We start from the raw sequence: 105,883 nt of genomic DNA, 5'->3' as shown, positions 1-105,883 counted from the left end.
GCGGAGGTGGCCAGAATCCAAGATCCTCGGAGGCCTGGGGAGGGAACGCCCCGGAGCCACGCTGGAAAGGGACCAGCTTCCTGGTGTCCTGCACACCCTGTCACCTTTTCTAGGTCCTGTCTACTTGGCGTCAGGACTAGACCCTGAATTAAAAGCCCCGGTTGAGGGTTCACCCAGCCCCTACCCCGACTCCCTTCTGCCTTAAGACACTGGTCACTTGAGCCTGCCAAAAGCTGACTGAGCTAAGACGTCCTCTGCCCGGAATCTGCTTCTCAGGTATCCCTTTGTCGCTTGAAAAACCTGAGTCGAGCATTGGCTAAAATGCAGCTAGAAATCGGTCCTCGCAAAAACAAAAGTCTGTTTTTCCAAACAACTTATGAAAACAGTACTTGGGAGATCCTAAGAGTTATTAGATGCTTCGAGGCGAGGTCGATCGCTAAAACCCAGCAAGAAGCCCCCAAGCAACAACCCCGGAATCCGGAGCCGCCCCTCCCCCAATCCCATGCATTTATCTTATGCGGTTGCCTCAACTTTTCTTTAGTTTTCCCTTGACATTTACACTGGTGTATAATTACGGCAAACAACAAGTGCGGAAGCTTGCGTGTGTGTGTGTGTGTGTGTGCGTGCATGTGTGTGTGCGTACACGTGTGTGTGTGCGTATGCATGTGTGCACGTGTGTGCGTGTGTGCGTGTGTGCGCGCGCGCGCGTGTGCGTGTGCATGTGCATGTGCCTGTGTGTGTGCTTTATCCTTGCTATTTCTCATTTCCACAGCATACTTACCAATTGCTAATTTTCTTCTTTGCATGAGCACGCACGCACGCACGCACGCACGCACACACCTGTTCAAGCACCAGTGCTACGTGAACACAGGTGTACAAGGCCAAGCAGATGGCAGCCTGTCTCCTTCTGCCTTGCAGACTCCTTGAAGAAGCTTTCCTGAGCTTCCAGGCACTGTGAGGCATCACCACACGTTTCACGCTGCACACACATCTCACAGTGTGCTCTGTGTTAGAACTGACCGAGTGTGCCAGCACTTGGGATGTTGCTCAGTGCTCATCTCTGGCCTTATAAAGTTCTCACAAGCAAAGAGGGGGGGATTGTGGTACCCACGAAGTGCTCCTGCGTGGTACTGTGCCTGGCCTGTAGTAGGTAATCCATTCGTAATTGCCGAGTAAGCTGATGACTCCCTTAGGTTTTTCTGTTTAGATTGCACTGACCATAAAGCAATGAATAATAATGGATTTTTTATGGAATGTGTATCTAGTTTGTACCCGTCTGTCTGTTCGTAGGTGGTTTAAAAATTACATACATAGTTGATGCTTTGACCTGCGTTGAGCTGGTATGCCAGAGCCACGAGATTCAGGAGAAACGTCATGGTAACAGAAAACTGCTACACCAGATAAAACAGATATACCAGAGTGAATAATCCGGCAGAAGGGGAAGCAGAAGACGGGGCCTTTTCCCGTCTGTGTTGTGACATGAATTTCACCTGTCACCTCCCTCCTGATGTCATGGGGTGAAGCCATACCAGTTCCTAGGGAGAATTTGGGTGTTTTGGAAAGGAAGTTGACTGCACACTTTCCATGTTTCCACACCCGTGACCTACTGCGAGATGGGCGAGTTGCTACTGTAGGGCCGGGACACAGACAGGAAGCAGAGGCCGTGCTGACTCAAGATGAATTCTTGGGCAGATCTAAGTTCTGGCTCCACATTCTTAAGTTGCTTTGTCCTATTGTGTCAGAGATGATATAGACACAGAGCAAGGAGAGAGATATGGCCGTATTCAGAGAAATCGTCACCTCAGACACGTTAGAGTAGGACATGCGGAAGGGTTGTGGCCTGGATTTTGATAAAGTCCCTTGCTTGCCTTCAGTAGGATTTGAAGTCTTGGAGCAGTTGTTAATCATTTTTGTTTGTTTGTTTAGTTGGTTTTTCAAGATACGGATTCTCTGTGCAACCCTGGCTGTCCTAGAACTGACTCTGTAAGGCCTGGTCAGGCACATGCCACCACCTGGCAATTAATTACCTTTGCTTTTGAGACATACATAGTTTTGCTGTGCTATCCTGGTTGGCCTGAAGCTCAGTACCTGATGAGGTTGGCCTGGGGTTCACAGATCTGCCTGCTTCTGCCTCCTGAGTGCCGGACCCAGGGCTTGCTCTGCTCTGCTCGGCCTTAGACCAAGTTTTTTGAAAAGCCTCAAGTTCATCTGACAGATGGATGTGCCCAGGCATAGTTCACAGCTCTTTTTCCCTTTTACTGATTTAGCGTACAAGACACACCAGGCTCCATGTGAAACCTGAAATATATCTTCAGGTGAAAGAATTCAATGCTGTCGCCTTATTGATTCATTTGACTTTGCAGGAAACAAGGGTTTTGCTTGCCAGCCGCGGCTGACCTTGAACCTGTAGTGATGTTCCCCCTCTGTCCTGGAGTGCGGAGATCACAGAAGCGTGCCGATCGAGCGTGTCAGACAGGTGAGAGTACAGGGCCTGGGAGAGAGCAGCCTCACCTGATGGTGTATTTAGTCTGGGCTCTCCACTATGTTCTAGACTTTTGGCTCACAGTAAGTTAGCTTTGGGTAGACATACGTGAAAAACCGAATGTGCAGGGTCCTGGTTTTGATTCATGGTAGCTGGAGAGAGAGCGAGAGAGCGAGAGAGCGAGAGAGAGAGAGAGAGGGAGCAAGAAGAAGAGGAAGAGGAAGAGGAAGAGGAAGAGGAAGGGAAGGAGGGAAGGATAAAAGGAATAAAGACATCTACTTTGAAGATGCCAAAAAGATCTCCTGGTTTGCTTGTTTCAGTTCTGAGTTACTTGAGGAGGAAGCCTCTGCCCTAAGTCTGTATGATGACTCACTTCATCTGTGTCTCAGTTATGGTTTCCGTTGCTGTGACAAAACCACATAACCAAAAAGAGCCAGGTGGGGAGGAAAGGGTTTATTCGGCTTACACTTCACCAAAGGAATTCAGGACAGGAACTCAAGCAGGGTAAGGAACCTGGGTCAGGAGCTGATGCAAGGCCACGGAGGGTGTTACTTACTGGTTTGCTTCCCCTGGCTTGCTCAGCTTGCTTTCCTATAGAACCAGGATCACCAGCCCAAGGATGGCCCCACCCACAATGGGCTGGGCCCTTCCACCTTGATCACTACTGGAGGCATTTCCTCAACTAAGTTCCTTTCTCTCTGATGACGCTGGCTTGTGTAAAGTTGACTCACGAAACCAGCCAGGACAACTGACCCCTTGTCAAATTGACATACAAACATAAGCCTTCTTTTCCTATTCATCCCCAAGACCTCACATCAAAAACATAAGTAACTTTAAAAGTCCCACCATCTTTACAAATTAAAGCACATTAAAACATCAGTCCCTTTAAAATAGCTGATCTCTTTTAAAATTCAAAGTCTATCTACTGTGGGCTCTTCTGGTAAAATACTTTCCTACTTCAAGAGGGGAAAATCAGGGCGGAGTCACAATCAAATCAAAGCAATATCAAACTCCAACAGTCCAATGTCTGGGATCTACTCATGATCTAGACAACTCCAAAGGGCTTGGGTCACGTCTCTGTCCCTGCCCTCTGTAGCACACACTGCTTGTCTTCCAGGCTCCAGCTGACTTCACTCCACTGCTGCTGCTGTTCTCAGTGATGATCCCATGGTACGAGCATCTCCCAAACCCTGGGGTCTTCTGCTGTAGCTGGACTGCACTTTCACCAATAGCCTCTCATAGGCTCCCCTTCTGGTGCCAACCCTCAACTTCTTTGCATGACCCCTTCATTCCTGGGCCTTCAACTGCCACTGAGGCTGCACCTTCACCAATGGCCTCTCTTGGCCTCTCTCAGTGCCAAGCCTCAGCTGCTTTCTGTGACCCCTTCGTGCCTTCAAAACCAGTCCCTGTGGGTGTCTCTCACACCTTACTAAGTCTGGCTGCCAACACTAGGTACAACCATGGCTGCCTCTGGAACACAGCTTCTCTGTGTTCTCAGGAAACACTTCCCAGAGGATTTCACCTCAGTGACGCTGGTCTCTTCTTAATCTCCACTAATTTCTTATCACCAGCTGATGAGCACCAGGTATCCCAGCAAAGCAAAGGTTTCCTTTAGCAGTTCTGGTGTCTTGTTACTCACAGCTGATTCTTCAGTCCCAGCTAACCAGAACCACAGCATCTTAATTCAAAATAACAGATGGTCCTGGGTGTGTGTGTGTATGGTTTCAAACTTCCCTTTGGAACTTCACAAGCCAGGCAAGCTCTGTGCTGCTCTCAACATTCTCATCTCCCAGGCTCCCACAGAACTTCCCACTGAGCTCTCAACACTCAAGGGTTCTTCCAGCCCAAAGTGCCAAAGTTCTTCCATAATCATGCCCCCAAATATGGTCAGGTCTGTCACAGCAATATCCCACTCCTGGTACCAACTTGCTTTTTGGTTATGGTGTTTGGACTTGACCGTAGAAACCCCTGTGACTAAGGTCTTGTACTGACTGATGTTTGCTCTGCATGTGTGCCTGGAGTGAATGCTGGAGAGTGGTCACCGAGTGGTCAGGTGGTTACATATATGTTACAAGTACTATACCGTGGTTTTAATGTGTACCGCAAAGACTTAGGATGATGTTTATTTTTTTACTTTTTAAAAATTTATTTATTTATTTTATGTATGTGAGTACATGGATGCTGTCTTCAGACACACCAGAAGAGGGCATCGGATCCCATTACAGATGGTTGTGAGCCACCATTTGGTTGCTGGGAATTGAACTCAGGACCTTTGGAAGAACAGTCAGTGCTCTTAACCACTGAGCCATCTCTCCAGCCCATGTTTACTTTTTAAACATATTTATATATTTATTATTTTGAGACAGGGTCTCTCTGTGTAGCACTGGCTGTCCTGGTACTCACTCTGTAGACCATACTGGCCTCGAAATCACAGAGATCTACCTGCCTCTGCCTCCTGAGTGTTGGGATCAAAGGTGTTCACCATCACACTTCACATGCTGTTAAACTTTTTAAATTATTTGTGTGTATGTATGTGTGTTTGTATGTAAGAGGGGGGAGAAGGAGAGAGAGAGAGAGAGAGAGAGAGAGAGAGAGAGAGAGAGAGAGAGCATGAATGTATCATTGTGCACATGTGGAGCTCAGAGGATAACCTCAGGTTAGATGGCTCAAGAGCTCCCAGGATTCTCCTTTCTCTGCCTCACACCCGGTCTTACCTGAGTTCTGGAGATCTGACCTCTGACCTCATTCTTGAGTGCTGAGTGCTTTACCCACTGAGCACTGAGTCACTCCCAGGCCTTCTGAAGCTCACTGGTCATTCCAACATTATGAAGAGGTAGGCTCTGTAAGGGGTGGCTGTGCAGGAGTGGGGGGATGGTTCCAGTATGAGAGTCTGAGGCTGAGCCCCAGAGCTCACTTTACAAAAGCCAAAGTACAAGCCCTCGCTTTCGGGAGGCAGAGGCAGGGGGATCTCTGTGAGCTCAAGGCCAGCCTGGTCTACAGAATGAGTTCCAGGACAGCAGGGACTACACAGAGAAAACCTGTCTCAATCAGTCAATCAATCAATCAATCAATAGGATAAAATAAAAAAAAATTGCATAGCAAGGTGGGAAGATGGCTTGTTGGCCAACTACCTTAGAGTACTTGGCAGAGTATCAGCCTGGCAACAAAGTATAAATAGAAGGTTCTTGAGGTACCGCACTGACCTATCTTCTGACCTATGCACACAACTGTGCTTGAATGCATTTGCACGCATGTGTCCATACATGCACAAACACACAGGGAAGCATTGGTGACATTATAGGAGTTTAATATGCTGGACATGGATTCTATATAAAGGGACTCCCACCCCGCCCCTGCTTGAACCATCCACTGGGAGATAACTGCAGTAAGGAGGCTTTCACCTGTCGAGGTCTGCTCAACCCCAGCCTCCGGAACAGCTTGAAATACATTTCCGTCCATTATAAATCACCGTCACGGATATTCTGTTAGAGCAGCACAAAAAGACTAAGGGTTGTCACAAGCGTGGAGTCAATTGAATATTGTAACAGACTGTCATCACTTCACGCGGTGACTAGAAAATGGGAACCACTATTGGTCAGAAACAAGAGTCATTAGCATGCTTCATCCGCAGCCAGGTGGAAGCCATTATGATGCAGATAGAGCTGGCTTCTTTTCTCCCTTAAATCGGCACATGCATTGGCTTTCTGTATCTTTAACAAATGCCTGAGATAAGTCAGCTTTTGGGATGGCGTGATGGATGAGTGGGCAAAAGCCATGTAGACCTGGAAATCTGGGTTCAGTCCCTGGGCCCGCATAAGTCAAATGTGCGTTCACTCCCGAGAGAAACCACCTCTAAGGCTAGAAACAGGCAGAACGTGGGGCACACTTTTAGAATCCCAGCACTGAGGCAGGAGGATCCGGAGTTCAAGGCCAGCCTTAGCTACCCAGTGAATCAGAACCACCTGGACACGTGAGTGACTACTATCAAAGGACAAAAAATGGGGCTGGAGAGATGGCTCATTGGTTAAAAGTACTGGCTGCTCTTCCAAAGGACCCAGGTTCAATTCTCAGCACATACATGGCCGCTCACAACTGTCTGTAGCTGCAGTTCCAGGGGATCTGACACCCTCACACAGATGTGCATGCAGACAAAACATGAATGTGTATAGAATAAAGTTACATAAATTATTTATTTTTTTTAAAAGAAAACCTATGATGCAACCAGGATCAGGTAAACCAAAATGAATGACATTAATTTTAGAGGGGAGGGTGTTGGCCTTGTGGTTATTTTTCAAGGATCCTTGACTTTTAGAGCTCTCTGCTGGAGTATTTGCAGGTAAACTCTAGGATCTCGGATGACTAGAGCAGGAAACGTACATACAGTAGCTCATTTGTTAAGCAGCTCTGGGTGTGAGCGCTGCAAGAAACTGAGGTGATAGTGTGCCCTGTAATCCCAGCACCTAGGAGACGGAAGCGAGAGGATCAGAGGTTCAAAGTCATCCTCGGCTGTGTAGCAAGCCTGAGGAGGCACCGTCATCTAAGTGTTCTTTGTGTCTGGGTTCCTGCACTGTTTTCTTACTGCTGTTAGTCTCCCGTGGATTGTAGCATGCATTTGTAGTCTGTGTCTTTTTATGTCTGAGTAATATTCCCTTCTATTTAATATGCTACACTGGACCAAGCATGCCCTGGGTTCAATCCCAGCTTCTCAAACCAAAACTCAAGAAACAAAATCCCCTTGGACACTCCACACGTGTTGCCTGTTCATCCACTGACAGACATTTGTGATGTCTCCCTTTCCTAGCTCTTATGTAAAATGTTCTTATAGACATTTGTATGCAAATTTTGTATAGAAATAAACTTTTGTTTCTTTGGGGTAAATACTAAGGTGAGGAATTGGCAGGTCCCGTGATAACACCACATGTAACTTTTGGAGGGACCTTGAACAAGCTGTTTTCTGTGGTGACCATTACTAAATTCATTTCTACCAGCGGGGTGTGAAGGATCCATTTCTCCATGTTTTCTCCAACACTTGTTACTGCAGCCACTATGAAAGCTTTCTATGTTCTTAGGTTCCTTGGCTGTGATGTTGAACATGGGCATTTGCTGTGCAAGCCAAAGGGGCTGGAAGCATCACAAAGCTTTATAGCGGACTTCCCGTGACTAGGAGAGCAGTGTCGGCCAAGCACTATTTAGCCGGCAAGTGGAGGAATCATCAGGCCCTTTCTAGGGTTGTCGGCGTGGGCTGGAGTCTGGTCAGGAGTATTTCATTCAGAATTTTCTTTGTTTGTTTTTCAAACAGAGCCCAAACTAGGCATCGCTGGGTGTCCTGGAACTCACGACCAGTTTGGCTGACATAGATCCACCTGCCTCTGCCTCCCCAGTGCTGGGATAAAAGACCACCTCAGCTTGCTAGGTTATGGTTATAAAGGCTGGTTTATTCCTGGAGACATCACAGTGCAACCCTGCGTCAAGGTAGCAGTGCCGGGAAGAGAACATTTCATAGATGAGTCAAAAGACAAGGCAGGATAAGGACGAACCACACTGTTGCTTTTGAGTGGGTAACAACACGTTATGGATCAAAGCCTAGAACTTTATCCATCCCTGGTCTATGGTGGTCCCCAACTATCTCACGGGCACCCGAGACTTAAGCAGATATGAAGCACACCTACAGGAGAACAGCAAACAATTTGTTCAGACTCCTATCGGTTGTGCTTCCGTTGCCGTGATAAATCACCATGACCAACAGCAATTTATCAGAGTTCATTTTAGTTTGCGGTTCCAGAGGGCTCGAGATCCATAAGGGTGGGGGAAAGGCAGGGCCACAGGAGGCCTGGGAACAGGAAGCTGAGCGAGAAGACCCGAGCCACACACAGGAAACAGCGAGAGCAAGGCGGAAGTGGGACGGAGCTGTAGACCACTGAAGCCCAACCACAGCGATCGCTTTCTCCAGCGAGGCTACACCACTGTCACGTTTCCTCTGGAGTAAATAGGAGTTACTGATGGGCAAAGAATTGCTGTGAAACTGCCAAAACAATGTTTTCTTGTTGATGGTTTGAGACAGGGTTTCCCTACTTAACCCCTGGATTCCACTCGTCTCTGCGCCCTCAGTGCTGGGATTAAAGGCATTGCATGGATACAACCAGCGCCAAAACACTTGTTTTCAATAATTTATTTTTTTATATCCATTTTACGTCCCAATCACGACTTCCCCTTCCTCCCGGTCCTGCCCTTACAAATCTCTCCCCCATTACTCTCTCCCTGTCTCTGAGGACAAGGGGAAGCCCCCCTTGGGTTTCATCCCATCCTGGGACATCTAGTTCCAGCAGGACTAGGCACATCCTCTGCTGCTGAGGCCCAACCAGGCAGTCCAAGTAGGGAAGGGAATCCAATGGCAGGCAACAGAGTCCAAGGCAGCCCCCGTGTTCCATTTGTTTGGGGACCCACATGAAGAAGACCAAGCTGCACATTTACTACAAATGTGTCAGGGGCCTAGGTCCAGCCCCTATATCCCCTTTGGTCTGTGGTTCAGTCTCTGTGGGCCCCCACGGGCCCAAGTTAGTTGACCCTGCAGATCTTCTCTTGGTGTCCTTGATCCCTCACTCAACCCTATTCCTGGACTCTTCCACAGGACTCCCTGTGTCCAACCTACTGTTTGGCTGTGGGTCTCTGCATCTGCCTCCCTCTGCTGCCGTTTGAAGCCTCTCAGGATACAGTTATGCCGGGCTCTGTCTGCAGGCATTAGCAGAAAATCATTAATAGTGTCAGGGGTTGGCTCTCTCCCACGGGATGGGTCTCAAATTGGGGCAATCACTGGTTGGCTGACCCCTCGGTCTCTGTTCTATCTTTATCCCTGCACATCTTGTAGGCAGGACAAATTTTGAGTTGGTCCAAAACAATTTTTTAAAGCATTACCATTTTGTGTTTTGTTAGTTTAAAACATTTTAGGTATTCTGGTGGCGGGCGTGTGAGCCTACCTCACTACAGTCCTAATCCCCATCTCGCTGCTGACTAATGATGGTTTCTATGCACTTATTTACCATCTGAATGGTTCCTTTATAGAATGCATGACTATTCAATTTTTTTGCTCATTGGACAGCATTTTAATGTGTGAAAGGATTATACATCCTTCAAGAGAGAAAAAAGACCCCTAAATTCTGTGAATTCAGATGTGTAAAAAGAGACAAGAAAGTGCAAACTATATGGGCTTGGTGACCCATTCTAGGTGTCTGTCAGGGCCCTGTGAGCTGACTTAAGAATTGGGTCCCAGCGATGGGTGCTGGCACTTGCCGATGACGCTAATGTTCTAGAGGCTAAAGCAAGAGCTCCTCAAGGCCATTCTGAGCTGCCTAATGAGACCTTGTCTCCATAAACTAGACTGGGGTTGTAGCTCAGCGCTAGAGGGCTAGCCTAGCCTAAATCCCTGAGTTCCATCTCCAGAACTATAAAAGAAAAAGAAATGAGGAAGAGGAAAGAGAGGTGGAGGGAAATAAAGAAAAGGAAGGCCAAGGTAGGTTCTCATAAGACTCAGGCTCTAAGAGGCCTCATGCCAGACCAATGAGTCATCAAAATGAATATCTGCAAGCAAAACGTGTGGACAAAATGGAATACTGTGGGACACGCTGTGACATACCACAGCTTCCATGAGATTTTTTTTTCCTCTGTTCTAGGGGAGTCTGCAAGAGTGGAGGGCAGGTATGAGGAGAGGGATAATGAGTGGGACTGCGGTACATGACGTGAAGTTCACACACACACACACACACACATGCACACAACACACATACACGCACACACATACACACATACACACATGCACACACATACACACACATGCACACACATACACACACATACACACATACATATACACGCACACACACACACACACACACACTCCAATAAAAAGGTTTTTAAAATCTTAAAAAAAAAAGACTTAGGCTCTGGGATGTGTGCTAGGGGATCAGTGACACAGTTGACTTTCCCAGCCCCACCATGAAAAGCATTGGAGGTCATAGTTCACCATTAGAGGTCACAGTTCACCACTGCACTGCTATATAAATGATACCTTCCCAGCTGAGGGCTGGGGACGGAACTTAGTTGGTGGAATTTGCCTTGCATGCACGAGAATTCCTAGATTCCATCTCAGACCCTGCATTCAACAATTCCTGGGAGTGCACACCTGTGATCTTAGGTGGACGCACGAGGACCAGAAGTTCAAGGTCGTCCTCAGCTACTCAGTGACTTGGAAGCCGTTCAGGCCACAGGAGACAATTCCTCAAAAACAAAACAAAACAAAAACCTATGAATTTGGTATTCATCCTTACTACTATACGACTGGGTTGAGCTTTCCCCTCCAACCTCCCAGGCATCGCACGCATCAGGCGTAACTTACCTGATGGACAGGTTAGCCCTATAAGTGAGCAGGCTCTCCTGCAACTGGGACACAGAGCTGTTCTTTTCCAGCCACATAGAGGTAGCGTAGCTCAGTAGGAAAGCACTCGCTGAGCCGGTAAAATGCTTTGGATTCACTCCTCAGCACCTACAAAGCGAAACACCCCAAACTCTAAAGGTTGTTGTAGTTAAAAGAGAGAACTACTTAGGCTGAGGCTGAGAGCGGAGCCGTTCTAGAGGCTGCTCCTGAGGACCCATTAGGGACCTCAAGACTCTCTGGGTGCTTCTTGGACCCTCAACCATCAGAGCATTAGCCTCTGGAGAAGGGAGAACATGTTTTCTCATCCTTGGGGTAAATTTCATACTCTTAGAAGACATTAAAGGTAGCGTCATTGAGGAAAACCACATCCAGACACAAACATTTCAGGCTAACGAAGCAGTAGATTTTCTAAAGGTCTGCTTATTTTTATTTTATGTGAATGAGCATTTGCCTGCAAGTCTGTCTATGCACCACATGCATGCCTCATGCCTGCAGGGACCAGAAGAGGGCATTGGACCCCCATGGGACACAGAAGTTACGAGCTACGTTGGGGTGCTGAGAATTTGGACCAGTGCTCTTAACTGTCAAGGCACCTCTCTAGCTCCTGAACTGTCCATTTTTGATATGCTTAAAATAACTTGGCCTATCAGAGTAATATCCAGATTATCTGAGCTCTTGAGCAAGTGACAGCTCATTTTTGCTTTCGTTTTCTTTTGCTTTTTTGAGACAGGGCCTCTCTGTGTAGCCCCGGCTGTCCTGGAACTCACTCTGTAGACCAGGCTGGCCTTGAACTCAGAGAGTCGCCTGCTCGTCAGCTTGAGGGCTGGGATTAAGGGTGTGCACCACCACTGCCAGGCAACAACTGGTATTTTTCAGTTGACATGTTAATGGTTTGTTAGGTTTTAAGATATCCAAGAACCTGGGAACGTCGTGTTTGTTTACATAGTAATGGTGAAGCAATCAAATATGGAGAATGTATTAGTCTATCTGGAAATAGCCAAGGGGACTTACTTACTTAACTAAAAACTCTTTAAAATGTTGACATCATTTACCGTTCAATTTTATTTATTAGTGTGGTGCGTGATCTGTGTGTGAGCGTGGGCTACCACGCCACATGAGTGGAGGTCGGAGGACAACTTCCGGTACTGCATTCTCTGCCTCTTAATGGAGGCTCAAACTCGGATTGGGTAGCCAGTGCTTTTATCCACCGAGGCTCCTCACTGTGCCCCAAGTACTAACTCCTAAAGTGAAAATAACAAATGGACGACCCACGAAGACACAGAGAAGTTCTTGACACTGTAAGCTCCTCAGGGGACGGCGTTGAGTGCCGAGGAAAGCGGGTGTGATGCAGGGGCTCCAGGAGGGACCCCGCTACTCGCCTCTGGGCCTCATGCTTCTCATGGCGCGGGTCTCCGTCCTCAGCTCGGCCCTGGCTTCGGGTCGGAATATATAAGTGAATCCATGCGCACCCCTGCCCTTGCGACACCCCGGTGTCAAAGCCGATCAATGGGCTGTGATCACCTTCCTGCGACATACATACCCTTTGAAACGCACGTCCGCCAGCACCTGCTATCTCACTTCCGGCTTCCATCTTGACCCAGCCTCTGCTCTTGAATTATTTATCTGGTTATTTATTCCACCCAGATTCTTCCCGGTACTCCCTGGGTGCAAATCAGAACTTTTGAAAACAGCCTCAAGTTTCCCAGTCACTAGAGGCTCATTTACCCTCATTTACTGGCGTAAGGATCTCTTCAATGGTGCCCCAGTGGCTCGGGTAAATGGATGCCCCGCTCCAACTGCCTAATTGCATCCCGAGCACGACTTGGCCGTTGGACCACTTCCAGAGTTCTATTTTTATTTTTCTCATTATTATCCTTGTACTTACTCCGATAACTTCTCAGACTCACCAGATGGTATTTTTGGATAAGGAAGACTCTAAAGCCACGGAGCTTCAGCCTTGAGCTATTTCAGGGGGCTACATTGGGGATACAAGAGTATCTGTTTTAAATGTGAAGGCCACAATGTTCTTATATGCGGACACAGCCATCACATGGCAAAGTCTTGTGAGAAAATGGGAGGGCTGGGAGACTGCTCAGTGTACTAGCTATACTTGCACGAAAAGAGAGTTCTTTAAACTGACAAAGCCCTTGTTCCCTGAAGTATTCTTACCTTCATGCCTCAGTGCCTACCTTGTCTCGTACCTCCCAAAGCTGTATCCGCCACCCTTCCCCCACACATTTATACAGAAGTGATTCTGGGGTGGTATATTTGCTCTATGAGCTCCTGTTGCTATGCGTATGCCGGATGCTGGAGTCACTGCTGAGGAGCCCCCCACACCCCAGCATTGTATCTATAGTGGCTGAGGACCCCCTCTGCAGACATGCTCAGCAAAGGTACATCAAGCCTGGGGCATAGCAGAGAGACAACTCAGCGAGTTCCTCACAGCGTTCTGCTTCCTTGGTCCAGGCCTGGTGAGCCCTGCTGGTCGGAACTACGAGTGACTCTGGGATCACTGCAAAGCCTCTGCTTTATCCCCCGTTACACTGCTTAGCTCTCACTAATTACAACCAAAACAGCTGTGGCAATGAATGACGTAAAGGCCTTGGTAGGGGTGGCTGGAGAGATTGGTCCCTGGTTAGGAGCACTTCAAGGCTGCTTTGGCAGAGGGTCTGAGTTCAGTTCTCAGCGCCCACATTAGGGAGATCTCAACCACCTGTCTCTCTGTTTCCAGGGGATCAACGACCTCTTCTGGCCTCTTGTAACATATGGTACACACACACACACACACACACGAAAAGAAATACATATACACAGACAAAAACTCTCACACAGGACAAACTAAGAACGCATAAAATGAAGTAAAGAGGGTCTGGAGAGATGGCTCAGTGGTTAAGAGCACTGACTACTCTTCCAGAGGTCCAGAGTTCAAATCCCAGCAACCATCTCTAATGGGATCTGATGCTTTCTTCTGGTGTGTCTGAAGACTGCTACTTATATAGAATAAATAAATACATCTTTTAAAAAAATGCTACACTGCACACGCTTAGAGATAACCACTGTATTACACTGTCCTCTTGGTCATCTCAGGAACTTTGAGTTTTCAGTGGAGTTTTATCAATCCCATCATGCCCAGGAGCTCAGGCATTTGATAAGCCTATGACAGACTGTGTAATTTGGCGGTACAGGACAGGCTCTGGCATTGAAAGCGTGTGTCAGCAAACAGAGAATACCGTTACCTTAAACTAAATGCTCGAGTCCAGAGTGAAGGCATCTGGGGACAGCAGCTTTGAAAGGCATGCACAGGACACAGAGGCAGAGTCTTCACAGACGAAATCAGTCTTCTTATAGAAGCACCCTTAAGACCCAGAACAAAACCCTAGAGAACTGGGGCCCCTGAAGCAGAGAGCTCACCCTCGCCAGGCACTGAAGGTGGGGACCAAGATCTCAACCTCAGGTTCTAGGGCTCTGGGAAACGATGGTTGTTTATAAGATGCCTGCTCTTATGGACTTCTACCTAAGTCTCCTCCTGTAGATTCACTGGGCCAACAATGAAAAAACACTGCCTCGAATGGAGAGCTGAAGCCAGACTGGGCTTTCAAGTGCCTACACCAAGCCCAGTCTCTCTGTCTCTCCCTGTCTGCCTCTCTGTCTCCAGCTATGGTCCCAGCACCATGCCTGCCTGACTGCCACAGTGGGCATAGAGTCACCTTCTAAAGCTGTAAGCAAGCCCCCAGGTAAATGCTTTCCTTCCTAAGTTGTCTTGGTTACAGTGACTCTTCCCTGTATCAGTGACTGAGACAGGGACACAGGCAGGGTGCTAAGGATATATTTGTAGGAGCCAAGCACAACTCATGTGTCTTAGGGAGACTCTGTGTGTGTGTGTGTGTAGAGGACATCAAGTGTCCTGCCCTACCCCTTTTCACTGTATTGTCTCAGGGTGACAAGCCAGCAAGCTCTTCAGAAATAACAAGTGGGTTCCTTCACATTTGGCTTTTTTCAATGGGTCCCAGGGATTTGAACTCAGGTCCTTTACGTCTGCATAGCAAATGCTCCTACCCACCGAGCCCGGCTAGGGTCTTTTTATCGAGGTAATTAGTTACTTTCAAAGTTGCTCAGGGAGCTAGAAAATAGGCTCAAAGCCAGCCTTCTGGAATGATTCCTAAGAACAAGGCAGACTCGGCCCCCTGGAGAATTGTCCCAGCTCTTGCCAGAAGGTCAGTCTCACTGGGAAGATGGCCTCTTCCTCACGCCCACTGTAGAACACAGCGACGTCGTCGAGAGAGACTCTAATAAAGCTAAGGCTTACGGATACCACTTACTCGGCAAAAGGATTGTATAACTGGCTTGGCTCTTATATAAGCGAGGCAGATGCTGTTATTGCTAACTGAGGTGCCTATAAACATATAAAGCTGACACCCGCCAGCTCTCCCAGCATCCCTCAATCTAGCCGTGGCTCCTCCCAGCACTTCTTACCCCAACCCCCACTCCAAACCCATTCCGGGGCGGGGCTTCCGCTTCCAATCCTCCAGCCTGATCCCTATATAACTCAGCCATTTTGCCTTTTCTGTTCCCTTGACTCTTTGGACCCGGTCTCTTGGTTGGTAGCTCCTTTCTTGCCCACCCTCCCCTTCTCTTCTCCGGTTTAGTCTTCTGGCCATGTTCAGTCTGAAAGTTTCCCTCTGCCTGCTTTCTCTCTCACATCTACAATAAAACTCTTCTCCATACTTTAGGTGTGGTCGTTCTCCCCGCCCCCCTTATTCATCTTTGTGTTCAGTTATTAACTTCATTGTACAGACAAGGAAACTGAGGCAGGAGAGTAATCAGAAAGTCACACGGGAATAAAACAGTAGAAGGAACCGCATCCCCTTGGTGGAAGTGAGACCTAGCTATAAACAGCGTTGATTTTTGTTATTATTGTTTTAAGACAGGGTCTCCCCGTGTCTCCCTGGCTGGCCTCAAAGAACTCACAGAGATCCTCCTGCCTCTGCTTCCCTAGTAAATACTGGAATTAAAGGTGTGTACCATCAGGCCCAGCCTTGAAGTAGGGGGATTCGGTTTTCATGGCTGTTTTTTTTTTTTTTTTTTTTTTTTTTTTTAAGCACGCGAGGCTCTGCTCACGGTAGCGGCCGTGTGGTTGTCCGCCCTATCCACCCACTAGCGGCAGCTGCAGAGCCCGGGTTGCCACAGCGAAAGCCAGCGGTCAGAGTCTAATCTGCGTGCCATCTGCTGCCCTAAGATAAGCTCACCACAGAACCCTATCACAGCGGTTCACCGGGTCTGGATTGTAGCTGACACACTGCCATCTGGATAACGCAGGCCCAAGCTAAGTATGCGGACGCGTACAGACCTGCGGTCTCCTCCTGAGAGTCAAGGCAGGGCGTCCGGAGCCCAAGGCGATCTCACCCACACAAGTTCGAGGGCACAGTCTATCTCAACAAACAATCAATCAATCAAACAAACAAAGAAACAAAAACAAACAAAACCAGTAATGAAGAAGAGAAAAAATCGGAGACTGAAATTAGCTTGTTGTCTGCTTTTATTGTGTGGGTAGAAGTCACATGGTTAACATAAATGTTAAAGTTTCAGCTTCATGATTTTCGGCACAACAAGAAACGCTGTCTTTGGGCTCAGGGGTTAAGAGCACTGGCTGCTCTTCCAGAGGACCTGGGTCAATTCCCAGCACCCACGTGGTGGCTCACAACAATCTGTAACTCCAGTTCCAGGGGATTCCAATGCCTTCACACAGACATACAGGCTAGGGAAACGGAAATCTATGATTATAAAATAAATAAATAAATTAATTAAAAAGAATGCTTTCCAAACAAGCGAACAACCCTAAGTGCTGATCACAAGCTCCATGGACGTCCGTTTGTCCATTTCCTTCATATTTTAGGAGCGAAATCACCGTCACCTCTTTTTCGAGGGCTCTCACAGCTCGCACAGCAAAGGGGTTAAGGATAAGTTTGGGGTGGCAGAAAAGAGATCACCACTCAACTGACCACAAACCTTTAGTCTTGATCCAGAGGCTGCATGCGGAAGGGGGAGCCTGCAGAGACAGGAAGTCATGGGTTTTTATTCTAACCACGCAGGTGGTTGACTGTGTTTCCCCTTGGCTGGGGCTGACCTCACAGGCTGTTAGTTTTAAAAGAATCAGGGCAAAGGAAGAAAAGCAGAAGGAGATAAGCCACTTTACCTGAGAACGTAGTGGGGCCTCTGTGTGAACAAACGTCTTATTGAGTGAGTGTGTGTGGGGGGTAACAAAGAGAGGATGATAAACATATCTGAATTAACAGGTCTTATAATACCCGATAGAAAAGTCTTTACTGTTTCTTACAGAGATAGTTTATTCTGGAGGCAAATTTGAGTGGCCACAGCCTTGGAAACAGGGAGCCAGGTTACCCCGGGTTCCATGTTCTGACCTAGAGGCAGCTTCATGAAGCTTTATGGTAGGAGAGCGAAGTTGTAAATCAGGCATTTTAAAAATACACGGGTGGATACATCTGAGAGGAGCCTCAGAGAACATGGCCTGAGATACTGTCCCAGGCTCTACTTCTCTGGAAAGCTACCACACGTAGCATGGCAAAGCCAAACAGGAGACCTCAGAGTCAGGTGGAAGAGAGATCTGGGCAAAGGGTGAGAAGAGACGGAGAGAGGTGAGGTTATGAAGACTGCAGGATGTCTCAGGACCCAGAGGGGAGACCTGACTGAAAAAGGCGGCAGGAGCATCCTCACCCCCTAAAGTGACGCTGGGGATTTATAGCCTAGAACAGCTGTAAGAAAGTGCTTTGACCTGCATTGTTTCAAACAACAAGAACATGTTCTGGGGACTCAGAGACCAAAGTCCAAGGGTCAAAGAGGCCATCTTGGATTATAGACCCACCCTCCCTCCCTCTGCCTCTGCCGTTGTATGTGACATTCTTTCTGCTTGCACATACATGTATGTCATGTATGTGTGCATTCGTGTGTGTGTGTATGTGTGTGTGTGTGTATGTGTGTGTGTGTGTATGTGTGTGTGTGTGGTGAAAGGAGGAACCCAAGTCCTGGTGCATGCTGACCATGCATTCTACTAAGGGGAGTCACAAAACTATTTCTATCTAGGGGTCCTGATTAGGTTCATTTCCTCCAACTATTAAATAATTAAAAGGCATGGAAAATCTCAAATCTCACCCATAAAAGGCAGCAACAGGTAAATAATCATTAAAAGTGAGGTAGTACACTTGTGCACACATCTGCTTCTTCTGCGCGAGTTCGCACACACATACACACACACGGAGGGAGAGAGGGAGAGAGAAGAGGAGAGGAGAGGAGAGAGGAGGGGAGAGGTGAGGAGGGGAGGGGAGGGGAGGGAAGGGGAGGGGAGGGGAGGGAAGGGGAGGGGAGGGGAGGGAAGGGGAGGGGAGCCTCCCCATGGGAAGGGCATCTGGGAAATCCACTTCCCTGCAGGGCTTGGAACTTGAAGTGTTTTTATGGCCTTGCGTCTTAGTGTTCTGTCACTGTGAAGACACATCATGACCACGGCAACTCATATAAAAACCCCATTTAATTGGGACTAGCTTACAGTTTCAGATTAGTCCATCGTCATCATGTGGCATGTAGGCAGACATGGTGCTGGGGATGGAGCTGAGAGTTCTACATCTGGGTCAGCAGGCAGCAGGAAGAGAGTGAGGCACTTGAAGTAGCTAGGACTTTTGAAACCTCAAAGCCTACCCCAGTGATACACTTCCTCCCAACAAAGGCATGCCTCCTAATCTTTTCAAATAGCGCCACTCCCTGGTGACCAAGCATTCAAATCTACGAGCCTGTGGGGGACATTCTCTTTCAAACCAGCACATCTGAGATAGGGCCCTCTCCCCTCATTTTGGATTGGTTAGCTTAGGCTCAGAAAGGGGAGCTGAATGGCCTGCCTTGAACACATATCTGACCAGCTTGGCCCAGTCCCACATGTCTTTTTTTTTTTTTTTTTGGTTCTTTTTTTCGGAGCTGGGGACCGAACCCAGGGCCTTGCGCTTCCTAGGTAAGCGCTCTACCACTGAGCTAAATCCCCAGCCCCCCCCCACATGTCTTTTATGTGAGTGCGCGCATGTGTGTGTGTGTGTGTGTGTGTATGTGTGTGTGTGTGCATGCATACTCGTGTGTGTATGCATACTCGTGTGTGTATTGTATGTGTGCATGGCCCAGTCCAACATGTCTTCTTGTGTGTGCACTTGTATGTATGTGTATCTGTGTGTGTGCATGCATATGTGTGTTATGTGCATATATGTATGTGCATTTGTGCTTGTGAGTCTGTGTGCTATATATGTGTGCATGTGTGTATGCATGTGCATGTATGTATGTGCATGTATGTGTGTGCCTGTGTGTCTGTGCCTGTGTCTGTGTGTACACACGTGTGCAAGCATGCACTCTGCCTGTGGAGATCACAGATCAACTTCATGTGTCAGTCCTTGGGAGGCACCCACCTTTTTTCCCACTGAGGCAGAGGTTTCCTCTTTCTGGTTTTTTCACATCAACATAACAGGTTTGCTGTGTACAAACACCATCCCAGATCGCCATTATCTGAAGGTGGAGGATGTCACCTGAGAGGTGTGACATTGGTGCTCTCATAAACTTGTGGCAACTGTCGCACTCTAAGATGCCACTGTGACCTCATTCCCTCATGCAGGACCAGTAATTAGGGGGACAGTCGAGCGCATTGTAAAAGTGTGTATGTTTAAAGCAAACCAGAATGACCGAGTGCTGGTGTCAGCATGAATTATTTCTGGATGGGGGAAATTTTTAAACGTTCTCCGTGTTCTAAATTTTTAATGGGTGACTTTGTTTTCTCCACATAGCAGAGCTTTTCTCGCACAATCACACTAAGTAAATGACAAGGGACATTAATGGTGTAAGATAGGCAAGACCTGTTCTGGGTCACCCCAGTTAAGTCACTACTTCTTGTCTTTTTCTCATACCTTTAGTCCGAATTTGCACCACTGTGTAAGCGCTGACGGTTAGGCAGCGTTCCTGTTCTCTGACCGGTGTGAGCGAACAGGATGGAAGGCCTTCGCTTGGAGTTCCGAGGTCTCTGCAAGGGGCGACATTTGCTCCCCCTCACCTCCCACCCCCGGCTCATTTTTCTTGACTTGTTTTGCAGCTGAACAGTTAATCGCTACCTTTTGTAGCCGTGGGAATTATTTTTTAAGCAAACCTCCTGCTAATAAAAGATGAACATTTTTATTTTAAAAAAAGTATGTGTGTGTGTGCATGTGTGTGTGCATGTGTGTGTGCACGTGTGTGTGTTGGGGGTTGTGTTAGTTTTCCATCACTGTCGTAAATCGACTTAGACAATCAGTTTAGAAAGATGATGGGATTCGCGTGTGTCAGAGCTTGCTACTGAGCTTGGAGTCTCCCACGTGCCGGGAACATACTGTCTTGCTGACTTGTCCCTGCCTTTCTTGCTCTCTGAGATGGGAGGCCTCACTCCGAGGTAGAGGCTGGTCTGGGACTTGTCCTCCTAAGGCCAAGGACTCTTGGCCTTGTCCTCCTAAGTAGGCATACCCCACTGTGCCTGGCCAAGGTTTGTTTTGATTTGTGGTTTTGGAACGTTTGGTCCTCGAATGACTGACTGGATCTGCTCCTTTCGGTCCTGTTGTATACCATCCTGTCCACCCTGTCATGGTGGGGGCTCGTAGTACAGTAAAGTTGCTCATCTCGAGGCTGGAGAGAGAGAGAGAGAGAGAGAGAGAGAGAGAGAGACAGAGACAGAGACAGAGAGAGACAGAGAGAGAGAGAGAGAGAGAGAGAGAAAGAGAGAGAGAGAGAGAGAGAGAGGTAGAGACCTGAGGCCTACGATTTCCTTTAAGGCATACCTTTAATTACCCAAACACCTCACAACGAGGTACCACTCCATTACCTCCTAATAGCAACATGCCGGAGACTAAGACTTTAATACGTGGGCCTTTGGGGGCCATTTAAGATCCAAACTATGCAATTAGTAGAAAGACATAAGGGAGAAACAGTAGCATCTTTCCCTCAATGTCACAATGTCCATGCCTCACACGCCTAGGACAAACAAAGTAATAAGACAGAAGCACGACAGCTCATTTGAGCAGTTTTATGGGACATGTGAGCCTTCAGAAAGTGAAAGCCCAGAGAAACGGGGTTAAGTGTGAGCTTTTGTGCAGAGGTCTGAGGAAGAGTGGGCGGTTAAGGAGAAAAGTGAGTGAACCTGAGGGATAGGTCACAGCAGCAGTGAGGTCTAGGGCTGGAGAAATGTCTCAATGGTTAAAAACACACGATGTTCTCCAGGAGGACTGAGGTCAAGTTCTCAGCGCGTATATAAGTGGTGCACACTGCCTCTAACTCCAGAGGACCTGACCCCACTGGCTCGTGGTAGACAGTCATCAAGACACACAGACAGGTTGGGCCCCAGCGAGGTCTGGAAGGCCAATCTGTCTAAAATTCCACCATAGCCCGGCCTGACTGAGGTGTGTTGTGGGAATACTTGGTGGCCCACGGCCTTAATGTAGCTCTTCACAGACAACACAGAAGACCATGTACGGTCCAGCCCTACAGACAGACTCCTCTCCTGCCCCTAATGTAACCTTAATTTTCTTCTCTGATGTAGAATTTCAGCGAAATGACAAAGATTGACTGGAACAAGGACCCTACCTTTTTTGTTTTATTCGCAGAAAGGCGATGACAGTGTAAGACCTGTAGCACGATGCCTCACGAGTTTGCCTCCCTGCTCCCTCAGGGAGGGCGAGGTGGGAGATGTGGACAGTGTGGAGGGCCTGTGGGTGAGGGTGAGTGAAGGTCGTCAGAGGCAGCGCTTGTGAGATGCTCCTCGTTGCAATCTGAATGAGTTTAAGGGGCTGACATTACTTCGTGGGTGAGGTCCATCCCAGGTGACTCCGTCTCTCTGCCTTCTTTTCTGAGCTAGACTGAGATGGCTGGGCGGTTGGGGTGCAGGCAGTGTGTTCTCCTGTGTGGCCTGCCTTAATGCAGAACTTGAGGGAATTCCAAAGAGCGTCTCCTAGCTCGTGAGGGAGGAGCAAGGCAGGATCAGAAGGACCTCCATTCTTTGCTGCTCTGAGGACCTTGTCCTTTCCTTTAGATCAAGTCACTTAGCAACGCCCTCCACAGATGTTCTGGGAGGATCAATCTCTGAGACTCAGCATGGCCCCAAACACCAGGGTTCTGAGGTTTATTATTAATTATGTGTGTGTGGTGTGTATGTCTGTGTGTGTGGTGTGTATGTCTGTGTGTGTGTGGTGTGTGGTGTGTGTGTGTGGTGTGTGTGTGTGGTGTGTGTGTGTGGTGTGTGTGTGTGTGTGTGGTGTGTATGTCTGTGTGTGTGTGTGGTGTGTGTGTGGTATGTGGTGTGTGTGTGTGGTGTGTGTGTGGTATGTGGTGTGTGTGTATGGTGTGGTGTGGTGTGTGTGTGTGGTGTGTGTGTGTGTGGTGTGTGTGTGTGTGGTGTGGTGTGGTATGTTTGTGGCTATGTACACATGATCGAGGGTGAGCATAGAGGCCAGAAGAGGACACTGGACAGCCTCGAGCTGGAGTTATGGATCGTTGTGAGCCTCTGGATGTGATGGGTAGGAACTGAACTTGGTCGGGTTCTCTTTAAGAGCAGCAAGTCCTCTCAACCCCTGGACCATCCTTCCAGCCAGTAAAGAGTTAAGTTTGTGTTCTTTTAGGCAGGGTCCCACCATGTAGCCCTGCCTGGCCTAGAACTTGCTATGTGGATGGAGCTAACTCAAACTTGCCGGCCACCACGCCTAGTCCGTGTCCTTTCCGGTAGTCACGTATGACCGTTTTCCACAGGCCTCTTACAAGTATCCTGGGTTGAAGGAACGGGAGCTGCACAGAACAAACCCCACTGTTCGCTCCTGGCTCCGCTCTATTCCATCAGCTGGGCTGACAGCACTGCCTCAGAAGCAAGCACAGCTGCTGCGGCTTCCTCTTTCCTTTCTCCTCTTCCTCCGCCCTCTCCACCCTCCCCTCTTTCTTTTTCTCTTTTTAAATCCATGAGAACTCTACTGACCGCAGTAAAATTCCCTTGTTGATTTAAGAGACCTGGGCTGGAGTTCATGTCTCAGAGCCACTTGAGTCACCAGTGAAACAGTCACGCAGAAGACCCAGGGCTGTCCCCAAGGCCGGGACCCACACTCCTCACTCGCCATATGCCACTGAAATCCACTCCTCGGTGGCCTACAACAGACACTGGAATCCAGCCAGCCGTTATTTGTGAATGGAACCTTGAGTCCTTGGGGGTTCATAGCCTGTGATCATACATTCAGGATAAATGAGGGACAAGAATCTCTCGGTTCCACTGACGAGAACGTTTTTGCAGAATGATAGGATGTTCTCATTTTGTAGGAAAAGACACGGAAAGCACATCTTCTAGGCCTGTGGGGAAGCTGGCAGCCCTGGAGAATGTGCTCCTCACGGTGCTGCAAGGCAGCTTCAGGGCTTCCTGGGAGTGACACCACTGTGAGGGGCGAAGGACCGCTCTGCTGTTTTACGTCTGTTTTCTATTAGCATCTGTCCCTTCCTCCGCGCTTCTCTCAAGGACCCTCAGCCTCTGAAGAACGCACTCGTCCAGTCAGACATGGTGACAGAAGGGAGTATTTCACAGAGGTGGGTGATTATTAGGTGTTGGTGTGAATCCTAACAGCCCAGGCTCAGAGGAGGCAGTGACCCCATTACTGACAGCTGTTAGAGTCTCCTCTCTCTGCATTTCCCCAGCAGAGGGGCACAGACACTGCCGCCATTAACATTTAATTTTGATTTAGTAAGTCCGCACAGGGAGGGCCAGCTAAATGCAGGCTGTTGCCTATAAAAGTTCAGTCCCTCTTGAAGTCATTCCAAACTGCACCTGCTCAGGTCCAAGCGATGTGCACAGGAAGCTTTTTCAAGGTCACCCGGCTTCTAGAGGCTGCTGCAGAACTCTTGAAAGTGGAACCAAAGAGCTATGCCGGCTGCTAGAACAGTTGCCAAATGTCCCCGTTTTCCCTGTGACTGTACAAGAGAGAAGAGCAGACACTGAGGTGGATACCCAGGCTTGTGATAGAGAAGGCAGCGTGGGTCTTAGTGAGGTCATTTTAAACAATGATCTAAGCAGAACATTCGGCATTCAGATTGGAAGAGAGCAAAGACTCCCTTGACGAAACTTTGGACAGGGGCTCCCAGCTTCAGTCTGAAAGTAATGAATGATTTTGCCATTCACTAAAAGTCAGCACAGCATCTAACGGCACACGCCGCTGCTTCTCAGATAAACCCAGCTCCTCTTAAAATGCCTGTGTGGTGAAGCTCAGAGCTTTGCTGGGATTCTGTTCCAGCTAAATCTGCTGAGAGATAAACCTAGGATGGTTCCTTTAGAGAGCTGGGCTGCTGTCCAGCCCCTTTCTTCCACTCTGCTGATCTTCTAACACACGCACGCACACACACACACACATTTACACTCACACACTTACACACCACATTGACACACACCACATTCACACACATTCACACACACACTCACACACATAAACACTCACATGTATACACACGAACGTACACATACACACAAATACACACACATATACAGAGTCACACACTATACACACTCACATATACACCCAAACATACACATACACAAATACACACACATATACAGAGTCACACACATACACACACTCACACACACACTCACACATACACTCACACACATACCCAGTCTCTCAAACATACACACACTCACATATACATACACTCACTGACATACACATATATATACACATTCATTCATATACACACACATACATACTTACACACATTCGCTCATACACACACTCGCATATATACTCACACACATAGACTCACAAACATACACCCACATACACACACCGACACATATTCACTGACACATACATATACACATATACTCACACACACAGACTCACAAACATACACACACCCACATACATACCCCCATACACACATTGACTGACACACAGAAATACATACATTTACTCATATACACACACTCACACACATACACATACTCACACCCATCTACACCCACATACACTGACACACATATACACACATTCACTCACACATACTCACACACATAATACATACACACATACACTTGCTCACACATACTCATATATGCACTCTCTCCCACATGCATGCACAGAGTCTCTCGTCTGTTGCCTTTAGGATTTCAGAGTCTTTTAGAAATGCTGACATTCAGGAACTAACTCCTCCCAGCTGTCAGCATCTGCCTCCAGCTTGCTCAGTCACCTCCTATCAAGCCAAAAGGCTCTGACAAGTTTGCTTCTGCTCCAAGCAAGCAAGCACCGGTCAGCACACCAGTCCGTGCCCAAGCCCCCACTTGTCCCCACCTGACTCCCTCAGTCCCCTGCCCTCAGGGAAGTGAGCCCTGGTGTCTTCATTGGCCCTCGCAGTGGGTTAGCCTGGTCACCTAATGGTTCACACAGTGTCGTAGCTATCGTCCAGCTTTACCCCTGGCGGAGGGGTGCATACATTTAGTCCACAGAGCTAAGAAGGCCGAGGTTATGAACTTAATCTCCAGATGGTTCTGCCAGCATTGTGGTCACATCTGTCATCTCCCTGTCTTCCCTAGATCACAGGGGACACCAGATGAGAGCAGAGACGGCTCAGCACAAACCTTGGACCTTCTGGGTTTCTCGTGACTGTTTTAAGAATGCAGGATACAGATGGTGTGGCTCATTGCCCCTTTTATGCACCTCAGCTGGGACAGCACCTACTCTCCCTCTCCCTTCCTTCTCCCTCCCTTCCTTCTCCTCCCTCCCCTGCAAATGCCTTTCTCTTGATTTATCACAGACGCTCGAAGTTCCCCTGCTCCTCTAGCATCTATTTCACGGCCCATCTCTTTCACAGCCCCCTTTCAAACACTCCACCTCCCAATTCACTCACCCTAGTACACAAGGAATTTATCTTCCTCACCCTGACTAATTTTGTTCCTGCCACGGCTCACGGTTCGTGTATTCGTGCTTTACTGCACCGGAGAGAAACGAGAACAATATAGCCCACCTCGTTTTTGTTCCGTGTAACGTCAGAATCAGGCTTACTGTATCTCGACTGCTTGTGTTTTGTAAGATGCATTTAGCTCTTTGCATTGGGTTTCCAAGTGACCTTGACAAATGCCAGCAAAATTATGTCAAGTTCCTTCGTCAATTCTAGGCCATACTGTAGACTTTTATTATAATCTTCAAAATGCTTACCAGCTTATGCACTCAAACTAGTATGTTATTGGGCTTTTCATAGAGATGTCTATTGCCTAGGACTTTTCCCTTTTTATGTAATCATAGAGTAATGCATGTAACCAATACATCCAGTATATAATGTTGTAATGGCTCCTATGGTTTCTGGCTCCTCCTCCTCCCCTCCCCCTCCCTCCTCCTCTTCTTCCTCCTCTCCATCCTCCTCCCTTTTCTTCCTCCTCCTATTCCTTTCTATTTCTGATGTTGTTTTTTGAGACAGGGTTTCTCTGTGTAGCCCTGGCTGTCCTGGAACTTGCTCTATAGACCAGGCTGGCCCCAAACTCAAAACTCCACTGGCCTCTGCCTCCTGAGTGCTGGGATCAAAGGCGTGTGCCAGCACCACCGAACTCTTCTTTTCTCTATCTTTTTCTTTTTTTTTTTTTTTGAACAGGGTCTCACTAAGTAGAACAGGTTAGCTTCAAACACAGGCGTCCACCTGCCTCTGCCTCCTGGATGTTGGGATTAAAGGGATTTGCACTACACCCGGCCCTATTCTTGTTTTTGAATGTGTGCGTATGGGTGTTTTGCTTGCTTATGTGTCTGTGTATCACATGCATGCCTGGTGCCCATGGAGGACATAGAGGGTGTTGGGTCCCCTGGAATGGAACCCTGGTTCTTACAAAGAGCAGCCAGTGCTCTTAACCACTGAGTCATCTCTCCAGGACAGTCGGTTCTTTATACTTAAGTTGCTGTTACTTTTTATGCAATGTTACTTAGTTACATTTTTCACAGCTATATGAATCTGCTTTCTATGATATTGTATTTTAAAGAAAAATAGCTTTGAGGAGATGTCATGGAGTAGATGACTCCTAAAACCCCCTAGAAACCGGCCATTCAGAGGCCTAAAGAGTCCCGTTTCAGCCAAGCAGCAGCAGCAGCAGCAGCAGCAGCAGCAGCAGCAGCAGCAGCAGCAACAGCAGCAGCAGCACAGAAAGCTGCTGAGACTGTGCCGTGGGTCTGGGACATCCATTACAAGTCACCAGTCAAGCTGCCAGTGCCATCCATGAGATGTTGGCTTTGGAGCATGGAAGACGCAAGAGTGGAGGGGTTGTGGATTCTTCCTTCATGGTTTCAGAAAGCCTCTGAGGCCAGGCAACTTGTAGCAAGGATGGAATCCCAAGGCCAGTGTGGGAAGCTGTGAAGGTAAGGCCAGGTTGTGTTGGGGATGGCGAGATACTAGAGATGCCAGAGCTATGAGATATCTCGAGGAGGGCTACCTCCAGAGAGTGGAACCAGCTCAAGAGAGAGACTGTGTGTGTGGGATGCAATATATAAAGAGCAACAAGAAACAAACAACATCAAAAAACAAAACACCACCACCACCACCAACAACAACATAAAACTGGACATCAAGAAAACAACCCAATTAAAAATGGGGCAGAGAACGAAACAGGAAACTCTCAAAAGATGAAATACAAATGTTGAGAAACTTGCTGGGGGGACTAGGAGCTGAACAGCCACTGTGGAAATCAGTGTGGCTGCTCCTTAGGATCCTAGGGATAGCTGTACCTCAAGATCCAACTCTACCACTCCCAGGCACATACCCAAAGGACACTGTGTCTCAGTGCACAGACACTGCTTATCTGTTTTCATTGCTGCTCTGTGCATAATCACCAGAAACAGAAACAGCCTAGATGTCCAGCTGATGACTGGGTAATGAAGTGGGATACATTTCATTATGATAACATGGTATATTTATACAATGGAATATTACTCAGCTGTTAAGAAAAGCAAAGTTATAGGGGAGTAGAAAGATGGCTTAGCAGTTAAGAGTACACACTCATCTTCCAGAGGGCCTGAGTACAATTCCCAGCACCCACATTAGGCAGTTCACAACTGCCTGTCATTCCAGCTCTGGGGACATTCAATGCGCTGGCCTCTGTGGGGTCCTGAATTTACATGCAAGTACATATATGCACATGATTAATAATAAAAAAGATTTACTTATTTTTATTGATACGAGTACACTGAAGCTGTCTTCAGACACACCAGACAAAGGCATCAGATCGCCACCATGTGGTTGCTGGGATTTGAACTCAGGACCTCTGGAAGAGCAGTCAGTGCTCTTAACCACTGAGCCATCTCTCCAGCCCCTATAAAAACAAATCTTTAAGAGTGAAATTATGAAATCCGTAGGGAAATGAATGGAGCTAGAAAAAAAAATCATGCTGCACGAGCTAACCCAGACCCAAAAAGACAAACATTGCTTATTTTCTCTTCTATGTGGATGCTAGATTTTAAGCTTTTGATTTACGGGCTACAGTCTGAATAATCACAGAGATGGGGTAACTGGTAAGGAACTGGAGGGAGGAGAGTCTCTGCAAGGGAGGGGAAATAGACTATGTCATTATGGAGAGACAAAGGGGAAACCACAATAGGATTTACTAGGGAAGGGTGGGGCAGAAGGGTAAAGGAGGAGCTATGGGAGGGACAAGTAACAACAGCAGCAACAACAAAAACAACAACAACGCCACATGGAAACCTGCTACTGTAGAAGCTTCAGAAAAGCTTCAGAAGTCGTCAGAAAATAGGGGAGAAAATATCCCAGTTAAATATCTTAAGACACAAAGTAAAACCTCCAGGGCCAGGAATGGTCACTTCTTGTTGACTCGTTGGCCACAGGAGTCCCATGGGCCCTCCCAGACATCATAGGCTATCTGCGAGCTCGTGGTTGCTCTGTGCACCCTGGTGATAAGATCCTGTTCCTGAATACAACACTTACGTGTCATTTACCCGGAGAAACCACCGAGCGCTGCATGTTCATTGTGAATGAGAATCTTAATCAACAGTATCGCCAAAATGCCAACCCTGTGACCTGCGACAAGACGTACCTGTGCAGTAAACAACCATTTTCTGATTGGATCTAAGGTCCACTCCAAGGGATGGAACCCATATTGGATACTGCTAAAGTGGTCAAGAAACAGAGACTAGAAAAGTCATGGGCCCATGGACAGCCCATTACTATTCTCCTGAAGAAACAGCACAAAATGACACCTGATGACATGACAATAGAGCAGTGCTCCCTCAACCCTCGTCTTAGAGTAGGAGGCAACTCACACGGAGACCCACATTTGGACAATGCACACACACACACATACACACACACACACACACACACACACACACACACACACAGAGACAGAGACAGACAGAGAAACAGAGACAGAGACAGAGCGACAGAGACAGACAGAGAGAGACAGACAGAGAGACTGAGACAGAAAGAAAGACAGAGAGAGACAGAGAGACAGAGACAGACAGACAGAGACAGAGAGACTGAGACAGAGACAGAGACAGAGAGACAGAGAGAGACAGAGACAGACAGAGAGACTGAGACAGAGACAGAGAGAGAGAGAGACAGAGAGAGAGAGAGAGAGAGAGAGAGAGAGAGAGAGAGAGAGAGAGAGAGGGAATGAGCAAGCTTAGAAACCTATTAAGGAAAACCAAAAACCAAAAGGAGCTGGCATGGTGGCAGACACCTTTGATCCCAGCACTCAGGAGGCAGAGGTCGAGCGGGTGGTACTCTTTGAGGTTGAATCCATCCTGGTCTACACAGCAAGTTCTACACCAGTCAGAGGAACATAGTGAGACTCTCAGACTTCTGGGCAAGCCACACCTTTTTTTTTTTTTTTTTTTTTGACAGAGTATAAGGTAAGGTCTCAGATGTCTGCAGGAAGAATATTCAAGATGATTTAATGCAAAGTGTTTAGTACACTGGAAGCCCAAGGCCAGCGAGGTATGGGGTCCCTATTTCTAGTCAAGGAAAGTAATAAGAAAAATACACACTTGTCAATATAATTATATGTCACTGGAGGTTGCCAAAGAAAACCGAGTATAGCAGTCCTGTGCCCTTGGTGTTACTCTTGTCAGAATGGGATGGACGTCAGAGGCCACAGTGAGCAAGTCTTATTTTGGTGTCTAAACTTACAGTGTAAGGCAAAAGAATCTTGGTGATTAGAAAGAGCTCGGTGGGGTTAGGTACCATAGAAACATGGCTGACAGGAAGAAGAAGGAGGGGGAGGAGGAAGGGGAAGGAAGGGGAGGAGGAGGAAGAAGAGGAAGGGGGAGGAAGGGGAGGAGGAGGAAGAAGAAGGAGGAAGAGGAGGGGGAAGGGAGGGAGGGAGGGGAAAGAGAAAGATGAGGAGGAGGAGGAGGAGGAAGAGGAGGAAGAGGACGACCTGGGCTGTTGAGACAGGTCAGTAGGGAAAACCATTTGCTGCCCAAGCCTGATGACTTGAGTTCAGTCTCCGGGACCCAGTGAAGAGGAAAGAGGACCCTGCAGAGCTGTCCTCTGACCTCCACACACATGCACTGTGGTGTGTACCCTGCCTCTGTAGTTGTAACAAAACCCACAAAAGCAAAAAAAGAAAGCCTGAGGGCTGGAGATGGCTCCACAGGTGAGAGCCTTGTTCTTGCTGGGGATACAGGTTGGGTTCCCAGCACCCACACGGTGGTTCACGACCACCATAGCTCCAGTTCCAGGGTGTATGAGACCCTTTTCCTGACGTCTGCAGACAGCAGGCATACACATGGTATACTTCCATACATGCAGACGAGACACTCGTACACATAAAAATAATATTCTGAAAAGGGGATTGGACACGCGATGGCATTTGGGATTGCTTGCATGCTTAGGTTTCGATCCTCATATGAACGTGAAGTATAATCCCAGATCTTCAGAGCCGGGCAACACTGTTGGGTTTCCATATCTGGATCTTTAATACCAAGGCAGTCTTCGTTCTAACACAATTGACTGACTTACCCGCTTTTCTACTGTCCATGCTCCTTGCCTTCTTCCGAAAGCTCAAACTGGAACCCTGGCAAATGGGTAGGGCATGGCCATGCCCTTGGCCAGGAAGAACCATCCCAGGGCTCTGGCAGTGGGGGCCACTGTGCTTCGATCTTGAAGTCACAAATGAAGTCAGTCTAAGAGCTGACAGACGAGGAAAAGGCCGAAAGCACCGATGGCCATGGTCTCTGGTTCTAGCTGCCCTTACATGTGCCTGCTGCTGCCCACAGCCCCAGGGTTCTGTGTAGGTTATCATTAGATTTCCACCACACGGAAGCGAAGCCACACTTGTCATAAACTCTGAAATGCGCCTGGGTCTGTATTCCCTGCCGACCGATGTGCCCTTCTATTCTTTTCCAGAATTAAGTTGTTTTACTTCCTTCAGGCTTTTGCTATCTCTACAGCCTAATGCCCATGTTTGCACTATGGTAACAAATACCTGAAATGAGCCAGCTTAAAACGGGACGGTTTATTCAGTTCATGGCTTTGCAGGCCATGAGGCCACTTGGCTTTGGGTGTTTGGTGGCACAGGATGTCATGGTGGGTGCACATCAGAGGAGTCAGGGACTCAATACCCCCATGACATGTGCATCTCTGGTGTCTTAATTCACTTCTGATAGGCATCACCTCCAAAGGGCCCCAATACTTGTCAATAGTTCCTTAGTCACCTGAACACCAAACCTTCAACACGGGGCCTTTGAGACTTAGGAGACAGGCTGTCCTCACCGCCACATCTGCTGCAGCCCAGACAACACTGACGGGTGCTGCTCTGGACCTGCCGATACAGATAGGCGTTCTAGCTACTGTGAAGGAACCCCTCTCCCTCCCACTCCCCCTCCACCTTTAAGTTAGTAAACTAATTTTAAATTATAAAGCTCTCTCTTACTGATTACTGAGCACACCAGAACCCCACCTCATTGGGAAAACTAAATAAAGTTGGGGTTTCCAGCTGTAACAAAACTGAAGAGGGATATCCCCACCGGGAGCATCCCTCAGAAGATGGTCAAAGCATCCAGCGGGCTAGCTTATGTCTGGCTGTCATAAACAGTATGCGCAGCGATGGCCAAGCTTCTCCTGAGCCATTAGCGCGTGAGACTTTGGTATGGGTGAAGAAGTTTAGAGACAGAACATGAGTAGGAGATGCAACGCCAGGATAAAGACAAGGCTGGAGGCGTTGTGTAGCAGTTTCCTCTGAGACCGAAACATTCCACCTCCCTGAAAACCCGCTCTGTGGCCGTGAACCCCCTCGGAAAACTTTCCAGTAGAAGTTGCTCAGGTGATCAGAACTTACCCAATGCTTGCCATGTTGCTGGGTCCCATCGTTCCTTATCCTGGCTTTGCTGCCAAACAGCTCTCAACTCGTGTTTTTATTTAATGCGCATGGGTGTTTTGCCTGCAGGTGTGTGCACCACAGTGAGTGGAGACCAGAATGGGGGAGTGGATCCCCTGGGGTTGGTTATGGGTGGCTGTGAGCTGCCATGTGAGTCCTCTGCAGGAGCGGCCAGTGCTCCTGACCACTGAGTCTCTCAGGGGTCCTAGATTAGTCCTTTTTCACTACGGTTCTGATGAAGGAAACCTTGTACTTAAGGGATTCATGAAAAGATTTTGTTCTGGTTATTTTTGGTGTATGTATTTGCAAGTTGTTTTTTTCAACAATAAAGTTTATAAAAATAGATTCTTCAAATTGTTAATGTGGTTCTTCCCACAGACATTCTTGCTCTGTGATCTGTGGTGGATGCTAGGTGGCCCACGAATGTGATTAGTATAAACGTCAGACACTCTTGAAAGTATTAACAAAAAAGAAAAAAAAACATAATGTTTACAGTGGGGAGTGCCATGAAAGGGCTACATGGATGAGTATGGAGTAACTTCATAGAGTAGGGTTTGAGTATTTGATTTGGTACTAGAAGTATATTAACATTTTTTATATAGTGGTAATAACTGCATCAGTTAGGACACACAGGGTTCTGGTAACTTTGGTGCAAACTGATCAGAGAAATGAGGGTGAAAGCTGAGTTTACAACACAGCATCACAGCAGGTGTCAGCATGTATCAGCACGTTAGCATGTATTAGCATGTGTCAGCATATGTCAGCATGTATCAGCACGTGTCAGCATGTATCAGCACGTGTCAGCATGTATCAGCATGTGTCAGCATGTATCAGCATGTATAAGCATGTGTTAGCACACGTCAATAGGTGTCACCAAGTGTCAGCATGTGTCAGCACACCAGCAGGTGTCACCATGTGTCAGCAGGAGTCACCATGTGACAGCACATGTGAGCAGGTGTCAGCACGTGTCAGCACATGTCAGTCAGTACATGTTAGCAAGAACAAGACACTGGGGGAAAGATCTCACCAGAAGGCCCGGCGGGATGCTGAGGACCTCCGAGAGGAAAACAATGTACAGGAATGGGAGAAATGTGCTATCAGTGGGCGGCTCAGCAGTTAGCGGCGGTCGCAGACTAAATCATCCAGGCTGCCTTCTAAAAGTTCATCCACGGGTTTTAATGTATAATTAAAATAGATTTCACTAACACAGGGGATTTTTCAATAATAAGATATATAATAAATAAGTCAAATTAAAAAACATACATCAGACAGCTGCACAGTTTTGCTTTCTGAGAGGGACTTATGTAGCCCAGGCTAGCCTCCAACTCTGAGTAGCTGAAGCCGTCCTTTGACACTCACCATCCCTCTGCCTCCCAAGTGCTGGAATACAGCTTACCGCCATGCACTTCACGCCCCGCCAGCCCTAGCTTTCTTGGAGGCACTGAGGCTTTAACACAGGGCCTGAGGCATCTCAGCAATGCCCTATCGCAGAGCCAGGTCCCCAGCATGGCTTCCTGCCCTTTCAGAGCCGGGACCCCCCAGCCCAGGGAGGTCAGCAGGCAATCTCAGCAACTCTTCTGCTTCTTCCTGCAACGCCTCTGCCTTTTCATGCAGCAGCATCTGCAATTAAAACGCAGTCATGAGGCCAGATGTTCTAGGCTACGGAGCTGCCAGCGTTTTATGTCTGCCCCGAGTCCTGACACACTGATACCTAACGCCAGAACTAAAACTTTGAGAATGAAAAACGCCCACTTTAGAACCAGTGATTTCAGTGAACGAAGCCGAGGAATTCCATAAAAACCGTTTTAGCCGATCACAGCGTTCAGTGCACCACACACAAAGCGCTTTCCCACGTTCCACTCAGGCACTTACGCTTAATTTATAACCTATAAAATTTCAGAAAATTTTGCAAAAATTGAATTAGCTCTTGAAACTGTTCTGCTCAGCATGCATTTAGTCAGCTCTGCAGACTGTTTGATTTAGCGTGCTTTAAAAGCTCATCAGTGCTGCAGACAGAAGTTCTAAGGCCCTCCGGTGAACAGCGCGGATCCCTTACCCCTCCCCTGCCTGTGGTTTTCCCTCCTGTATTTTTTGTTTAAATTAGTTAATTAACTAACGTGTATGGGTGTTTTGTCTGCATGTACATGTACACACCATGGTTCCTGGAAGCCAGAAGAGTTGCCCAAATTGCTGAGATGGAGTTACGGGTGTTGTGATGGCCGTACGGGTTCGGGAGCATGAACCCAAGTCCTCTGGAAGAGCAGCCAGTGCTCTAACCACTGAGCCATCTCTCCAGCCCCTCTTCCTATAGTTTTTGAGGTAGGATTTCACTACGTAGTCTAGGCTGGCCTTAACTTGGTGATATTCCTGTGTCAAGGTAAGAAATATGCACTTTGCCAGGCCTGGAAATAGGGTTAATTTCCAAAGCAGCACAGAAGGAAGAAAGTGTTCCTACGCACAGCCTGTGTGCTGGGCTGCCTTTAGTTCTCTCGGGCAGGAGCAGAGGCAGGGGCATTCCTACCCATCCAAGAACACCTTGTCTACTGGGATACAGAATACAGAACGCTGTATCTGTAACCACTCAAAATGTCTCCATCATAGATCACTGCAAAGATCAAGTCAGGCAACGCTCATATATGAGCACCACTCAAAAACATGAGAAAGAGGGGTTTTTAAAGCAATTCTGCTTCATGTATGTGAATAACTGTCTTAGTTAGGGTTCTAATGCTGTAACAAAACAGCAGGGCCAAAAAGCAACTGAGGTTTGGGGCTTACACTTCCACACTGCTGTCCATCACTGCAGGGAGTCAGGGCAGGAACTCACACAGGGCAGGGACCTGGAGGCAGGAGCTGATGTGGAGGCCATGGAGGGTGCTGTTTACCCGTTTACTCAGCTTGCTTGCTGGACCACCAGCCCAGGGACGTGACCACCCAAATGGGCTGGGCCCTCCCCCAACAATCGCTAATTAAGAAAACATGAAACAGCCGATCTTCCAGAAGCATTTTCTCCACTGAGCTAACTCTAGCTGTGAGTCAGGTTGACACAAGACCAGCCAGCACAGTATGGCAACAATGAAGTTTTAAAGAGCTGAGCAATTTATACAGTTGTGACCAAGGACATAACCCCAAATTGCTGTAAAGGCTTCACCCACACAAACAGAAGCACAACGGCGACCCTGAGAAGAGGACTGAAGTTACAGAGCTCAGCATAGAAAAGAGAAACTCCTGCTGCGAAAGTGTGAAAACTACAGTCAGAAAGAACCGGCCGGCTCCAGCGGGCAGCACCAGCATGCAGCACCAGCGGGCAGCACCAGCGGGCAGCACGCATGAGCGGTGGTAGGAGTCTCGAGAGGTAAAATTTAACCTCAACGCACTGTGGCGGTCTTGGCAGTGCTCCCTGTCGGCGAAGGACCTGCAAGCGGGAAGATGAGGCGGGCGCACTGAAGAGCGGACTTCCATGAGGAGGCAGCGGAAAAGCTGTGGGACTGCCCGGCCCCCAGGCTTCAATAAAACATCAAGACAGCATCAACTTGTAGGGTGTCTGTCTGTCTGCCTGTGAAATCTGAGGACACAGGTCCTTTTGTTTTGTTTTAATTTTGTTTTATGAGCATGGATGTTTGCTGACGCATATCTGTGCACCCTGTGTGTGCAGTGCCCTGAGGTCAGAAAAGGGCATCAGATCCCCTAGAACTAGAGTTACAGAGTGCCGTGAGCTGCCATGTGGTTGCTGGGAATTGAGCCTCGGACCTCTGGAAGAGCAGCCGGTGCTGACCACTGAGCCACCTCTCCAGCCCTGCGTACATGTTTTTGTAACCATAAACTATTACACGTGAAATGCTTGACTCAGATATCTGATCATGGTGCTATGGCATAGCTGCCAGGCTAGCTCACCTTGGCTGAGGAAACAATCTGCTTGGCTTGGCGTCTGGACAGATGATCAATTGTCTTCACCAGCACTTCTGGGTTGGCATTGGCTAAGTGCACAACACTTCTGTAACCAGCGCTGTATAACTGTTTTGCTCGACCCTAAAGTATTAAAGAAAAAGAAATACTATGAGTATTTGGGATTATTAGAATCCCACACACAACAGAGAGGGACAGAGAGATTAATGTAGTGTGAAGAGATGACCAGCAGGGTCTGCAGCACAGTGGGGATGTGTTTGGGAGGCTAATCTACCGAGGGCGGCTTTCCACACAGTGTGCGTCAGCTGCCAGGCAAGACCAGGAACGGGAGCCCAGTTAGGCACTTGGGAGATGGCACGGGGGTGTGTGTGCGCGCGTGTGCGCATGTGTCTGTGTGTGCACGCTTCCTGAGTAGAATGAAAAACTGAAGACAGAAAGGACTGAAGTTGATGGAGTGTTGCTACCAAAAGCTGACAATAGAGGATCCTTTCTTCCCATAGTCTTAGAGAATGTAAATGACCTTCCTGCCGTCCAGCCCAAGTTTTCATAACCGACATTCTTCTGTATCCACTTCTCAAAAGCAATGGCTTCCTGGGAAGCATGGTACATCTTATTTAAAAAGGAGGAAATGACAACGACTTCCAGCTGGTCTGACCTGGATCAGCGGAGCCTCCTGTCTGGGAGCCTCCTGTCTGGGAGCCTCCTGTCTGGGATGGTCTGGAAGGACCGCCTGAAGGGGAAAACCCTAGAGTAAGTGGCACTTTCTATGGTCTGCCAGCAGCCCAGGCAGAGAGGTCGGAGGGGAGCTGGGCAGTGGTGGTGTGCTCCTTTAATCCCAGCACTCAGAGGCTGAGGCAGGCAGAGTCTGACTGAGGCCAGCCCGGTCTGAAGTGAGAATTCAAGGACATCCAGGGCTATAAAGAGAAACCCTGTTTTGGGAAACAAACGAAAGAAAGAAGGAAAGAAGGAGAGAAAGAAAGGAAGGAGGGAAGGAAAGGGAAAGGGAAAGGGGAAGGGAAGGGAAGGGAAGGGAGGAAGTCAGTCAGTCTGAGGCAAGCAGGGGTAGGGCCGCTCTGCCTGCCCATGTGAAGTAAGGGGCTCCTCTATGCCTTCCTTGTTCCTGAGTGACACAGACAGAGTCTTACTCTAACTAACAGCGCTATGGCCTTAGTTTAGGCTTGCTCTTAACTAGCTTTTAATTTCTATCAACCCCCGTCACACTACTCTATGTCTGCCGTGTGGCTGGTTACTTCTCCTCAGTTTCGCACACCCGCCTGGCTTCCTGAGTCTGGGTGGTGATCTTCCCGCCTGTCCTCCCTGCCTTGCTACTGGCCACCCAGCCTACACTGAGCGCGATGCTTTTCCACAGTGCACAGGTCATCCCGCACACACGCCCATCCTGGCTCTGGTGCTGACTCCATCTACCCTGCAGCGGCTGCCACCATCCCCCACTGCTGCTGAAACCCAGCTTCTTCAGTCTTCAGCATGAGGATCAGCAGCTCCCCAGGAACCCCAGGCTTTCAGCAGCAGCCGGGAACTGCTGGGGGCTGAACTGCAGGACTCTCTCTAGAACCTACCACACAGGAACAACACGTCAGAAACGGTACAACTTGACTTTTCTGTTAGGAGACATGAACTCAGTCAGGGAGGCAGGGTGAGGCTGACCTCTAAGACCCCTGTCACCTCCATGAGAGGGATTAGCTCCGCCTTCACGCAGTACGTCAGCTTCTTGGTGAGTTCCGTCAACAGGGCCTTGTAAACCCAAAACTCCTCCAGCTCCTGAGCAAACAAGGATGATCAGTGTAAGTCGATCTACTTAGGAAAGTTACACACCGGTCACGTAAGTAACACACTGGTCACGTAAGTAACACACTGGTCACGTAAGTTACACACTGGTCATGTAAGTTACACACTGGTCACGCAAGTTACACACCGGTCACGTAAGTTACACACTGGTCACGAAAGTTACACATTGGTTATGTAAGTTACACATTGGTTATGTAAGTTACACACTGGTCACGTAAGTTACACACTGGTCACGTAAGTTACACACTGGTCACGTAAGTTACACACTGGTCACGTAAGTTACACACTGGTCACGTAAGTAACACACTGGTCACGTAAGTTACACACTGGTCACGCAAGTTACACACTGGTCACGCAAGTTACACACTGGTCACGCAAGTTACACATTGGTTATGTAAGTTACACACTGGTCACGTAAGTTACACACTGGTCACGTAAGTTACACACTGGTTATGTAAGTTACACACTGGTCACGTAAGTTACACACTGGTCACGTAAGTTACACACCGGTCACGTAAGTTACACACCGGTCACGTAAGTTACACACTGGTCACGAAAGTTACACATTGGTTATGTAAGTTACACACTGGTCACGTAAGTTACACACTGGTCACGTAAGTAACACACTGGTCACGTAAGTTACACACTGGTCACGTAAGTTACACATTGGTTATGTAAGTTACACACTGGTCACGTAAGTTACACACTGGTCACGTAAGTAACACACTGGTCACGTAAGTTACACACTGGTCACGTAAGTTACACATTGGTTATGTAAGTTACACACTGGTCATGTAAGTTACACACTGGTCACGCAAGTTACACACCGGTCACGTAAGTTACACACTGGTCACGAAAGTTACACATTGGTTATGTAAGTTACACATTGGTTATGTAAGTTACACACTGGTCACGTAAGTTACACACTGGTCACGTAAGTTACACACTGGTCACGTAAGTTACTCCTGAGTCTTTGTCACTTGGATAGGCCAGGGGTAAGGATGACCTCACAGCTGCCGGGGAGCACAGGGACCATGGGAGCTTGATGAACCAGCTTTTGGAGGAGGGAAAAGGACTGAACATTGTGACAAAAAGTTGGGCTGGAGAGATGGCTCAGAGGTTAAGAGCGCTGACTGCTCTTCCAGAGGTCCTGAGTTCAAATCCCAGCAACCACATGGTGGCTCACAACCATCTGTGATGGAATCTGAGGCCCTCTTCTGGTGTGTCTGAGGACAGCGACGTGTACTCATATAATAAATAAATCTTAAAAGAAGAAAATAAAGTTATTTCTAATCAAGATTTCAGGAAGTGTCTGTACAGTTTTGTTTGTTGAGGGACTATAAACAGCTTTTACTTGAGAAAGTTAACCCAGAGACAAAGTATTAAATAAGGACAGAATCGAATGCCACATGGTATTCAACAGAACACTTACGCTAATGAGAACAAGAAATATGACTCAAGCATGACGCATAGCTTGGAGGCTATCATGTCAACTTGTCTGTGTAAGGTCTATCCGTGAGGTCCGGGGCCCTGGCTCCGGGTAAAGCACGAGCTTCAGCACCCACAGAAAAGCCGTGTGCAGCTCGGCGACACATGCCTGTAACCCACACGGTGTGCTTGTTCATGGTGTGCAGCCAGAGTGTACGCTCCAGGCTCCCTGAGAGACCCTGAGTCATGTCTGACTGACAGCGGTGTGAGAGACTACAGCACAACCACCACAGCTGGCGCTGCACGGCCTCGTGTGGGCCTCCCGCCATACGGGAGAAACTTCACTGCGTTCTCACGACTAATCCTGGTTAAAAGTCACCCCCACCAACACAGCTGCTGAACAGAGAACAGAGTCAGAGGAAAAAGTCACCAACACCCTTCACTGGCACATACAGTAAATGAATTATTCACAATCATAGACTACAGAGGTTTGCGATAGGAAAGAAAATTGAAATGAAAAGCTGCTGAGATGGGTGTGGTGGGGCACACCTTTAATTCCAACGCTTGGGAGGCAGAGGCTGCCATATAGATATATAAGATATTTATTATATTAATTTATCATCATTCATATACACCTACGCCTATCATGTAGAGCCCTATGTTTGACGTAGGGCTGCCTGCCCGACACTAGAAGTAAACGTGGCTGTCCGGAAGACGTGGGACTGAGCAGTCACGTGGCTGCTGATGGACCCCCATCACCCCTGAGTCATCACACACAAGCCAGGCTGTAAGGGATAAGCTGGTGCCATCGGCCCAGGCCCCGAGGACAGGCAGGCTCTGCACTGCCCACTGCTGAAGTGTTTTGGCTGACTCAGGGGTTTCTGCATCATCCCCGTGAGTGCACACGGGCCTCGGGTAAAAGGCAGAAGTGAAGAAAGGCTCTAAATAAATCTGTGTCCTTCACAGAGCACGGTGACTCGGCAGAGAGGAGAGAGGCAAGTGCTTTAGAGTTTAACACGAGGAGACGATGGTTAACTGATTACCTCACAGAAATGTAACACACAGGATGAGAACGAGGCAGCTCCCATAAGCAGGTTCTGTATGTATCCCCGGGGCATGTTAAATCTCTCAGACACGCTCCAAACGTTGGTCTCTTTCAGCAAGGAATAAAGCACAAAAGACAGATAGAGCCTGTTGACAGCGTTCTTGTCCACCTTCTAGAAAGACACAAAAGGAGCTGTAAGAGGGTGAGGCTGAGCAGCAAGACAGAGGGGAACAGAGGCCCCTGGCTCTACGTGCACTTGCCAGCCACAGAGGAGACAAGGTCAGGTGTTCCCAGTGTAAGGACACTCGCTGCTCTGGGGAGGGAGGAGAGCCCTGCAAAATGCTCAAGGCCGGCACCTGGCACTGTGACGACTTGGGACGAGGGCCTTTGCAGATGAGGTTAGTTCAGGACCTGCAAATAATGCCAGCCAGGATTTACCACGGGTCCGGAACTTGCTGACTGCAATCTTCATAAATGAGGACAGGACAAGGAGACACAGAAGTCAATGAAAAGCGAGGCTCCAGCTAGAGAGATGCACTTGTGAGCCAAGGAGCTGCCATGCTCGACCACACAACTAGGAGGGAGCATGGGAGGCTTCACCTTGTAGCCTACCCAAGAAGCCAGTGGAGCCTCCAGGACTGTGAGGAGTTGGGCTGGGCCTCACATATGCTAAGGGTGTGCTCTACCCTGACTGAAGCTGGGCTTCAGTTCAGCTGCCCGCCCAGTTGGTAGTGTGTGTTCCCAGCAGCGTTAGAGTGAGCGTATGGAGGGAATGTGGGAGGCATGGAGGCCCCTGTGCTCACAGCTAAGCAGTAGGAACCAGGAGTGCTGATATTGGGTTGTTCCTTCCCAGGAGGAGGTGTAGGTCTCTTCTACACCTAGGAGGCTGGGGGTGATGTGCTTAACACTCAGGGACCTTTGTCTTCCCATGGGCTTGTTTTCTCAGTCAATCCACAGGACCTATCTTAATGGAAGATGTTACATGTATTTCACAAAGCCCTTTGATGTGCACATAGGATTAAGTTACTTATCACCAGGAAAAATTTTACCAAATTGTGCTGTGCTTAAATATGCCTAAAACAAGAGACTCAGGACCAGGCTCTCGAGTTTGAACTGGTATGGGCTCCTGAAGGGTGTGGAGTGGAACCACACAGTACTCAGTGTGGGTCCATACTCGGCTGGATGAGCCCTCCAGTGACTCTGCTGTAAGTGCACTGCATTTGCATGTGAATGGACGTTAGACAAAAAGACTAAATGGTAAGCTTGTCTAGACTATAAACTTCAAAGAAATATGCTATGGTTTCCCCACGGTCACGATAATCACAGTGTTCTCCAAGCTGAAACAGAGAGGCAGGAAAAGACTTCCCATGGCTGGCAGTTTCTGGTATGTGCATCGGCTTTTGCCTGTGGTGCTAGTGCTCATGTGCAAAGCATCTCGTCACTAGGATCAAGGTGACGGGAGAAACAATTTCACAGACGGACTTGAAAGAGGAGAGCAGCTACAGAGTGCCTCACTGGTCGGCATGGCAGTGTGCCCCTACTTCTAGCACTCTGAGTAGGAAACCTAGACCTGAGTTACACAGCAAGTCCCTGTCTGAAAATGAAAACAAATAAGATATGAAAAGGATTTGAGATAAAAAGTTATGTATCAGTGAATTCTGAATTACAGATTCAGCATGTACATAATGGACCATCCTTTTAGAAGCATTAAGCTGAAAAAGTATATTGAATTCTGGGTAGGCAAAGACAGCTTTTTAATTTGGCATTTTTAATGCACTTTTACCATTAACTATAAATCGAGTTAATGTAGACTTTGCTTAGAATGTAATTCCAAAGCCAGGAAAAACGGTAGAATTATCACACGGCAGGACAGATGTCTTGATGACCATCTCAAGCCTTTGTAAGGATATCAGTAAGAAGAGGTGGGGGCTGCTGAGATGGCTCCGTGGTTTAAAGCACTGTGCAAGTACCCGAGCCGTGGAAGGGTGGGGGTGGGGTGGGGGCGCCAACTCCACGAAGCTGTTCTTGGACCTCTACATCAGTGCTGTGACACAAACACAACACATACACATTATACATGTGCGTGCACACACACACACTCAAGTCGGACAGCTCATAGTTTCTGAGAACCATATTGGCTTCTTTAGGGGATGGACACTTAGTGGCAGAGTGCTTGGGTGCCCCAGCCAAGTATCTGGGTTTCATCAACACCACACACACACACACACACACACACACACACACACACACACACACACACACACACGGAGAGACAGACACACACATATACACACATACACACACAAACACACACACACTACACACACACACACACATACACAGACACACAGGTCATATATATACCTGTATGCATGATGTATATCATAAAACATTTCAAATCAATTTACACACACAGTTATATGATACTGTACAAATGTTTTATAAAATAAACCTAACAGATTAATGTGAGAGAGGGGGTTGTTTTTTTTCTTTTTTTTAAAGACAGGGTCTCACTGTGTAGTTCTGTCTTGCCTGGAACTCTCTGTGTAGACTAGGCTGGCTTTGAACTCACAGAGATTCTCCTGCCTCTGCCTCCCCGGTGCTGGGAAACAAAGCTATCAGGCCAGTGAAGGAGAGGATGTAAGGACAGTCATTTTCCTGAGTGACTATTATGTAGAAAGTAACAGTGATACGGCACCTTTCTGATGGCTTGTCCTGACGCCTTTCTCCCAATAAAGCTTTCGGAGATTCCAAGAAGAGTAGCCACACTTTGCTCTGCTGGGCTGAGTTGACTAAACTACGTAGAGAAGGAATAAACAATGAAAAATACAACTGCAGCGTTAAAAGTCTCATTCCAGCCAACACCAGTGTTAATTCTGAGGTCACATCTTCATAATTTCAAAGGATAAGAAAAGCCCACGATGTTTATGAATTTTACAAAATTATCATCATAAGCAGAACACTGTTTCATCAACACTGGGCTAATGTGATGGTGGCTTCACAGTTACGTGGCCAGGTGACAGCCCAGCTGTGTGGCTGTACAGGCACGTTGGTGAGCTTGCCTTACCGTGTCTCTCAGAAAACGTCTCCACCATGGGGTGGCACATAACCATGCATGACGACAAGGTCATGAGCGCCTTTTATGGACCATGACTGTGTTTAATAGTACAGTGAGCTAGAAGCGGAAAAACACAAGAAGGAAGGGCCTAAAGGTAACTGTGCCATAGAGGACTTAAAAATGACACTATGGAAATTAATTTCCTGGGCTGGAGAGATGGCTCAGTGGTTAAGAGCACCGACTGCTCTTCCAGAGGTCCTGAGTTCAATTCCCAGCAACCACATGGTGGTTCACAACCATCTGTAATGGGATCTGATGCCCTCTTCTGGTGTGTCTGAGGACAGCAACAGTGTACCCATAAACATAAATTAAATAAATCTTTTTTAAAAAGAATTAAATTAACTTCCTGAGGTTAGAAAGCGGTAGACTGGGGCTTGAGGGTTCCAGGGTGGAGCACACACTTATTATACACGAGGCTCTGGGCTCCATCTTTAAAGCTTAGGGGGCGTGGGGAGACCAGCCGCCATTTCTGCCTAATGGGATCCTGTGCCTTCATTCACTTAGGTGGAGTGTTGATAGAAAACATCCTTATGTGTTACTTACACAGCGCCAGCTCTCCTGTGTGACTGGCTGTGAAGTATGTTCTTTGTGGGCTGAGACGGCTAAGTTAGTAAGGCACACGGGCATGAGGGCACTGGCCGTCCTGGAACCACGTAAAAAGCCCGGTGGGGAGGCCTGTCCTGTGATCTCCGTCGGAGCCAGGGTCAGGCAGACCCCTGGAGCTCACTCGCCTAGACTAAGTGTGGGCTCCAGGTCCCAGTGGGAGATCCTGTCCCAAAAACCAAGGTGGATGGCTCCGGAGGAGTGACACCTCAGCCTGACCTCCGACTCCATACACAGAAAGTATTTTTCAAAACCTGATAGACATATATGCTGAATGTCACGTTAGAACCCACAGTTTCGTACAGTTCACACACAGCAGCCTCAGCATGGAAGAGAAAGAAACTCTGAAAGACACAAGGCCCAATTCCAAATGCACCGGGTCACGTGACACACGTCCAACCAAGTCTAAGCTGTAAAGTCCCGTCCTCTCACCTGCCTGAAGTACACCATCCAGTCAGGCTCAGACTGAGCGGCGAGGTCATAGGGTGTGGTTAGGTAGACCAGATGAAGAAGGCTTTCCAGTACGAGTCCTTCCAGACCTTTCTTCAAGTCTCTGTACAGAGTGTCACAATAGGTCAAGTCAATGGCCCCTAAAGAAACACAAAAACACAAATCCAGGAAGTGCTGGGCACAGTCCCAGTCAGCTGTGCTGGGCACATCTGTCCCCGTCACAGCTACACAGCAGGCCTGGGGGGCCAGACCGACCTGAGCAAGACCCAGTGGCCAAGCCCTGTTCCCATTAGTTTAAATTTGAGCAAGGATATTTAACCTCACGGAGTTTTAATTTCCTCAGCTTTAAGAGACAACGGAGCAACCACAACTGTGTCACAAATAGGAAAATATACGGTGAACATTTGGGCTTTGTTAACTGGGATAGTTCTTAAACAATGCGAATATGTGTAAAATATGCAAAGATATTAAATACCGGTGTGTTTGCACTGAGGTATGCTAATGCCACAAAAAGAACACTTTGTACACCGAGATAAACAGACTTGTTTGCTACTCTTGTTTGCTGAGGGGCTCCTCACCTGTACACAGCCCAGCCGTAAGTCAGACCCTACCAGTAATTCCTCAGGCTCCCTTATTTGTAACAGTTTTGGAGGTTATCTTAATAGCATGCACCAAATTTTAGACAGTTGTGATGCAACTACTATATTTTTGGTAATCTGGCAAAAAAAAAAAAAAAAAAAAAAAACAACCAACCAACAAGCAAACCATTTCAATGTGTACTCAAATAGATACCCTCTGTTTATAAGTCACAGCTATTTATTCTCAGAAGAATCACAAGCAATGAAATGTTCATAAATACAAAGATGGTTAAATAATTTATGTTCCAGCCCTATTATGGATGAATACAGCATAAATGACCATGGCTCTTAGTGCGAGCCCACATTTGATCTCAGCTACTTGGAGGTTGAGGCAGGACGACTGTGTGCTCAAGGTCTGCCTGGACTACAGGAGACCAGCTAGCTTGGTCAACTGAGTGAAACCCAGATTCAAAAACAGAGAGTTGGGGACGTAGCTCAGGGGCACTGTGCCCGTCTAACACGTGTGATGCCTTGGGTTCATGGTATGTTATAAACAGGCATGATTCCATGAAAAAGTGGTTGAGGAACATAGACACACATGTGTCTGTACAGAAAAATACAGTCAGGAGCCATCTGCCAGGGACAAGCTGACCTTGTGTAAACACTGAAGAGGTGGCTACCACCATTAGATATGATCTTTCTGAACCACTGTGATGTATGTGGTATGTGAATCGCTGACATTTTATGTGGTGGATATGGATATGTCTGGAAGAGTAGATCCTGAACTGGGAACACTGGGAGCTCCCAGGAGTGGAATGGGACAGATGTACGGAGTTCTGATAACATAATCCTGAGTTCTCAGGACAGTGTTCCTTTGTGTTCTCTCTCTCTCTCTCTGTCTCTCTCTGTCTCTCCCTTCCTCCCTCCCTCCCTCCCTCCCTCCCTCCCTCCCTCCCTCCCTCCCTCCGTGTGTGTGTGTGTGTGTGTGTGTGTGTGTGTGCGCGCGCGCGCACGCGCATGTGTGCAGGAGGACGGAGTGAAGGCCAGGGCTCAAGTAAAGGTCTTCAGTCATCCCACACTACTCTTTGGCTGAACCAAGAACTCACTATTTGGCTTGGTCGGGTGGCCAGCGAGCTCCAAGGCCCCAGCTGTCCCCACCCCCCTCCTGCTGGGATCACAGACCCACATCACCATGCCTGGCCTTTTATGTGGGTGCTGGCAATCTCAACTCAGGTTGGTCTTTATGATTTTACTGACTGATTTTACTGAATGAGACATCTCTCTAACCTAAGATTTTTTTTTTTTTTAAGAACAGATATTTTTCAGAAGGAAATTACTCATTAAGAAATAAATTCTTCGGGCTGGAGAGATGGCTCAGTGGTTAAGAGCACTGACTGCTCTTCCAGAGGTCCTGAGTTCAAATCCCAGCAACCACATGGTGGCTCACAACCATCTGTAACAGGGATCCAATGCCCTCTTCTGGTGTGTCTGAAGACAGCTACAGTGTATTCATATACATGAAATAAACAAAATCTTTAAAAAAAAAAAAAGAAGAAATAAATTCTTCCAGGAAAACTAAGCTACACAGAGAAACCCTGTCTTAAAAAAGCAAAATAAATAAACTAATATTCTCTGTTCAGATACTGTCACAGTTTGAATATGCTTGGTCCACGTAGTGGCACTATTTGAAGGTGTGGTCTTGTTGGAATAAGAGTGTTACTGTGGGGGTGGGTTATAAGACCCTCATCCTAGCTCCCTGGAAGCCAGTCTTCTGCTAGCAGCCTTCAGATGGAGATGTGGAACTCTCGGCTCCTCCTGCACCATGCCTGCCTGGATGCTGCCCTGCTCCTGCCTTGATGATAATGGACTGAACCTCTGAACCTGTAAGCCAGCCCCAGTTAAATGTTGTCCTTACAAGAGTTGCCTTGGTCATGGCGTCTGCTCACAGCAGTAAAACCCTAAGACAGGGAGAATCTATAGATTAAGCAAAAAGCAAGTTCCAGAACAGCAGGAATTATTTGTTTAAAACAAAAATTTAAACCTGTTTATAGCATGCAGTGTGAACTGAAGTAAAACACACAGACAGGTGTTACTCCAGGGAAGACGGTAGGCTGTGCGCTGAGGGAGGGGAGCGGGTAGGAGGCAAGGCCATCTTTATCTACTTGTGCAATAACTTACAATTCAAAGCTCGTAATATGAAATCATAAATCCAATTTAAAGCAAGAAAATTACTTAACTTCTATTGTTTCCAATGTATTCCCTTAGAAAATACTGAGATTTAGGTAAACTTACCCTTAAAAGAAGCTTGACCCAGTTTGGTAATACGGAAGTGACAGCGTGACTCCTCGGGGCTGCCGTGGCTGTCTTTCTGTAGAAGCCCTTTCTCTGTTAGGTGTTCAAGTGCGCCGACAGTAACTTCCCAGAGGCTTTTCTCTCTCAGTAAAGTCTTTTGCTGGACGCCAAAAAGCGTGCCATTCATGAACTGATATATGTCCCCGAGACTCTCTGCAATCTGAAAGAATTCAGGACATCACTGGGACATCTTTCTTAGTTCACAGAACAGGATTATTCATGTTCATATCCTGAAGCTATCTGAAGAAAAACTTAGCATGAAATCTACAGAATTAAAAATAAACAGGAAAAACAAGCGAAGGAAAAGACGGTTATCACGTTCATGCTTTTTATACACATTTCCAAAAAGATTTTATCATTATTACTATTATTGGCTTCGCTTTGTTTTAAGACAGGGCTTCTCTTGTGCAGTGTTCACTGTCCTCAACTCACTCTGTAGACCACGCTGGCCTTGAACTCACAAAGATCCACTTGCCTCTGCCTCCGGAGTGCTGGGATTGAAGATGTGCACCACCGCCCTGGCTCCTATTTTATTATTTTAGTTGCATGCCTGTGTGTGTGAGGCACACGCACATCAGTGCTTGGGGATGACAGAGGTGTTGAATCCCCTTGGTGCTGGAGTTAGGGATGGTTATAAATCACCGGGTGGGGATCTGGGAACTGTGAGTGGGTTCACTGCAAGAACAGTTTTAACCCCTGGGCCATCCTCACGCCCCAAAGTGCTGTTTTGTTTTTATGCTTTCCAAAGCTGTGCTCTGTTCAACCTCTGCAGCAGACCCCCAATTCCACCCGGACTCCTTTTGGAATCCTCTCTTCACCCGCTTCTACCTACCCACGGAGCATGCTTTAGCCCTAAAACCCGCATTAAACATAAAAGAGAGACATGGAAAACACAGCTGAGGGGATAGCACTGGGCAAGGTGCTGCTTGACAGAAGGGTTAGCTAGCAATCGATCAGTCTCCCTCTTCTGTCTGGGCTCTGCAATTTTCCCTGTCCTTACGTGTCTCCTCCCCACCCACCTGTTTGTTATTTACCACTGACGGCAGCGATGTCAAGACCCTGCACTTGGTATTCAGGAGTTAAACACCCAGAGTTAGAACGCACTTTTATTAGTCAATTTCACCAACATCAGCATGTTATATTAAAAAACCGGACGGATCGGGGCTGGGGATTTAGCTCAGTGGTAGAGCACTTACCTAGGAAGCGCAAGGCCCTGGGTTCGGTCCCCAGCTCCGAAAAAAAGAACCAAAAAAAAAAAAACCGGACGGATCAATAGCTCTCTCTTACAATTCTGATTATGCTTCAATGGGAATATTTAAGTAGTCATTTTATATTAAACCAATATAAGGGATAATAAAAATATTATGGAGCATTCACTTTTGTATTGCTTCTCTTTCCTTTTATTAACAATCATTCTTGATATCCAAGCTCAAATGCACTTATAAGATATTCTCCAGCTGACGTTCAGTTTGTGGATCATTAACGTACTTCGGCCTCCATGGAGATTTGAATGAAATGTTCTCCAGAGTCTCAGGCATTTGTCTCTGGGTGGCAGTCCTGTCTGAGTGGGGCCTTGCTGGAGGATGTATTCCTGGGGGTGGGCTTTGATGGTTTAAATGCCTCTGCCTCCTGCTTGCTGTTTGAGATGTGTGCTCTCGGCCTCCAGCTCCAGGGGTCATGTTGGCTACCAGCTGCAACCTGTGTCCACCACGATGGACCTAACCCTCTGGAACCATAAGCTCAAATGAACTCTTTCTTCTGAAAGCTGTCTTGGTCATGGTATCTCAACAGTCACAGGAAGTAACTAGTGCAGCTCTTTCTGATGGCTGAAGGGGCCCACGGTTAGGTAGAGGAGGCACAGGGAGTGCCTCTGCCTGACCTGTCCACCTGTCCTCAAGTCATCTTCCCACTCCTTTTCATTCCTCTCTGGAACGCTTGGCCATGATTTAAACCTAGGCCAGTTTCTGTCTACCCTTGGACATGTCCACAGTCAAATTTGTTAAAATATTTATTGATGTTAATCAAATGTCAAGCACGGTGTGAGCCCTGACTTTTTAGGGCTCTTAAAGCAGGGGTGCTTTAGTAGCCGAACAGTAACAAAGCCATGATCCCAAACTGATTGGTGCTGTCGTAGGGAAGGAAGGCAGTTCTGTAATAACAGACTGACTCAGAGGTGTAGGGAATGCAGCCCCAGCAAGTTACAGTTAGGTTAGCAGCTGCAGGTGAGGAGGGCCAACGAGATAAGGGAGTATACTGAGCATGAGGGTGGGCGAGCAAGAGGCTGGGCAAGCATGAGGGTGGGTGAGCAAGAGGCTGGGCGAGCATGAGGGTGGGTGAGCAAGAGGCTGGGCTATGAGGCTGGGCGAGCATGAGGGTGGGTGAGCAAGAAGCTGGGCTATGAGGCTGGGCGAGCATGAGGGTGGGTGAGCAAGAGGCTGGGCAAGCATGAGGGTGGGTGAGCAAGAGGCTGGGCGAGCATGAGGGTGGGTGAGCAAGAGGCTGGGCTATGAGGCTGGGCGAGCATGAGGGTGGGTGAGCAAGAAGCTGGGCTATGAGGCTGGGCGAGCATGAGGGTGGGTGAGCAAGAGGCTGGGCAAGCATGAGGGTGGGTGAGCAAGAGGCTGGGCGAGCATGAGGGTGGGTGAGCAAGAGGCTGGGCAAGCATGAGGCTGGGTGTAGGGAAGAGAGATGGGTGAGCATGAGGCTGGGTGTAGAGAGGGGAAATGGGTGAGTCCCAGTCTGGGGACCATTAAGACACTAGTGGACCTCACATTCGATGAAATGAAAATGGAAAGCCAGTGTTCCTGGAATAAAGTGTAAGAGGCCAGACTGGAGAGACCTGCTGTGGTCACGCTATCCAGACGCCAAGGTGAGAAATTTGGGACTAATCTTTTCCGGTTTTTCTGTTTTTTTTTTTTTTTTTTTCCTTTCTTTTTTTCGGAGCTGGGGACCAAACCCAGGGCCTTGCACTCGCTAGGCAAGCGCTCTACCGCTGAGCTAAATCCCCAACCCCCTTTTCTGGGTTTTTATGGCAATAGGAAACCACTGACGAGGTTTAAGTGGAAGGAGTGACTTACTCATTCCCATTCTGTAATTATTCCGTGTGAAGATGTGGCAGGTCAGACAGTGGGTGGAGGGAGACCGACCGTCAGGAGACAGGAAAGCGAGGATTCAGACATGTGGTACAGGTCTACAGTGGAGAGCAGCCTTAACAGCACGTGCTTGGCACAGGGTATCTGAGACGTGGCTGCGATAAGTAATCGGGCACTCCCGGAATCCTCTCCCTGGAGTCTCCTCCTCTTCCTGTCCTCTTGTGTCTCTAGGGATGCTCACCTCTGTCCTCTTAGCCCCTGGCCTCTCACTGCAAGTCACAAGTCTTGGCACAAAGACTCTATGAGGACGGTGACATCTCTGATGGTTAAACACGCTCTCCTGTTACCCCAACCAATACCATCTGGTCTGCAGCAACTGTTTCCATCCAAACTTCAACTCCTCAGTGTCCAGCCTGTGACTATCACCACGTCACAGCCCTTCCCCACCACGTCAGTGTCACAGCCCTTCCCCACCACGTCAGTGTCACGGCCCTTCCCCACCATGTCAGTGTCACGGCCCTTCCCCACCATGTCAGTGTCACAGCCCTTCCCCACCCACGTCAGTGTCACAGCCCTTCCCCACCACGTCAGTGTCACAGTCCTTCCCCACCACGTCAGTGTCACAGCCCTTCCCCACCTCAGTGTCACAGCCCTTCCCCACCACGTCAGTGTCACAGCCCTTCCCCACCACGTCAGTGTCACAGCCCTTCCCCACCACGTCAGTGTCACAGCCCTTCCCCACCACGTCAGTGTCACGGTCCTTCCCCACCACGTCAGTGTCACAGCCCTTCCCCACCACGTCAGTGTCACGGTCCTTCCCCACCACGTCAGTGTCACAGCCCTTCCCCACCACGTCAGTGTCACGGTCCTTCCCCACCACGTCAGTGTCACAGCCCTTCCCCACCACGTCAGTGTCACGGCCCTTCCCCACCACGTCAGTGTCACAGCCCTTCCCCACCACGTCAGTGTCACAGCCCTTCCCCACCACGTCAGTGTCACAGCCCTTCCCCACCATGTCAGTGTCACAGCCCTTCCCCACCATGTCAGTGTCACAGCCCTTCCCCACCACGTCACAGCCCTTCCCCACCATGTCACAGCCCTTCCCCACCCATGTCAGTGTCACAGCCCTTCCCCACCCACGTCACATTAAGCTTTTCTCTTGCGTTCTACTCTAAATGCCTAGTGTGGCTTACCTCCTCCTTCTGTATCTAATCCCTTCAACCTCAGCAAATTTAATCACTTTCTTCTTTAGACTTCCCTGGTTCTAGTGTGGCAGGTGACACTGTAAGGCCTATTGCCATCCATTGCAAGGTGCCAAAGGGACCAAAACTTGTGATACCTGTTTCATTATGTCTCTCATGTTCGTACTAGTGAGGACAAGCCCTAGGATGAACTAAGAACGATGGTCTTGCCGTTAGAAAAAGCTAAATTCAAACTCTGGCTTTGACTACATTTTTGTATTGTTGTTGTGGCCAACTGTATTTTGGGCACAAGGACAGAATTTAATTAACTTAAAAATAAGTCTAAAAGAGATTAATCAATAACTCTATTTTTCTTTTCTTTTGATTTGAGATAAGGGCTGTTGCCCTTCATGCTCGCAGAGCTGGGGCTATTACAGCCGCCCAGCACTGAGATGGTGACATTGTACTGCACGGTGACAGGCGTGAGCTGAGGGGATGGGCTGCCCTGTGTCTGGGTCCACTGTTTCACGACATCCACGGCACTGCCTCCTGTAAAGTAACTCACTCTGGGTGGTATCAATTGTTCTCTGACTTCTTACATTTCTCTAAAGAATGAAACAGACCCAGATTCAGAGTCTTTAAAAAAAATAACTTACTTTTATTTTAAGTACATTTGTGTTTTGCCTGCATGTATATCTGTGTTAGGGTGCCGGATCCCCTGGATGTGGACTGACAGACAGCTGTGAGCTGACATGGGGTGCTGGGAATTGAACCCAGGTCCTCAAGAAGAGCAGTCAGTGCACTCTTTATTTGCTGAGCCGTCTCTCCCATTCCCAGATTTAGATTTTTTTATGTCACAGACTGTACATTTTCCTATCACATTACCATTTTGTTCATTTTATAATTCCCTTAATTTTTAAAGGTCTCTATTATCTCAGGTAACGCTTGTCAGATTTAAGAAGATCTTTAAAAAATACCTTCAGGCCAATTAAGGAGAGGAACAAACTCTGGATTCCCTTGGTGAACTCCTCGACAAGATGGCTGTGGCAGTCTTCTAGCGGTCCATTTATTAGTCCCAGCACCTATAAAGTTAAAGCAGTTACGTTTGTGCTGTCACTAAACTAAGCAGTGTTCTACATTAAGACCTCACACTCTGTAAGGTCCCTGGAAGCCCCAAACTCCTCCAAAGCCAAAACAAAAACAAAACACAAAACCCCGGAGGAGCTGGACTTAACAGAGGTTCGGTCCCACTGAGTTTCTAATCGATGACGTCATGTGGGTGTGGTCCAGCTCAGTACCTGCTGCTTGTCTTTCTCTTGCAGCAGAAGGATGCTCTCCCCGGCAGTGTCTATCCCAGCTCGGCCAGCCCTGCCAATCATCTGCTTATACTGATTCCTCTTCAAGAACGTGTTAGCCACGTAGGGAGCTCTTAAGATGACTCTACGGAGGGTATGAAAATAAAAGTGATCCTCTGTGTTAACAGCTACTTCTCAAACCCAGCTCCACTGCACGCTTTATTCGGTGTTAACTTTAAGTAGACTGCACGGACACTGGCTCTCCGACGTCCTAAGTTCTTACACACATCGCCTGTAGCTCTTACAAAATGATTAGCAGGGCCCTTACTTCCTATGTTCTCATGAAGGAATTAGCTGGAGTTCAACAGTGCTTTCCTTAAACAGCCAATGAGTAAAGGCCAGGGCTGTCACCTGAACTCAAGCCTCTGTAGCAGAGAGGCCTAGGATGAGCCTGAAGCAGTGGTGTCTAAAGCTTGAGTTTACACCCCAACCCAAAGATCTGGCCTTGTACCACCGCCATATGCTACCGTAAGCTGTCGACTGATGAACTGATATTATCTTTAACTATCGGGCACTGCGGATTTCAGCTGGCTTCAGTCGGCAAAAACATCAACTTCGATCCTGCTCAGGTAAAAATGAGTCTGTAGTGAGAGTTCCTCTTCAAGGGAACTCAAGAATTTGCCTACACTATCGACTTCTTCATTCATTCATTCATTCATTCATTCATTCATTTATTTATTTATGGTTCTTTTTTTCGGAGCTGGGGACCGAACCCAGGGCCTTGTGCTTCCTAGGCAAGCGCTCTACCACTGAGCTAAATCCCCAGCCCCGACTTCTTCATTTATAAATCCCACCAGACTACGCAGATTGAGGAGAGCCTGAAGAAAACAAAATGAAGGGAAAGAGAACACACAGAAAAATGACTGCATACAACAAGTACAGTAAAGGATTTTGGAAAATTGTAAATAGTATCCAGAGAAAATTCCAGAGGGAATCATATCCACTGTTATAAAGCAGACGTCTACGAGAAGCATCATGGATTAGAATGCATTTAAAATCTACAGATGTAATGAATGAACATAGCTAACAGAACAGTAAAAAGCTAGCTTTTCTGTACCGACGCCCCACACGCATGCTTTCCTGACACCCCACATGCATGCTCTCCCGACACCCCACAGGCATGCTCTCCCAACACCCCACATGCATGCTCTCCCGAATCCCACAGGCATGCTCTCCCAACACCCCACACCCATGCTCTCCCGACACCCCACATGCATGCTCTCCCGACAGCCCACACATGTACTGTTGCCGTTGTATTCACCCCACGCCCTTTTCACCCCAACCCACTTCGCTAACCTCCTACTTCTGTGTCTTTAGAAGAAAATGGATTTTGGAAGTGGTACTGGGGTTTGAACCTGGGATTTTCTAGGTGTTAGACAAACAGTCTGCACTATACTGTCTTCCAGTCCAGTAAAAACTTGAATTTTATATGGAAGGTAAAATTGGAGGAAAAGAGTTGACAGCTGTAACCACATGTCTTTACCCCAGGCTAGCCTAAGTCACAGAAGAGAATGAAGCTGATGGAAAGCTGGAACCCAGAAATGACCAGCAACAGCTCCAAGACAGAGACCACAGAGCTCAAGATGGAGTGCCTTGCCCTAACGAAAGACAGAGGAGCTGGGATTGTGGGGCTTACTGATCAGGGCCTGGGCTCCAATCTGGCTTTGATGTGACATTCAAGAAGCTTCTACTCTCATTCATTCATTCATTTATTCATTCATTCATTCATTCATTCATCAATTTTGAACAAGGTTTCTCTGTGTAGCCCTGCTGTCCTGGAACTCACTCTGTAGGCCAGGCTGGCCTTGAACTCAGAGATCCACCTGCCTTTGTCTCCTGAGTGCCGGGAAAGTTAATTATTTTATAGATTTCAATTGTATAAAATATTGGTCATAAATCGTGAAGGCTGACTAAACAAACCCATGTTACACACTTGGGTGTCAGGTGTGGGAGATGTGATGTGGGGACAGGAGGGAAGGGGACACCAATTATAACAAGCGCCGCTCCTCACCACAGGAAATGGAAGGTGACAGAGGAAAGTGCAAAGCTGCTGGAGGGGCCGGCTCAGAGGAAAGGCCCCGCTGGCCGCCAAGGCTGACAACATGACTTCTATCCCCAGGACCCACACGGTGGACGGAGAAAACCAACAGACTCCTGAACCCCAAAGTTCACCTCGGAGCTCCACAAGCCCATCGGGGCATGGTGCTCCTCTACCTGACGGACGCAGTGAATGTGAAGAAGAGCTTTGGAGAGAAGAGAACTGCCGGCCCACAGACCCAAGGCTGCCTCCATACTGGGCACGGCGGTGCAGGCTTCAGTGCCCACGGCTGGAGGCAGGGGCAGGGCTACACAGGGCTACACAGTGTCTGTAAATGGATAAATGCGCACGAATACGGAGGGGACTTAATGACCATGACACGGAGACATAACTGTCTACCTAGCAGAAAAACATTCCGTTTAATGTTCATAAACATTTTGTGAAAATAAATTATTTGTTAGCACACCTCCTCACACCATCCCTGCCCCCTAGTCAGCAGTTATTTGGTTGTGAGCCTAGCCTTTAACGGCTGAGCCATCTCTCCAGCCCTAGTCAGCAGTTATAAAGAGAGGTCAGTTATGCAGTTCTCCACTGTGTGGTAATATCTGAAAAGGTGACGGAGGGGCTGACCTCTAAGAGTTTGTGGTGGTCGGATATGCTCGGCCCATGGGAGTGGCACTGTTAGGAGGTGTGGCCTTGTTGGAGGAAGTGTGTCACTGTGTAGCTGGGCTTTGAGGTCTCCTAGTGCTCAAGCTCCGCCCAGTGTGGAAGAGTCTCCTCCTGGCTGCCTTCAGACTAGATGTAGAACTCTCAGCTCCTCCAGCACCATGTCTGTCTGCACACTGCCCTGCTCCCACCATGATGATGATGGACTGAACCTCTGACCCTGTGAGCCAGCCCAATTACATGTTGTCCGTATAAGAGTTGCCTTGGTCATGGTATCTGTTCACAGCAGTAAAGCCCTAAGACAAAGTAATTCCATCCATGCCAGGAGGCAGTGATGCAGGCCTTGAATCCCAGCACTTGGGAGGCCGAGGAAGAGGGGGAAGCAGGTAAGTCTCTAAGTTCCGGGCTAGCCTGGTCTACAGAATGAGTTCCAGGACAGCCAGAGCTACACAGAGAAACTGTGTTTCAAACACGCACGCACGCACGCACGCACGCACGCACGCACGCACACAGTGCATTCAGATGGCTTTAATCAGCTCCTTCCCTGTGAATGGAATACAGGTCAAACAAGGTTCTAGCCACTGAACTCCACCTCAGACCGGCTTTCCCTATCAGTTCACTGACGTATCAAGGAGGTGGATTAAATGAACCCACTGATCGTGTCAAAGCTTCCCGGAAGTAGAGTCAGATCCCGACTCCAGCTCTAGGAAGGAGGCTGAGGCAGGACTCCCTCCAGTTGGACCCGGCTCACAAGCTGAAGTCTCAGACAACCAGACACACAGAAGAGAGAGGGCACGAAAGGGAGGGAGAGATCTAACGTCAGGAAATGTGCTTCTTCATTAAACCATCAAAGGAAACGCGCCGACCAAGTCAGCACAGGAAAGCTTCTGCCACCCCTCACCTCCGTGCAGGCAGATTGACCCCTGCTGCCAGGGTGGACGTGCAGGTGAAGAGGCAGAGCACACCAGTGGAGTAGGCCTCTTCCAGAAGCTTCCGCTCATCGCTAGTTAAGCCGCTGTGGTGATAGGCGACGCCGAAAGGGATGGTGCGCTTCAGGACAGGGCACACTTTACCGTGGCCGACATTCCTCAGGCTTTTAATCAGTTCCCCCTTTTCTTCCTCTCTGTGGTTTAGATAGTCCCTAGGGAAAAGATCCATTAGACACAGCAGCCTGGGACTGGAGCGATGGCTCAGCAGTTAAGAACACAGACTGCTTTTCCAGAGGACAGGGGTTCAGCCCCCAGCACCCACAGGGCACCCCACAACCATCTACAACTGCAGTTTCAGGGGATCCAATGCCCTTTTGTGATCTTTGAAGGCATTAGGCACGCACAAGTGTGACTGTGTGTGTGTGTGTGTGTGTGTGTGTATACACATAAAATATATAAATCTTTAAAAGGAGGAACTCTGAGTCCTTGCATTAGAGGTGGGAAGTACTAACCATTTTTCTTTAATGTATCATGTTAGCATCTTTTTTAGTTATGTATTACTTTTATCAGTGTAAGTACACAAAATGTCCTTTGCGTGTATTTTTGCATGAACATGCATGTGTCTGTATCTGTGTACTGTGGATCATGTCTGTAGCCATGTCTGCACAGAGGCTGATATCAGGTGGTTTTCTCATTTCTCACTAAACTGGGAACTCACTATTCAGCGAGGCTCGTTGGTCAGTGAGCAGCAGGGGCCTCCCCGTGTCGCAGCACTGCATTACAGGTGTGTGCCATCATGCCTGGCTCTCGTGAGGAGGCTAGGGATACAAACGGGTTCTCTGACTGAGCCATCTCCCCACAAAAGGTTCTTTTAACTTTAATTCTTACTTCATCAACCATTAGAAATACCCTCCAAGCCTTTTGTGGACCACAGAACCCTGTGGATACCTCACAAAAATAAAACTAGGAAAAGTTCAGCTGTTCATATAAACACGACACTTTAGAAACAATTTCAGACGCTTCACAGACTTCCTGAATTTTGTCCCTAAACTTCGTATGATATCAGGTTAGATCCTGATCTAGATATCAAGATTATTTCTTCTATAATATATGTCTTTATGAGAGATGGTCTGTTTTATTTTAAGGTAGTAATTTTCTGCACTGAAAATGGAGTCATTCCATTCATGGAAACAATGTCTAAACACTAACACTGTAGAGACCTCAACAGTGTCTTAAATTATGCTCAAAAGGTGAGTGGTTTTACAGAAAGCTTAAATGACTGATTTCCTTATTTTTCTTAGTTTTTAAAATTTGTGTGTACATGCTTGTATATACGTGCATGTGAGTGTGTGCGTGTGTGAGTACGTGTGTGTGTATGTGAGTGTGTGCGTGTGCGTGTGTGAGTACGTGTGTGTGTATGTGAGTGTGTGCGTGTGTGAGTACGTGTGTGTGTGTTTATGTATGCATGCATGGAGGTCAGAGGTTCTGACTCCTCTTGGAGCTGGGTGTCAGAGAGAACTTGTCAGACCCTCTGGAAGAGCAGGAGGTGCTCACGACCAACAACCACCATCTCCCCAGCGCAGTGCACTTAGCTGTTAGGTTGGTTTGTTTGTGTCTCATTATACAGCCCTGGCTATCCTGAACTCACTATGTACACAAGGCTGATCTCAAACTCAGAGATCCTCCTGCCTCTGCCTTCCAGGTGCAGGGATTGAAGGCATGAGCTATTGCCTGGTTGTTTTGTTTTTTTTCTTCAAAGATTTATTTATTTTAATTTATATGAGTACACTGTAGCTGTCCTCAGACACACCAGAAGAAGGCATCAGATCTCATTACAGATGGTTGTGAGCCGCCATGTGGTAGCTGGGAATTGAACTCAGGACCTCTGGAAGAGCAGTCAGTGCTCTTAACCACTGAGCCATCTCTCCAGTCTGATCATATCTGCTCTTAATTACTGAGCCATCTCTCCAGCCCCGTTTTGGTTTTTTCTTAAATAATCAAAACTGTCATTGTAAAGGCAGACTATCAATCGTTGAAGCTCAACTCCTTGGTGGCTCCCTGAACACTTTGACATTCTACTAAGCCAGCAAATTTACTCCTCATTTATATCAGTCTATGCCAATAGGACTGGGAGGCAGGGTGGAGAATGACCAGATTATAAGTTCGCATCCCTAGTTTATGACTAATGAAAGCCTCAAGTAAGGGGCCAAATGGTGTAAACATTAAAACCCCACACAACAAACAGGTACAGAAAACAGAGACCAATCAGCACGGACACTATCCCTGTGGGCACAGCAGAGTTCATATCCAAATAGCTCGAACTCCAAACCAGACACCTCTAAAATTCGTAGGAAATTCTGTCTGGTGCCCAGACGAGTTAAGAAAGGAAGGGAGGTGTTAACAAAGAGAAGTTCAGCTGCAGCCATGGCCGGCCTCGGGGCGTGACAGGGGATACCCTGCCTGCAGCCTGCCCTGCCCACTCGCAGACAAGCTGACCGGTCTAAGGCGCAACTAGACCCTGGGCCACTGCTCAGCCAGGCTTCAAATGCCTCTGCGGTGGTCACTCTCTTGCAACTCCACAATTTTCTACTTTAGTGTGGATTTCAGTTAGGCTGACTTTAAGGTCAGTTCCTTCAGAAAGTATAAATACGATGCCCTGCTAAGAAGACCATGATCACTCAGCAAACAATGTATCATTCAGTCTGCAATTTATGACAAAAATAGAACAAAGTTAAAAAGATGAACATACCTGCTTAAAAACTTGCACAACATTTCTGCTACATTTTCACAGTTCTTCTTACTGGGACAAAAAACCAGGCAGGAGTAGTTAGGGATGACTTCTGTCACCAATGCTACCAAGCGGTCAGGGTCCACTTTCTTCAGGGCATCGGAGTACTGCAACAGGCAAGTGTGACTTGAAAGACAGTAAACTGTCACCAGTATTAAACACTACAGTTATCCATCACTAAAACCAGAGATGGCAGCTGTACTAAACATCGAATGGTCAATTTCCTCTAGGTTATTCCTTAGAGATTTGGTTTGGGGGCACATTTAGTCCAAAAAGAGGATTAAATGATTAAGAATCAAAGGAAGTGAAAGCAGCTCTTGTTATTAATAACTATTTTATGCCCACCTCCATCCGAGCAGAACGAAAAGCCAGAGAGAGATGAGGACTGCGGCTACCAACAGTCAAATACCTCGTCCAGAATGGCGTCTCATCCTGCTCTGACCCGTGTTCCCTAACACTGTCAGAAGTGAGGCAGCAGCAGTGGTTTATGGCAGTTTGGAACACTGCCGGGAGGACGTGCAATAAAAGGACAGTCAGTCATTTAAATCTCCTCGGTTCCTGTGCTTACTGAAAACTAACATGGATTTAGAATAAAATGCATGAAATCCTAAAGCTGGGGTAAAACTGCTTCCCTTTTAAAGATCCTCCATGCCGATGTAAGCCATTAGCATGCAAGCAGGAACTCTTCTGTACAGCAATGTGTCAGACTATACAGCATGCTCCTCTTGCTGTCGGATAAATGACACATCCACAGGATATGTCTCCGGATTTTCATGTTCAGGAGCTGGCTCAATAATCAGTCAGGTGCAAACAACGTAATAAATACTTCCTCAAAATCAGTGTCATTTGACTTGCAAGCGCTTTATTCACTCACGCAAGAGTCACTGACAGGATGTGCGCTGTGCTGTTAGAGCGGGACTGCACACAGTCCTGTTCTGCTAGTTTTTATACATAGTATATCCAGCAGCCATAAGATACCCAGCTTCACAAGGATATGCCAGAGCAAAGAATCCAGTATGACCTGACACTAACACTGGACTAGCTCAGGTAGCTCAGTGGCATGTGCCTTGTATGAGGTAACTCAGAGGTGGCATGTGCCTTGTATGTAGGCCCTGGCTTGAGCCCTAGCATTGCAAACCAAACAAAGAAGAAACTTGCTGTATTCAGTCAGAAGCTTATTGTCCATGACAGATCAGGCACCTTCTCCTCTCAAACTCTCCCCCAAATACAAACCAGCGAGACCCCCTTCAGTCTGCTGCAGTGCCCCAGCATACCTAGGCACAAAAGATGGGAACCCGGATTGAGGGGTTTCCCTCGCACCTTATAATTCAGGAGCCGTGAAAAGGTCATGCCGTCCACAGCCCGGCTGTCTACCTCATATATTGTGTCATTTACTTTCAGGAATTCTTTTAATTCAACCTGGAGATGAAAAGAAATGGCTGATTAATATACAATTTGTAGTCTGAAATTCTAGACCATGTTTTCACAGAGGACAGCTACACACAGAGACCCCAGCGTTGCTAGGACACTACAGACAGGATTCAGCTCTCTCCTTTCCCCTGCCTCTCTTTTCCTTTACAGAAAACCAGGAACTAACATCCTGGAAATTTTACCTTTGAGTTGAGTAGTAGACACTGAAAAGGAGGCCAGATGCGTGGGCGTTTGTTGTGAGCAGCAGGAATGAGGACTGCAGAGGGGGCTCAGTGGCTGTGTGCTTGCCCCTCCCCCAGAGGACCCTCAGTTCTCAGCACCCACAACAGCCTACAACTCGCGCTGCAGTGGGCCTGATGCCCCTTGCTGGTCTCCACAGGCACCACAGACACATGGCAGACCCTCAGACACACCCACATGAATAAAAGTTAAGTAAATAAGAAAGAATATATGTAGGAACAGGTGATAGTCCTATTTTTTCTTCTTTTGTATTATTTCTTAAGATCTACAACTTTCTGTGTTGGTCATCAGTTTCCATTTTAAATGCCACTTAAGGACTCATGGTCAGGAAGTTTGCAAACACAGATTTTCTTCTGGTGGGGAGATGTGTGTAGGTGTGTGTGTGTGTGTGTGTGTGTGTGTGTGTGTGTGTGTGTGTGTGTGTGTGTGCGCGCACGCGCTCTCGAGCAGTACAGGTGCCGATGTATGTACAAGTGCTCACACGTGTGTGCACATGCATGAGGTAAGAGGACACACCTCAGGTGTCACCCCTCAGCAGCGTCTGTCTTATTTTTAAAGTAAGTCTCTCTCTTCCCTGAAGCTTGCCAAGGGGGCCAGGTTGGAGCTCCTGTCTTAGCACTGGGATGGTAAGACATGCGAGCATGCCTGGCCTCTGTGTGCATGCTCTGAGGACTGAGTGCAGGCCCTGATGCTCGCGGGGCCAGCACCTCATCAGCTGGCTCTCTCCCCTGCCCTCGGTTCACTGGTGTGGAAAGGTGGAGTCTTAGGGTTCTTTGTTTGCTTTCCCAAGAAGGGCGCTCGTCTGTGTAGCCCTGGCACTCGCTCTGTAGACCAGGCTGGCCTTGAACTCAGAGATCCACCTGCCTCTGCCTGGGATTAAAGGCCGCACCACCATAGCCCGCACCACAATAGCCCAACAACAAAAAAGAGTAGATTCTCAATTTGACATCTAAAGTCAGAAGATATTTCCTGAAATTTTTTATACTTTGTTTAAGTGTAAACAGTAAATGTCAAGATACTACTTAGTGACCTTCGAGATTATTTAAAAACCCAGACACAGAACATCCACACTGGTACTTCAGACAGACAATATGTGTACATCACACACTGCCCTCAAGTAACTGTGAGCTACACTCGCACTTGGCCAAGCATTTTAGGAATGCTGTTCTTAGATTTAAATCTAAATCCACGTGAGTGAAGTACGGTGTCGAACCTATAACCCCAGCACTTGGGAGGTGGAGGCAGGAGGATTAGGAAAGAGTTCGTGGTCATCCTTGGGTAAGTAGCTAGTTCCAGAACAGTCTGGCATACAAGACCTTGTCTCAAAACCAAGGGGGAAAAGTCCATGTCGCACCCTAGCTTATGCTGAAAAGAGCAGTAACTACCAAAGCACAGGCACCCGAAAAGACTGATCAGCTTTTTCCCTGACAGGCTCTTGCTGCTCAGCCCAGGCTAGCCCTGAGCTCAGGATAGAGCTCTGGCTGGCCTAAAGCTCAAGCTTCCCTTCCTTGGCCTCCTGAATATTGGCATTACACGTTTCACCATCAAGCCTAAGGTCATTTCTTTAAATAATTAAAAAAAGAAAATTTTAAGAATCCATATACAAATAATAAATTTATATCATCTCTACCCCATCTCTACCTCTGTTCTTTTCTTTCTCAAGTTCATGACCTCATTTTTTAAAATTATCGTTGTACACGTACACACACCCACCCCCACCCCCTACTGAGTTCATTCAGCATTGTTTGTATGCAGAAGTGTTTTAGGTCTGAACACTTGGGACTGGATAACCTATCAGGGTCTTCTTCCCCGAAAAGTCTGATTCTCTGTCTCTTATTTATTTAATTTATATGTTTTGCCTGCATTCTGCCTGTGCACATGTGTGCAGTGTCCCTGGGAGCCAGAAGGCACTAAGTCCCAAGGGACTGGAGTATAAGGACTTTAAGAGCCACCACATGGATGCTGAAAATTGACCCGGACCTCGAGAGGGGCAGTCACTGAGCCATCCCTCCAGACCGCTTCCCCTTTAGCACCACTGACTGGCGGTGGCTCTACACCTAAGGGTGGTGGCTTTGTGAGACTGTAAATATGCAATGTATAATTTTCATACTGCCCTTGCATGGGAGCCGTGCTAACTGTCTGCACTGTTTCTGAGTTAGCACACGTGCTCCTGAAGTGAGAACTAAGGTGACTTCTCAATGTTGGTAGCAGGTCCCAGCGCATCTCTTGAAATCTTGCCCAGTTAAAGACCTGACTTCAGATATGAAGAAATGAGACATAAGTCAAGTTCTCGGAGAGCCCATTCAGTAAGTGTTCACTGGGGCTTGTTCTCCGGTCACTGTTTGAGGTGTTAACACGTGACCCCAGCCTCGGGTGACATCCTCCGTATGTGAACTGTTATCGTAGAGCTATGGCGTGACCGACGCACCTTTCCCACTCCGCCATTTACAACACACCGAGCTCTCCAATCTCATGTCTAGGACGAATACATAAGAATCAATACAGCGCAAACCTTGGGTACATACTGGTCTGAACTGACTGGTGTAATACTCAGCTTTCAGGAACGCCTGTAGGTCTTCTACGTTGTTTAGTGTTGCACTCATGCCGATAATCTGAGTTGTTTCTAAAAACAAATCAAAATATCAGGGAGAGGTCTCATTTCTGTCCTAAAGGAATATTAGCAATACCTCAGTGTCATCCTGTCTGAGTGGTCTGGAGTCAGGGAACAGGAGGATGAGGTTTATCGGAAATGTTTAGATCAGAATGTTTCAGATTTAGGATTTTTTTTTTTATCAGATTTTAGAATATTTGCATATACATAAAGATCTTGGCTCTCTCCTCCAGCTGAGCAAGATGCCCAAAGGAAAGAAGGCCCAGGGGAAGAAGGTGGCTCCAGCCCCAGTCATAGTCAAGAAACAGGAGGCCAAAAAGGTGGTCAATCCTTTGTTTGAGAAGAGGCCTAAGGACTTCGGCATTGGGCAGGACATCCAGTCCAAGAGATCTCACACGCTTCGTCAAATGGCCCCGCTACATCAGGCTGCAGCGGCAAAGAGCCATCCTCTATAAGCAGCTCAAAATACCTCCTGCCATCAACCAGTTCCCCCAGGCCCTGGACAGGCAAAAAGCGACTCAGCTGCTTAAGCTTGCCCACAAGTACAGGCAGAGACAAAGCAGGAGAAGAAGCAGAGGCTGCTGGCCCGTGCTGAGAAGAAAGCTGATGGCAAAGGGGACATCCCAACTAAGAGAACACCTGTCCTCCAAGCAGAGGGGACATCCCAACTAAGAGACCACCTGTCCTCCAAGCAGAGGGGACATCCCAACTAAGAGACCACCTGTCCTCCAAGCAGAGGGGACATCCCAACTAAGAGACCACCTGTCCTCCAAGCAGGGGTCAATACAGTCACCACCTTGGTGGAGAACAAGAAGGCTCAGCTGGTGGTGATTGCCCATGATGTAGACCCCATTGAGCTGGTAGTTTTCCCGCCTGCCCTTTGTCGAAAGATGGGGTCGCCCCACTGCATCATCAAGGGGAAGGCCAGGCTGGGGCATCTGGTCCACAGGAAGACATGCACCACTGTTGCCTTCACACAGGTTAACTCAGAAGACAAGGGTGCTCTGGCTAAGCTGGTGGAAGCTGTTAGGACCAATTATAACAACAGCTATGATGACATCTGCCACCATTGGGGAGGCCATGTCCTGTGTCCTAAGTCTGTGGTTCGTAATTGCAAGCTGGAAAAGGCAAAGGCTAAAGAACTCGCCACTAAACTGGGTTAAATGTGTACTAAGATTTCTGTACATGAATCAAGCAGATTCTTGGGGTAACCAGATAGGAACTGGGTGCTGACAGTGTTAAAGAGTAAAGATTATAGACCCAGTTGCTTGGGAGGCTGAGGCAGAAGGATCACTTGGGGCAGAAGGACAGTCTGGGCAGCAATGAAATGAGGAAATTTAAAAAGATTATAAGATTCTGGTTTAGCCATCTGCTGGTAAACGGTGACGGGAAGTTCACACTGAAGAATGGTTTGAAGGAAACGGACTTTAGGTGATGGTGGCTGCTCACAGAACACTCATGGAGCAGATGCTGCTTGGAAGGGATGTGTAACGTGTGAGCACAGCACACAGCACACAGTCAGTCCTTCAAGTGTGGAGAAGATGATGGTAGCATAACCATCCTGGCAGAATGGAGATCCTCGAAGGAGACACTTAGGTTTCTTCTTTCTGATCAGTCCACGGAAATGATGGGCTTCAGGAAACACAACTTCCATAGGGACTCACCCTGAGCAAAGAAAAGGCTGGGGCCCTGGTACCCAGAACAGGAGGCTGCCTCCTAGAAAGAAGTTTCACATTTCTGACAATCTGGAAAGATGGCAGCTGGGACAGTGGTGCGCCAGTGACTTATGGGACACAATGGAAGCCGTGCTAAGAGGAAAATACATAGCTCTGAGTGCCTCCAAAATGAAACTGGAGAGAGCATACACTAGCAGCTTGACAGCACACCTGAGAGCTCTAGAACAAAAAGAAGCACACACCCAAGAGAGTAGATGACAGGAAATAATCAAACTCGGGGCTAAAATTAACCAAGTAAAAACGAAAAGAACTATCTAAAGAATCAACAAAACCAGGAGCTGGTTCTTTGAGAAAAACCAATAAGGTGGATAAACCCTTAGTCAGACTAACCAGAGGGCACAGAGACAGTATCCAAATTAACAAAATCGGAAATGAAAAGGGAGATGTAACAATAGAAACTGAGGAAGTTCAGAAAATCATCAGATCCCACTACAAAAGTCTATTTTCAACAAAACTGGAAAATCTGGAGGAAATGGACAAATTTCTAGGCAGATACCAGGTACCAAAGCTAAATCAGGAACAGATAAACCATTTAAACAACCCCATAACTCCTAAAGAAATAGAAGCAGCTATTAAAAGTCTCCCAACTGAAAAAAGCCCAGGACCAGATGGGTTTAGTGCAGAAATCTATCAGACCTTCATAAAGACCTAATACCAAATACTCTTCAAACTATTCCACAAAAGAGAAACAGAGGTAACACTACTTGATTCCTTCTATGAAGCCACAATTATGCTTATACCTAAACCACACAAAGATCCAACAAAGAGAACTTCAGACCAATTTCCTTTACGAATAACGATGCAAAAATACTCAATAAAATTCTCGCAAATGGAATTCAAGAACACATCAAAGCCATCATCCATCATGATCAAGTAGGCTTCATTCCAGGGATGCAAGGATGGTTCAATATACAGAAATCCATCAACGTAATCTACTATATAGACAGTCAAAGGAAAAAAAAAACACACATTATCATCTCATTAGATGCTGAGAAAGCATTTGACAAAATTCAACACCACTTCATGATAAAAGTACTGGAAATATCAGGAATTCAAGGCCCATACCTAAACATAGTAAAAGCCATATACAGCAAACCAATAGGTAACATCAAACTAAATGGAGAGAAACCTGAAGCAATCCCACTAAAATCAGGGACAAGGCTGTCCACTCTCTCCCTACCTATTCAACATAGTACTTGAAGTTCTCAATCAGATAGCAAAAAGAGGTCAAAGGGACACATTTTGGAAAGGAAGAAGTCAAAATATCACTATTTGCAGATGATAAGATAGTATACTTAAGTGACTCCAAAAATTCCACCAGAGAACTCCTGAACTGATAAACAACTTTAGCAAAGTGGTTGGATATAAAATTAACTCAAGGGGTTGGGGATTTAGCTCAGTGGTAGAGCGCTTGCCTAGGAAGTGCAAGGCCCTGGGTTCGGTCACCAGCTCCAAAAAAAAAAAAAAAAAATTAACTCAAACAAATCAGTAGCCTTCCTCTACACAAAAGAGAAACAAGCCAAGAAAGAAATTAGGGAAATGACACCCTTCACAATTGTCACAAATAATATAAAATACCTTGGTGTGACTTTAACCAAGCAAGTGAAAGATCTGTATGATAAGAACTTCAAGTCTCTGAAGAAAGAAATTGAAGATCTCAGAAGATGGAAGATCTCCTATGCTCATAGATTGGCAGGATTAATATAGTAAAAGTGGCCATCTTGCCAAAAACAATCTACAGATTCAATGCAATCCCCATCAAAATTTCAAGTCAGTTCTTCATGGACTTAGAAAGAGCAATTTGCAAATTCATTTGGAATAACAAAAAATCCAGGATGGTGAAAACTATTCTCAACAATAAAAGGACTTCAGGGGGAATCAAATCACTATCCCTGAACTCAAGCAGTATTACAGAGCAATAGTAATAAAAACGGTATGATACTGGTACAGAGACAGGCAGATAGACCAGTGGAATAGAATTGAAGACCTAGAAATGAACCCACACACCTATGGTCACTTGATTTTTGACAAAGGAGCCAAAACCATCAAACGGAAAAAAAAAATAGCATTTCCAGCAAATGATGCTGGTTCAACTGGAGATCGGCATGTAGAAGAATGCAAATTGACCCATTCTTATCTCCTTGTACAAAGCTAAAGTCCAAGTGGATCTGGACATAAAACCAGATACATTCAAACTAATAGAAGGAAAAAAGGGAAAGAGTCTTGATCACATGGGCACTGGGGAAAATTTCCTGAACAGAACAATAATACCTTATGCTCTAAGATCAAGAATCGAAAAATGGGGGCTGGAGAGATGGCTCAGTGGTTAAGAGCACTAACTGCTCTTTCCAGAGGTCCTAAGTTCAATTCCCAGCAATCACATGGTGGCTCACAACCATCTGTAATGGGATTTGATGCCCTCTTCTGGTGTGTCTGAAGACAGCTACAGTGGTACTCATATATAATAAATAAATAATCCTTAAAAAAAAGTATCAACAAATGGGACCCCATAAAAGTGCAAAGCTTCTGTAAGGCAAAAGACACTGTCATTAGGGCAAAATGGCAACCAACAGACTGGGAAAAGATCTTTACCAATCCTATATCTGATAGAGGGCTAATAACCAATATATACAAAGAACTCAAGAAGTTAGACTCCAGAGAATCAAATAACTCTATTAAAAATGGGGTACAGTGCTAAACAAAGAATTCTCAATTGAGGAATATCGAATGGCCACAAAACACCTAATAAAATGTTCGACATCCTCAGTCATCAGGGAAATGTAAATCAAAACAACCCTGAGATTCCACCTCACACCAGTCAGAATGGCTAAGATAAAAAACTCAGGTGACAGCAGAAGCTGGCGAGGATGTGGAGAAAGAGGAACACTCCTCCATTGTTGGTGGGATTGCAGACTGGTACAACCATTCTGGAAATCAGTCTGGAGATTCCTCAGAAAATTGGACATAGTACTACCTGAGGACCCAGCTACACCTCTCTTGGGCTTATACCCAAAAGATGCTCTAACATATAACAAAGACACGTGCTCCACTATGTTCATAGCAGCCTTATTTATAATAGCCAGAAGCTGGAAAGAACCCAGATGCTCTTCAACAGAGGAATGGATACAGAAAATGTGGTACATCTACACAATGGAATATTACTCAGCTATCAAAAACAATGACTTTATGAAATTCTTAGGCAAATGGAGGGAACTAGAGAATATCATCCTGAGTGAGGTAACCCAATCAAAAAGAACACACGTGATACGCACTCACTGGTAAGTGGATATTAGCCCAAAAGTTCGGAATACCCAAGATATAATTTATAGACTACATGAAGCTCAACAAGAAGAAAGACAAAAGCTTCAGTCCTTCTTCAACGAGGGAACAAAACACTCACAGGAGGAAACACGGTGACAAAGTGTGGAGCAGAGACTGAAGGAAAGGCCATCCAGGACTGTCACTCATGGGGATCCATCCCACGTGCAGTCAGCAAACCCAGTCACTATTGGGGATGCCAAGAGGTGCAAACCCTTAATCTCAGGACTCGGAAGGCAGAAGCAGGCTCTCTGTGACTTTGGGACCACCCTGTCTCCAAGCAGGTTCCAAGGCAGCTAGAGCTATACAGCAAGACCCTGTCTTAAAAAAATATTAAAAAAAATGTACATATTGTTCCTCCACTGGGAAGATGGTGGTGATGCTGAGGACCACGGTGGCAGCAGATCTTACCCAGTGCCACATGGCGTCACCGGAGAAGCAGCATTCCTCTTACGTAACCCTCACAACTGTCTCACCAGGTCAGCCCCGCCTCAGTCTCCATCTCACAGCGATTGGAGGCCGATGGCCTGACTAAGCACCTTTGTAATCGTCACCATCCATATCCGTTCAACAAGAACGTAGGAGCTTACAGGCGGAGGCAGGAACCTTAAACATCTTGTTCGAGGCAGTATAAACTAGTGATGGAATCTGTCATTTCCACACAGAACTGGCTGCAAGTCAATACTCACTGCTGGTGTAGAGGACTTTGGCCAGGGTCATCTCCAGTGTGGCACCACGGCTCCCCTCACCAATCATGTGCAACTGTGATTTAAGGCGGGGATGGAGGAAAAGAGACAGATTTCACTTCCTGTCCATATAAAACAACTGTTTGGTGCAGAATGAACCTATCCTGGGTATTAGAACGCCAGCACACACACACACACACACATGCACACACACATACACACACATGCACACATACACACATGCACACACACATACACATGTACATGCACATACACATGCACACATATACACACATACACACACACACACACACACACACACACACACACACAATTTCACTAATGCTTTAGGTTAGTAAAATTTGGGGCAGCATCCTGATACATCTGGGATTCAAGGAGTAACATTATAAAATGTCTCCTAAGACACATGTTCACATTTCAAGAAACATCTGCGGGAGACCGGATTTAAGATTATCTACCGTGGAATGTCTCCCCTTGTGCCCTGTACATTAAGGTAGTTACCAAGAGGATCCAAACCATAGCTGGGGAAAGAGCTGATATCAGAAACATGACGTTAACCAACCTCATCGACGACAACCAGGCCTAGAGTGCCCATCCTTCCCGTTTCAATCAAGGCGTTCACCAGGCTATGCCCTTTCTCAATGGTGGCGATGTACAGCGACTTCTTTTCCCTCCTTTTAATTGGAGGAAATCTTCCTTTGCTGCCAGCATATTCTTCGACAAAGAAACCAAGTTCTATACCGAAACTCGACAAACTGGAAATCTAGAATATTAGTTAAAGAAAACCACAAATAAGAGGTCCAGTTAAAAGTCAGAGGGATTCCCTTGATTTAAAACTGTCCCCATCTGGGGGTCCAATCTAGCAACTGCTGGTTTTTAAATAAGGCCTTTGTCTTTACGAATTAAGTGCATGTAACACTTTAATTACATGTGTGTGGGTGTTCTGTCTGCATACCTACCTGTGCACTGTGTGCAGGTAGTGCCAGGAGCCAGAGAGGGTAATGGCTTCCCTCGGTTACAGATGATTTTGAGGTGGATGCTCCACAGATAAACCTAAGGCTTCCAGGTAAGCAGCCAAGGCTCTTAAGCTCCCCTCCAACCCTGACGTGTTAACTTTTAAACTATAATATGAAAACAGACTTTATTCATAACCTTTTATATAAAAGCCACATCAGACTGACTCACTTATCCTGATGAGGTAGTGAGCTGGTTTCTGGTTGAAAAAGCAGGCTCAGTATTAATGGAACATTTAAGATACAGCTCAAAGAGACTTAGGAAAAACTATATACAGTAACTACTTGAAAATAATTAAGTATTCCGTGTTACTTTTGTATATTCCTCCCCAAAAAGATCATGACTCAACTTAAAGCTAATACATTGACTCTAGCCTTTAGACCTGAAAACACCACACTAGGAAGTTACAACTATGTAGCCACACACCTTTTCTTGCACAATGGCCACATAGGGAAGGATCAGTAAAACGTCTTTCTGTCGGCAGAGAAGTTCCTGCAGCATTAAGATCTCGGCCACAAGGGTCTTTCCGCCACTCGTTGGCAAGGAGTATATTAAATTTTTCCTTTCTTGCACAGAACTTAACGTTAAGCAAGTATGTTGCCAGTCTGTAGAATTTAAAGAAAAATGCAAGAGATTATTTCCCCTTCTAAGCTCTCAAGATTTTTTTTCTGGGAGGAAATCCAGTATATCAATGTGGTAACCGTCTCGTGAGGATATATGTGAGGATATATGTCACATGTGTAATGCTGTGCATTTTCAGGATTTTGGGCTTGGACTGGCAACAGTTACAGTTGTAGGTGTCAGATTCCAGCAGGGCAGACAGCTCCCTGTGACCAAGGACAGCATGAGGACCTGTGATCATTCTAAATCCTCCCTTCTTCTTCAGGATCGTATAGCTTACCTCCCTCACCCACTGAAGAACCTCTTTGCAGAAATAGGGAGAGGAAGAAAAGGAAATATGCAAGATCTTGCACACGCTGCAAGTCTTCAGGTTGCTCTCTTAAGGACAATTCAAGTCCCTAATGGTCCTTTGGTTCCTAAGCACCCAAACAGCCTTTGATTAGCCCAAATGGTATTTTAGGTAAGGACTTTTAAACCGTAGAGGGCTTCAGTTACTACCTGGTGCGTCCAGGGTCCTGTTGTTCCCACCCCCAATCACTGAGAAATAATCAACAAAAGAACAACCTGGGAGACACTGTGACAACTGGAGCTCCAAGGAGTAGATTAAGGATGCACTCCAGAGGTGCTGGGGATTTAGCTCAGTGGTAGAGCGCTTACCTAGGAAGCGCAAGGCCCTGGGTTCCGTCCCCAGCTCCGAAAAAAAGAACAAAAAAAAAAAAAAAAGGATGCACTCCAGAGGGTAGAGTGCTCACCTGAGGAGTCTGGTGGCTGTGGTGCCTGAAAACCTAGCACCCGCGTAGTGGAGACAGAGATCAGAAGATCAAGCTCATTCCCAACTACTTAGCTAGACCGGGTTTCATAGGGCCCTGGATCAAAATGATGATAACAGAAGGAAGTAATTTGAAGTGGGCATTAACAGTGAATACTAGCATGTTTCTGTGTGGTTGTTTAGCTTGCATGTATGTATACATACATACGTGCCATCGCAACACTTGATGTACCCTGGTGCTGAGACTTGGACCCAGGACCCTGGAAGATCAGCGAATGTTTTTTACTGTTGAGCATCTCTCTAGACCAAGTAGAATTTTATCATTAGAGAAACAGGCAGAGTAATCCATACATAAAAACGAGTAACCTACAAACAGGAAGGGGGAAAAGTTGCACACAGAGAACCCAGAGCCAGGCTGGAGAGATGGCTCCGTGGTTAAGAGCACTGACTGCTCTTCCAGAGGTCCTGAGTTCAAATCCCAGCAACCGCATAGTGGCTCACAACCATCTGTAATGAGATGCCCTCTTTTGGTGTGCCTGAGGACAGCTACAGTATATTTTTATATAGTAAATAAATAAATCTTAAAAAAAAAGAAAGAAGGGGCTGGGGATTTAGCTCAGTGGTTAGAGCGCTGGCCTAGGAAGCGCAAGGCCCTGGGTTCGGTCCCCAGCTCTGGAAAAAAAAAAAAAAAAAAAAAAGATACCTTAAAAAAAAAAAAAAGAAAGAAAGAAAGAAAGAAAGAGAGAGAAAGAAAACCCAGAGCCGACCACAGAGGGAAGAAACCACTGTGAGAACATCAGCTGCCAGGATCTGTTTGGAACGTCAGTGTTTCCTCTAGGATTCTCCATGGACACGGAGAAGGGTGCAAACAGTACCTGTGGAATGTTTATGAGTACTGGGGTTGGGGGGTGGGAAATTAAGAAAGCTACTGCAATTACGTAATTAAGAATGGGAATGTAGGGCTAGTGAGAGGGTTCAGTGCTGCACAAGGACGTCTGCTGCCAAGCCTTGATCCCAAGGACCCACGCAGTGAATGGAGAGAACCAAATCCCACAAGTTGTCCTGACTCACATGTGCGACCCACACATACGCATACAAGTATACGAAAATAAATAGAAGTTAAAAAGTGAGTCTATAATTGAGCATTTTATACACTTAAAATAGTTTGAGAGAATTCATCCCAAACTTAAACGGCTTGAATATGTTTGTTTTAAAGGTGAGGCCGGGAGTGGGTGCAGACCTTTAATCCTAGTCCTAGGGAGACGGTAGACAGCTGTGAATTCCAGGCAAGCCAGGGCTATAGTGAGATCCCTCCTCAAAACAAGGCATTAAAATAGTTATGCCCGAGTAACAGTCGGATTCGATGTTCAATTGTGTCTGAAAAGAGGTATAGTGAACTCATATACAGAAGTGAATCTTAAAAGAAATTAAGCTGAGAGTTTCATCTCAGTAGTAAAGTGTGTGTTTAATGTGCGAGGCCTTGGGTTTAATCTCCAGATGGTAAATAAGCCAAAATATTTAGAATGTAAATTAAGTATTTCAGACTGGTCTCACCCACCAGTTATGAAACTGCAGGTGTTATACCAAAACTTAGCCGCACATGCGTGAGCACACATACACTTGCCCTCACTTATGCAAAGCTGCTTGCTGAGGCTTTTATTAGACACTACGGATATAACTGACAGTCATTATAATTATCGTGTGGTTAGTAAAAATATCTAACTACAGTACTCTCCCCTTTTAAACAGATAGTGCACTGCTTAAGTAAAACGGCCAGGGTTAAAGAGGCCGCACAACCTGGCAGTTGAGGACTCTCTAAAGCATATATCTACGTACAGTGCTAGGGACATGAACGCTGAGCTCCATCCCTATCCTGGTTGAACAGCGTGGCACATGCTTGTAATCTCGGCATTTGGGACACAGGTCCCAAAGATCATTAGTCTGGGGCGAGTCTGTGCTATAAGGCCCTGTTTGAAAACACGAAGGCTGGGGATGTAATTCAGTGGCGGAGTACCTATCGTGGCATGGGTTCAAAGTTGAATACCACAAAATACCTACAAACCCCAGAAGCAAAACAGGAGAGCCCTAAGATCCTTCTCTCAAGGGATCCCCCTCCGTAGCAGGCTGAGACTGAACAAAGCAGCTGGCAGAAGGGCAGAGGGAAGCAAGTTAGCATGTACCTAGGGTAACAGAAGGTCCCTTCGGTATTGCTGATAGGGTCTCATGTAGCCCAGGCTGGCCTAGAACTTCCTATGTATCTGAGAATGACCTTGAAGTCCTGATCTTCTGACCTCCACCTCCTGAGGGCGAGGACTGCAGGGCTGTACACAATACCCAATACTCAGCTGTTCCCTCACAAGCCATGTGCCTCACAATTTAGAATGTCTTGGGTTCCATGTTTATGTGTACAAGCACATGTATAGTCCCACAGAGGTCTGAAGAGGACCTCAGATCCCCTGGACCTGGAGTTACAGAAGGCTGTCAGCTACCGTGTGGGTGCTGGGAACCAGGTAGTCCTAAGGGAACAGCCATCTAGAATGTCTCAGATTCTTACTGTCTGAAGGTGGTGATTAGTTTCCTATCATTCTACGTCTCCAACCTGTCTTCTGACAATCCAGGTCTTCAAATAGTTTAGAAGTTCTCCCAGTGGTGCTTTCAGTGATGGCTGACGGACTGATCTCCTAGGATGTCAGCTGCTGTCCCCTTGTTTACCATGGTCTCTCTGAAATATATGCAAGGATGTAGGACTTTTGAAAAACATGAAATAATTACTACTGAGGTCTTTTTAAAAAATGATTTTTATTTTATGTGCACTGGTGTTCCTGCTTGTATGTGTGTGTGATGGTGTCAGCTTTCCTGGAAGTAGTTGTGAGCTGCCATGTGGGTGCTGGGAATTGAACCTGGGTCCTTTGGAAGAGCAGCCAGTGCTCTTAGCCACTAAGCCAACTCTCTAGCCTCCACACTGCTGTCTCTTTTGCACTTAAATCTTAGCCGTCTTTAAATGTGTTTAATTTTTAACTGCTACTACCGACTTCTTTCACTTAAGGCTCTGAGCATTCAAAGGGATTTCAACGACTGCCGAAGAAACAGCAAAAGCCAATCAGAGGAGAAAGTCAGAAGCAGAGAATGAAGGGATGAGAATTCAGTTGTGTGGTGCACAGTAGAACGAGAAGCTGCTCTGGAAACAGGGCCCAGATTGGGCGGACCGAAGGCTACTTCGGCAAGAGACAAAGCCAGGCTTGAGAAGGACATACATACGGAAGGAAAGAAGTCCACGACAGTGATGCAGGGCTAATGCAACTGATATTCCTGTCGTTGGAGATGAGAAACGGAACCAGGGAGTCGCTTGCTCCCACCGATTTGGATTAATATTACAATACTATCTGAATTGTGAGATTGGTTTCCCTTTTATAAGAAGCATTACCATATAGTCTTTTGATTCCTTTCAACTGAGCATAGAGGTCTCTCACTTTGCTGGGTAGTGAATAAAAGGGACCAAGATCATCTGACGGTGACTCGATGGCTTTCCTAGCAACGCTGATCTCCTCAGACAGCAGTGTCTCCCTGAGTTGTTTACTCCTGGGAAATGCTGGGGTCTGGGCCCTGGCATTCCCAGTCATGGCGCTTTTCAGGCAGTCTTTGATACTTCTCCTCCTGCTCGCCTCTGAGGAGCCGCCGACGTCAGAGAAGTCGCTCTTTGGCTGGGGTTGCTCTCTGTGGCTATGATGCAATTCTTCATTCGATGACTTCCCATCTCTTCCCTTGGTGGACTGATCACCCAAATCTTTTGAGGAGTTCTGCATACTTTCAAAGTATAAGATTTGAGAAGAAGGCATATCGAATGAAAGATCGCCTCCTACCTCTGGCTCAACAGGGACATCTAGATCACCCTGCTTCTTTATGTACTCTCTGGTTTCAGAGTCAGTGAAATCTACAGCAGGAACACTGAGGCTGTTCCCGAGGCCTTCTGAACAGAGGTCTTTGGTGCCGGAGTCTGTACCTCGGCTCCCACAGTCAGGCAGTTGTATATATTTCTGCTCCAGGTCATCAACTTGAGCTAAGAAGGAATTTTCTGAAAAGCTGTTATAGTCACCAAACATGTCCTCTTCACTGTCATTTTCCTGAAAAGGAAACAAAGATACATAAATGAATTCTATCCTCATTAAAAAAAAAAGTTCCAGCAAAAGGCTATCCCCAAATATGCAAATTATCCTCTGAACACATATTACCATCACCAAACAAAAGAAACAAGTCCAGAGAGTGGTTCTGACTTGCCTAAATAGCGCTGCTGGGTTATCATGGAATATCAGGATGTTTAAAAATATTTTTGAGTCAGTACAGGCTCTCATATAACAGAGGCTACACATCCTAGATTCTCCTACTTCTGTCTCCTGAATGCCATCACCATACTTGGTTTTATGAGGTGCCGGGATCAAGCCCAGGGTGTTGGACATTCTAAGTAAGCATTCTTATTTCTTATCACCACAAGGGGTGATATTGGAATGCTAAATTATTTGGTGCTGTGGTGTGAGCCCAGGGCCTGCCCCAGTCTCCATCGCTGAGCCCCATCCTCCATCCCCCTACCTCGTCTTTGGCATTTGAATTCTTAAACGTGTGCTAAAGCATCAAGAAATGAAAGAACGGTAACCATGTACAGGGTTGTCGGTTCAATAGATGCTTCTGGTAACTACAGTAATTCGGGCCCAGGCTGGAACGTAGAAGCCAGTCTGATACAAAATCTTGACTGTACCACCAGACCCCAGAAAAAAATTCCATTCTGAATTTGGAGACAGTTATGTGCACACTCATGCAGGGTGGCTTACTGAACAGAAAAGATGTAAACTGGGAGGTAATAATTATTTATTGAGTCAGACTTCAGTCTCTCAACTTCCCAGGACCCAGTTACTGTTGTAAAATCTACATGATATGGCTAGTTTAATAACGTAAGTAGCACTTAATAGATTATCAATAAAAAAGTTTTATTAGTAAAGTAGAAACGAGCCATTTGGAGGGCTCGTTTGTCAAGTCAGTTAATTGGCCCGCGAACACTTCTTCCGACGGGGGTGGGAGTGTGTAGGTTTCACATCCACCTAGAAGTCAGGTGTTTAAGGGTCTCCCAAGTGCTGGAGATCATGGATAACAAAGGTGAGGAGAGCGAGCGAAGGCTACTCATCTAAGTGGTCAATGGTGTGCACCTGGGAAGAGGGCGGTTTCGCCCCCGCGTAGCCATGCCCGGGGCGGGGGGAGGACGCGGTTGTCACCGCAGCCCCTGTGATGACGGGACCGGGTGAACCTGCGGGGATGCGGGCACTCAGCAGGGCTGTACCTGGGCGGGCTCCGGGCTCCCGGTTTTCCGCCGGCGGCTCCCAGCCGCAGCTTCGTCCTCCGTGTCCTCGGCGGGCTGGAGCTCGGCTGGGGCCCGGGCAGCACCGAGGCTCTCTAGGCTGCGGCGGTTTCTTTTGCGGAGAGACACCCGCCGGCGGATGCGGGGAGAACTTTCCTCCATGACAACGGCCCAGAGTCCCTGCGACAGCCGCCCTCGGTGCAGACCGGAGCTGGTGCCGCGGGTCTGGAGCCGTAAGCAAGTGACGGAGCATCAGCTCTCCATCTCTCTGCAGCACAGCCCGTGTGTCACGTGACTTCCGGCCCGGGGAGCGCGGGAACACAAAGGTACGGAGCATTGAAATCCTGGCTACCTTCGCACCGGAACCTTTGCGTAAGCATCGCGGGCCAGCAGGGGAAGAATATCGGAAGGGACCTGTCGGGGGCGCTTAGGGAAACGGAAAGGAAGAGGAAGGGCAGAGAACCATGGCAGGTCTGCTTGCTCTGCGCAGCTGTATAGGGAGGAAGAACTTGACAACCGCGACTGGCTGCTTCACGGATCGCGCAACTCACGCGGGTAAAATGTCCGGCATGGCATTGCAGCCGCACTCCGGTTCCGATTGTCGGTGGGGTCTTCACTGTTAGCAAAATGATTCTATACGATTAGGTTTGAGATAGGTGGGAAGCATGACTCGCCCTAGACTGGTTTCCTAGAGCTGAAGAGGACTTTGAGGTGTAGTCAACTGTTTTTCCTCATTGTTTATTCACTTTACATCCCGATCGCAGCCCCCTCCGCCCAGTCTATCCTCACAAACCCCTCCTCTGCCATTACACTTCAGCCATTCTCCTCAGAGGAAGGGAATGCCCACCTTGGGTACCACCGCAGCCTCCGATATTAAGTCGCCGCAGAACTAGGCACATTCTCTCCCATTGAGGCTCCACCAGGCAGCGCAGAGAGAGGAAGGGGATCCAATGGCATGCAACAGAATAAGAGACAGGTCCCACTCCAATTGTTAGGGAACCCACATGAAGACCAATGTGTACATAATGCTACAAGTGTGTAGCTGGCCCAGGGCCAGCTCCTTGGTGGTTCAGTCTCTGTGAGCCCCCATGTGCCCAGGTTAGCTGATCGTGCAGATCTTCTTGTGGTGTCCTTGACCTCTCTGACTCTCTCAACACCCCCCCCCCCGCCTGCCACCTCTCCATAAAACTTGCTGTGCACCGACTGTTTTTGGCTGTGGATCTCTGCATCTGTTTCTATCCACTACTGGATGAAGCCTCTCAGGAAACAGTTATGCTATCTAGGCTCCTGTCTGCATGGTGTAGTCAACCATTAACTTTGTTTTTGTTTCTATGCTTCTTTGTCAACGACTTGAATCTTTTAATTTTCCCTTTGGAATGACAGTACCATTCTGTTGTTTCTGGACATATTTGCGTTACAATCCGTTGTAACTGTAATACACACACACATTATGACCTTTATTCAAAGCCTTTGGAATCGCTCATTTTGAGTCCTATTGTGTCCCAAATCTAACAGGATGTTAACTAATCATTGTGTGAAAAGAATGTTCATGATTGTGCCTTTTGGTTCATCTAGCCTCTTTAAAAACTGTAAGTCTTGGTTAGATATTCAGCAAATTAAAATAATTATGTCGTCGTATTTTCTCTTTAGTTTCTGTGCCATGGAGAAGATGTTTTTCACAGTATGAACAGGTAACCAGCAATGAAGACCTGGTAAGATTCCTTTTTATTTTTTTAAAGAAAACATTATTTTATTCTTTGGGTGTACATGGGGGGAGGGCAGCTGTGGAAACCAGAAGAGGGCATTGGATTCTCCTGGAGTTGGAATTAAGAGGTGGTCGTAAACCATTGGATGTGAGTGAGTGCTGGTATCCAAACCCTGTACTCAGTAAGGTTAGGCAGTGCTTTTAACCACGGACACCCTGCCAGCCCCAGATTTCCCCCCTTATATTACTAATTAATTTCCAAATTCAGCCTACCTTTTTTTTAAGTGTTTGAAATTCTATTATAGGACAAAATAATGGTTACCTTTTATTGACTATAGTCACTTGGGTTTGAAGAGAATTCCTAGAATCAGCCTGTAATATATTTCTCTTTAAATATAAGGATACTTGATTTGAGAATGTCTAAAGATAGCTTTGGTGGATAGGATAATTATAAGTAATAGAAATTTGGAAGGCACTGTCTTCATCTCATTCGTCAGAGTTAACAGGCTACTTTGATAAAAGATCTAAATTCAGGTTTTACAGTAAGACATTCAACTAGTTGCTTCTGAACTGTGGGTGTATTTTTATGGGTTTAAATTGTGAACATGCACTCAAGAACTTAGCTGGAGTTGAGAAGGGATACGGCTTATGTTCAGGGCACGCTAGATCTGCTCGTGAACACACACACACACATTGTGATAGCACTTAGGAAGTGGAGGCAAGGGGTTGGGGATTTAGCTCAGTGGTAGAGCACTTGCCTAGGAAGCGCAAGGCCCTGGGTTCGGTCCCCAGCTCCGAAAAAAAGAACCAAAAAAAAAAAAAAGTGGAGGCAAGAGGAGCTTGCTTATGAGTTGGAAGCCACCTGGGCTACAGCAACAACAAAAACAATCACTTTTTGATCTTTTGGCTAAAATCAAGTGTAAAAAAAAAAACACAAAACAAAACAGCAAGAAATCAAAGAAATCTTAAAGGAACTGTTAAATACCTAGGAAGTTGTTTACACAAATGTGAATCCATCTAATTCTTGCATCATACTTTAGAAGGATGAATTTACATTTCTTTTTTAGGTTGTGTGACTAATGGAAATTCTGTTTCTTTCACACAGAAAGATGCACACAGTCATACTCCTTCATCACAATTAAGGAAAACTAGAGATTTCAAAGCCATTTCTAAACTAAGACCCTGTGCCAGGGTATGGTGGTACAACCTGTAATTTCAGCATTTGGAAGGCTGACACAGAAGGATGGGGAACTGGAGATTACCATGTTTCATAGCGAGTTGTAGGACAGCTGGAGCTAACAGTGAGAGCTTATTTTAGGAGACACACCAAACAAACAAACAAACAAAAAACCCCAAACAAAACAGGAACACTGAAAAAGGATTGTGATGAGAAAAAGGGCAGGGGAGAGACAAAAGAGGTAGGTTTATGGAATATATATGTTGTGTTAGTCCTAAGAGCAGAAAGGGATGTTATTGGGGATGAAGACGTGAACTAGAAAGAGGAGAGAGGCTGGGTGATTGAGAGCAGCAGAAGGTAAATAAGAACAAAGCATAATTACACAGGGGCATGCACACTCACATGCACACACACACACACACACACACACACACACACACACACACACTTCACACAATGAATCCTGTTAGTATGCTCACCAAAACTTGAAATGTCACTATACTGGTGACAACTATACTTATAATTAGAGGGAGGCATTGTGTCAGAAACAGCAAGGTGGAAAAATGTGCAGGGCCCACAGACCACATAGCATTCTGTGAAGGAGATGGTAACAAACCTCGTACTGCAGGAAACCATTGAACACTGTATTTATAAAGTGAAACGATAAAGAATACCTGGCAGGACATTTGTGGATGGATAAATGACTTAGCACATGTATACTTCTAATAAATTAATCTAAAAGGAAATGAATTATGTTTATACCAAGCAACTGTCTTGAAATAAACTTTTAATTGAATTAATTTTAAGTAAACGAAGATACTTTGATTATATGCAACTGAAACACAGCTTTCGAGCAAGAATCCTTTAATCAACTTATCTTGGAAATCCTTTTCTGCTTCAAGGCGGGATATTTAAGGTGGCAATCTCTCTTTAGCCAGACTGACACAAAATAAAGTACTTGTATAGAAATGTATAAATGTAGCTATAGCTTTAATTTCTCTGATTGAGTCTCAACCCATTTTCTTTATGAGATTTCCTTTTATCCTAGCCAATCCCAATGGAAAACCCCTATAAAGAGCCTCTTAAGAAGTGCGTCTTGTGTGAGAAACGTGTAGATTACAAGAATGTACAGGTAAACACTGGTTTTCCCTCTACGACACTTGACTGGGGGTCTGCTGTTTATTTGCTCAGAGGATTGGCACTGTCGGCAGGTTTTATGTAGGTTGGATCAGCAACTTCAAGATATCAAATCTTGTTGTAACTTCCTATGTTAGCTCTATTCAATTCGGAGCCCTCATCCCCTCATTTCACTAGTATTTGGGTTACTATTTCTCCTTTTTCTATTTCTGCACAGAAGCTCATGCACATTGATAGATGCATGTTTTGGGAAAGCTCCTTTTGGGAAGTTGACCTTTGCAGTTCACTATGCTATTGTTTTAAATACTATTTCTCCTTAAGCTTTCAGCAAATTAGGAACAGCAGGTTTAGCTGGGCGATCGATGGCAGTGCCCGCCTTTAATCCCAGCACTAGGGAAGCAGAAGCAGGATTGCTGAGTCTTAGGCCGGCCTGGTCTACAGAGGGGGTTCCAGGACAGCCTGGGCTACCCAGAGAAGCCTTTTCTCGAAACAAAACAAAGTAACAAATTTAGGGAGAGTGAATGATGTGATATTATAGTTAAGTGGTTTTTTTTTTTTTTTTTTTTTTTGGAGCTGGGGACCGAACCCAGGGCCTTATGCTTCCTAGGCAAGCGCTCTACCACTGAGCTAAATCCCCAACCCCAAATAGCCACTTTTGAAGGAGAAAATGCAACAAATTGTAAAAACTACAGTGCAGCAGTAATTGTGGGAAGAGCCACAGTGCCCAGTACCTAGACAGTGTTCTGAACGTGTTCTACGGAAGTAAGTTAGCGTAGATGCCCTCATGTGTGACAGCCCGCCGTGGCAGGGCAAAGGTCCACTCACTGGCTGTGAGCAGCAGTATTTTAGATGCTTGTAGCTTAGGAGTCAGTAGCCACAGCACTAAACACATGGCTGACTCATGACACTTGGTCTTGTGGAGTTTTGACACACTAGATGTTAACTTGTAAAGATGGCTTGTTGCTACAAGGTATTTTATTTTATGTTATTAACTATGTCTGAAACATTAAATGTTTACAAAACTTGATGTTTATAAAAAATTAAATTTATAGTTTAGGGCTGAATAACAAATATACTAATATTATCCCCTCTACATAACTCCAAACAGCTTTTGTCCCAGTTTATTTCTCCATTTACCGGATGCATTTACGGAAGGCACATAACAGGTACTTTTTTTTTTTTTTTGGTTCTTTTTTTCGGAGCTGGGGACTGAACCCAGGGCCTTGAGCTTCCTAGGCAAGTGCTCTACCACTGAGCTAAATCCCCAACCCCAACAGGTACTTTTTTTAATCAAAGAAATGTACTTGTAAGCTGGGTGTGGTGGTGCACGTCTTTAACCTCAGCACTCTGGAGACAGAGCCAGGTGGATTTCTGTGAGTCCGAGACAGTTAGGGCTACACAGAGACACCTTGTCTCAAAACGGAGAAGAAATAAAGTAAGTGCAGGTAAGAATTGCATCGACTGCTTTTATTTCAGGAGACTGGCAGGTCCTCAAACCATGCCAAGTCACGATTAAACCTGCTGCCACAAGGCCCAGAGTGAGGTCCTTCGGGAGAACTATCTTCAGTGCCTTTACTCACAGTAACTACAGGGTGACAACATAGAGAAATCTAGGCTTCAGGAAGACAGGAAAACGGGGTCTTCAGTGTAGACAGGTGGCCCAGCAGCCTAAAATGCACATTGTTCTTACTGAGGATTGGAGCACCCTCAGTTCCTAGCATATCTGGCTTCTGCAAGCATCTGCACTCAATTGAAAATAAAACCAAATCCATTTTAAAATTACCATTTTTAGACTAAAACTTAGTGCCAGCAACTGATATCCAAACTGTCATTTGGTTTTATGTTTGTTTTGTTTCTGCCACATGGATGTTCACTTGATACCCAGTTACTGCAGTAACAATGTAGTGTGAGAGACCAAAGGACCGCAAAAGATTTACCTTTCTGACTCTTCGCAGAGGAAACTTGGCATCGTCAACTTAGAAAAGTGTTGTGAATGTAGTAATAACGCGTTGTGAATGTAGTAATAATGTCCCGGTCATGTAGAAGCACCTCTTCTATTTTCACAGGTCTTTGTGGGAAGAAGCAGAAGGAAGTGACTAAAGCCATTAAGCGAGCTCAGAAAATGGGTAGGTTCACCTGCACGACCGAGCCAGACCACTTTAAGGTTTTGCTCATTATCTTTGTCAAGAACTTTACTTATCTCTTTACAGGGTTTATGCCAGTTACATACAAGGATCCGGCATATCTCAAAGACCCTAAAGTTTGCAACATCAGATACCGAGAATAAATTTTGTAAAGTTCCTGCCAATAAGCCTGGGAGTGCTCTTGTCAGCAGACTCGGCTCATCTGAGTAGACGTGTCTTTCTGTGGGTTAGGATGAATTAGTCCACCCCAATGAATGCGCTAGGCAGTGCTTCTGATGGTAATGGATACTGTACACTTTGGTAAAGTGATTCCTCAGGGTTGTCACAACTTATAGTACAGATTATGGAAGGAGAGGGCTTCTATTAGAATCCCAACCCAGAGCAGATTCTGTTCTTATGATGGGATGGTTTTAGGGGAATGGTTCTAGAAAGTCAGAGTGTTTGTTTGAATCCCACGTTAACGGCTGTGGCATTAAATTTGCTTGGAGTCATTTTCGTTTTTGTGTGCAAGTGCACAGGGGTTTATGGAGGCCAGAGGTTGATATAGGTGTTCTCAGTGTGTCTCCACGGAATGTAAAGTTCACTTAGGCTAGACCAGCTGATTAAGAAGCTCCGGGCAGCCTCTTACCTCTGCCTTGTCAGTGCTAGGCACTGCTTCCATGTGCACATGTAGGCCCGGGTTTAGACAGAATAAAACTGTGTGTACTTGGCACATGCCAGAGGATAACCAGTAAATGTTTACCTGTACCTGGTTATTAGGGTTCTCCTTGCAGAGATGTACACTGGGATTGATACTGGGCCAGTTGCAGTGAGACACACTGTGTACCCCTGGACCAGCCTATCCTTAAACAGACTGTTTCTTACAGGGAAGGACAGCACATCCACAACCCGCTTTCAGTCGCCTGTGATGCGAGTAGGAGCAGTTGACAACAGGGGCTCCCCTTTTCCTGCCCTGCACAGTGTTTCCATCACCCTCTGGGTAGGTTTCAGACCCCATATAGTCAGTGCATATCCACACGCAGATCAAAGGGCCACTGCCATCTTGGGTGGTTTCTCTAGGAAGTAACAAGTGGAAGAACAGGGGTGAAGTGTGCACTCAGTGTTAACACCCACTGACTGGACATGAGGGGGCCATGTGTACACGTCATACCACAGGGGAAGAGACAATACATCTACAAGGACTGTTTCTGAGATTCCTTGAGCTCAAGTCGCCATCTAGCCTGAACCCATAGAACAGGAACTGTGTATAGATGCAAATCAGGAAGTCCCCCTTAGCATACTGTAGTCACTTTAAGTGAGAGTTGTTCCTTTATGTTTCTCTGTGTGTGTGCATGAGTGCGTGTGTAGTAGTGCACAGGAGGACAACGGATCTCCTAGAGTTGGAGTAACTGGTGGTGGTTAGCTGCCTAATGTGAGTGCCAGGAACCAAACTACAGCCCTTTGGAAGTGCTTCAAGCACTCTTAACTGCTGGGCTCTCTTCAGTAAGAATCTTAAAGTTTAGATAAAAATAAGATTTTGCAAACCTTAACATTTTTACTACATGTATTTATGGGGATTTCATGTATATGCCATAGTCCTTATGTGTGTGGAAGTCAGAAGAGCCTGTGGGAGGAGCCTCAGAGTCCAACTCAGGTCATCAGTCTTGACAACAGATGCCTGTGCCAGCCGAGCCAGGTCTGAGGCCCAGGTTTACAGACGCCCGTGCTTCTTTCCAGGTGGTGAATAAGCCTAGTGTCTCTTTTCCCAACTTGAAGAATGTTCTAGTTGAAAAGAATGCACGTATTTATGTCTTTCCCTCAACAATTCCAGGGCTGGGGCGGGGAGAGCTAGGAGGTTTGTGGTTTTGAAATAAAATCTTAGCTGGCTGGACACGGTAGCACACAGCATTAGTCTCAGGACTTGGGAGGCAGAGGCAGGTAGATATGTGTGAGGTTAGAACAGCCAGAGCTACACAGAGAGACCCTGTCCCAATGCCACCCCCCCCAAAAAAACTCCCACAAAAACCAAACACCCAAGCTAAACCAAAAAAAACAACCCAAAAACAAATAAACAAACACATCTGGACTATAGCTCAGTGGTAAAGAAGTTGCCTACCATTCATAATTCCCACACCCTAAGTTTATATATGTAAATATAACTATATATATACACACACATACATAGATAAAGAATTTTTAAGATACTTTATAAAATATTAACTTACCTATATATTATAAGCAGTTGAACAGTAAAAATATCCATGTATTACAAACAGCTGAATAGAGTAAAAGCATGAACTCTATTACTCCAGGAAGCAAAGAGTAAAAATAAGTGCCCTAAACTCCAGTCTAGTAAAAAATGTCCTCTACAAAGAATCAAAATGTGGGAGAGCGAGGGTAGTCAGTATCATCTTCCGGGCTCCCCACCTCTGTGTCTATATCGAGGCTGCTTGAGGAGGCTTTGTCCTGGTGACTGCCTCGAAATGCTGGCCCAGGTCTGCTTTCTGACTCTAGCAGCCGTGGTCTCTTCGCAGGCCACTGATCTTGTGTGTCTAGAGCTTTACGTTTGCTCAGTGGGGCTGCAGGTGCTGGACTAGCTTCAGGGCTGTAAACGTACTCCACCATTAAGGTTAGCTTATCCACCACATCAAGATGGTGGTCAGTGTTACACCCACTGTGAGAAATATGTCTATTTTTCAAAGAAATAACGCAAGAGTGAAGAACTTGAGACTCTGGAAAGAATGTTCGTAAAGCTTGGCAGAGGAGAATGTTCTCCTGGGGATGGTTTTGGCTCTTCTCTCCTAAAGGAAATAAGAAAGAGCTTAACACGCACTTGCTTCACAATCTTTGATAATTAGCTGTATCAGCAACGTAAAAATCGATTCCAACAGACAGAATACTCAGAATAAGAATGACATAACACCAACTCTCTATTCATGTGTCGTACTATTCTATGTCAGCCGTACACTTTTTTATCAAACACAGCACGGCCACTACAGTGCCCTGTTCTGGGAAGACCTAAGGGCACAGTGTAGTCACCACTCATAATCCCAGTACGTCAGGACATCAGTTAGGGCAGCCGGCTTGTCCACTGAGCCAGAGCAGAGGAAAGACAGTCTGTGTGTCCATCTGCTGCTTACCTGCTCCTTTAGCCTGTGCTTGCTGTTTTTTTCTAACTTCTTTTAATCGGTTTACATCCATCAATAGTTTCTCTACTTCTCGTTCACTTTGTTCAACTTTTTGGCATATAGTCTACAAAATACAGTAAGGGCACAGATTAAAAAAATTGCACGTTTCATACTAATGGGAATCTAGGCTCACAATATAATACCACTGAGAAGTGGTATAAAATGTAAAATACCATTTACTTTTTAATTTGGAATTATTTTTGGAAGACCCTAATAACAATTTTGTTGCTTTGTAGACACTAACATGCTTTTTGGATGTGTTAATTTTCCATTTATTTCTGGATTTATATACCGGATATTTTGTTGATTATAGAAATCAGATAAAATTTGTTTTGAAATAAAATATATACCCTGGGCTGAGGACAGAGCTCAGTGACACAGCACAGCCTCAAGTCCCCATGTCCACCCCAAACAGAACTGAGATTTAGGATGCAGGGCAGGATTAGCAGTTAAAGGTTATCCTCTAGAGCAGGGTTCAAGGCCAACCTGGGCTACAGAGCCTGTGTCACAACACCAAGAAACAACACAAAACCAAACAACTAAAATAAGACAGACAAAGGTGACTGTTTTAAGGGAATCATGAAAGACTGGTTACCATGAAAATAGATTTTTAGATATTCAACTGAGGATGCTGACTGATATTCCCAGTTTGGACTCATGAGTTTTCAACTTACTAGAGAAATCCTTGTGTCTCCCAGGCTGGCCTCCGACTTCCTATGCAGCCAAGGATGACCTTAAGCTCCTGCCTCAGCTCCCCAGGGCTGCAGTGTGCACCACCACTGTTGTGTGCTGGGTTCAGCGCCCTGTGAACGCTAGGCAAGCACTGCACCAACCGAGCTGCGTGCACAGCTTCACAGGGCAGCTCCCCAGGGGCTGAGGCCCAGTGAGGAACGTAGTCCATGCCCATGGAACAACTTTGGGCCACTTTGTCCAATTAAGGATGTGACCTTTTTAACCCTTCCCTTAAGAAAGCATCTCAGGGGCTGGTGAGAGGGCTCAGTGGCCAAGAGCACTGACTGCTCTTCCAGAGGCCTGAAGTTCTCAACTCCCGGCAACCACACGGTGGCTCATGACCATCTATAAAGAGCTCTGATGCCCTCTGCTGGCACACAGGTGTACACGCAGACAGCATGGCACATACACAAATCATAAATGAATAAAGAAAGGGTCCCAGTGGCACGTTTCTGTAATCCCTGTGCTTAGGTGAGGGCAGGATTATGAGTCAAGGCTATGCTCGGCTTTCTTAGATGGTACAGCTCTCCAGCTCTCGGGCCAGATTCCACTCGTCCTCAATCCTGTCCCCTTTATTTTATACTGGCCCAATAACTGTCTTGCAGCTAGGATTCATCTTCTCTACAGTGAGCTACACTGAAACAGTAAGACAAACTCTAGTGCTGTAGAGATGACTGTGCTTCTAAATGTCTGCTCCCCCTTCATTTTACAAAGAGACGATGCGGCTGGGCCTGGTGGCAAATGCCTTTAATCCTAGCATTTGGGGGGCAGGGACAGGAGAATCTCTGAGTCCAAAGTCAGCTCAGCCTACCCAGCAAGTTCCAGGACAGCCAGAGCTCCAATGAGACCATTTTTCAAGCAAGAAGAAAGAGAAAATATAGCCGTGAATAATGAAAACAAAGTCAGTCTTGTATAGCTACCTACAGAGGTGGTGGTCTCTCTTATGGAAGAATGTAATACACACCCAACAAATGCCAATTTTTCTTTTACAATTTCTCTATTTATCTTGTGTGCATTGGTGTTTTACCTATCTTTCTGTCGTGTGAGGGTGTCAGATCCCCTGGAACTGGAATTACAAACATTTGTTAACTGCCATGTAGGTGCTGGGAACTGAACTCAGGACCTCTGGAAGAGCAGCCAGTGCTCTTACTGCTGAGCCATCTCTCCAGCCCCACAAATGCCAATGTTTCTATGAAACAATTCAGAGCCATCTGTAGATGTGAGCTCTGAAGTGGTCCCTATGTGCTTTCTGTTAACCTACCTTTAATTCTTCTTGTATAGCAGCATACATTTCATTTATCTTACGTACTTCCTTTAATGATCCATCTTCATTAAAAAATTGAGAACTGTAAGAAAATGATTTCCTTCAGTAAATATACAGAGCTTTAAGCAGACAAGTCTAAGTGGAAGCGTGGAGGTGAAAATATTCCCAGTTACGTGTGGGTTCGTTTGGCCTTTATTGCCCGTGAGTAAGTCTTACCTGTATGTCCTCACAGCTCTGCTAAAGACAGTGGACGTACAGGAAACAGACTCTGTTTTATAACCCAGTTGATCAGACATTCCCAGATTGGTAACCACCAAAGGTACCTTATGAAAAAGCCTGATGAAAAAAACATTTAAAATAAAAGGACAACATCTGCCATCAGCACGGCCACTCTAACAGCATTAAAATACTCCCCACCTCGTTATTTAGCAATATAGAATCTACCCAGATGAGCCAAATCAAAGCAGCTAGTTTTGTTTAATTTTTGTTACTTTATGCATATGGGTGTTTCACCTGCACGTATGTATGTCTGTGCACCATTAGTGCCCTCACAGGCCAAAAAGAGTGTCACATCTCCCTGAAACTGGAGCTCAGATGGTTGTGAGCTGTTGAATGAGTACTGGGAATCCTCTGGAAGAGCAGCCAGTGCTCTTAATTGCTGACCCATCTCTAGCTCCTGAAGCAACTAGCCTTTAAAAGATGTCACTCAGGAGGCAGAAGCAGGTCAAATTTGAGGCTAACCTGATCTACAAAGAAAGTTCTAGGACAGCCAGAGCTGCTGAGAAACCCCGTCTCAAAAGCAAACAAAGCCAAGAAGTACATAGCATAAGATTGTGTGAAGATAGGTTAATGGCTATCTCTCCTGCCATGGGCATGTGAAGTAAGGAAGTAAAGCTACCCCAGGGGCTGAGGAGAACAGTTGAAAGGCCATGACAAGCAACACTGGGGAAACCTTTATTATACTGTGTGTACGTTTTCAATGTTTTAGTGTTGGTAGACAATGTCACAAGTTGGTTCTTTTCTTCCAATGAAGGTTCTAGGGATGGAACTCAGGTCTTTAGGCTTGAGGGACAAAGCTTTTTACCAGCTGAGCAATGTCACCAGTCCTTTTTCTTTTTTAAAAATTTTTTTTAGTCCAACCTAATTTCAAGCTCTGTACAGCTGAGCGTAACCTTGAACTCACAATCCTGCACTCGCCCAAGCACAAGGATTACAGGAATGCACTGCCATACTTACCCGAGACCCTGAAAGGAAGTGGGGGAGGAAAAGGAGCTTTGCTGGAGATGAAGCTCCGCAGGGACTCTTGCCTGCGTGTGACCCTGCACTGTGTCCTCACCCACCAAAAGGGCACAACAAATACGTTCAGCATCCCTGGTCCAAAACCTTGGACTCTGAGATAGGGTCTTATCATGTGACCTAAACTGACCTCAAATTCGAAACTCTCCTGCTTCTACTTCCTGGGATGTAAGTGTGCACCACCACACACAGCTTAAAATGTGAAAACTTCTGAACACTGTCACACAAAATAATTTCTTGAAAGGCTAACACAGGAAGATTGAGAGTTCAATGCCAGACGAGCCAATCTGTCAATTCCTTATCCAGCTCAGCGGTCTCAAGGAGACAGTAAAAACAAAGGGAAGATTTCCCATCTGACCTTCATGTGCCAGGCCTGTACCAGTGTATGTTCTAAGCTTTGTATGATAACCCATTATCTAATCCTAGCACTAGAGAGACTCAGGTGGTAAGACCTCAAGTTCAGGGCCAGCCTAGGCTACACTGACTCAAAAAAAAGCAATATTGTTAAAAAAAAATTGACCAGGTTATATTTATAGGAGATATATATATATATTTACTTTTGTTTAGACTTGAGCCTGTCCCAATCCCAACATATTTCAGTGAGCATATGCAAATATTCCAAAATCTTAACAAAGTGTCTAGTTCCATCTAGTCCTAGTGTTGGAAGTAAGAGAAATTCCACCTTTCAGGTGTTATGTTGAGATTTATGTTATCTACCATAAGCAACATAAGCAATATAATTAACTTCAGTTGGCAGTACTCTCTTAACTCTTAGATTCAAGGAGACTATGAGTACACCCAAGGGAAGTGCCTGGACTTCCTGCAGTGAGCCAGCCATCAGACCGAGGGGTCTGTGTCTAGAGCAGTCCATAGGCACAGGAGTAAGGTTTACTTCCCATTATTAGGAAGCGCAGTGCAGCGCTGTATGGAGACACTCAGGGCTACAAAGCGCTCTGACAGCTCTACTGAAAACAGCCGGGCCAGCCACTACTTACCCACTTTGAGGTTTGTACAGGCCGTGTTCCAGGCAGTGAGTGCAGCAGCTCTCTGTTGTTATACTTGGTGTTAACAACAGAAAAACAAGCTCTGGGCTTGAAAGATGCGTCTGTAAGTTTCTGTGGAGCAACTGCTCTCTAAATGTCATTATCTGATCCGAGTGACGACGGAATTTATACCAACCCACCACAGTCTGAAGAGAATACAGGAAAAATTAATGGTCTTGAAGCAGTAGCTGCCGTGTACCCAGTGACCCAGTGGCTCCAGAACACCGTGGTGTAGCCTGGGGACACAACAAGACTAAACAAAAACGTGTGCCAGTGCCTTTCTCTGTAGTCCTGGCTGTCCTGGAACTTCATCTGTAGACCAGGCTGGCCTCAAGCTCACATCCACCTGCCTCTGCTTCCCTAGTGCTGGGATCAAAGGCATCAAACCCCACCTGTCTTAAAATGGCTTTTCTAACTGTTGGTAAAGCTTCAGTTATATAAATCAGAAACAGACCCAATTACAAAGCTTTTCAAGTTATCTTAGCGTACATACTTTAACATTTAACAAACTGAGTGCTCACACAGACCTGAGTATGGTTTCGGGAGCGACTCCCTACTATGAGCAGTAACAGCATCGGCATTTCTCGGGATTCCTAGGCAGCAAGTGTGGCTGGTGTTAGATCACTATGAACTGGGGTGTGGCTCAGTGGTAAAATGCTTATGTAGCATTCATGAAGACTGGGGTTCCAACAAATTCATGATTAACATCAATAAACTCAAACAAAAATAATTCTCATTACTGATAGTAATTATAACAAAAACCCTACCATATATTTATTTGTACATTAAAGCCAAGAAATTAGAAATGGCTCTTGTACCTGTAATCTCAGCTCTTGGAATACAGAAGAGAATAACAAGCTCAGAGATCAAGTGGGCTACATGGTGAGGTTATTTCAAAAACAAAACACTCTTTTTGAAGAAAACTGTCCTCACAGATATACTTCCTAAATAATCTAATTGAGAGTAAATGACATTAACTGTTTGTGCATGTGCCGTGTGCACATGTGGCATGCTCTGGAGCATGTGGAGGTGAGGTATGGTGGTCAGAGGACACCTTGTGAAGTCATTTCTCTCCTCTGCATCCTGTTCATCCACAGGATTAAACTCAGGTCATGGCTTCAAAGCCAGCACATTTTCCCATTAAGCCATCTTGTTGGTTCCAAATATAATTTTTTAAGTCCACCCATTTTCTTTTAAGATACTTACATGTGTATGTGTGTATTTATGCATATATGCAGGTATGTTTGAGTGCTTTACTCATGGGAGGTCAGAGGACAGCAAACAGGACTCATTCTCCCCTCCCCCAGATGGTTTCCACAGACTGAGCTCAGGTGTCAGGCCTTGTGCTTCAGTGCTAGAAAACTGCACCCAGAGCCTTTATGCAAGGCAGCCGGGCACCAGAGCAACGTCATAGCCCCCGCCCCTTTTTTTTTTTTTGCCTGCAAGTGTCAGGATCTCACTGGGTTGCCTAGGCAGGCCTCAGACTTGAAATCCATCCAATCCATCCGTCTTAGCTTCCTATATACCTGGGATTACATCTAGATCTATTTCCATTCTAAAATCAGATGTGTGTTGCCATCCCAAGTGACTGAAACTTTTCCTGAAATTTCCTTTTATTCTCAGACATATACAATTTTAAAGACAAAAATGCATACCTCAAAAGAAGCTTAGATTGGGGGTGGGATTCTTAATGTTTGGTAACTTTTTTTTGAACACAAATTATATGGAGGGTTTAAATGTAACTGCAACATAGGAAACTACATTTATATAAAAGAGTAACTGCCAAGCCAGGGTCTGCGACGTACACCTCAAGTCCCAGCTACTTAAATTCAGCATCTAAGACAATAAATAATAACACTAGTAATAAAATTCAGCCATGTGACAATAACAGAAACGGACTAACCCTAGAATAAATCAGACTGGAAAAGGCTGTGGTTAAGCAATCAGCCAGACGTCAGTGTAAATCATGGTAATACAATATTTTTCCCATTTTATTTTCTATGTATGCTTTGCCTGCTTGTCTGTCTGTCTGTGTACTATGTGCGTGTACTACTGTGTATGTCTCCACAGAGGACAGAAGAAAGCACTGTAGCCCCTGGGACTGGATTTGTATCCAGTTGTGAGCTACCATGTGGGAACCAAACCCAAGTCCTCTGGAAGAGCAGCCGATGCTCTTTTTTTTTTTTTTTTGGTTCCACGTGGTTTAATGAAAAGATGAGACAAGGGAGAGTAGAGTAGAGTAGAGAAGGAGAGGAGTAGAGTAGAGACCAGCCATAAGCACATGAAGAGAAGGGGGGAGGGGAATGGGAAGAGAAGGGACAGGGGGAAGAGGGGAAGGGTGAGAGAGGGAGAGCAAGGGCAAGAGGAAACCAGTGCTCTTAACCACTCGGCATTCTTTCTAGCCCCACGATGGATACTTTTAATGAGTAGTTTTGCTTTTAGAGACGCACTGCCTGCATTTCTGGGAAGAATAAGTCTTTTCTTACATGCTATAATGAATGCCATTAGTACTGCTTAAATGTTCTGTAAAAGTACTGTTTTTAGGATCACAAAATAGTGCAAATAATACTAACAAAGAAAGGGTAATACCTTTTTGACATTTGAAAGAATTTTCTTCAGTGCGTGTTCATTTACTTCACCTAAAGAATTATAAAAGCTGTAAAAATAAAAATCAAAATTAAAGGGTTTTCAAATAAGATAAAAATCTGAACAGTTTTATTAGCACTTTAACATTAGTCACTCCTAAGCTGTACTGTGCAACCAAAATGCACTTCCACTCGCTCATCCTGTGAGCGCCAATAATAGTAGAGAGAACTTAAAAATCAACACTTAAAGGTAGAAGCATTATGTCCATAGGCAATGACAACAAAAAAGAACAGAAAAACTTCCAGGTATGAGTTTGCCTATTACATTTTAAAACTAAAACAGAACAGAAAAGTGTTCATTAATACAGGAATCAGACCATTCATTTTTCTCGTTCACAATTCAGTTGACATCCTGATGACCTATGACAGAATACATGAGTGGTGAAGAGCAGTAAGGAAAGGACGTTTCATTGCTGATTCCAAAGCTGTCTGTTCAGGGTATTTGGGGAGATTGGGAAGGGGGGATAAATCTGATTTAGTCCAGTGTTTTTGTAACTGGATTATCTCAGATATAGACTAAATGGCACTAAACATTTACTTCTAGTTTTGCTTTCTCTTCCTGTGAGAGACTCCAGTGATAGTCCCTTCCCTGTGTGGGTGTAGTCTGTGTGTGCACATGGGTGTGAGCACTTGTGTAATCAGGTGCACACGCACAGGAGAGCCAGAAGGTGATGTCGCTTTCCTTCATCAGTCACGACCTTATCACTTGACCCTGGAGCCCCACTCAGGTCTTCAGTCCTACAGGAAGTACAACAGTGGAGCCTTCCCCTCAGCCCTAGTCCCTCTCTTTGGCATTGAGGAGATAATGCTCCTTTTTATAATGCTGAAATACTAAACAGGTTAAGGATCTCAAATTCAAGACCTGCCTAGGCTACAAGAGTGAGTTTAAGGCCAACCAACAACTTAGTAAGACAATGTCTCAAACAAATACCTGGGATTACAGCTTACCTAGCTTACCTAGGTCGAGTGCTTACCTAGCATAAGTAAAGCCCTTGGTTCAATTTCAGTACCACAAGAAAAAAATAGTCCCCATTAAAATTGCTTTAATGGGCTGAGTGGTAGCTGGGTTCATTGAAAGACATCTGCTATGATATTTGTGACTTCGATAAAGACTGAAATTGTGACAGGTCCAGAAACCAATGCCCAGCTCCTGGGTTCAATCCCAAGAGAAGGGTAACAGAGAAGGGGAGAGAAGACAACATTAATAATAATAATAATAATAATAATAATAATAATAATAATAATAATAATAATTTTATTGCTGTATTCTTTAGCACTGCTCATTTCTAAGCATTTCAACCTGGTGCCTAAGGTAGTAAGAACCGTGGGGTATGCACGCATAGGCTAATGTATGAACACATGAGAACACGGATTTATGCCAGGCTTCTATAGTTTTATATGGAAACACAATAATCCAGGTGTGGTGACACCTGAAAGAAAGGCTGAGACAGAAGAGTTTGGGAGTTTAGGACAGCCTGGGCTACAATCAGAGCCCTGCTGTCACCTAACTCCCCATAAGGATATGCTGTAAAGAATTCATACTTAAAGGCCAAGCATGTTGGCACAAGCCTTTAATCCCAGCACACAGGGGGCACAAGGGTTTCTGTGAGTTCGAGGACAGTCTGGTCTAAAAAAGGCAAATCCCAGGACAGCCAGGGCTACACAGAGAAACTCTGTCTTCAAATACCAAAAACCAAAACAAGAACTCATATTTATGTGCTATTTTTTTTTCTTCTTTTTTTTCGGAGCTGGGGACCGAACCCAGGGCCTTTGCGCTCTACCCCTGAGTTAAATCCCCAACCCCTATGTGCTAATTTTTAAGTTACTAAGTTTTGGGTTTCAAGATAGACTTCTGAGATGAACAAACCAGTGTATTCGGTTGGAAAGTCTGAGAAGCAGTGTAGTTAGTGCAGAGTGGTACAACTTATCTGTAAACAGCCAGCAGGAACAGTTCAAGCTTCTCCACCCATCGCTGCTTGCTTTCTACCGTATATTCTTTCTCTCACTCCCCTATGATATTGTTAGATGAAGGGCTGTATAAAAACAGCTCGCAGGGTTCTATTTTCACAACCCTTGTAGGGCTGTCCAATAAAACTGCATTAACACGTATCTAACTTGGACTTCAAGAGATATCATCAGAAGACTTCATTTTAAATATATTCACCTATGTTATTTGTAAGGGGGGACAGACCAGCATGATGGGTTGTTAGAAATACTAGAGTCTGGGCTATGACTTGGCAGAAACTTACTTAGCATACACGCCCAGGGTGCATTCCCACCTTCCAACCCAACACAAACCAACAAAAAGGAATCCCATTTCTTGTGGTTTTGTCCTACCATTAAGTTAGTAGTTCTCAACCTTCCTAAGCCTGCACCCTTTAATTTAGTTCATGTAGTAATGACCCACAAACATAAAATTATTTCCATTGCTATTTCATAACTATAATTTTGCTACTGTTATGAATCATAACGTAAATATTTGTGTTTTCTAATGGTGTTAGGTGACCCATGTAAAAGGATCATTCCAGCCACCCCCTAAGGGGGTTGCTACCCACAGATTGAGAATCACTACACTAAGTACTTCTGTGGTTTCCATTAAATTTTGAACTTCAGCTTATTATTCTGGTTCTAACTGAAGACGAAGCGTAGAGCAACTTTATGAGTGAGACGTATTTCCAGATAGCTCTCCTTATGTCCTCTTTACCTTCAGAACTGACAAGGCCCAGACATTAGTGATCAGGTGGTTTCTGCAGCTCAGGGACTACTAGATTAGCCTGACTCTTTTTTTTTTTTTTTTTGTTCTTTTTTTCGGAGCTGGGGACCGAACCCAGGGCCTTGTGCTTCCTAGGTAAGCGCTCTACCACTGAGCTAAATCCCCAACCCCTAGCCTGACTCTTAATGTAGGTGCCCAGAAATTCAGGTTCACTTTTTATTGTCTCTTCATCCTTTGCTGGTCCGGAAGCCCTAAGACGTCCTTCTTAGGAGGTTCCAGTAGGAGCCCCTCATTCATGAATACATCTGCATGTCCAGTGTGTAGTATAGGCTAGAAGAAGACGGACACATCCTGCCCTCTCCGTTTAAGAACACACCATGCTGTTTGTCATACCCTTGTCCCCCACATGTATGCCCTGTGACTCAGACCATCTTAGACATGTATACAGTGTGTGAGTGTACATACGACAGTGATTGTTTTTCTTGTGTGGCTGATGTAAATCATAAAACAGTCTTTAAAATGACACCATCTGTTTGCTTGGTGACTGTTAGTAACAGAACAGATGTTGGCCATGAATTTATAATATGCAACGAAAAGATTGTGTGTGAGAAGAAAAAGCAATTCTCAAAGAAAACTGGTTTTTCAGAGGCAGTGGAAATCAGCTAAAGGTAATACTAATAAGGTAGTAACTAGTGAAGAAATGCAGGTGCAGTTGACATGGACTAGTGCACTCTGGGTATTGGAAAAAAACCCTTTCATGTAACCAAGACACTAAGTTACCATGCCTGGTTATTAAGATACTGTTAGTTTTTAAAATTATTTAACTTGCAAACAATTTTCATAACAGATAATTTACTTGTTTTTACTAATACTATTACTTACCTAAAAAGCCGGTAGCATGGAATATATTTCTGAATGTCTAGAAGAAAAAGGAGTTCTAGTTATGAGTATATTAATTGCTTGCCCACCACAATGAGGAACTTTTACCTCACACTGGAGCTTCACTATGCAGTACTCATTCCCTGTTGAGACACACCCCTTAGACAGACCACTCTTACTCGGAAAGCAAGTGACTCTCCGGAGAGGCAGGGACACGTCCAACCTGAAGTCCACCTGCAACTCCGTGTGTTACAGGGCCAAAGTGCAGAGCTCACCTCCTGATCCTCCTGCCTCCACTTCTTAAGTGTGTACCACTGCACCCAAGCTTTTGGTTTCTGGGATCTTTTTTTTTCCTTTTTCTTTTTTGTAGTGCTTTCAAAAACATTAAAGTATATATTTTAACAGTTTAAACACACACAAGTCTAGACACGTGTGTATTCCCCACAACTAAACTGTAAAAGTGACAACATTTATGCTGCTTACACTCAGCACGTAAACTACCAAAACCACACAGAACCAAGTGACTCACCAATTGTGTAGACGACTTTAACGCTGTCCATCTGTGAGTCAGTGATGCTATTCTTGGCTTCACCTTTCATTTCACCGAGGAGAAGACCCTCCTACGAGAGTAAACACAAGCAGCAGTATGAAGCACTGGGGGGATCAGTGTTGTGTCTCCTCGGCATAGTTTCCCAGAAGTTCCATATTATATGCTAGTGTTACAGGTCGTGGCACATGGCTAACTGGGAAAGGTGTGAGGGAGACAGCATGGAACTGTCTTTAAAGGGCTGGGTAATAGTTTGGGAAGGCAGAGGGTGACACACCCTGCAGGCATTCACAAGCATAGAAGTGGAGAGTGTTTAAGAGCCCAGGAGAGCAGTTTGTCTTGAAGCACAAGGCTCCTGTGGGCATTTGGAGAGAGGGAGTAAAGCCCACAAGATATTCCAAATGAGCAGCCAAATCTGGATTTTACGCATATTTCTGGGCATCAGTGGAGGCTTCTTAGCTATGGAATGCCAAAGTGATCAATGTTTTCAAATTTAAATCTCTCTTAAAAATATGAAAAAATACAAAGATTGGTAATTCAATTACAGCATCTGCTTCCCAAGAGGTCTACTGTGTGCCTGTTTTCTTTTAAAATACAGGCAGATTTGTTTTTTTTTTTTTTTTTTTTTTTCATTTCAGTGGCTCAGGTATTGCTTTAGGTGCATTTAAAGATCAAGTGAACTCTTCTATTCACTAAAATTAATTTATAATGCCCTGCCTCCGTTTCATCAAAATAATCAATCAAAAAAACATAAAGGAATGTCCCAGTGTTTTAACAGAATCAAATGGGTACAAATCTGTAATAGCAAATGTTCTTGATTTTGATACTCTCAGTGTTAAAAACTAGGAAAAGTACAATTATTCAGAAACCAACTCTAAAAATTTTAGTTGAGCTGGAGGGACGATACAGTCATTAAGAGCAGTGGCTGCTCTTGCAAAAGAACAGGGTTCTGTTCTCAGTGACCACATCTGTATCTCCCATTAAGTTCCAGGGGATGTGATGCCCTCTTCCGGCCTACGTGGATCCACATGTCTGATCCACAGATGTTCAGTAGGTAACATACACATAAAATAAAAATAAATGAATCTTCAAACAAACAAACTATCGTTAAAGTATCTGAGAAACGAGGGTCTAACACCAAGATGTAGTTTACAAGGGCTAATCTCATAAACTACAGAGTTAGGGCAGCTTACTTATATTCACACTGAACATCTAAAACAAGTCCCAGAGATGCACATGTCCGTTTTTAATATGAAGTGCTTCAGTTTGTATACTATCCTCCTGTGGAGACACTAGTACGCGCTGCCCAGTGAGCACAACGCGCATTCGAAGATGCCATCTGTTTCTCTTGGTGCTTTGATGTAATGCACACCATGTACACTCCGTATCATTAGGACTGTGCTGAGAAGCAACTTTAGGCCAGACAGATCTGACACTTATAGCGAAGGAGCCAACACTTCGCAGTGTTACTCCAACTGTTCAGTACGGTACTCTCGGCACTATGTTAGCGCAGTTCCCAACTCATTTTAGATGTTCCTAGTTTCTTTCATTATGTTACTAAGAACTTACTAGAGATGCTACTGCCAGAACTCAACGTTTTTCGGTAAGTTTTTAATCTCTTAAGTTTTAAAAGACAGGCTTAAAACTTGTTTTCAATTTCATTCACTGGCTTCGAAAGTAGGCAAAGGCTTAAAAATGCTTCTACACATCTGATCCTGGACAAACTGCGTTTGTAACGGAAAGGAGCACAGAAGTAGCCGGATCTTAGAGTCACAAGCCAGGTTAGCCCAAGAACCGGCCAACCCCCTCCGGCTGGCAGCAGTATCTATCCTCCCCAGTCTAGCGGCGCGCGCTGCAGGTAGGAACGGCACCGGGATCCCTCGCAAAGGGCTGGGTAGTGAGGCAGGAAAGCTACCCGACTTTCCTCGCCGAGCCGGAGGGCCCCGGGAACTTTCCTTCACGTCCAAGCGCGAGCAGATAAAAAGGACCCGGATGAGAGGCGGGGAGGGCGACCCAGTCCGCGAACCCGCCGGGCGAACGGGACTGCGGGCAGGGGCGGCGGGGTCGGAAGCCGCGCCCGGCTCACCGTATCTGAGTCAGTGTTGAGATGCTGGAAGGTGAGCGCGCCAAGCACGAAGCCAGACAACACCCCCAACGTGCTCTCGCCCTCCATACTGCCGCCTCAGTCGCTACCGCCACAGCCACTATCGCGGCGCCCGACGGGAGGCTGGAGAATGAGGGCGGGGCCTAGGTGGGCGGGATTTGCGCCTGCGCACCGGGAGGCGCTTGGCGGGAAGGCGAGCGCCCTCTAGCCCAGGAAGGGTCCTTATTTCACCCATTTGGCTGAGATGCCTTTTGTGGCTTGCATGGAAAACTCTGTTTATGGTTAGTTTAAGGCTGCTAATGGTTGTAAACAAGAGTCGCTTAGCAATATTTTAATACCACGGGTATGTCTCGTTTGGGTTTTCTAACTGTATTCCACTGCCCTTCTTTTATTGGAACTTGTAGAAGACCAATAAACCAGTGGTGGTTGGGGATTATCTTCTAGTATTCCAGCCGTGTTGTATTCTTCTGTTTGTGTGTATTTGGTTCTATGGTTTGTTTGCTTGAAATTAGAAAATTATGAACTGAGTCCGGTTTAAAGGCTACATAGGTTTTTACCATTGTGATAGTTTCATGTTAAGCACGCTCAGATTGTGCTGGATCATTTGATATAAGTAAAGTAAGTGGAAAGGTGAGGAATTAACGTATTTTATAATTGTGCACATACACAATTATAAAAAATGATGGCTTTTAAGTAAGTGAAAGTTGGCAAAGTGGCGTGCTCCTGAACTGAGTTAGAATTGCATGTCCCGGTTTTGTTGTGTAATAGCCACGATTGGCTTGTCAGTGGCAACGAGGAAGAGGGCACAGCTCCACTCTGCGGCCACTAATAGCTTGTAGAGTGCTCTTTCCCCCTAGGGAATTTCGGAATAACAGTATGAAACAGAGGAAGAGTTTGTTAAAAGACATTTTTCTTTTAAGATTTATTTATTTCAGGTATGCAAGTACACTGTCTTCAGACACACCAGAAGAGGGCATCAGATCTCCATTACAGATGGTTGTGAGCCATCATGTGGTTGCTGGGAATTGAACTCAGGACCTCTGGAAGAGTAGTCAGTGCTCTTAACCACTGAACCTTCTCTCCAGCCCCTCTTAAAAGATTTCTTAAACACAGATCTTTGAGCATAGAGGCTAACACAGATGCTCAGGGAAAAAATAAATATACCAATGCAAAGGTGTGAGCTTCTTACAGGAGAGCTGCACCTACATTGAGTATATATTTAATAGATAGACATTTCTGTGGTATATGTCATATGTGTCATATATAATTATACATTATATATATTTCTGTGACATTTCATTTTCAGGATAATATGTTTATCTAAAGAATTACATGAGCTAGCCACAGGATTTCAGGGCTGATTGTGACAGGAGAATAAAGACAAGAGTCCTAGATGCTGAAGATCTACTAGGCATGCCATACATTTGCTGCCCTTTGACCTCTGCACCTCCTTTCCCTCCTTGTGAAAGGATTTTCAAGTACCTGAGTTCCCTAATACGGAAGTTTGAGAGGAGAGATAGTGTCCCTCATCTTCTCAGAATACTAACTCTTGAATAAACATGATTTCCTTCCACCAACTCTCATTCCCTGAATGCATATGAATAAGTAGGGAGCAGATGACCTTGGGTGTGGTGACATTTCTGCTGAGTATTAGTTGCTTTTCTGTTGCTGTGATAAACTACCGTGACCAAGGAACCTTACAGAAGGGACAGTTTATTTGGGTTTACACTTCTGCAGAGAGAGAGAGAGAGAGAGAGAGAGAGAGAGAGAGAGAGAGAGAGAGAGAGGAGTCCATCAGCATCACAGCAGGGAGCATGGCAGGCAGCAGGCTGGCAGCAGGCAGGCATGGTGACTGGAACAGCAAGCTGAGGACAGCCTGACCCTCAAGCAAGATGCAGAGAGCAAACTAAAGTTGGTTCAAGTCTTTTAATTCTCAAAGCCTGACCCCAGTGACCTACTTCCCTCAGCAAGACTACACCTCCTGAACCTACCCCAAGCAGTGCCACCAACGGGAAACTAAATATTCAGATATCTAGACTATGTGGGCATGTCATTGAGACCATCACAACAGTGTTCTGAGGAAACACCCTCACTAGACCCTATTGCTGCCTAAAAAATACATCGCCATGTTGTGACACTACAATGTTATACGAAGCAGTAAGAGGAAATGTTAATCCCACGGGGTGAGAGTAAGACCAGCACTACAATTTTTGAGCAAAGTGTAAAGCAGGCTTCATTAAATACTGGTCAGGATGGTGGACACTGGCCAGGCCCATACCTGGGATTCCCAGAGAATGATTGCAAATGACATTACACAGGGGCTTGTGACAGCAAACTGCACAAGACTTCATATTTCCGCCTTCGACCAATCAGGAGCAAGTACACATCCTGACATACTTCCTGCCTACATGTGACCAAGCACATCCTGTGCAGTTGGAGCAACCAACCTTGTTCATGAAAAAAAGTGGCTTGTTATCTCACATGAACAACAGTCCCCAGCATTCCAGGAAGTTCTCCATCCTTGGGCAAGTGGGGTTTACATGTTAGAGGCATTTTTGATGAGGGTAATCTAATATTGTATTATTAACCCCTGTGCAGAAACAAAATTAGATGACCTTGCTTTGAGCTCAATTGTACAACATGTCTGGAAGGGGAACCATATGTCATCAAGGCCCCTTTGAAACCACAGTGGCCCGTGTGAATGACATACACACAAGGTACAGAAAGTTCATCTCTAAAGCTGTATTAGCTAATTATCCAGCCTTCAAAGCAAAGCAGACAGACACAATGCAATATCAGAAATGTCAAGCTTCCGTTCTGTGTCTAGTTGCCTTAGAGACGAGTCACAGCTTTTAACTCTATCCATCAAAGCACTTTGGGTAATTTAGTTACTCTCTCTGAAGGGCCATGGACCATACAGTTATATGGTTCATCCATGTCTGTCACACATGCTGTAACAAGGGCTTTATAATACTATGGTGTCTTCTTCAGATTTTTGGTGATTTGAAGGTGGACGTTCCCTGTGTTTTCAGTACCCCTCCCCCTCTCTGTAAGTTTCGGAGGTGGCCCTGCCTTTTCAATGAGTGTTTCTTCATCTGCTTCAGGAAATCAGGAAATGCCATGAAACTTCACCTGCTGAGCTATTATCAAGGCTGTTCCAGACACGGAGCCAGGAATGCCACTCGACATTTCGGCCTGGGGTTGGGGTGATACTCCTCTGTTTCACCCAGGTCCCTGATGTCTGACAGAAAATGAATTAGAGTAAAGTAAAAATGAGCAAGTTTGTTGGTGTTTATGTCAAGATGACAAAACGTGGACAGTCAAACGTGGGCGTCTAAGCACCTTGGCAGGAGTCACAATTAACGCAGGGGCTTCGAAACAACTTAACTTGGAAGCTGACTTTAGATATCAGGGGATGTATTTTTCTTGCCCACAGAGTTGTGTCCTTGGGGCTTTCCCTGACTCATCGTGAAGGCTCACAACTGGAACGATGGAACGAGACATGCGCCAGAGGTAACTGGACATGCTCCAGGGCAACTGCAGGACAGAAGCTTGGCATTTCTGCTTTCGTGTTGTCTGTCTGCTTTGCTTTGAAGGCTGGATACGTTTCCATTAGCTAACACTGCTTTAGGGATGAGCTATCCACCAGCAGCAACCTTGGGTGTACAGCGTTCACACGGGCCACTATGGTTGCAGGAGGGGTCTTAATGGCATATGGTTTCCCCAAGGGACAGTTGGTACAGTTGAGCATACACTGGCATGTTTCTTTCTGATTTCTGTTCCCAGTCCTCCAGCATCTCTTGCTACCTTTAAAACACTGCTTTAGAGGGGACTGGATAGATCAGTGGTTAAGAGCACTTGCTGCTCTTCCAGAGGACTGGGTCTTAGAACACACAGAGTGGCTCACTCCCAGCCATCTGTAACTCCAGCGGATCAGAGGGTCCGATGTCCTCTCCTGGCCTCCAAGAGCAGCAGACGCAGACATGCATGCAGGCAAAACACCTACACACATAAAAATAAAAATAAAATGTATGAGTTGCTTTTTATAAAACTAGGGTGATTTGTGCTTAGGTGGTCACTGTTACCGAGGAGGCTCATGCAAGAGGCTCGTTGGAGCCCAAGACTTCAAAATCCAGCTTGGTCAACACAGAAAAACATTGGTTTTAGTTTTATCTCTGTTGCTGTGTGTGCTGGCTTCTGGAGCTAAGAAATTAGTGGTGATTAAGAAGAGACAGCATGACTGAGGTGAAATCTTCTGGGAAGTGTTTTCTGAGAGCACAAAGAAACTGTGTTCCAGAGATTGCCAAGGTCATACCTCATGCTGCAGCTGTACTTGGTAACGTGTAAGAGTCACCCAGGAAGTACTCATTTTGAAGGCATGAGGGCATCGTGAAGAGCAGCTGAGGTTTGGCACTGTGAGAGGCCATGGAAGGCCATTCATGAAGGTGCAGCCTCCGTTGCAGTTGATGGCTCAGGACTGAAGGGGTCATGCAAAGGAGTTGAGACTTGGCACCATGAAGAGAGCCTACGAGAGGCTATTAGTGAAGCCTAGTTGCAGCAGAAGACCCCAGCGTATTGGAGATTCCAGTACCATAGGCTGATCACCAAGGACAGCAGCAGCAGTGAAGTGGGTCAACCTGAGCTTTGAGTGCTACAGATAGCAGGGCTGGTGAAGTGACATCGGCCCTTTAAAGGAGCCCAGAAGATCATGTGTGGATCCCAGACACCGAAACAAGAAGCTGTATCACTGAAGTTGCTTGCTTTGGAGACCCCAAGATGTTTGAGATGGCAGAGCCATGGCCTATCTGCTGAGGAAAGTTGTTAATAGGGAGTGGTACCAGCCCAGGAGAAAGAAGTCTGTTGTAGTCAAAAAAGATGAAAAAGGAGCTGGAGAGCTGAAGACCACTTTGACATCAGCCATGGAGATGCAGAGTTTGGAGTTTGCCCAGTTGGAGTTTGGAGTTGGTTTCCTGTCTTGCTTTGGGGATTACAGGTAAGTGATTGGATGAATGTCAGAGAGACTTTGAACTTTGAACTTTTAACATTGTTGAGACTGCTATAGACTCTGAGGACTCTGGAAGTTGGACTAAATGTATTTTGCATTGTACTATATTTAGATATGGCCCCATAGACTCCTGTGTTTGAACAAGTCTATGGGAGCCAGGGAATGGAATGTGATGGTTTATATATGCTTGGCCCTCAGCTAACAACCAAGGCAGTCCCGCACCAATATGTGCACAGGATAATCTGGGCAATCTCTCCCTTCTCAGTAATGATTAAAGCTACTAGAAAACCATCCCAAGGTGAAGATATTATTAATTAAAAAAACCAAATTGTTCCCAGGTCCTGCAGATGAAGTGAATCAAGATTGGGATGGTGCCCACGCATTGAAACAGTTTCAGTATAATGATAATAGGAATCCTAAATTAAATTTATTATTAGTTTTTATTTTATACGTATGAGTGTTTTACCTACATTATGTCTGTATGCCAGGCTCTGGTACAGTGCTCTTGGAGGCCATTGGATCCCTTGGATTTTTGTGTTACAGATAGTTGTGAGCTGCCATGTGGGTGCTAGGAGGTAAGCCTGGGTCTTCTGAGAGAGCAGCCAGTGGTCTTAGCCACTGAACTTCAGTCCCACTTTTATAAATGACTGCTTTCTAGGAGAATATACATGCTATTACCATAGTTTTAAGAAGGAATAATCTTGCAGGGTTATGAGTAAGCTTGGCCAAGTCTTACTTTATCACTATAAAGACAATATAAGTAACTCTATGGGGGACGAAGCAGGGACAGGACTAAGAGAAAGGAAGACTCTTTCCTGGCTCCTGGCAGGTCTGTCTTTGAAGCCCACAGAGAGCAGTTCACAGACAGGCTTGCCCACTCATTGGAGAAGCAGGCTGA

The 105,883-nt window shown here is 46.2% G+C and overlaps 3 protein-coding genes and 2 long non-coding RNA genes across 15 annotated transcripts; 2 read left to right on the top strand and 3 right to left on the bottom strand.

Annotated features, from left to right (window-relative positions):
• Positions 1–8,636: 8,636 nt before the first annotated feature.
• LOC108352710 (uncharacterized) lies at positions 8,637–13,925 on the bottom strand. Its single transcript, XR_001841070.3, has 4 exons — positions 12,451–13,925; positions 10,872–11,018; positions 10,659–10,753; positions 8,637–9,211 (listed from the first exon to the last, which is right to left on the bottom strand). It is a non-coding gene; the product is annotated as an uncharacterized LOC108352710 (long non-coding RNA).
• A 19,532-nt stretch (positions 13,926–33,457) lies between these two features.
• On the bottom strand, positions 33,458–77,790 carry Helq (helicase, POLQ-like). Of its 6 annotated transcripts, NM_001014134.2 has the most exons (18): positions 77,410–77,790; positions 75,508–76,204; positions 71,120–71,298; positions 70,242–70,442; positions 69,662–69,734; positions 63,833–63,930; positions 60,957–61,055; positions 59,598–59,743; positions 56,821–57,060; positions 53,159–53,300; positions 52,838–52,942; positions 47,528–47,747; positions 44,640–44,797; positions 43,185–43,283; positions 40,485–40,658; positions 37,873–37,986; positions 36,196–36,330; positions 33,458–33,924 (listed from the first exon to the last, which is right to left on the bottom strand). In NM_001014134.2, the coding sequence occupies exons 1-18, from the start codon at positions 77,587–77,589 to the stop codon at positions 33,787–33,789; spliced, it is 3,198 nt and encodes a 1,065-aa protein (NP_001014156.2). In that variant the 5' UTR covers positions 77,590–77,790; the 3' UTR covers positions 33,458–33,786. The 6 variants fall into 6 exon arrangements, with proteins under 6 accessions (NP_001014156.2, XP_063129394.1, XP_038948085.1 ...); XM_063273324.1 differs by lacking the exon at positions 37,873–37,986 and having other exon boundaries at positions 33,460–33,924; positions 77,410–77,604; XM_039092157.2 differs by lacking the exon at positions 40,485–40,658 and having other exon boundaries at positions 33,460–33,924; positions 77,410–77,604.
• On the top strand, positions 45,975–46,874 carry LOC134481712 (uncharacterized). Its single transcript, XR_010057453.1, has 2 exons — positions 45,975–46,468; positions 46,551–46,874. It is a non-coding gene; the product is annotated as an uncharacterized LOC134481712 (long non-coding RNA).
• Positions 77,791–77,824: 34 nt separating the features above from the next.
• Positions 77,825–84,080, top strand: Mrps18c (mitochondrial ribosomal protein S18C). Of its 3 annotated transcripts, NM_001105996.1 has the most exons (6): positions 77,862–77,982; positions 79,078–79,139; positions 81,358–81,441; positions 82,555–82,612; positions 83,513–83,572; positions 83,657–84,080. In NM_001105996.1, exons 1-6 carry the CDS (start codon positions 77,892–77,894, stop codon positions 83,731–83,733), a joined length of 432 nt encoding a protein of 143 aa, NP_001099466.1. In that variant the 5' UTR covers positions 77,862–77,891; the 3' UTR covers positions 83,734–84,080. The 3 variants fall into 3 exon arrangements, with proteins under 3 accessions (XP_063128967.1, XP_063128968.1, NP_001099466.1); XM_063272897.1 differs by having other exon boundaries at positions 77,825–77,982; positions 83,513–83,754; XM_063272898.1 differs by lacking the exons at positions 82,555–82,612; positions 83,657–84,080 and having other exon boundaries at positions 77,825–77,982; positions 83,513–83,577.
• A 1,675-nt stretch (positions 84,081–85,755) lies between these two features.
• Abraxas1 (abraxas 1, BRCA1 A complex subunit) lies at positions 85,756–100,118 on the bottom strand. Of its 4 annotated transcripts, NM_001009633.1 has the most exon segments (9): positions 85,761–86,370; positions 86,710–86,821; positions 88,751–88,835; positions 88,970–89,089; positions 91,045–91,238; positions 93,682–93,748; positions 97,333–97,369; positions 97,859–97,949; positions 99,963–100,098. In NM_001009633.1, coding segments are annotated over 9 exon segments (1,218 nt in total). In that variant the 5' UTR covers positions 100,050–100,098; the 3' UTR covers positions 85,761–85,945.
• Positions 100,119–105,883: the final 5,765 nt, after the last annotated feature.

The sequence above is a fragment of the Rattus norvegicus genome, chromosome 14, assembly GCF_036323735.1.
Source record: "Rattus norvegicus strain BN/NHsdMcwi chromosome 14, GRCr8, whole genome shotgun sequence".
Taxonomy (NCBI): domain Eukaryota; kingdom Metazoa; phylum Chordata; class Mammalia; order Rodentia; family Muridae; genus Rattus; species Rattus norvegicus.
This window is presented reverse-complemented; position numbering and strand designations above follow the sequence as displayed.

Coding starts and splice junctions, on each gene's coding strand:
- Helq (NM_001014134.2), bottom strand. CDS start 77,589: ATGGAGGAAAGTTCTCCCCGCATCCGCCGGCGGGTGTCTCTCCGCAAA. Junction 76,205..77,409: donor GGAGCCCGGAGCCCGCCCAG/GTACAGCCCTGC, acceptor TTTCCTTTTCAG/GAAAATGACAGTGAAGAGGA. Junction 70,443..71,119: donor TGGCCATTGTGCAAGAAAAG/GTGTGTGGCTAC, acceptor CTAATATTCTAG/ATTTCCAGTTTGTCGAGTTT.
- Mrps18c (XM_063272897.1), top strand. CDS start 77,892: ATGGCAGGTCTGCTTGCTCTGCGCAGCTGTATAGGGAGGAAGAACTTG. Junction 77,983..79,077: donor GGATCGCGCAACTCACGCGG/GTAAAATGTCCG, acceptor TTTTCTCTTTAG/TTTCTGTGCCATGGAGAAGA. Junction 82,613..83,512: donor TTACGGAAGGCACATAACAG/GTACTTTTTTTT, acceptor CTATTTTCACAG/GTCTTTGTGGGAAGAAGCAG.
- Abraxas1 (XM_039091664.2), bottom strand. Junction 88,836..88,969: donor AGAGCTGTGAGGACATACAG/GTAAGACTTACT, acceptor ATTTTCTTACAG/TTCTCAATTTTTTAATGAAG. Junction 86,371..86,709: donor AGCACAGGCTAAAGGAGCAG/GTAAGCAGCAGA, acceptor TATTTCCTTTAG/GAGAGAAGAGCCAAAACCAT.